At 47.9% G+C, this 144179-nt stretch overlaps 1 protein-coding gene across 1 annotated transcript; it reads left to right on the forward strand.

Moving 5' to 3' along the window:
* The first annotated feature begins 10063 nt into the window (after positions 1–10063).
* LOC121837371 (uncharacterized protein K02A2.6-like) lies at positions 10064–115129 on the forward strand. Its single transcript, XM_042292979.1, has 3 exons — positions 10064–10411; positions 111906–113004; positions 114741–115129. Exons 1-3 carry the CDS (start codon positions 10064–10066, stop codon positions 114827–114829), a joined length of 1536 nt encoding a protein of 511 aa, XP_042148913.1. The 3' UTR covers positions 114830–115129.
* The last annotated feature ends 29050 nt before the right edge of the window (positions 115130–144179 follow it).

The following is a 144179-nucleotide window of genomic DNA, read 5'->3' on the forward strand; positions in this document are numbered from 1 at the left end:
TGCCTCCAATCTTATTCATCCCGGAAGGAATCCACAAGGCAATTCAAAACCTGTCTTCTAATAGCGCCCCTGGAAATGATGGTATCTCGGCCAAACTACTAAAAATGACACAGCACTCAGCATCAAAAATACTCAGCGCTCTTTTTCAACAAAGTTTAAATTCTGCTGATGTACCAGCTGACTGGCGATTCGCCCGAGTTCAACCCATTTTCAAATCAGGCAACAAATCAAATCCATCAAATTACAGACCTATCTCACTCACCAGTGTGCCGTGTAAGCTTATGGAACACGTTATTTATTCTAATATTATCTCATACCTGGATCAACGCAACTTTTTTTTCCCCAACCAGCACGGTTTTAGAAAGCACCACTCATGTACTAGTCAACTGTTTGAGTTTGTCACGGATCTTCATTTTAATAATCATTCCTCTCAACAAACAGACGTTATATTTATAGACTTTGCCAAAGCATTCGATACGGTCCCCCACCAACGACTACTCCTAAAACTTTCTCTCCTCCAGATTAACCCTGTAGTAATAAAATGGATAGCTTCGTTCCTAACAAATAGGCAACAGTCAGTTTCGGTGAATGGTTCTTCATCTAACTCAGTCGCAGTATCTTCAGGCGTCCCCCAAGGTAGCGTTCTCGGCCCCCTTCTTTTTCTCATTTATATCAACGATCTTCCCTCTTCGATTACCTCAACTATCCGCCTATTCGCAGATGATTGTGTTATTTATAGAAAAATCTTAGACCCGACAGACCATAACGTCCTCCAAAATGACCTTGACGCTATATCTTCCTGGTGCTCAGAGTGGCAGATGACGGTTAACCCCAACAAATGTAAACAAATGACCGTTACTACGAATTCAAACAAATCATACAGCCAATATACATTACTCATGCAGCAACTTGAATGTGTTTCACTATACAAATACTTAGGAGTAAACATCTCTGAAACTCTTTCATGGAAACAACACATCGATAACTTAGTCACCAACGCATTTAAATCTCTAGGTTTCTTAAGGCGCACCCTACACTTGGCCCCCACTTCAACAAAACTGCTAGCATATAAAACAATCATTCTCCCTAAACTAGAATATGCAAGTATCATATGGCATCCGCATCAAAATTATCTTTCTTCGAAATTAGAATCTGTCCAAAGCAAAGCAGCCCGGTTCATATCAAACGACTTTTCGCCTCAAACTAGTGTCTCAGCTTTAAAAACAAATTTGGGTCTCGCTCCATTGTCTACCCGGCGCAATATTTACCGCATATGTTACTTTCATGACTTATACTACAGCAACTCGTGCTTTAAAAGCACCTATTGTCATTCCGCTCATTATATTTCTCCTCGAACCGATAATTCCTGTAAGGTGCAGCAATACCAGTCACACACTAATTCCTTCCTGTTTTCACCCTTAATATTATCGATTACTGAATGGAATAACTTGCCAGACGAGATGGTTACCAACACAAATCCCGTTGAATTTAAAACAATGTGCGAGCGCCTGTGGCATGAATAGTACACGTACATGCTTGTTTGTTGTTTTCATAGTCGCTTTCCGTTTCTCCATATTGAAATTGTTGTTTTATACATAGTTACGTCCAGTTCAAAATTGCAGTTGTGTACGTACGATGTGATTTCCTTTTTGTAAACTGTGCTGGGCTGATTGCGATGACTTTGTTATACCAATGATTGTGTTTGGAAAATTGTGTTACTATGTTGTTACGAATGCATGTACCACCTACCCCCCTCATGTAATGCGTCCTCAAAGACGCCCTTGAGGTAAATAAATGAAATGAAATGAAATATATGATGCCGCTCTGACATTCCACGAACTTTCTTGAATGGTTGATTTTACATAGGTCGTGTGTATCCCGCTGCTCGTTGATTTTTGGACATAATCTTTTAAGTTTGTCGGGCGCTGTGAGGAGGATAGGAACCTCAAACTTTGCGGCTACTCTTTTTAGGTTATGGGAGAGACGGTGAATGTAGGGCATTACCACAGGTCGGATCCTTGTTCGGTTTGGACTTCCTCTTTGACGTTGTTTTAACATGCTCTCCACGATGGTGGAAATAACTGAAGTCGGGTACCCTGAAGCGCGAAGTCTCTGCAGCTGGTTGTTGAAGCTCTCTCCTGCTGTGTGGTCGCAAGACTTCCTCAGAGCCGCCCCCAACGTACTTGCAACAATTCCTCTCTTGACGAGCTTCGTGTGTGGGGAGTCGAATTGCAGAAGACCTTTCTTTGTTCGTGGGGCGTACATCCAGCATACACTGTCTTCGTGGAATGTTATTTTGAGATCTAAGAATTGTAGGGACTGGTTTTCCGGCCATTCATGCGTGAACTTTAGTCCCCCGGCGTGTTCTTCGAATGTCGTTTGAACGGAATCCATGAACTGTGTCTCACATTTGGGTCTGGCATTGAGGAGGATAAGATAGTCGTCTACGCATCTGAATATACGACTAACCTGGGGAATGTCAAGGCTGTCATCAATGGCTCTATTACATTTCGAGAGGTAAACATCTGTCAAAGCAGGAGCTACACAGGATCCTATACAGATTCCTCTCTTCTGTATGTAGTGCTCTCCATTGAACGTTACCACAGTTGAGTTCAAGTAAAACCGTAGAAGCTCAAGGAAGGAATCCACTGCCATTCCACAGTTGTTCTGAAAGGCTACTTCTCCATTGGCTTCAATGTGTTCTCTCAAAGCAGTAAACATCCCCTCGTGAGGTATGGAGTAAAATAAGTCTTCTACATCGAGGGATAGGCCATACCGAACAGATAAGATGTTGTTTCCCAGATAGTCAATCACCTTCTCAGAATTGGAGACCAGAAAAGGGTCATTCAGTCGTAGGGTTGCCAATTGCCGTTGGAGGAACCTTGACATGGCTCCTTGCCACGATCCTTTTTCTGTAATGACCACACGGAAAGGACACGCTTTTTTGTGTGTTTTCCCGGTGAAGAATAAGCCCAGTTGGTCTTTATCGGCTGATGTTATCTGTTTTCGTAATTGCTCTAACTCAAACTTGTGGCACAGTTGTAGAGCTCTGGCCTTCACTGACTTGTACTTGTAACCTTCTAGTTTCTTAAAATTTTTCCCGATGGCCATTCTTGCCTTGTTCGTGTAAATATCATGGGGAGCTACAATAAATCCTCCTTCTTTATCTGAAACAATTAAGTTTAAATTGTCCTGCTGGAAATACCCTACAATGCTGTCTAACTTGGTTTTACTGCATGTTGCGGGTGCCGTTCCCACTTTCATCACCACATCCATGCATTCATCGATACACCGTGGTCGGTACGGCTCTTGAGTTTTTGCCGCTATATCATGAATGGTGGACACTATCTGTACATCTTGCATCTTTGGATTCGTGCAAAATTTGGGGCCTTTCTCCAAGACCTTAGTTATTTCTACAGGTAGATTTGTATTGCCTAGGATGGTAACAGGCTCGCCCCTCGTACATCTACCTTCATTTCGGAGACTCTTGAGATGAGGAACGTATGTCCACCAGAAGAACTCTGTCATCCTACTTGCTCTGAGGAGGTAGTCTCAATATTGTGACCCGCTGCCGCTGTGGGATTGTCCACCCTGGGCAAGTATCTTAAGGCAGGTTCGAAAATACCGGACCTGTCTCCACATCTCAGAGCGTATGATCCTGCAGATTCTCCTGGAGTGGCCCGTTGATGGTTGAGCGTAGCCGAACAGCCCTCGGATGTCGTAAGGTACCACACGATGCTTGATTGCGAAAGAACAGATTCTTGCCTTGCACACACACATAGCGATTAGATGAATATATTAAGAAACAGGGTCTAGAGGAGAGAAACACGGTACAGAGCCCATTGTAGAAGAAAGGTATTGTACCAAAATGAGTTGCTGGGCGAGTTGGATAGACATCTTGACTTAAAGAGCGCAAATAAGTTACGTAAGGAAGGGACAACAGGAAGGAAAGAGCGCTGACTCACAACTGAGGTTTTAATAATGATGTAGTGAAAGAGAAAGAAGGTGTCAAGTGCTGTAATATTATTAAATTTAAGAAGGTTACAATTATTAACCTCTTTCTAAGGGCCATATTAACGGAATGACAATTTGCATTTCTAAGTAACCCAAGTGAATATATCTACGTACAAATATTCAGATGTGATCTACAAAGTTGTCGGTGACCCAACGGTTACTGGTTGTCACAGCCAGAAAAAGAAGAAGAATCACGATGTCGACGGTAATCCCAAGGGCGTTGGCTTTCACAGAAATGAAAATTGAGAAGAAGGAAAAGAAGAAGAAAACAGGAAGAAAAATAATTTAGGGACTAAAATTCAAAAATTGGAGCTTTTTCGCCGTCAGAGCAATCGAAGGCGTACGTATGCAGGCTAGGCCCTTATTCGCGATCTTGCACGCCTCGTACACCTCTCTAGTCTTTTGAGCAGTGACAGCAGCGACGATGTTCTCGACATTCTCGACATGCGGTCGGGAGCTGTCGTTTTCTCGGGCAGCGACGCGTGACGTCACGGGCAGGCAGTCGACGTGCGGGGCTGATCAACGTGACTGGCACAGCGTGATCTACACAAGCAGTGCTTCGAAATGCATGACTGCAGCAGTGACAGCAGTGACAGCAGCGACGATGTAGATTCTGGGGACGTTCAGTTCAACCTGAGCGAGTCCCCGTTTGCTTTTGATCTTCCGGCGCTGCGTTCTGGTCGTAACGGCAAACCCGGTAGTCCGGACAGGGCCCGGCCGCCCGCCGACAGGGATGAGGGCTGGTAAGAATTTGTTCCATTGTTTTATTATTCCGATTTCAGACTGAAGCTGCTGTTGTACTGATCACCCGTACGTGCTGTTGCGGGGAATGTCGACCCGCAATGCGCGACGAGGACCTTTGCTGCGCGGAGGTAGCGGCGACGGCTCCGTTTCGCACCAACGGCAACGCCTGCATCACGTAGCACGAGTTGTTCGCGCTGCTATGCCTCCACGGGAACCTGCTAGCAGTGCATGCACGCTATGTGCAGTACTACAACCCCACATACTTGGAGTGCACCATCCACAACAGGTATAGGGCCAGTCTCCACTCCGCCTCACCTCCAGAGCGGCCTGTCAAACGGACCAGCGTGGGTTCAGGACTTTTGAGGGGTCCCAAATCCACGTTGCCGTTGGTACATCCCAAGCCTTTTTTTTTAAAGATAGGACTATGCGCCTGGGACATTCACATGCCACGTATAACGTGGAGTGCCCGTAAGTGCGAGCAAAGCCGAAGCGTTTGAATGTTGACCTGACGGCGCTCGCACTGCCGGAGCACGCGTGCGCGCCATGTACAATCGGAGCTTGGCCTTGACGTTCCAGCTGCGCTTGCATTTTGTAAAACAGCGTGAATGCAGGATCGGCTCTCGAGCGTCCTTTTTTTTATAAGTAAGCCTCACATTGTAACAAATGGACCATCTTGTATTCGGATATTAGTGTCATATGTGTGTGCAGTGAGGCAGACGTGGGGAAAAGATCAAGTGCAGTGGTAAATGCTCATGTGAAAGCAAGTTTATTTATTTATTTATTTATTTACAATACCCTCAGGACCATAAGGCCTTAGAGAGGGGAGTGGGTGCTTAGTACAATGGTTGATAGTGCTTCTCGGAATCTGATGGGATCCTGAATGGTGACGATGTCTTCGGGAAGGTCCACAATTGCATCAGGAAGAGGGGCGTGCTGATGTGCTGTGGAAAAACACTTTGGCCGGGCTATTTTATTGCAGTGATTGAGTCTGGAGGAAAGATAAGCCGGTGGGGAAAGAAGAGACCGATTAAAAAGTGGTGAATAAAAAACTTTATGCAGAAGGCAGAGACGGGATATTTTTCGACGGGTGAAATCAATGGGAGAGAGAGATTTCTATTAATGAGGGAAACACTAGAAAAACTAGAGTAATCAGACTGAATAAAACGCGTAGCACTGTTTTAAACAAATTCAATGTAGTCTGTTAATATAGCTTGATGAGGGTGCCAGATTGAAGATGCGTATTCTAATTTAGACCGGACTAGGGCAAGATAGAGGAGCCGTTTTAGTTGAGAAGGGTCGGATCTGAAATTGCGACGGAGGAAACCCAAGCTTCTGTTAGCGCAAGTCACAACTGAATTATTATGGTTTTCCCAGGAGAGGTTTGAAGTTAGAAGAACGCCGAGGTATTTATACATATCCGTGGGTTGAAGAGGGATGCCATTGAAAAAATGAACAGGAGAGGTTTGAAAAGAGGAGCGAGAGAAGCGCATGCATTTACATTTTCTGACGTTAAGCGTCATCTGCCAGTTAGTACACCAGCCCTGAACTAGGTCGAGGTCATTTTGTAGGGTTAAAGAGTCATGAGGGGATGTTATTTTTCGGTAAAGGACACATTCGTCGCCAAATAGGCACATGGGTAAAGATACCTGAAGAGGAAGATCGTTGATGTAGATGAGGAAAAGTAACGGACCAAGCACCGTTCCCTGAGGCACGCCTGATGTTACGGGGGCTAAAGCAGAAGAACAATTATTAACATGAACAAACTGATGACGCTGAGAGAGAAAAGATTCAATCCAGGAGAGAGCATTATTATCGAGGTTTAACAACGATAGTTTTAGAAGCAGTCTGTTATCTGGAACTTTGTCAAAAGCTTTAGCGAAGTCGAGAAATAGACCGTCAGTTGGGTAGCCAGAATCAAGGTTTGCGAACAGGTCGCTTGTTAAGCAGAGAAGTTGGGTTTCGAAGGAGTAGTTGGGACGGAAGCCGTGCTGCGCTTTGTTAAAGAAGGAGATATAATCAAGGTGAATAGATAGTTGCTTGTAAATTACGTGCTCAAGTATTTTAGAAGCTACAGAAGTTAGAGATATTGGCCTATAATTTAAAGGAGAAGATTTATCCCCGCTTCTGTGGACTGGGATGACCTTTCCGATTCTCCAACCCTCAGGAACCGCCGCCGTATCTAATGATTGTCGAAAAATATTTGTTAGAAGTAGGGTTGAGGAATATTTGGTTCTTTGTAAAACCTTAGAATTTAGGCCGTCGACACCACAGGAAGAGGACATTTTCAGTGACTTAATAATACTAACAATACCTTCGTAATCAATACAAATTGGATCCATAGGTAAAACATTGCTAGTAGTAGTTAAGGACAGTGTTAAGGGACAGTGGGCGGTCAAATGGGAAGAAGATATATGATTAAGAACTGTGGCACACTGATTAATCTCCGATAATGTTCTCAGAATCATCAATAAGCTCTAGTGGGGAGTATGGCACATGATTTACAACATTCCAAAATTGGCGCGGGTTGCTTAGTAGTAATGCTGGAGTTGGGCTAGTTGGTTTGACATTGATGGTAAGCCGCAATTTCGAAAATACGGGTCGGGGGGAGGAAAAAGAGAGAGAAATTAAACAGTTGTTAGTCTGCGCCAATTCATGCCCATGTTTTGTCTGTCCTTGTGCTTTAACTTCATTTCTCCGGTGTTTTTTTTCCGCGTAACTACGCGGCGCAGCATACCATCACTTGCTTAGTAGCATAGATGGAAGGGTCTCCTGGTAGAATATGCGCGTCTGCTGCTCTAACATAATTTTATATTCAGTCGCGCATTCATGATATTTAGACCAGGATAAAGCAGTGTCTTGTTTTCTGGCTACTCGAAAACGCCGTTTTTTCTTATTCTTAAGGGTTTACAGTGAGCGCGATCACCAAGGATTAGAAGACCGGGAACTGATGGTAATAGTTGGAACATGAGCTTCAATGAGTTGCAGTAAGTTGTTTTTAAAAAGGCACCAATTTTCATTTATATTCCTATCGTCAAAACCCTCCAGAAAGACTGAGAAATAGCTTGAGAGGTCCTGGTTAAGCTGCTCATAGTTCCGCTTATTATATAGCCTTATTTGCTTGGTCAACCTGACTGGTTCTGGTGCTTGAAATCCTAGGTTAAAGAACACTGCTTTGTGGTCACTGATGCCTTCAAAACCGGTGAGAGAGGTAATAGATTTCGGATAGTTAGTCAAAAGCAAGTCTAATATATTTGAACATGTGGTGGTTATATGGGTAGGGAAAGAAATCACCTGGGTAAGGTTAAACCCCAGGCAGAGACTAATAAAATTGCGACACTCACCAGAACTTCCACTACCAACAAGATCTAATAAATTCCAATTTATCTCACGGAAGTTAAAATCGCCTACTAAGAAAACAAAATGACCAGTATATTGTGTGAACAAAATTGACAACTCATCACGCAAAGCAGTTACAAAACTAGGTGACGCATCTGGTGGTCGATAACACAGGTCAACCAGGATTGACTTAAAACAACATTTCACTGAGACCCAGATGGCCTCAATTGACATGGAAACGAAAAGAGGTGTGTTTATGATACTCTTATCAATGCATATTAAAACGCCACCACCACGACAATACTTCCGATCGCGTCGATAAAATGTAAAGTTTGAATGATTCGGCAGTATTTTATTGTTGCTTATATCAGGATGAAGCCAGGTCTCAGGGATCAGTACTATCTTAGCATCACATGTTGAAATATGAGAACACAATTCGTCACGCTTCGGTATTAAACTGCGCGCATTTAAGTATAATCGCCGATAAGTGAGTTAGAGTTGGAGGAAGCAAAGCGTTCGTTCCCACTCCCGGCGTGTGCCTATGCGGAAGCACTAACCACAGAATCGGAAACGGAGTCGTAAAGGAAGACATTTGAACCCATATGTAGTTTATCAAAACGCAGCTTATACGGACCTCCCTGTGACTTGGCGAATGCAAGAAGTCTCTGACGCGCAACGCGAACTTTCTTCGAGAAATCTTCAGACATAGAAAAAGGGAGGCCGCGCAGCTTCGGTCCACACAAAAGTAACTCGTTTTTTGTTTTGTATAAAGAAAAGCTTACAATAAAAGGCCTGTTCTTTTCCCGAGATTGGGTTCCCAATCTATGTGCGCGTTCGATCTGAGAGCTATCAAGAGTGACACCAAGTTTCTCATTTGCAAATTTTAAAACGTTTTGTTCGGACAAAGACCATGACTCACCGGCAGCATCGGGTATGCTATGAATTAGAAGATTACACCGTCGCAATCGGTTTTCAAAATCACCAAGTCCAGATAGCATAACTTCAGTTGCAGTGGACTGCATAGCGACGGAATGTTGCAGATTACAGATATCTGCTTTGGCCTGCGTGGTAGACAAGATTTCTTTTTCGAATTAAACAAGTTTTGCATTTAGCGCCGCCACCGAAGTCTCAAGTTGAGCCTGTTTGCCAAGTATCGCCGCGACATCGGCGTTTAGGGCTGCTTGTCCCGCCGCAAGGCCGGTTACATTAGCATCGAGTTTCTGCATTAACTCGTACATACTACTAAGTTGTTTCACCTGCGCTTCCAATTCAGCCTTGATTAAAAACAAATACCTCCGACTTGCATAACAATATCAACATTTATCAGACGTTTCGTCTCCTATACGGGAGACATCATCAGTGCGGCCTCGGAACACCCGACTAGCTACCAGAAACACAACGCTTCTTCTTCCTTCTCTTCATCCGTGGCGCTGGTTCTGCCGACTTCTTCGTCCATGGCATAAGGGAGACATTATCAATAGAGAGTTTTAGTAGATCGTTCCGATACCCCCGATAGCCCCGATAACGATACTATGCATGCACAAGGGAGGCGGTGGCGGAGTATCGGGTATCGTTATCGGAGTCATGGGAACGATCCACTAAAACTCTCTATTGTCTGCCCTCGCTTCAACTTCTTTTTACGTCCGTCCTGGATGGTAAGTTAAATGACAGGTTATTTCAGGATGTCGGTGTATACGTCGGGGAGGGGGCCGCGGTTAGAATTGCAGGCAAATGATGTCTCCCGTATAGGAGACGAAACGTCTGATAAATGTTGATATTGTTATGCAAGTCGGAGGTATTTGTTTTTAATCATCGAATCCCGGCTTTTGGAACATTTTTTGCATTTATTCGTACTGTATACGGCATTGCTACCCTGGGACACCTGAGAGAGTACCTCAACCAAGCAACCAAGATTATCCGCTTGGAATGTCATCAACACTTCAATCGTGAGTGCCTGAATCACAATGTGATGCCTCTAGCTCTTCGTTGCCGGCCTCGTGTTGACACCCACTACGGCAGAAAACTGGCGCAAGAATTCAGCCGAAACTGCCTAAAGGCCCGGATCTTGGACAACAAGCAGAGGATCAACGACTGTCGGCACCGTGTCGCTGCAGCTGAGAAATTCCTGCAGAGGATTCTTCAACCCGAAGACATGCACCACGTTTTTGGCGCGCGTAAGCAAGCCGAAGATTTGGAGAAAATCAAGCTCACGAACATCCACGACAAGAAATTATCACAACTTATACCCAAGCCCTCTACCAGACCAACTTCAACTTCCGTCTATAATCTGTCATCTAAACATCTCTCGGACGGTCATGTAAGCCTTCTGTCAAAAGGACTAGATTTCGCTTTGGCTCCGCGCGTTGTCCCCAAACGAGACATTATCGTGGAAATAGAAGAGAAGCTACGTCATCTCCATGATAGCTCAGGGATTAACCTAGCACGCAGCCGTATAATGACTACTTTAAATAACGCAAGAACCACCCCGTCGAATCTAAATAAGCACGAACAAGCGGCACTACGGGACCTTAAATCCGACCATTCAATCCTTGTCCTTTCTGCAGATAAAGGAAAGGGCACTGTTGTCATTGACAAAGAGGCTTATTTTCAAAAAATGGATGCCATCCTCCAGGACACTGCGCATTTTGTAAAGTTAGCACAGGATCCGACTAAAAAATCTGAAAGGGCTCTGGTTGACCACCTACGTGATCTAAAAAAGAAGAACCGCTTAAATGACACAATTTACCGCCGCCTTTTTTCTTCCGATGGTTGTACTTCAAAACTTTACGGCCTCCCCAAAATTCACAAACCCGATTGTCCTCTACGACCGATTGTGTCGTTTGTTGGTTCCCCCACGTACAACCTATCTAAATATCTCGTAGAGCTGCTTTCTCCCATAACAGGGAATAACAACTTTACAGTTATAAACTCTCGAGAATTTGTTGACCTAATTCGAGGTCATGTTCTGGACAAGGAAGATGTAATGGTCTCGTTTGATGTCATATCTTTGTTCACTAATGTTCCGACCACTCTTGCAGTGGAAGTTGCCGAAACACGCCTACGTAATGACTCCACACTTTCGTCACGGACATCTCTGACAGTTGAGGATATTATTATTCTTTTGCGTTTTTGTCTAAATCAGTCGCATTTCACCTTCCGTGGACAATTCTATCGTCAGATTGAGGGTTGCCCAATGGGTAGTCCGGTATCTGTGACCTTGGCTAATCTGGTAATGGAACACATAGAGCAGACCGCGTTAGAAGTAAAAGCATGCCCTGTCAAATTCTATCGACGTTACGTAGATGACACTTTCGTTATTTTAAATGAGGATCACGTCGATGACTTTCATGCAACCCTAAACAGCATTGAACCTTCCATACAGTTCACGCGAGAAGTTGAACAAAATAGCACGTTACCTTTCTTGGACGTAACTGTTTGCCGAAGTGACACCGGTCAGATTGAAACCACCGTGTATCGTAAACCTTGTGATACCGGTAATTTTTTGAGTTTCAATTCTCACCACCCTGTAGAACATAAGCGAGCCGTTGTAAAAACCTTAATTAGCCGATCAGAACATTTGCCTTCAAATTCAAATTTACGAGCATCGGAAGTTCAGACTGTTATCGGATCCCTTTTGAGGCGCGGGTATTCACAAGGTTTTATTGAAAACACACGTAAACAGATGCAGCAGGGAAAAACAAAAGCGACTAATAATTACAAAGCAGGCCTGGTGACTATCCCTTATGTAAAAGGCGTCTCAGAATCTATTCGCCGGTCCCTCCTGCCACTAGGTATACAAACAACTTTCAAACCCCATATAAAATTACGTGACCTCATTTCGAAGCCAAAAGATCCAACCCCTCCTGAATCTCAAAGTGGTGTTGTATACAAAGTGAACTGTCAGGACTGTGACAAGTGTTACATCGGAGAAACTGGCCGCAAACGGAGTACCCGCCTCAAAGAACACAAAAGAGACGTGGAGAAGGCAACACATGCCACAAGATCAAAAACAGAACTGGTGGACCATTGTTGGACGACTGGTCACACTTTCGACCTGGCGAATGCTGTGACCTTGGCACGCGAACAACGGTGGGGCCCCAGAAGATTTCTGGAATCATGGTGTATTCGGAGTGACCCATCTGCCTGCAATTCTAGCCGCGGCCCCCTCCCCGACGTATACACCGACATCCTGAAATAACCTGTCATTTAACTTACCATCCAGGACGGACGTAAAAAGAAGTTGAAGCGAGGGCAGACAATAGAGAGTTTTAGTGGATCGTTCCCATGACTCCGATAACGATACCCGATACTCCGCCACCGCCTCCCTTGTGCATGCATATTATCGTTATCGGGGCTATCGGGGGTATCGGAACGATCTACTAAAACTCTCTATTGATAATGTCTCCCTTATGCCATGGACGAAGAAGTCGGCAGAACCAGCGCCACGGATGAAGAGAAGGAAAAAGAAGCGTTGTGTTTCTGGTAGCTAGTCGGGTGTTCCCAGGCCGCACTGATGATGTCTCCCGTATAGGAGACGAAACGTCTGATAAATGTTGATATTGTTATGCAAGTCGGAGGTATTTGTTTTTAATCATGAATCCCGGCTTTTGGAACATTTTTGCATCAATTCAGCCTTGGTAGGGGCGGGACCAGGATTTGTTTCAATGTCACCGGACAAGAGTAGCAGATTACCAATAACGCACGCACAATCAAAAACGAGACGAAGTAACACTTTGGGGCACGGAAATAGTAAAATGTTCACATTGTTTGTACTCTTAGCATGCAACGAGAAACGTTTACAAACCTGTACGAGAGGAAGCATTTCATGCGTGAGCGACCATGCTGCCTTAGCGTTCCCGTGCCCACTGAGGAAGGAGAGGCTTGCGCCGTCTTTATGTAGGCTGGGATCTTGGAATGCTGGGAATGCTTGCGACCAGGGTGACGTCACGGTGCTTGGGGACGGGTCCTGCTGACGCACGGAGGATGACACGTCGAGGAAAGATGCCAGTCGGGTGGATCCGCCAGGATTGCTGACACTAAGGATGACTTGAGATGGACCTGGCCCAACGAGTTGAACCAGTTCTCAACTCGTTGATTTTCTCCTTGCCCTTTTTTAGAAAACTCCGCTACACAGTCTACTGGATCTTTGTGTGGTGGGTGTGGGGTTGGTTGGGCCAAGGGAATCGTCAGAGGCTGCCTGCATGTGCGCTTCACAGAATTCGTGAAGCGTTCCCATCACCCGAATATGTAACCTTCGCATGGGCGTAAGTTAGTAACACACGAAACCAAGTTTATGAATGCATGTTTAATATATCCAAACTTGCATCTATTCAATTAAACCAAAATTAAGTTCTCCAGATAATTTTCATGTCATTACGCGCCATTATATATGAAAAATGATACACAGGAACCTTCACATTGGCCTTCAAATCAAGTGTCGAGTTTCATAAATCACAGTCAGGAAAATCATGGGTATCAAAGCGAGGTTGACTTGCCTTGTCGCAATATCTGCCTCTCGTTCCTACATAAGGCCCGCACCAATAATGTTAGAGAGTCACAAAGTCTAGCTTGCTCGCTCACCGTGACGCACGAATGAGGAGCAGCTCATTAGACTTCTGAATTGTTAGCGATGAGAAAATATGTTTAAATAGAAAAAAAGGACGTAAAAGACATAAGGAAAGAAAGTAAAATATCCAGAACACTATGGGACACGTTCAACACCACGCAGCACACGCTTTCGTTCCGTCTTGGTCTTTCTTCATGCGCACTCCCTCTAAAGACACTATGATGATGATTGGTGTCGCACCATGTATTCGCCACACGACAACAAAAGTATGACTTGTCGTTCCCATCAGTTGTCACCAACTATAGAATGCTTTACAGCAGCTGCATTCCCGTTTTGTCCCTTGAGAAAAGTCGAGAAAGTTAGAGAGCCGTAAAAACAACAAAAATGCAGTGCGTTTAGTTCACTGCTTGTTCCGAACTGTACAAACTTTTAATAGCAGTTGCGGCCCAGTAGTATACCAGGTGGCAAAAATTCACAAAAGTAGTGCACGTCCTCAAGATAAACAAAAGCAACTTCTGTGTACACATGCACATGCCTGTAATGGGAGTGGCACTTGACCTTTCGTAGGTCTTGTAGCAGGCAAAATGTTGGTTTCGAGCAGTCATCATTATTTTCAGAGAAAAAGTCGCTTATGTTAGTGCATGGCTTGAAAATTAAATGATGATTACATCTCTATACAAAGCATTAAAATGAGCTGATGGGCTAGTTGGTTTTGCAGAATTACAATGTAGCGCAAAGACAACACAGGAAGAAGACAGGGACAGGATAGAACACTACTCGCAACTAGGTATTTACTGTATGTATTGTGATAACCAATTCATGGGCAGTAATTCAATATCCAACACAAAATGTGATGAGAGTAAAGTTCGAGCTTTCTCTAAACGTAAAGGACCTATTCTACTCTGTACCACATAAGGGTATGTTCGAGACGGTAGGCGTTTGCATCGAGGTTAATAGCAACGTGGCTTTTCAAAACCGGTGCGGGTTACCAGTACACAGAAAACGTTTTTGCACCCTCTAAGGTGTAAATCAGTTTATCTCAGGGCTAACACCCTTAGGGTGTTCAGGCAAGCACCCTTCACAGTGAGTGCCTACTAAACACACTCGGCGAAGGATGCTTGGCATGGAATGGGCGCCCACTAAGGTGGCCCAATTGATGCTGGACCACCACAGCCAATCCGGCGCCGGGAGAGTATCACGTGACGTTTTGGTTGTGTGGAGTTCAAGGTCACATGACGCTCTCTCGACGCTGGATTGGCTGGTAGCGTCAGGCGTGCTCGGGCGAAGGATGAAATGAAGTATGGGCCCCAGTGAAAGCTTTATAGAAAGGTGTCCAATACACATATCATAACTTGTAAATTGTACAAAATTCATATAGCGTGTTGCATAGGCTTACATTATTATTATAGTGAGTGGGCTCGGCGGCACCGGCATGAACGGATTGACAAGTCCACTTTTGTTCTTCACTCAGGTGCTGCTGCTCTGTTCGGGGACAGCACGATCCGAGGAGGGACTTCTTTTCACCGTGCCACAGGACCTTGATTTGACTGGCGAAAATGCTTCGATTGACCAGCGACCGTTTTTTTCTGTTGAGTGGCCACGAGTCGCAAACCCGTGTATGACAAGACAAGCGCCAGGAACATCGGCATTATCAGAGGGGGCGGTTTCTTCGTGGCTGGAACTCGGGCGTACCGGCAGTGGGCTCGGCGGCACCGGCATGAACGGATTGACAAGTCCACTTTTGTTCTTCACTCAGGTTGGTGATAATCGATTTTACAGCAGTATTCGTGATGATTGTCGCTGTTTGCTAGTGCTACCGAGCACACATGCCTTGTGTTTAATTGTTTCTGAGTGTTGTGATACCATCGCACTGTTACTTTTGTGTTGCGGTGATATAGAAACAAACCCTGGCCCCGACACCGCAGCCAAGCTGCAGGCCATCCTTGACGGTCAAAATGAAATCAGGAAGGATATAGTGGAAATGAAGGAGAAATTGGCTAACGTAGAAAAACCTGTATCGGGGATGGCTGAGATCACAAAGAGGCTTGATGAGTCCGAAAAGGAAGTATCTGTAATGCGTGCTACTATGGACAGCATGTTAAGGAAGATTGACGACCTCGAAAATCGTAGTCGGCGTAATAATCTGGTAATTTGGGGGCTAGAAGAGGCTCCAAACGAAAACGAGCTAAAACTGAGGGGCGAAGTGATCGAACGGATATTTCGAGGTAAACTGGGTGTTTCAGTAACGAGTGTCCAACGCATACATAGAATGGGAAAGTCTACAGAGGGCAGGCCTAGGCCTGTCATTCTGAACCTTGGAAATTTTAACGAAAAGAAGGAAATATTACGCAATGCTAAAAAGTTGAAAAGTACAAACTTTTTCATTAACGAAGACTATTCCAGCACTGTCAGACTGAAAAGGCAGAAACATTGGCACAGCGCCTCTGAAGACAGGAAGAACGGAAAAAAAGTCGCATTGGTTTTTGATAAGTTGAAGGTAGACAGTGTTGTCTATGCCTGGGACGAAGTTACGAGTCAGCGTTTCAGAGTGAATGATAGGGCGTCTGGCCGTGTGACAGAGGCTCATGCTGCTGTACAGGAATGACAGGAGCGCATTGATAAGTTTCGGTTATTAAATGTTAATGCCCGCAGTATTGTCAACAAGAGTAGTGATTTCGAACACATTCTGATTGAGCATCAACCCGATGTCGTGGTGATGACCGAAACGTGGCTGCATCCCGCTATCCTCGACTCCGAAATTTGTCCGCCTGGATATAACGTGATAAGAAATGACCGCACCAGTCGAGGGGGAGGCGTGGCCATTTTCATTGATAAAAGAATAAAGTACTCGGTGCTACAGAGTCCACCTGACATAGAAACAGCGTGGTGTAAGGTGTATCTAGGATCCCAAGAATTGGTTATTGGTGCTGTTTACCGTTCTCCAGGAGTAGGTGTGGATGCTGTTAATAAATTAGATGACTTCCTGCTCCACTTGCGCGTACAGCACAAAAATGTTGTAATTGCGGGAGATTTCAATATAGCGGGTGTACTGTGGGATGAAATGTTGCCTGGAACGCGGGAGCGTGAAACCGCCACTGAGATCCTAGATTTATGTTTTTCCCATGGGCTAAAACAGGTTGTTCGAGAGTATACACGCATTCAAGGCAATAGTAAGTCAGTTCTCGATCTCGTATTTTTAAGCGAAGGGGTTGCATCTCGACCGTACGAAGTTGAACTTTTCCCGGGTTTTTCAGATCACCTGATAGTTAGCGTGATCATGACCTTGACGCCGTTTAGAAAAACGCTCAGACCCGTTTCGTCCTACAGAGACTTCGGCATGGCTGATGACACGGCTATTTTAGACGAACTAGATTACCACTATGGACCGTTTGAGGAACTTAGTCGTGAGGAGTCAGTAAGTGTTAATGACCTCTGGTTGAAATTTAGAACACTCGTTCATAAATGTATAGACATGTACGTACCATTGAAAAGAAAACGTAAACGAATGCATAATCCTTGGGTGACGAGAGAAGCCATTCACTTAAAAAGAAAAATAGGGCGGCGCAGATTGCGGTGTCGTCGTACACCTAGTTCGGCGTTATCGGATGATATCTCGGCTTTAAGCATGGCGCTGAAATCTGTGCTAAAAGAATCTAAATGCAAGTTTTATAACGTGACAATGCAAAAGTTTATCCGTGAGTCACCGCAAAAGTTTTGGAGGCATTCGGCACCAGCTAGGAAGTCAGTTTCCGAGATCAAAACGGAGCAAGGAATTATAAATGACAAGCGAGAGATTGCAGTTCAATTCAACGAGTTCTTTGCAAGCGTCTTCACAAAAGACGATAAGCAGTCTGTAGATTTTAGATCGCCAGCTCAAGTTCCGCGGGCTGATGATGACCTGCAACTGTCAGTTGAGGGTATTTTGGCTCTGTTGCTTGACTTAAAAACTTCCAAATCCATGGGGCCGGACGAAATTCCAAATTCTTTTCTAAAGCGATATGCAGAGTGGACGGCAATGTATCTGCACTTAATTTTTAATAAGTCGATTATGACTAGCACTGTACCCTATGACTGGAAACTCAGTAAGATAATTCTAATACTGAAAAGTGGAGATGCTATGTCAGTATGCAATTATAGACCTATCGCGCTAACGTCTACATCGTGCAAAGTTCTTGAGCATATTGTTTCTAAACATATCCGGCAATTTCTTTTATCGAATAACGTTCTCAGCCAGTACCAGCACGGTTTCCGCAAGGGGCTGTCAACGGTCACTCAACTAGTAGAAACCATGCATTATTTTTGTGAGGTATCGGATCGTAAGGGACAAACAGACATCATATTTTTAGACTTTAAGAAGGCGTTCGACAAAGTTAATCATAGAAAGCTCTTAATTAAATTGATTTCCATCTTGGGAGATAATAAGATTGTTCGGTGGATTGAGGCCTTTCTAAATGATCGTCGACAGTTTGTAAGTATTGATGGGGTTAGCTCGGACGAATGTGATGTGAACTCGGGTGTTCCACAGGGTTCTGTCCTGGGTCCCCTGCTGTTTTTGGTTTTTGTTAATGACCTTATCCAAGATTCACCTGTAAAAGCCAGATTATTTGCCGACGATTGTATTATTTATACTGAAGTGACGTCCGTTAATGATCAAATTATGCTAAACGAATATTTGTCTCAGATCAATGAATGGTGTGTTAAGTGGCAAATGTCGATAAACTTAGACAAGACAGTATGTATGACGATCACTCATAAACGATAGCCGTTAGAGTATATGTATATGCTGCAAGGAAAGGCCTTAAGCCGAGTGTCAGAGTTTAGATACCTTGGTCTTACAATGGCCTCAAACCTAAGTTGGACTCCGCATGTTAGCAATATAATCGGAAAAGCTAACAAAAGATTAGGGTACATCAGGCGCACTCTTAGACTCGCTTCCCCAGAAACAAAACTCACAGCATACAAGATGCTAATAAGGCCTTTATTAGAATACGCATGTGAAGTCTGGGACCCGCATGTTAAATATCTTATATCAAATCTGGAGCAAGTTCAACGGCGTGCGTTGCGTTTTGTTTTTTCTAGCTATAGACGGCTGGACTCTGTGTCTCCTCTTTATAAAAGGGCAAATCTACCCCTCCTTCAGGTGCGGAGGAAGCAGAAGCGGGTTAACCTTTTTTATAACATAATGAATAACTTGGTTCTAGTAAATAAGCAACAGTATATTAAGGAGAGCATGTCGCGTATAATCCGCAGAAAGCATGCTCGGTATGTGGAAGAGCGGAAGTTTTCTAAGGACTGTTTTAGGTATTCGTTCTTCTTACAAACAGCGCGAGACTGGAACAAGCTACCCGCACATGTTGTTACCGCTGAAACTCGAGAAGAGTTTAGTTCCCTTATTTCAGAGATTTCTAACAGCTGTACCTAGAGTTGTCATTTCATCATTGTGTTAAATTCGTGTTATTAATCTGTGCATTTTGAGCGTGTGTATTTTTTTGTGTTGTAAAAAATCCACTCCTATCTTGGTCCTGTGTAGGACCGATAGTATTTCAAATAAATAAATAAATATGATTTACAGGTTATGTTTACTGAACACATTTACACTTTTTTCACTTAGGGGGATTGCCAAATCACCACCTATGAGGCACGTGATAAAGAAATACTGAGTCGCACTGAACACAACTCACTTCAGGTAGTAATACAAAAGAGCACCTTGCAAGCCACATCCTAACCCCGAGGGCAATTGAGTAGTGCTACGGTGCTCTTCTTTCCCAAACTCTAAGTGAGCAAGCAGTGGCCCCAAGCATCTTACTGCACGGCTGAACCATTGTAAGCATGATGGGTTGCCACAAACGAAGCACGTGGAGCCTTCCTCTTCGGACATCGAGTGGCATGTTTTGTTTGTCTCAGAGGATTGCAGGAAACACACTTCGCTTATCACTCGTCTACTTATGTGCATCTGTTTACTAATTGGAAGCAGGGTGGTGGGGGGTGGTCAAGCCCTTGACTGAACCACAGTAGTATTTCAGTAAGTGAAAGCTCGTCAATTGGAATGTTTTAAATTGAGCCTTTATTGAACCCTTACAGACAAATGAAAAATACAATTTATGCCATTTCATGACCTAAAAAATGCTATCTGCAAACATGTAGTGAAAAATATCAGAGAATGAACTTGCACCCTACGACAAGAAAGCAAATGTTTCAGTAGAAGACAGTATCCTCTTGCTCATGTACAAGGGAAATTATAAAGTTACGGAAGACGACTTTGGATAAGGAACTTGTACAGCTGAAGTTTAAGTACCTCGCCTACAGGAGGTCAGCATAAGTTATCACAGAAAGTGCCCAACAGTTAAAGAGAAAAAAAAAAAAAAAAAAAAAACCTGAATAAAACCTTCCACCATTTGTTCTGTACGCAAAAACAAAAAAAGAACGTGATAATCCTGGGAAGAAAAGTGCATTATACGCTTTCAAAACGGCTCACAGAAAATCGCTTCAATCGTATACCTGTCTGGAAACTTTCTTCCAAAATTAAATTACGACTGTCCTTGGAGTTGTGTCGCTCAACCAAGGAAAAGCACTTCCAGAGGAACCAGCGTGTTTGAGGCCTTGCATTCGTACTAGATGCTGAACAGCCAAAATGCTGCCAAAAACATGCACAGCCCGTCTTCCGCATTAAAACAGAGAACAAGCGCTCACGAGCAAAAACAAGGTGAAAAAAGTCTGCATCGTCCAATTCTTGCTTGGTGTAGAGGACACATGCTGGCGGCGGGATGCTTCTGTCCTGCGTTAGGTAAAAGAAAAAAAAAACACATTTTTTAATGTAGAAGGCCAAAATATATGTGATCTCCTCAACTGCTATTATTTGCTGCAGTTAAGGCCATGAGCATCACAGCCTCCACACAGGCATACAGTGCTTATGTGTGAACAAGTAACCGGCGTCTGCAGGAATGTAAAACGAATGAGGAATTACAATAGGGGCAACATCTCGGCATGAAAGTATTGCGATATAATCTGAGGGAGACTTTTGAGTATCTCTATTTCTGTACCGAGATGTATTTGCGAAATCTCTTTGTATTTCAGTAGTGAAATACTTGTGCGATGTATATTATGATACACTGCTAGACTTATCTATCTTGCTACATTTAGTTTTGAAAATGAGATGACAGGTTTGGAAAAAAATAGAAGCCACGCCACAAATCCGACGCATCACTAATTCGTTATAGCAATGAGTGATTTTTTGCTTTGTTATCACATTTCGCTTTTACAGCGGCCGGTTTTCTTTCTACCGACAGCATCCTTCCTGTTAACATTTCAGTTTATTGTTTGGATAAGAGGGCACCAACAAATGCACAGATGAGAAAAAATGTGTCCAAAAGTGTCAGAAGACAAAAAGCAGCGACGTTTGCGCACACACGCTTTGTCAGGCGGTGTCATCGGTCGCCAGCGCTCATTGGGGAACAATAATGGGTTCTTATCGGTAGCAGCAAGCATAGCCAAGGGAGGGCAAGTTGAAAAAAAGGGACAAACACCGGACAGAATTTGGCGAGCTTGGGAGCTACAATTTATGGCGGCCCTGGACGCACGCTTCTCACCTCGCCACCCTGCATTTGTGAACAGTATAGGGCTGCCGAATGACCATAACTGTACAGTCGGCACGGAATGAAACGCGAACAAGGAGCGCATGGTTTTCGACCCACGCTGAGTCACCTAGAGACGCAACACCGAAGGTTTGGATGCACTGAGCAAGAGTCTAACACATCAAAGGAGGAGCCATCTTCTTGCAGCTCCCATCTGGTTTAGGTGGTGCAGCATCTAGCGAAAACCATGCACCCACTGTTCGCGTTTCATTCTGTGCCGACTGTACATGCTGATATTTGCCCCTTCGCCAATGTTAATCTTTTTGCTTCGTCCTCTACACTGTAGAAACCCAAAGATGAAGGTGACAAAAAAACAGCAAAATATTAATGTCTCGTATGTAGCGGTAAAGATTAATTTTCACGAGCTACATTTTATGTACAGTCTACGGGCATATTGTCACTAATGACAAGTGATGAGGTGATAATAGTTGAAGAAACTAAACGGTTAATGGGGCGAACTTGGGCCCAAAAATAAAAAGGGAACAGAAGAAAGCTGAGCGTCGCGGCCGTCGAAGTCGGCGTGACAGCAGAGTCGAACGCTGGGGCGAAACTGACTGTGGATCGCCACGCGGAGCCCCTTATGTACATGCGTGGGCTTCTGGAATAATGGGCGTAGAAAGTTTGACGCATAGAACATTCGGACCTCGAACAAGACAACAGGCAGGATTCTCGAATTTACCAGAATACTAGCCTGCAGGAATAAACAAAAAGATGCGCCGCTCCCAGGAATCGAACCCTGGCTTTTCGCGTGTGAGCCAGGTACGATAACCGTTAGGCCGCGCGCGCGCGGCAATATGAGCTCCCCCGTCCGAACACCAACCGGCGCAGCGAAAATCAAGCATGCAGCGCGTCGAGCATGGCAAGGTTGACGGCTGTGGTTTTCAACGGCGGTGGGGGTGATTGCACAGAAACAGGTGCTCGTGTCGTGAAAATATATTCCTGCATCTAACTATTCCATTTAATTTATTTCTCCTTAAGGGCCCTGTGGGGCATTACATAAGGGGGGCAAAGCTTGTGGGGTAATACAGAACATATAAACACAAAAATAAAACGAACAAAAAATTGATGTAAAATCAATAGTCACAGTAATACACGTTAAAATGGTTAAAATTTATTGGATATGTGCAGTCACTGATTGGCGAAAAGCGGATTGGTCAGTAATAAGGATGATTTTTTTCAGGAAGAGAGTTCCAGATAGTTATGGCATGAGGAAAGAATGACGTAATAAAGGCTAATGTTTTGCGTGTTATGCGTTTGATGCCACGGCTGTGATTGAGGCGTGACGAATTTCTGTCAGGAGGTGATATCTGGGAGTCAGATAAGTTGTTGTTTTGTTTGCACCTCGCTGCACCCCTCGAATTCGCCACAGACAAAGGTGTTCTGACAAAATATATAATGAGCTGTAATACTGTTCAAATTTGGGCTAGTAGGTGAAGCATGTTTACGGGTAAAACAGCGCGAACAAGGACACAGGACAGAGAAGATGCACACAGACGGAGCGCTGACTGTCAACTGTCTATTTAAAAAAAAAACAAAAAAATCGCCCAACGGCGTGATTACACTGAACAAAAATTACATCACGACACATGACCGTCACATGATAGTCACAAGTTAAAGCCCCTCGAAAATGCCAGCTCACAATCATAAAGATCTATCGAAGGCGCGCTGACACAGTTGCTTTTGAAATGGGAGATGAAAAGGCCTCAGTTCTCTTTCTAGTTCGTTGCTGACTGTGTCTTCTCAGGACCGTAGTATATTCCAAAATCGGAGAACAACCACATCTGTCGCAGTGAACCGCCAGATTCCATGACGGAGGTGCCCAAGTCGACCACGCGTGTTCACGTAGTCTATCATTAATGCAGCGACCGGTTTAGCCGATAGAAACTTTTTAACAAGTCAGGGGAATACTGTAGACGACCCCCCTTACACACACACAGAAGGGACGAACTTGTTTTCATGCTTCGTATCACATGCGGCCCTGACAACCAATCTCCTCTTTACCCTCGCACATGAACGCCCCAGCTTGGCCGGTGCTGAGAATACGACAGGAACATCATGGCATTGCTCTACTTTCTTTAACCTATGTGCCAGCTTATGGATATGGGGCACCACCACCGGTTTCTGCGTAAACTTCCTACCCAGAGTGGGCATGGCGAGGCCATCAACAGCATGTGGCTTACCATGATTTTCGTACAGGCACTGCCTTGCCTGTTGGGAGCAGCGCCAACAATCAACGTTGCCGAAATCCCGGCCTTCCAGGTTCCGGCATCTGACAGTCATCGCTCGGATTACGGAAGTCATCGGCTGCAACCAAGCGTTATCGTCTTCACAACGCCCCCTGCTTAATCCGGGTTAGTGACGTCAAGTTGTGCAGCGTCTATAAAGGAGGATCCTCAAGACTTCTTCACCAGTGGGCACGGCGAGGCCATCAACAGCATGTGGCTTACCATGATTTTCTTACAGGTTAGTCACCCTGTATCATGCTTTAAGAGCGAATTTGTTTCTCTAATTGTTGTGCCGTGCCCACGGTCACTATGTGAAGTTGCAGTTGATTGCTTCGAAGTATGTAAGCTGTTATTATGCGGTGATGTTGAGACTAACCCGGGACCGACAACTGAAGAGATGTTTCATTCGATAATGGAGGGTCAAGCCGAAATTAAAAAGGAAGTTTCCGATTTAGTTATAAAACAATCCGGTACCGACAAATCGATTGCCGAAGTCTTATCGAAAATTGCAGGTGTTGACAAAGTATTACTTGAGTTACGAGCTAAATCCCTTGAGGTCGACGCTCTTAAACAAACTGTCAGCGCACTCGAGCTGACAATAGCAAAACAAACTTCTCAGTTGGCCAATTTGGAAGATCGGAGTCGACGTTCAAATCTTGTCACCTTTGGAATTCCAGACGAATCAGAGGAGACCGAGCGAGATTTGAGGGGAAAAGTAATTGATAATATTTTCTTAAGGCGGCTGGACGTTACTTGCACTTCTGTAGCGAGGATTCATCGCCTTGGTAAACACGTGGGAAGGCGGCCGATCATTCTTTATCTTCAGGACTACAATGAAAAGTTAGAAATCCTGCGAAATACAAAGAAACTTAAAGGCACAAACATTTACATTCAAAACGATTATTCCCAAGAAACCCTTAACAAAAGGAGGCTACTATGGAACAGTTCAAGCGAAGATAGAAAGAACAAACTAAAGGTTTTCCTTGTGAATGACAAACTTCGAGTTGCCAATGATCTGTATGAATGGAATGAATTTACAAACGAGCGCGTCAAGTTATCCCCTTCCACTGAACAGCCTGTAAATGTTTGACAAGAATTACCTCCTGTAAACAAACAGTTTCGTCTACTAAACATGAACGCACAAAGCATTGTCAATAAAACTGACTGGTTCGAATTAGTTCTTTTGAATCATGACCCCCATGTCACGGTCATTACAGAAACGTGGCTGAATAAAAATGTGTCAGATAATGAAATTTTTCCTGAATCCCACCAAGTTTTTCGTCGGGACCGCCCCTCTCGTGGTGGCCGAATTGCAGTCGTAATCAAGTCATCCATTTGTGTAACAACATTAGAACAGATTAGTAATCATGAAAGTTTAATTTTACGTCTCGATATCTGGGGTCGAAAAATTCTTCTTTGTGCTGTGTATAGGCCTCCTTCTGCTAGTCCAGATTATTTAAATCGACTTTATGATTGTTTAATAAAATACAAGGGTGAATCGATTCTTCTGGTTGGGGACTTTAATCTCCCCCATGTCGACTGGTTGCGATTATCTAGCCCATGTGATGACGAGATTATTTTTGACATAACGTTCGCATGTGATATTTCCCAGGTTGTTAAGGAATTTACACGTGAGCAGGACTCGAGCCGCTCAATTCTTGACCTTATATTTGTTAGTGGTGCATTCGCTGATTATAGCGTAAGACTTGAGGAAAGCAAGTCTGATCACAAACTTGTACTATTTGATTGCTATCTTAACCGACCTTCGCCAAAGAAAAAAGTAGTTACTATGGTAAAGGATTTTTCGAAGTCTAATGACGAGAGTGTTTTGGATTATCTCGACTACTGTTTCAGCGACTTCGTTGAACATGATGTGATTTTGCTATGGGACAAGTTCGTTTCTATATATAACTATTGCTTGGAGAACTTTATTCCTAGTCGACGTAAATGCACGGGACGAAGAAATCCTTGGATTAACCGAAATATAATTCATCTTACACGCAAAATAAAAAGGTATAAAAAGAACAGTTCCAACAAGGGAGCTGTACATCCCCTACAAGCTGAACTGGCTAGTCAAGTCTAAGAAGCAAGAGATAAATATTTTGCATGCACCCTTTTAAACTTCATAAAACATGATCCTGCAAAGTTTTGGAACTATCTTTCAGAAAAAGCTAAACCGGTTGACCAGCTAAAAGTTAACAATACCACAATCAGTGACAAAAAACAAATCGCCGAAGAATTCAACCTATATTTTCAATCTGTGTTCTCATGTACAGATATGTACACTCCAGTTGCCACCGCTGTAGCTACACTGAACGCCGATTTTATCTCCTTTCGTGGTGTCTTTGTCATGTTATTAAATCTGAATACAAAATCGAGCAGTGGGCCTGATAAGATACCGAACGCCTTCCTCCGTAGATATGCCGAATTCATTTCACGCTTTTTAACAGTCATTTTTCGTGCTTCTTTTCGTTCAAGTGTGCTTCCGAATGACTGGCGAACAGCGCGTGTAGTGCCAATTCATAAGAAGGATGATCATTCTGTTGTAAGCAATTTTCGTCCTATTTCTATCACTAGCAACTCATGCAAACTTATGGAACATATGGTTAGTAGTTATATTCGAAATTTCTTGGAAGAGAGGATTTCGCTGACTTCTTTTCAACATGGTTTCCGGACGGGGTACTCCACAATTACGCAACTAGTTACCACAGTCCATGACTTTGCTGCTACCCTAGACAAGTCTGGACAGGTCGATATTATTTTTTTAGATTTTTGTAAAGCATTCGATAAGGTCCCTCCTGGTAAACTTATTTTTAAATTAGAGCGTCTTGGGCTACCACCAGAGATAGTTAACTGGATAGGATCCTATTTGTTCAATCGTAGCCAGTTTGTTGAAGTTGGTGGCCATTTTTCCGGTACCCTCGATGTTTCTTCTGGTGTTCCCCAGGGTAGTGTAATAGGTCCCCTGCTATTTCTGGTCTATATAAATGACATTGTATCAACTGTGAGTACTAACGTTAATATCCGCATATTTGCAGATGATCGTGTTTTGTTTAAAACCATATCCTCTGTTGGTGACCAAAAAACGCTTAGTTCTTCTCTTTCTCTAGTCGACGATTGGTGTAACGAATGGGAAATGCAACTGAATTCCGCGAAGACTGTTCACTTACGCATGACGAGGAAAATTAAACCTTTGAAATTCACATATCAAGTAAATAAAGTTGCAGTAACCGAAGTAAGTGAATACAAATATCTTGGAGTAACCCTAACAAGCGATCTACGATGGTCAAAGCATATCCAAAACATCAGTTCCTCGGCTTTTCGAAAATTAGGTTTCCTACGACGCAAGTTAAAAAATGCTCCAACCTCCGTTAAACTCCAAGCTTATAACTCCTTGGTAAGGTCAAAAATAGAATATGCTAATATAATCTGGGATCCAAACACAAAAAAAGATGCATCAAAACTTGAGATGGTCCAAAGGAGAGCAGTTCGTTTTATTTATGGAATGTACAAGAGACTTGACTCCCCATCCTCCTTAGTAGCGGCAAACAATATCACGTCCCTGGAACAACGTAGGAAAATTGCAAGACTGAAGTTCTTGTATTTACTTTATAACAACAAGCTGTGCGTCGACTCAAGTCTATATATAACCTCCTTATCTTCCAGAGCCACTAGGAACCACCATCAGTTTTCTCTTCAACCAATATTTGCTCGAACCAACATTTTTAAGTTTTCATATTTTCCACGCACCATATCAGATTGGAACGCCCTCCCTTACAATATATTCATAGCCCCTAATTTTAATAAAGCACTTGATGATCATCCTTTCTAGGTATTGCCATTGTGCTCTTGTGTTGTGAACCTTTTTGAACATATGTTGTAGAAACTTCTTTCCCCGTTGATTGTTAGTTATGAGAGTGTTAGTTACTAAACATTATGAAAGCCATGTGTAATGATGGTTTACAAGTCTTTTGTACCCCACACCTGCAAGGGCCTATCAAAAGGCCTGCAGTATGTAATAAATAAATAAATAACTGCCTCCGGAATTCTCACCCTCCTCAAGAGACATGCGGCCACACCTACCAGAGGATTGCCAGGATAGCCGCCCTAAAAAACTTAGTTGGCCTGGCTACGAAAACTCGTCGTCGTTTGGCGAGGACATGACCTGACGAGTAACCCCCAAATACTACTGGATATGATTCCCCTTTTAACTATGTCTAAATGACTCGAGTCGAATAGAACGAAGAGTTTTCTTCAGCCTAGGACAGTACCACCAACACACATAGGAGTCCAAGAAAGCTAGCTTAAAGTCTAAAAACTGTAGAACACCCCCAACAGGGTCTTCTTTAAGTGACGAATTCCTATCCAGGTGTAATAGAGGCACAGCCAGAAAATTATGGAGTGACGTTATCCGTATATTCAGGTACGTAGATGACTTTTGGTGTCGTTCCGAGCTAATTCTGGCCGAAACAGACAGGGTGTGGTTGCAGAGATGCTGGACGTGCTGAACTACACCAGGGAAGAGCCGGTTGGGTGTGTTCTCCAATTTTTAGACATTAAGCTCGCTTTCTCGGACTCCCGCTTGTGTTGGTGTTACTGGCCTAGGTTGAAGAAAGGTGCTTCCGTTCGACTCGAGTCATTCAAACATAGTTAAAAGGGGAATCACATCCAGTAGTCTTTGGGGGTCACTCGTCAGGTCATGTCCCCACCCAATGACTAAGACTTTCCGTAGCCAGGCCAAAAAACGTTTGGATCGCGGCTATCCTGGCAATCTCCTGGTAGGTGTGGCCGAGTGCCTCTTGGGGAGGATGAGAGATCCGGAGGTAGTTATGGGTAGGAAGTCAACGCAGAAACCGGGGGTGGTGCCCCATATCCATAAGGTGGCGCATAGGTTAAAGAAAGTAGCGCAACCCCACGATGTTCCTGTTGTTTTCTCAACACCGGCCAAGCTGTAGAGGGGATCGGTTGTCAAGGCCGCGTGTGTTAAGAAGTATACAAACAGGTGTGTCCGTTGCGTGAGGGGGGAGGGTGGTCTACAGTATTCCCCTGACTTGAAAAAAGGTTTACATCGACCAGACCGGTCGCTGCATTATTGATAGATTACTTGAACACGCGTGTTGGATTAGGGCATCTCCGCCAGGGAACCACGGTGGTGCACTGCGACAGATATGGTTGTTGTCCTGTTTTGGAAGATACTACGGTCCTGGGAAGACACAGTCACCAACGAACTAGGGAGATAAATGAGGCCTTTTACATTTCCAAGTTCAAAGACAAATGTGTCAGTGCGCGTTGAGAAATCTTTATGGATGTGGGTTGACATTTTTGAGGGGCTTTAACATGTGACGATCATGTGACGGTCATGTGTCGTGATGTAATTATTTTTAGTCTGACCACGCCGTTAGGCGTTTCTTTAAAAACAAACAGTTGACAGTCAGTGCTCCGTCTGTGTACACCTTGTCTGTCCTGTGTCCTTGTTCGCGTTGTTTCACCCGTAAACATACAATGAGCTGTTTGCGTCAAGAGAAGAGCGATCTCGGTGGCCCAAAACGTAACCTGCGGCTACTGGATGACTTGATCTAAACGGACCCAGAATTCGCGGGCTTGGAGAAAGGTGCAGAAACTATGTTATATTAAACTGAAAAGTTAATAATCTCAAATCATTATCCAATTTAAGCCCAAATTCTATGATTCGCACATGCCTATTATTTTCAGTATGAAGCCTAAGGCAAACCACGTAGTAGTCCGTTGAATTTATTGTCGAATAGAATACATTTTGAATACCAAACTGGATGCTTTGCTTATCTTTGAAATGTTGCGGTAAAAATTGCAATACTTAACTGGGTGAAAGCAAAGTTTTTTAACACGCTGGAAGCGCTGGGCGGACACCACTCTCACTCTTGTGGTGCATTTCCCTAGGCTCCCACAGGTTTCAAGCTGCTAGCCGAACGGAGTCAGGCCTGCCAGCCCTGCAGGAAATGTCGATTCCACTCTTTTAGACGTAGACACCCACGTTTTTCGTGTACCAGAAAGAAGCAATAGCAGAGAGGAAGCAATTTGACTGGCCCTTTTTGAATGCACCATTTTCTTTCGCTGAGAACATACATACAAGTCGCACGCCATTGTGCATTCAGTGGTGCGGCTTAATTTATGAACAACACTTTTTTTATATAACTTCGAGCTCTTTGAGAAACGATTCAATATAATGGGTCGGACATAAATGGCTGCTATAACCCCATATCATAAAAACAGTAGAGCAGGGTAGGGGTGTACTGCATCGATTGAGGAGTTTCAGCGAATAAAGGGGGCGCTCCGATCGATCCAACATGGCGGAAAAGAAGGGATAGATTTGCGAACGCTCGTAGACCGGTAGCGCTTAAATTAAACAAAGCGTGTCGTTCTCTGTTTGTTGCCGTGTGCGAGACGATCATCGCTTCAACCAAGACCTACCGTGATGCATCAAATGAAGTGTTCAAGCCGGTCGAAGGCAAGAAATCTTGCCATAGTCAATATATGTGTGCAAGTGTGAGTAAGTGAGCGAGTGAGTGGTTTATTTGCACTTAAATTGGTGCGCACACGGCGGCAAGTGTTCGACGTGAGGTCTCACGCTGGTGCAGCTGTCATCAAGTTGAACCGAATGTACGCGGGTCAAAAGAAAGATACATATCAACAATGTTCGCGCTTTGAAACTAAGACGCGTACTTTATCTAAAACTAAACTTATCGGACTGCGGCTACAAAAATTTTGGTTGACGTTGCTTAGACGATGTAACAGTCAACTTTCCGTGGGCAGGGCAGAGCGGGCCGGTCAGGATGGTGACGACCGATGATGATATTCGCCCGATGCAAGTCCCCTGGAAGGTCGAATAAGAAAAAAATCTAGAAGTTGTTCGATCCCGCTGGACACATTACGACGTTGGTAGGTTGATAATGGCCAGTGTGGCCACGTTTATTTTAAAACAAAACGATAAGTCAACGGTAATATACAAAACTTCCAAACTTAAAACCCCATACTTTAGTCCCCAGTCTCAAGAGCCGAATTCGCCGAGAATCCTCTCGGCAGCCCTTTCTAGACTCGTAGAGGCCTCCTTTCCCTCCAGAGATGGACCAATCACTTCAAATTTCACCACTCCCACGTGGTGCACTGTCGCCCAATGGTCGGCGAGCTGTCAGCCTGACGCTCCAACCGCCAAATCCAAATTCCGTGTAGAGTCGGTCTCTGCAATTTTCTCAGACTAGCCGGCGCCAACCGCTAAGTTATTGCATCGGACAAAAAGCGTCAATTTTACACTAAGCGGCAAAACCCTTTATATTGTCACGGGTGATGACCAAAAAAAATGAAAGCCGTTTACAACTCCCTGTAACGCCGAATTAGAGCGCAGCTTTTGAGGAGGAGGAGGGAAGGGTACTAGGGGGGATCAAGTGACCCCTGGGGCGGGGGGGGGGTCACGTGACCTTGGGGGGTCACGTGGCCTTGTGGGAAGCACGTGACCTTGGGGTGTCACGTGACGTCGGGAGTCACGTGACCTGGGGGTCACGGGACGATGCCGATGATATCATCAATGACGTCACTGATGACGTCATCAGTGACGATCACGATGCGGATACCGATGACGTCATCAGTGATGATGATGATGATGTGGATACGGTGACGTCATCAGTGATGATGATGATGATGTGGATACGGTGACGTCATCAGTGACGTCAGAGATGACGTCATGAGTGATGATGACGATGACGATGCGTATGCCGGTGACGTCATCAGTGACGTCGCTGATGACGTCATCAGTGATGATGCCGATGACGATCCGGATGCCGGTGACGTCATCAGTGGCGATGACGTCAACGGGGTTCACTTGACCTCGGGGGGTATCCCCAGGTCACGTGACCCCTGGAGGGGTCACGTGACCTGGGTAACCATCGTGACCCTCGTGAGGGTAACCCTAGCACCCCTTGTGAGGGCAACTCTCGTGACCCTCGTGAGGGTAACTCTCGTGACCCTCATGAGGGTAACTGTCATAACCCTCGTGACCCTCGTGAGGGTAACTCTCGTGACCCTCATGAGGGTAACTGTCATAACCCTCGTGACCCTCGTGAGGGTAACTCTCATAACCCTCGTGACCCTCGTGAGGGTTACCCTCGTGAGGGGAACTCTCGTGACCCTCCTGAGGGTAACTCTCATAACCCTCGTGACCCTCGTGAGGGTAACTCTCATAACCCTAGTAACCCTCGTACGGGTTACGAGGGTTATTAACCCTCGTAACCCACGTAGCCCTCGTGAGGGTAACCCTCGTGAGATTAACCCTCGTAACCCTCGTAACCCTCACGAGGGTTACGAGGGTTACTCGCGGTTACACCGAAGCGACGCCGACGCCGCTCAAGCCGGGAACGGGCGCCTAAGAGCTGCGCTCTAAAACAATAAATAGACAGAAAGAAATAAACGTTTAATGTGGCGAACTTGTGCCAAAAATAAAAGGGTACAAAAGAAAACAGCAGAGCGTCGCGGGCGTCGAAGTCGGCGAAAGAGCAGAGTCGAACGCTGGGCGAAACTGACTCCGGCTTGCCACGCGGAGCCGCTTTTGTACACGCGTAAGCTTCTGGAGCATTCGGCGTAGAAGGTTCGACGCGCAGAACATTCTAATCTCGAATCAGCCCAAGACGGTTCTCGAATTTACCAGAATACTATTCTGCAGGAATAAACAAAAAGATGCGCCGCTCCCAGAAATCGAACCCTGGCCCTTCTCGTGGGAGGCAAGCGCGATAACCGTGAGGCCACGGCCGCGCTGCCTTCTTGGCGCGCGGCAATATAAAGGCACATTCGGCTAAAAGCCACAAGCTGCAAGAAGGGATCTGTCCGAGCAGACTCCCGAAACCCGAGCGAGAACGACCGCGGGGGAACCACTCCCACCTCCCGGCCGCTCTGCCCACGCAAATGCTCCCTCCAAAACGCCGACACTCACAAAGAAAGCTAAAAAAAAAACGATGCCGACGCAACTGTAAAAAGATAGACGTTTCTGAAACAAATCTTACTTATTTCTAACAAAATCCTTCGTTACTTAACAGTAACCATTTAGGCCTCGCATCAAATGGTTTTGTGAACTCTTCGGTTGTTCTAGTTATTTATGCTAAAAAGTGGTTGGATGGAAAGTATGACAGCTACAGCATACAAGGGACGATCGTGGACTGTATCCTGCGTTCTATGTATCAAAACATCGGTATCCTTGGTGTTATATTGCGATCAGCTGGTCGCCGATCGCCCTGTTTTTACGCATAATGTAAACAAGCCCTAGAAGCGCCAATCTAATTTCGATGTGCTTGTGCACCCCTACAAGCCTCCTTTTGGCTCTTGTGGAAAGCTTTATTGCAATAGCAATAGTCACGTCGGTCGTTCGAGTTGTATGCGCCACGGTGATATCTGCTGTGTGTGATCTGCTGACAAACAGGTCTGCATTAAATGCCAAAAGAAGAACAAAGGTAAAGCTTTTTTACTTTTTTTTTTTCCTTTTACAAAAGAATGCAAAGCTTCTAAAACAAGAGCAACCTAAGCTGATATTTGAGTGTGCTCAAGTGTGAATAGCAAAATGTGCTTATGCTAAGTGGTAGATGTACACAGTTGATTTTCTTTTTGCCTCTGCATTGTAAATTGGAAGATATGTGTCAGAAGACACGTGTCTTTTTGAAAATGTCTTTTATTATGGCGAAAATAGGTTTTCTTACACAACCGAAGAGTTTACAACACCATTTAATGCGAGGCCTGAATAGTTACATCATCTAAGCAACCTAAACGAAAATGTTTGTAGCCGCAGACCGACAAATTTAGGTTTAGATAATGTACCCGTCATAGTTTCAGCCTCAAGCGCGCAAAAATTTTTCATATGTACCTTTCATGATGACAACTGCACCAACGTGAGTGAGCCCACGTCGTCGAACACTTGCACACATATCTTGACTATAGTATGGCAAGATTTCTTGCTGGAAGTTAAGATCATCTCGCTACGACTAGCTACGACCACCCACCGCAGCGATGCAGGCGTCGAAGGAACGCAACGCAGCCAGTCGCCGTCACCCGACGCTGCTCGTTTGGCATTCACGGCTTTCCGCCCAGGGGCATCGTTTGTACTTGGCACCGAGTGTTATTTTCTGTGCTTGTGTGTCTGCTCAGTGGCTGCATATGGGCCTCAAGAGCAGTTCTTCAGGCTCAATAGCGTTCGCCGAAGAACTTATGAAGAAAATGCCACCCAGGAAAAAAAGCACGAAGACACAACGGACCAGCTTGGCGGACTATGCACTGGGCGCAGAAATAAGCCCTGCGGAGTTTACACCAAATGCAAACTATCTGAACAAAAAAAGAAAACAACATTTTTAGGCTCAAATTGGCTTCTGCGAACTATACGCCTGGACACTGGTGCCTGTTATTATGCATTGTATATTCACTGTTGTTTGTTGTGGCTTGAGACTGCCTTCCTGTAATGATGCAGAGTGGTCAACTGAACCTTGACATAAAGATATTTAAGCACATCTAGATGTGATGTCCCTTGAAGCCAGACGGTCAGGGAAAAGGTGTGCCTTACCTCATTTGCCAACAGCACAGGAAAGTTCACGATCAAAACTGACCGAGTCAATGGGCAATTTTCCACCACAATATTTATTCATATTGCCGTGTAATCACCAATTTGGTCCAATAAAAACCTTGAGGCTGTAGCCTATAGCACACTCATTCTAGATTTGCAAAGCTTATGCTGTAGACATGCATCATCACATGAGCACGTTTCTTATCAATCTTAAAGGTAAAACGCCAGTTCTGCAACAAAATTTCCATATCATAAATTTTTTAGCAAACTGAATGTCCCGCCTGTGAGATTTTTAGCTTTGGAAGCAACCCAATTCAGAATACCACCAGTGGCATACATCGTGCCTAGCATTAGTGCCGCATGTGGCAGCAGAATGTCTAACTAGGGAAGCAAACCTAATCGATCGTGTTAAAGCACCTAGATACAGGAGAAATTATCAATCAAAGAAGGTCACTCGAAAGGGAATTTTTCTCGTTGAACGAACATGATTTTTATTGGGCGTTCCGCAATGTAAGGCCGAAGACATTCACTCCGTGATCGCTATAGAAGCATTTGCTTAGCAGTCGGTCGGGTGTGATAAAAAAAAAAAAAAAAAAAAAACAACAAAGGTGGATTAGAAACGCGATAGATTCGCCTTTGCACGCATTACACTTAAAATCGTGTCAACATAAAGCGACTATGGCCCAGCTTGCTAACAGCAATCTTAAAGTTTATCCGCTTCATCGTCAACTTTGAGTCGCTGATGAGCCTGAAGAACTGAGCACGTACACAAACACAGGAAATAATACTCGGTTGCAAGTACAAACGAAGAACCCTGTCCGGAAAGCCCTAAATGCCAAACCATCTGCGTCGGGCGACGGCGACTGACTGCGTAGTACACAGGTTGAGCTCCTTCGACGCCTGCGTCGCTGCAGCGGGTGGTCGTAGCTAGTCGTAGCAGATCGTGTCAGCTCTGTAGCTCGTACCGGAACACTAGAGCAGCGTAATATTCTTGCTGCCGAAGTATATAAGGCTACGTTCGCGGCCAACGCATTTACACAAAGCTAACGCCCAGCGAACCTATCCCCCTCTTTCTCTTTCGGCGACCGGCCGCCAGGGCGGTGACACCGTCGCTGAAACTCCTCAATTACGAATTTCTAACGAATAGTTGGCATTTATTTATTTATTGCTATTGGCTATTAGTCTTTGACAGAAAGAATAGCCGGGCGAGCTGGTACGGTGGTAGTCTTTCAACTCCATCGAATATTAAGGTTTGTCATAGACGTTTCAGTTAATTTTTTCCCATCTTTTTATGTTTTTGCTTTTTCTAGCTCTCTGCTTTTTGTAAAGGCTTTCGCCACCACAAAAACACGTGACATCCAAACTTTTTTTTTTTTACATCACACACATAAACTTGGAAAGTGTGCCGGTTCGGCAAACGCAAAGAGACCGCGCGTCTGTACGGCAAGAAGTCATAGTACTCGCTCTTAACGTTTTTCTCGGTCCCGCTTTATGAAACGAATCGGTAGCGAGCGCCTGTTGGTACAAGACGTCAGAACTAGCATGGCCTGTGATTAAGACTTTGGGACAGCGACTGATTGCTTGAACGTCCGTCAGACGGCACTTGAAGGATCCGCAAAGGCGTCGGAGGAGGAGGGTCGTTTCACGGCTCCCTGAACATGCAAACGGTTGAGCCGCACGGGAATCCTTCTAACATTGCGGAGAGAGCCACAGGTTTTGAAGATACGCTCTTTTCAAATAACGAAACAACACAGGACAGAAGCATAGTTGAAATGAAGCATAGCTTAGCAAGCACACAGAACACGACAAAGTTTGAAACAGCAGCCCACTTTGCAGAAACAAAATAAAGTTGCTTACCGGCGTTTGCACGAGTAGTCCATGCAGTCCTGAACTTACGGGCGTTGGCAAGAAGCAGCGTCTCCCAGCTTTCAGTCCTTACTTGCCATTTTCTTTCGAACACGGTATTCATAAGGAAGTTATCTAAAATACCCGCTAACACGTATAAAACGTAAAAACAAAGGAGATTCCCGAAGCATTTAAACCCCAGCGGCCATTCAACCAACGGCAGCCCAGCGGAAGCTGATTGCAATAGCGATTGTCTTGCGCAGTCTTCAAAAGTCTCTTTTCCTTTTTTTTTATTTTTAGAACAATAATGAGCAGATAATTATTATATTAGTAACAATAAAAAATTCACTACAATAATAATGTAAAAGACGTACAAAAACTAGTAAATCTTAGAATTTATTTAAACTTTAGGTTGTTTATTTTTGTGTGTGTCTGCGGTGTAAAACCTAAACTAGCTGTCCGGAGTAGTTCTCCGCGCAGCTTTTTTCGGGGGAGTACGATCTGTGGTAAATTGCGAAATTTCAGTTTCGTTATCAACGTTCCATCTTGCTGTGCTTGCTTTCGTTCCTCTCGTTATGACCGACTCGACCGAGCATACTGCGGTGATGACAGCGTTGCAGCTCGTTTCAGGAGATCTAATAAAAACGCACTGACAGCGAAATCAGCAACAGCGGCAAAGATACCAGCTTGGTTCCAGTTCGAGTGACGCGAGGACGAGGCAGCCGTTCTCGGCGAAGTGTTTGCCGAGTCGTTCGCCTTGCCAGCGAAGAGGCCCAAGATATGGCGTTAGGTCGAAGACGTTGTGCGCGCATATTCGGATGAAGAGCTAGGTATGTCGTTTGTTGGTTGTGTGGTCTCTGTAATGTAATCGGAATAATTAGAAGACAACACGCCAAACACTCCGCAGGTGGAAGTCGCCTTCGAAGATGACGATCGCTTTACGGCATACGTGTTTGGTATGGCTCGTTTAAGTACCTATTGTTGTCTTCATCCGGTTTATATAACTGGAAGAAAAAATAAATTGTGTGTTAACGTTGGGGTCATCGCTAATCAAGTAGTAAACAATCAATTTTTTTTTGTCAAAGCATTAAGTTTTGATGTGAAGATCATGCTTTCAGCAAAATAGCAGATGTTCTGAAAGCGGTGGCGCTGGGAGCGTTATGCTCGATTTTCTCCGCAGCGCTTGCCACTGGGGTGGATCACCTGACCGATCACTCACGGAGGCCAGCCGCTCGACGACCGGTGGCGCGGAGCGCTCGGCATCTGCCAGGGGAAGGGGCTATTACTCAGCAACGTTCCCTTTGTCGTATTTGTTTGCGTGCGTGCATCTGCGTGCACACGCGTGCGTGTGTGTGCGCACGCGCGTGTGGACGCGTCCGCGTGCATGCGTCTGTGTGTCTGTGCTTGTGCGTGCGTGTGCGTCTGCGCGCGGGCGTGCGTTTGTGCGTGTGCATGCGTGTGTACGTGCGTTTGCGCGTGTATGCGTGTGTCTGCGCGAGCGCAAGCGTCTATTTGTGCGTTCTATTGAACTGCGCCAGCAAGAAGACCAATTGGATGTCCTTGGACACTGTTAAAACACTAGCTTATTAATTAATATTATTATTATTATTGAAACATAGCCCCGTGTCTTTACACTCAGGGTCATGTAATATTTATTAGGTGGGCAAAAAAAATGTATTGGTTCCCAGTCTTTAGACTCGGGATCATAGCATTTTCTATAGGCGCGAAAAGAAAATTGATCGGCTCCCAGTCTTTAGACACAGGGCCCTAAATTTTTGTATAGCTGACTGTAGTTGTATCTATGAATCTCTAAGGCCGACCATACAGGGCTACAGAAGATGATAGCCTGTCACTGAATTTTCCATAGACCCTTTTTGTGTGGGATATCTCGGACTGGTTTATTATGGGTTCTGCCTCTTTATGTGTGTGAGTTATTCTGCATGTCATCATATTCTCAAATGAATATTTTACCCAGGTTGACATGGTCAGATGACAGGTTCTAGCAGCCTGTCATAAATATTTGCTAGAAATTTTAAATCATATTTTGATTTCATCTTGTGTTGTCCGATATAAACTCGAGACTAGCTGATTTTCTTACTGTACACTTCCATCAATAAATATTTGTAAAAAAAAATGTTAGTATTGAGCATTCCTTCCTGGTTTCCAATTTCTGAGCATGAAGGGATTTGTAAAACAATGAAATATGAACTCATATATAAAGTTTTGTTTGCAAACATAAAAATTGTACGCAAAAGAGGCACTTTATAATCAGCTATTTGCATGAATTACAACTGGCATTACAAAAAACTGCAGTGCTAGAAACCGTTGCTTTTCAAGCAGAAATCGAACCTGTACACTAGGGAGAGAGCCATATATAAACTTTCCAAAACCATTTCATATTATTTATTTAGCACCCTCTTCCTACACCCTTCCTACACCCTTCACTAAATGGAAGGTGTAACACGAAACACCACACCTTGCGGTAAAATTGTGAGGGTGTATTGCTACATTTTAGGGTGTTAAAAGGGTGTAGCCGATGATGTAAGTTGTTAAAAAAACTTTTTTCACTCTTAAGGGTGCAAAAACTTTTACTGTGCAGAGTCCTTCCTGGAACTCCTGAAATTTTACCTTACGCCCACCGTTGTCATGTTCAACAACCTTTCCTGTATACAAAATGAAGGCATTTGCATAGGATCCTGTGTTGCCCCAGTACTATGTGAAAATTTCCTTTTCCTGTGTCATATCCCAGAACCTTCGCAAAAACCTGGCGGCACGTGTCTTTAGATATGTGGATGATTGCCTCGTACTCCTGCATGAACGACTTTCCCAACCTCAGTCAGTGACAGTCAGCAGCATCCTGTCTAATTTCTGTAAACAGGCCAAGGAATCGAAATTTACATATGAACCACCAACCGACAGTAAGCTTCAGGTCCTGGACGTCCAACTTCTTTTTGAGAGAACCATACGTCTTAGTCTTACTCACCACGGTCTAAGAAACGACTTCTTCAGTTTTATTCGGCCCATTCAAAAATCATAACACGAGGAATTGTGCAGAGCTGTCTAAAAGCTGCCTTGCAAAAGTCCTGCAAACATGCAGCCAAGAAGAGCTTTGATTCACAAGTTCTAAGAGTACTGTTGTACTCTTAGAACTTGTGAATCAAAGCTCTTCTTGGCTGCATGTTTGCAGGATCAGGGTATCAGAATTTTTTGGTTTTTGAGGTTGCAGAGAGCTTGTCAACTCGCAATGAAAGAAGAGCAGGATGGGCTGAGAGAAGAACACGGCCAGCAGTGGTTCCTTACATCTACAAAATATCTCATAACTTGAAACGGACAGCTTCAAGATGTGACATAAAAGTGGTACTCTTAGCCCCGGATAAACGTAAGAAGCTTTGTTCAAAAATCAACAGACCTCAACGAACTCATAGTCTATGCACAGTCCATCATAAACATAAGTACGTGAATTGCGACTTCCATGTGGTCTACGAAATTCCGTGCTCATGTGGGAGTGTGTACGTCGGACAAACAGGCCGCTGTGTCAACGTGCGATTACGAGAGCATGCCTTGGCTCTTCAATCATCTCCAACAGCACATCTCGCCATCCATGTCAGGGACTGTGCCTGCACCCCTACACTGTAAACGAAAAGTAGCCCGGGTGGGGGTTTTAAAGAATAAGATACCGATTAAACTCCCAAGCCTAAAGCATTCACTCCCGCACATGGGAGTATAAAAACTAGAAACCACCACTTTACTCTGGTCGCTAAGAGACGAGGTATAAAAGCGACAACACCTGATTTTACTCCCATTTTAAACTGGAGTTCTTGTATGACAACCCTCCGCAAGACGAAATGGGAGTTGAAAATACTCCCATCCGTCCACCCGTCTGCGGGAGATCGGCCGCCATTGACGCAGCCGGCGTTTCCCCCGTCCCGCTCAGTCCCGGCTCTGGCACCAACGGGTTTCCCGTCGTGGAAGAGGTCGTTATAATGGGTCCAAGACGTTTTGGGGCTGGTTTTTGTCCAAAATCCCGACGGTGGCGAACAAAAATGAAAGCCGTTTACAACTCCCTGTAACGCCGAATTAGAGCGCAGCTCTTGAGGAGGAGGAGGGAAGGGTACTGGGGGTGGGTCAAGTGACCACGGGGGGCGGGGGGTCACGTGACCTTGGGGGTCACGTGACCTTGTGGGAGTCACGTGACCATGTGGGAGTCACGTGACCTTGGGGCGTCACGTGACGTCGGGGGGGTCACGTGACCTGAGGCCACGTGACGATACCGATGACGTCATCAGTAGCGTCACTGATGACGCCATCAGTGATGATGATGACGATGCGGATGCCGGTGACGTCATCAGTGACGTCACTGATGACGTCATCAGTGATGCTGACGATGACGATGCGGATGCCGGTGACGTCATCAGTGACGTCACTGATGACGTCATCAGTGGCTATGACGTCAACGAGGGGTCACGTGACCTCGGGGGGTATCCCCAGGTCACGTGACCGCAGGGGGGGTCACTTCACCTGGGTAACCATCGCGACCCTCGTGAGGCTAACCCTAGTAACCCTTGTGAGGGCAACTCTCGTGACCCTCGTGAGGGTAACTCTCGTGACCCTCGTCAGGGTAACTCTCGTGACCCTCGTGAGGGTAACTCTCATAACCCTCGTGACCCTCGTGAGGGTAACCCTCGTGAAGGTTACCCTCACGAGGGTTACTAACCCTCGTAACCCTCGTGAGGGTTACGAGGGTAAGTAACCCTCGTGAGGGTAACTCTCATAACCCTCGTGACCCTCGTGAGGGTAACCCTCGTGAAGGTTACCCTCACGAGGGTTACTAACCCTCGTAACCCTCAAAAGGGTTACCTTCACGAGGGTTACCCTCACGAGGGTTACTAACTCTCGTAACCCTCGTGAGGGTTACAAGGGAAAGTAACCCTCGTGAGGGTAACCCTCGTGAAAATAACCCTTTTGAGGGTAACTAACCCTCGTAACCCTCGTGAGGGTTACGAGGGTAAGTAACCCTCGTGGCCCTCATGATCCTCGTGAGGGTAACCCTCATGAGATTAACCCTCGTAACCCTCGTAACCCTCACGAGGGTAACGAGGGTTGCGGTTACGCCGACGCCGACGCCGACGCCGACGCCGACGGCGACGCCGACGCCGCTCAAGCCGGGAACGGGCCCCTAAGAGCTGCGCTCTAAAAAATATTACACCAGTGAAAAACCAATCACAAAATACGAACTTTTCGCTCAATCTGGCGAATACTCAAAGGTTGAGGGTACTATGGGGTAGCAGAAGACAATCCATCTCTTTTCGGGCAGACTCAAGTGTAGTGCAACCATTGCGTGTTGTTTAAAGGCCCTTTCACACGACGCATTTTTCTGGCGCATCTTGACTCGCAAAATGAGGTTCGTGAAATGAATGCCCCATCTGAACAGGACCGAAAAATGCGCGTCTGCATCTCCTTGGGTTTTGACGAAAAACACAGTCAACGGCCTCTCGAGAAAGATTTCACGCGATCTCAAAAGGATAAGCGAGCCGTTGGCGGGTCCCAGTGGGGGATTAAGGGCGGGGGGGGGGGGGGGGGGGGCGGGACGGTCCGTCCAGATGTTCTGACTTCCTCTTGGTTTGTCCATGTGTAAAAACTTAGGGCGGGAAACAAAGGGAAAGGGTGGGGGGGGGGGGGGGAGGGGGGTTCCAAAAGACATCTGATACGCTAACCTCCCCTCTGGAAATACCTGCGTCGGTACCTGACGGGGCCAGATTTCTTCCAGATTCCAAGCCACAGCAGTAAAAAAAGTAAATAAACACGGCGCGACCCACGGATGGATACGTAGGTCCGTTTTCTTGGTCCATACGAGTTCGGGTGCGCACAGGTCGGTGGCGCGTGGCAGCTTCGGTGGCGCGTGGCAGCTTTCTCAATTTTTGTGCACTCGTAGCGACGAGCGCGAACATTGCACGTCGCCGCCAAGAATGCTCTATTCGCGTCGTCAACGAGCCCGGAGAGCGCTGCCCGACGGTGGTGACTACCCAGAAGCCCACGCGCGAGCGCCCCATTCGGGAATTCGGGGCAGCTGGGGCCAGTGTGGTGCTCGAGGCGCTCACTTCTGCGATCTGAATCTGCCGTTCTTGCCGCGTGTCGTCTGCTGTGCACATTTTTCCGTGCTGGTGTGCATTTTTAACGTTCGTGCGCTCGACTGGGCGATTGTGCGCGTGGACGTGGACTGCTCCGAGGATGTGCTACCGCCGTTAGGCCTATCTGTCTAACGAGTCTGGGCCCATATAGGCCTAACAGCCGGTGGTGGTGGTGGTGGTGGTGGTGGTGGTGTGCCGGCAAAAGCGGGAAGCTCCATGACGCGCCAAAGGTAGAGTTAATTAGAATTAAGGATGACCTTATGTGTGTGCTATATTTTACCATGTGCTACTCGCACGTTAAGGCAAGCGTTCCCGGTCGAAACAAGCGCCATCGAACGTACGGGAACGGAATTCGGGGCAGCTGGGGCCAGTGTGGTGCTGAGGCGCTCATTTCTGCGAACTGAACCTGCCGTTCTTGCCGCGTGTCGTCTGCTGTCCACATTTTCCCGTGCTGGTGTGCATACTTTTTAACGTTCGTGCGCTCACTGGGCGATTGTGGACGTGGACTGCTCCGAGGATGTGCTACCGCCGTTAGGCCTATCTGTCCAGCGAGCTTGGGCCCATAGGCCTAACAGCCGGTGGTGGTGGGGTCATGACCAACTCGGTGGATGTCGGCACAAGCGGGAATTTCCATGACGCGCCAAAGGTAGAGTTAGTTAGAATTAAGGATGACCTCATGTGTGTGCTATATCTTATCATGTGCTAGTCGTACCTAATGGCAGCTGTTCCCGGTCGAAACAAGCGTCATCGAACGTACGGGAACGGTGGACCCAATGAACCATTTTAACCAAGCCGGCCAGAAATTTTCATCTGGAGTGTCTCGGAGTGTCTCGATTGTAGCGGTACGCGATGAAAGTGGGACTGAATTTTTGCATTGTTTCTAAAGGTTCTGTGAAATGCGCAACAATTTCAAACGGGTACGTTGCGTAATTAGGCTTCGTCCGCTTTCTTCGGTGTCAGTTTCTTGACTCGGCGTGGTGAAAGTTTACTATAATAAAAACAAACTGGCCATCTGTCAGAAAGAGGTCGCTGTGGAATATCGATTTCATCGAAGCATTCCGGCGGAATCACCAGAGTAGCTTGACACCACTCCGGCAAATCTCCCAAGCAGCTAGTTTCGACAAACCCGATAGTGTGATTAATGTTTTGTCACATTTCTATGAGATTTTGGACAAAATAAATGCTGGTCTGCATTCGTTATCCCCCAACATTTGTTTGTTTTCGATCTGCTAACCACTGCCCCGAATCGTTGTTTTGAAGCTGGTCCAAACCACGAGAACGAAAAGGTACCGACAGGGAGTCCGACATACGGTACGTGTAAATACGACCCGGTTGCCGAGAAGACATGCATGCTCAAGGTGGCAGCTCGTCGGGGTGCGCTGGTTGGCCGCGCTGATAAACCAGACAGTGGCGTAGCCAGGTCGTGTTCAAGGGTCGAAACACCTTCGAAATTGCATGGTTTTCCTCTTTCCCCCTTTCCCTTTTCCATTGTCAGCTTTTTTTTTTCTTGTTTTCTAAAGGCATTAAAAGTCTTCTCTTTCTGTTCGACAACCCACTACGGCGAATGGCCGGAACATTCCAAAGCCAAACGAAGATGACAACGCTGTCCGTGGACTGCGTGAGCGTGAGAAATAGAAGTCCGGCTCCGGCTTTCCGAAGAGCTCTCGCCAAACTCGACAGTGTTGTTAGCAACCTAAGCCTTTCTTCGGGCTCGCAGGTGCGGATGACTCCGCTCCTGACGTCACATCAGCCGCGAAATCCTGACCTCGAAGGACGCTGGCCTCGCCTCGGAGAATGCAGGCGGCTTGACTAAAGTTTCCCTACTCTTTGAGCCTCAAGAACTCCACGCCACTATCAGGGCAGCGAAACAAAATTTCAAAATAGCAATACTTTGACTTTGCAAACCCTACAACCCTACAAACAGGACGACAGAATGACAAACAGCTTAGCTTTCTTCCCTTTTTTTTTGTCCCGTCTTTATTTGTTTTGGGGGCATACCAAAATGTAAGAAAGAAAAAAAAAAAAAAAAGAAGCGGGAGAGAGAAGCGGCACCATATGCAGAGGCACTTTGGAATGCTCAAAATTCTTTTGGTTTCAAAGCGTACCTAGGTTACTTCTTTAACCGCTGCAGTGGGTAATGTTTATAATCTTGCGCTCAACACGTGAGTCGTGAAAGTTCCTTTACGTATATAGACGCTTTGCAGCAGCTGTGCGTGGGCGCCGCCATAACTGACCTTCAGTTTTTGTTTCCCCTTATTGCGTTTACTTCACTTCATTATTACCATAGCAGGCCGGGTTATTGACATCTTAGGTTTTATTCTGTCTTGCTCGCCAGCATTGGTCTTTGTGTAGGCTCGTCCACACCAATTTCAGTGGCTCGGTATTTCGGTAAAACAAGAGAAGGTCAGCAATGGCGGCTGTAGTCTGGCGCGTGTGTAAAGCGTCTATAGATTCTCAAAAATTAATTCAATAGCCAAAGGCTCAAAGTTGTCGCTTGACGCTTTTTTTCAAGAATGATCATTGACCTACAACTTCAAGCGTGCCATCAACGTCTCCAACAGAGTCGGCAGATTCACGTCAGGCAGCATCGTCCGCCCTAGGCGAGAGCAATGTCATGGCCAACGACGTCGGTTTCAATGTCGCAATCCTCGGGTTGGGCAAATCACCAGCCTGTGCGAAGCATCCGTTTCATTAAACGAACTGTCTGAGGAATTTCTGCTTTGGACACAGATGTGAAGGGACCGCACCGCTTAGCGCGTGTCACCGGTAGAGACAACTTGCCTTGGTCCCAGGTCTTGTATTCTAATGTCAACCGCCTGCTGCAAATCCTGGCCACCCTGCCTGTTAGCGCCGCTGAGGCGGAACGTTCGGTCTTGAGACTCCGAAGACAGAAGCCATACCTGAGAGCTTCAACGTCCCCGGAGCGCTTGCTACTCCGTTTTTAGCTCAGACCAGAAGCTCCGCCTTCAGCGCGAGCTCGCTGGCTTCCGCTGTGCTTTGTCTGCGCGCGCCTGTGCGTTCAGACTTGTGCCAGCAAGGGCAGAAAGCTCGCGCTGAAGGCGGAGCTTCTAGTCTCAGCTAAGGGTGAACGGAGTATAGGGGTTGCCCTTTTGAACGTTAACGGCAACACCCAAGACAGCTCCGAAAGGGTCCTCTCGCTTCTTTCGGTCGACCGACCGCGGCTTCCACTAAATGTTTAGACCCCACAAAACGTTAGAAATTGGTACTTTTCTCTGCCACTTTCTCGTAAAACGACAACGAAGAACGGAAAAAACCCGAAACATGACCATAACACGATCATTTCTGAAAAATGTGCGCAGGAACAATGAGCGTGACGTTTCACTTGCTCGTTGCCCCGGTCGGTGTGCATTGAAGTTTTTATGTGTAATCGTATTCTAAACTTCGCTATTCTTTGGCACTCTTACGTAGTTTTCAGTCATTGGATACCCCAGTGTTCCGCAGAGAAGTGAACGCACCGGAATATTTTGTGAGCCTGTCTGGACTTTTTTGTTCAAAGCGCATTATTATATTTTATGATTGCGTGTTTTCGTTGTTCCAGAGTAAAGTTCCCCTCTTTAAAGATCGGAGGGACGAAACAAAAAAGGTTGAATTCTTGTCTCCTGAGAAACAGAAAAATAGCAACTAAAATTGTGTTTGCGGAATTTCTTCTCCTCCTCCTTGATTTTTTTTTTTTTTTTTACTTTTCAATGGTCTGGGCAAAGGAAAGCATGCCTTGAAAACATTTCCTGGCTACGGCACTGGCAGACTGCTTTCTAACTGTTCGCGTACCGGATCGCCGTGCAATGCTCAAAAAGGACGACGAGCTGGCGTGTTATCTCCGATGGGTGGAAAACGCACCAATCTCATCGTGCCCTTTTATTTCGATATGGCGTAAAATGCGCGTGAAATATCAACAGGTAAAGTGACAGGATTTAGGCACATAAACAAATTCAATCATACTGTGAATTAAAGTGGCCCATCTTTACATTTAATCCCGTGTAGGTATGCCGCGAACTTTTTTCGACTGAAGTTTCGATGATCGATTCAAGTGGTTCAAAAGATTTCGAATTTTCGAGCTTTCCATATCGAGAAATTCGACGGAAGTCTAATTTTCGAAATTATTAAACTAAGAAGTTCGACGCTTTCCGATATTTCGAACTTATTACCCGGCAAAATCGATGCTTGTCGAACTTTCGAACTTAATAGACTAAAAAAATCGATGATTTTCGAACTTTTGACTTTCTTGCACTATAAAGTTCGAAGCTTTTCGAACTTTCAAACTTCCTACGCTAAAAAATTCGAAAATTTTCGAACTTTCGAACTTATGTAATCTAAAAAATTAAAAAATTGTCGAACTTTCGATTCCTGAGAAGTCAAAGGTTTGACGAACTTCGAGCTTTAAGGGTAAAATTTGGAAGTTCGTCGAACTTCGAAAGACCGGCGGGCGATTTCATTTGGATTCAAGCAGTGAGGTACATTCGTAATTTTTTTTTCTCGCAATTTTACATGCGGTGCCGCATTCCTTGCGAAAGACAATGCCGTTTATTTCAATCATCTGGCATGCTTGATTTTAAAGAAATAGATTCCCGAAGGAGCGAGGAAGGACGACGGGTTTTTGACGATTGTCGTTCGTGCCATATTTGAAGTGCGCTATAGCCGAAGCTATTTATGGTAGAGATGCTAAACTTTTTAAGAATGCTCTATGTATAGCCTAGGTAAGTGTCGTTTTAAGATATGATTATGGTTGTTCAAGACGAGTCTCGAAGAGATATCCAAACATGTACCTACGGGCAATTATGCCCTAAACTTGGTCATTTTTTTCGCCTACACTCTTTGAGGTATCGCATTTAAATTAACACCAGAGACAGTACATATCATTACCATCTGCAGAATACAAAATAATGCATTTCTTTTTATTTTCCCCGTTGAGGAACAAATTAACTCATGGTGGAAGATTTCTAAAATTGTTCAAGTTCAGCACGTCATTAAAAAAAAAAACAAGAAAAAAAAATTTTTTTCTTAATTTACGTTTTTGGGACGTGTTTCTTTTGGCCTGTACACATTTTGGTGGGAGAAACTTGTTTCATAGTTCTGGGCCTCTGAATATGCAAGAATACAACACTTCCGGCTAGTTCTTGATAGTTTTTTTTTTTCTCTCCAGCTTTTTATTTTTGCATTTATTGTTATGTTTATTTATTGATTATTTTTCACCAATGGCACAGTTATTTAGGTCGAAAAGACATAGCTTTGAACTTCCGAGCCACCGGGCATGCAACGATTAGTGCCTTCTGACAACGAGTTTCTAACAATGACCATCTACGCGATCTTTTATGCAGTGAAGAGGGACAGTAGCTATACATATGCATAAATAATTTCAGATGAAAATAAGCTAGACCATGCCCTCTTTCCCCGTATTGTTTTCTGTAACAGTCCGAAATATCTGGGAAGGGGCGGGGGGGGGGGGGGGGGGAGAGAGAGACTGGAGCCTCCCCCTCCCCCCCCCCCCCCCCCCCCCGTTTTTCCTCCTCCGACACCACTGGTATTGTAGAACGCTCCTCGACCTCAAGTTGCATCAGATTCTGTGCTTTTTGCTCAGCGTTTCTTCCGCCCCAGAAAATAAACCTCCAAAGCAATTACAAACAAAAAAATTGTCAAGATGCGGGCGAGCTGGTGTATGTTGATCATGATGCGAAATCCCGAGACTGGGAATGAAATTCGCAAGAAATAGTGCAAGAAGAAGAAAAAAAAAAAGGGGGGGGGGGGCAGGACAACGTCTCAAACTCATCTGAGTTGAGTTTGAGACGTTGGCCTGAGCTGAGTTTTCAGCTGAGTTGAGTTTGAGACGTTGTCCTGAGCTGAGTTTAAGACGTTGTCCTGCCCCCTTTTTTTCTGTCTTCTTACACTTTTTCTTTCAAATTTCATTCCCAGAGCTGAGTTTGAGGCGTTGTCCTGTCCCCTTCTTTCTGCCTTCTTACACTTTTTCTTCAAAATTTCATTCCCAGTCTCAGGATTTTGCATCATGTACAAACTAAACTTACTATATGCCAGCGTCACTCGGGTGGCGTTCGATCGGATTACTACCAGCGTGCAAGGAGGCAGGGGGGCAGTTTGCCAGATCACTTCAAGGTTTTTCTGAGCCTCGACCACCTGCCTGCCCCTGGCCGTTTCGAACTGGATGAGTATCGTTAAACAGTGTGTTCGTAGGATCACTATTTCGTGATGCACGTTAATGACTACCCTGGGCTGTCGCTCACAATTACTGATCTATTGTCACACGTCACTCTGCACTGGCAAATATTCCAGCACGTCCGGGACACTCGTCGTCTCATTTAATTGCCTGACGAACTTCGCGCAGTCTAAATATCACACCCGAACTTTTTTAAACCCGATTTCGTGAAAACCAGTGTGGCGTGAAAACGTTATTTGAAACTGAAACTGTGGAGGAACTTGAAAACCGGACTTTGAACTTTGCGCACTTGGACATAAAAAAAATTGGGAACCTTGAAAGATTTTTTTTTTTCTTTTTTTTTTTTTTTGAATTTAGCCCTAAAAGAGAATCGAAGCCTTCGAACTTTTGAACTTTATGTAGAAAGGGAATCGAAATATTCGAATTTTTATCGACCTTTGTCTTTAAAAATTCGAAACGCTCGAATTTTTCGAATTTTAGATCCAAAGAAATTCCAATGAATTTCAAATTAGGGAAGGTCGAAATCTTCAAATTTATCAAACCTCAAGTGAACAAAAATTCGAAATAATCGACCCCAACTTTTGAAAACCGTGAAAGCTTCGAACTTTTCGATTTCGAAACCCCGCGAAAGTTGCGAATTTTTCGATTTCAAACCTCCGTACGGTCGAAAATATAGAAACCTTTCGATTCGAGCATCAGTTCGGGTCGAAAATATCGACACCTTTCGAATTCGAACCTAGGCCGGTTCGCAGCATCCCTAATCACGTGCAAAAATAAATATGTTCAAAAATTCATTTGCAACAACAACAAAAAAAGATTTTGTATCAAATCGATAGGCACCATTATCTCCAATCTACCTTTCAAATTCAGGTTCCGACGATTTTAGTGGTTTTAAGTACTATTTGTATCCGGTGAAGCGATTTTATCTTTTTCGGTTTTGAAACCGAAACCGAAACAGGGTGCCTATGGCAGGTGGCGCTAGCTATTGCCCGAAATCTCCCCGCCCATATCTTGTTTTGAATGGGCGTCCATAACTTTGCACTCGCAGCCGAGTCAGCCGAGTCGTCGGGTGTCGTCGTCTTGTGCCGGCGTTCGCCGCTTATTTTTTAGGCAGTGTCTATTCTGCCGGCAGCCGGCAGAATAATTTTTCCGAAATTCTACCGGCAGTCACCTCCGGCGCGTGTATCAGTGGGGAGCTCGTTAACAAAGCCCCCCCCCCCCCCCCTCCTTCAGCGGCGACAGTCTGCGGCTGCTCATTAGAAATATATTGACCTGTTTGGCCCACCAGTACCACCGCGTCGCGGCGGCGTGCCGGCCGGCCCAAGCCCCGCTGTCCTCCATTCACCCCCAAAAAGGAAGTGTTTCGTCAACAACATTCGTGTCTTTTTTTTTTTGTGTGTTCTTTTTTCAGTGTTAATTCTAAAAGAGAGATGTCGTAAATATCGCCCAATACCTAAAAAAAAAAAAAAAATTCCGAAGAAAAAAAAAAAACATTTTTCGGGGGATTGAACTAAGATACTGCTGAGTATGAGGCGCACATCTTACCCACTGAGCTAATCCACTTTTTTTTTTTTTTAATCTTTATTACTGAGCTAATCCACAGCTCAGAACAGGCGTGTTTACAATCCGTTTTATACGAGACCCAATAGGCGACTACTGCCGGCACTTTTCCCCCCCGGTTATTGTGCCGGCTGCCGGCAGAATAGACACTTCCTATTTGGCATTAATAATGGGCGTTTCTTACTAGTATCTTGTTCAAGAGTGTCAAACGGTATCTCGGAGACGCCGCGTCTAGTCGTTAACCGTTGGCTGGCAGCTAGAGGGCTACGAAAACTTCAAACGGCCGGTGAGCACAACTATTTTCTTTGTTCAGAACGAAGTGTTGCTGTTGCCGTAAGCTTGCTAAGCTATGCTCTAACCTATAGCCCCTTTCCCTGGCAAATCGCGAGCGCTTGTTTCGCACTTGGACTCGTCTTCGTGGTTGTGCGACGGCACCGCGTTGTAGCGGATCGCCTACTTTTGATGCTCAACGGGGCTTGTAACAGTACCGCATCCCTCAGATGTCCCCGTAACTTTCTATTGCGAAGTGGCACTGGCAGAATCAGTTTCGTGACTGCCACAACATCGCCAACACAAATATTGAGACTGAAATGTTGCGAGTGATTTCCGAATAAACTACTCCGAAAAAGGCAGGGAACTTCTGTGGCTCGCTCGACGCGCTCCGCCACTTTCCCACGGATCGGTTGGAACTAGAGTTTTAGTAGATCTTTTTCAGAGGTTCTGTACTGCTACGGGCGCGCGCTTCAGAGCATGCATCGAAGTGGCAGCGCGAGCTCCCGCTACGAATAGCGTGGTCTGAAAACGCGGCCGCTCGCCGAGCGCTCTATCGGCTCAAGATTTACCAGCGGCACAAGAATCCCCCCGGCGAGCTCGTGCTATTTGCCAAGGGAAGGGCTACTAGTATGCTTGTGTCCTGGGGCGGTTTGCTGGATAGCGACGTTGTGTTTGTCCTTTACCTGTCTCGGCTTTCAGTATGTCGAATGCGCCAAGTGACTGAGAGAGAGGAAGAGGCAAGTGCGCGAGGACGTCAGAACGCTGAGCTCTGGTCGGATTGATTAGTGGGTAGACCTAAAGCCAGGTGCCCATGGTCTGCACTGCATGTGTTGAACACATTCTGATGCAAGAGCATAACGCCAGACGAATTCTAGCTCGTTCGACAAGTGCAATGAAGACAAAGGCAGCTAAATTTAGATCTACCCACTAATCATTCAAACGAAAGGTCGGCAATCTGATGTCCCCACGCTCTCTCACTTCCTCCTCTTCCTCAGTCTCCTGCCCAGTATTGTTACCTTCAATTCCCGTTTATGTCGTCCAAGTTTGCCACGTTTACATAAATCCCACTTGAGTGCGTAGACTTTAATTATTCTCAGAATTAAGTCGATACGCCAGTATTCACCTTAAAAGGACCCTGCAATCATATTTAAGCGTCAGCCTTTTTTGCGGTTTCCACGTCTCTTGGGGTTCGGGCAAGCCAGCGGGTACGGAGAGAGTAACTAAATATCAGTGCGTCATGTTTTAACCGGCCGACGCGGAAACCTCCTCCACCTACAAGGGCGACCCGCGGTACCGAAAGTGCACGAAATGTGAGGTATTTACTCCTGGGCTTACTACTGTTGAGAGCCGCTAAAAGCTTCTTTTAGTCGAAATACAAAATATAAGTGGCGAGAACCGTCTCAATTATTTATGAAAGTAGTTTTTGTTCAGTATCTTAGATCAGAAAAGAAACAAATGCAGTTTAGAAAGTCCGGAAACCAGAAATGACCCGTCGACATACCCGCCACCAAGCAGTAAAAAAGGCGGCGCATACTAGAAAGGAATAGTAGGATCAGGCTCCAACGAGTGGCGAGCGTAGAAAGGTCCGGGATGTATGCGGTGGCACTGCGGTCATATACGGACTCGAGGATCTGACCGGTTCCGAGCGTTGCGAAGCCTTCAGCACAGGTTTGGCTTGCTGTTTGGCCGTTTTGCGGTATGGCAGCGCGAAGTGGCTCCCGTTCTGAATTGATGTTTACCCCGTGTTTGCTGTCGTTTCTGGCCAATGAAGTGTCATGCCGAATTAGTGTTTAATCGTGCAGCAAATGCAATGCAAGCCGCCCTGGCTGCCTGCTCCTACAGCCTATCCAGAACATGCTTTAGTGGCGCCCTCTTGAGCCGTCGACGCAGAGTGCGGCAGCCATGAGCGCTCGCTGCGCTCACTACCCCTCCTCTAGTTTACGGCCACTGAAGTGGCCAAAGACGTCATGAAGGAAGTTATTTTTTGCTTGTTTTTGTAATTTTAATTTGCCTATAACTTTGAAGATAAAGCGAAATTCGAGGAGAAAAAAAAAGTTTATTTAAGTTACTATGTTTATTGCGCTCAAGCTCGGTGCAAATTAAAAACCTGTAAAAAAGTCATTGCAGGGCGCCTTTAATGCTCAAGTCCTATGCTAAGATGGCACCATGTTGTGTCACATCTCAAAGTTAAACCAGCATTTCCAACTCAAGCCAAACATTGTAATCACATTTTCTGTCTGGTGTTTCCCATGCGGTGGCCTTTCTGACAGCATAAAGATCTTAACCACTGTCTTTGATGCTCTGCAATAAGTTACAGGATGCAGGAAAGCGCTGAGAGTTCTGGGCCTTGCCACTCTAGAACCGAGGGAACAATACTGCACACGACATGGTGAGCAAGATCGTTTCCAACGGCTTTGAAGACACTACAGCTACTTCTATCATGGTTGGACCACAAGGACAAGAGGTTCCAGTATAAGCAGGAGCAGCACTGAGGTAGGAACTACTTTTTCTGCAGTACCAGCACTTTGAGCTCGCGACGCCATTCCTGCTTACAACTTACTCTATGGGCTCCCTCCGATGCGCAAGGCCAGAGCGGGTGCCGCCCTCACCGAGCAGCTCAGCTATTCGCGACTCCAGCGAACTATAGGGGTGCGGGGGTCAGGCAGTATGGTGGCGAAAGGAGGTTGTTTTCGTCGTTCAGCACGCTGACCACCATAAATTCTTTCACTGCAGCGTAAGATTGGTGTTACATGTGAAAGCAAAGTGATTTTTCGATGGTAGAAACCTTCTTCTAGTCAGTGCGTAGGAATGACACAGCGGAAGCATAACAATAATTACTGGAAACAATGTTTGTTTCTATGCTGCCTACGTGAACCAAGCAGCGATAACAGACGACAGAGTGGAAACGACCTCCTCTCCTGAGCTCCCCGGTGTTGCCACTACGCAGCGTTGATTTCGCTGGAGTCGCCAATATTCAGCTCATTTACAATGGCAAGAAAGGTTTTCGTTTCTCCTCGAGAGAAACTTACGGAGGGACACCCAGGATTGTGCCCACTTTTTTCTGCTGCCAACAAGACAAGACTCACCGCCTCCATGTTCTCAGCTAGGCACATAGCCAGCATTTCGATTCGGGGGGGAGGGGGAGGGAAAAAACGGGAGGGGATTGTGCCCGCTTTTTGCCACCAACTCTGCCAATAGTGAGTTGGCGGCAAAAGGAAAAGGAATGCTATACTCTAGCTCTGCAATGCCTATACAGTTACTCTATATCTGGACTAAGCGCAGCGCCCACGTTAAACCACAAAACTAAAAAAAGAAAGAAAAAAGATTGCAAGACGGCAAAGACAGGAAAGGACCTTGAGACAAGTTGAAAAATGTGTCATCTCGGGATCGTCCTTTTGTTAATTTTATTTCTTACTTTTTGTAACAAGTCGTTGCAGACTGTCTCCGCGAAGCGGCTTGAACAGGTGGACCGGGTAGGTTAAAGGGACACTGAACCAAAATTTGGATTTCGCAAATTAAGGCTGCAGAAGTATTGAACCGGATGCTACGAACTCCAAAACATCCCTCGTACATCGATATCTCAAACGGATGGCCGTACTTTTGGAAAAGAAGGGCGCGATCAAGCGAGTTCTTTGATGTAACTGTCCTCCGAGAGAATTTGAGAATGAGAAGCGGCCTCGCTTCTCTCCCCCTCGCTTCGGTTCACCAGCTTGGCGGGGCGTAGCGAGGAGGAGAGAGAATGTGGAATCGTGACGTGCCTTGTCTCGTCGGCCTCGTTGGCCGGGTTCAGTCGCGCACTTCTTTCCCAAAAAAATATGGCGATCCATTAGATATATCGCCGTATGGGTGGTATTTTTTGGTTTTGCAACTTCCCGCCTATCCGCCCGGCGTGCTACGTTATGCCGCGCACGTGTTACGTGCGTGGCATAGTGGTCATCCCCCACTGCAGTGGCGTGGACAGAAAGGAGGCTTATGGGGCTTCAACCCTCTCTCTCCTGGTCATAAAGATCCCAGCCTCCTCAACCAGCCCCCCCCCCCCCTAAAAAAATCTGCGCTTGGCACCGTGATAGCGGTGAAAGTGGCAAGTTATTTTCTTCGACAAGGAAGGGCACATGGGGGTAAATTACCTTGCGGCAATTTTAGGGATTACTATGTCGCAGTATTTGCTTTAAAATGTCAGGGAAAAAAGTATATCTTGGCTTTTAAAAAGCTGCATCCAGTTAACATCTGCGACGATTTTTCCTGTGGCGAATTGCCCTATGACGAATCGGCCTATTCTACGAATGAACCGCCGACGAGTTGAATTTGTCCTAGACCCTCACCACATCATCCCAGCTGCGATCTACAATGCAGGTTGACATTGCATTCCTATAGAACAGGGGTCTCAAACACGCAGCACGCGACTCGCTGGGACGCGGCCCGCAGGCAACCGGCTACGTGTTCCGGTTCCTGTGCGCTGGAAATGGCATGCGCCATAGTGATCTCATCACGCCGATTCATTTCCGCTCGAAAAGTAGCTCTGCTATTTTAACGTATTCACATAGTTTGTAATTATCTGTGCTCATCTGCCCTTTGTTTCGCTTTATTTTTTTGCTTTCCAGCTTTTTGTAATGTGCAACAATTACGCTAATGCTGCAAGTGCGAACTATTCGTTTCAGGATACATCTCGGCTGCGCGAACTCTCGATCAGCAGGAGTAGCTGCCAAAGATAAAGCTACGAGGTCGGGACTAGAGCCATCACAGTATTTTCTCAGTGTGTTGTAATAAAAATCGTCAGGAAAGCAAGACTTGTCAAATTAACTGATTGATTTTTTAGAGACATGTTGAGCTTGGTGAATTTCCGAGCGAATTAAGCAACGAAAACGACAGTGCTATTTCTCTCTTGTTCCATTAAAAATGCTAGCACGCTGGCGGGGCGGTGTCATTTTAATTATTGATTTCACATGACGTGAGGCCCCAAAGCAGTCATATAAACCAATCAAATCTAAACATGTCACTGGCAAAACTGTGAGTTACATTGAGTCATTTTTAAAATTGCCTGACTCCCCCCCCCCCCCCCCCCCGGGTTGCGTTGGCCCTCGACCTTTCCGGTATGGGATATCTGGCCCCCAGACTCAAACGAATGACCACTGCTATAGGAGGTGCGCGTCAGAAACGTTTAATAGGACCCAGCAAGGTGGGCAACAATTGCCGGCAACTTGCGACGCGCAAACGTTTCTCGGCGAAGGTATGGAGTGCGAAGGTCAGTACACGAGACCTCTCTTGCCTAGGCGACGCAAGTGGACATTACCAGTCGACTGCTTCCGTTGCATTCTCATATTTAAACAAATCTAAAATGTTACTGTGAACCAAGAAACTTTTTTTTCTTCTCAACTTACAGTATTTTGTGTGCAAAATAAAAAGTGTTACTGTATCTTTGTGGCTTTGCAAGGACGAGGTGCTTAGGCCTTTCCGTTGCGTCGTAGAAACGTTATTCTAAAACACCCTGGCACAGCGCGCGCTAACGCATGCGCTATATTTAGCGCTAGCATGGGCTCGGTCGCTCTGGCGAAAAGTAAATCCGGTAGAATAAACACCAATTCGGGACGAAAAGAGACGCATACAACTCTTTCAACTCTCAACGAGGTTTATTTCGTCTCCGTTCAAACGACGGCCATCGAGCAGGTTCAGGGGAGGGAGCAGAGAAGGAAAAAAAGGGGGGGGGGGGGGGGTTGAAAGAAGAGAAGGGGGAAAAACAGGTTATTCGGGGCTTTCCCTCAAGGCCCCTGTCCCTTCCGCCCAGTTCGGGATGGAGGAATTTCATCTCCCTGTCGGGAAGGGCTAGACAAGCCGAAGCAACGTTAGTGATCGAACTCTTAATGGTGTACGATTCGGCGACATCCCTGCCAAATCTCTGTCGGTGTCCTCCCAATATGCGCGTACCTTCGTATCTGGGCGAACAACCGCCGCACGTCATACGATGTACGACAATTGGGTGCGTGGAGTGGTCGGGGGGTTTGTTCACCTCCCGCGAGTGTTCCCTCAGGCACTCATTTAGGCACCTGCCGGTCTGCCCTATATACTCCCCCCCACACGAAAAAAGGATGGTATAAACTACCTCCTTCCTGCACTTAACAAACTGCTGTCCATGCTTTTTGTTGCATTGGGTCACGGAGGGTGGGGTATTCACCATTCTGCACATTTGTTGAAGCTTTTGCTTGCAGCTAAACACTACCCCTAACTTGAAGTGATAGGCAAGTTCCTTAAGGCAATGTGCGGTGTTGTGCGAGTAGGGGATAACAGCAAAATGTCTTTTACGAGGAACAGGAGCGGCTGGCGGTGCCCGGGAGGCAGTGATCAACCTCTTTAGTGTCTTTGCCACTAAGTCTTTAGGGTACCTCGCCCTCTTTAGCCCCTCTGTCTGTAGAAGCACGCTGTGCGCGGTGAGATGGGGGCACGACCTGGTTCCAGAGGATTTTAGGAGTGAGTTCGCGAGACCCTGTTTTACTGCTTTCGAGTGGGCACTTGTGAAGGGCGGACCGGCTTTTGTGTGCGCTGTCTGAACTCCCAGCATATCCCATTGGGGTGCATCTTCAGGTGCAGGTCCAAGTATTGAAGACCTTCTTCCGACGGGTCTTCTCTCTTGAAGGAGAGTCCGGTGGGGCTCGAAGCGAAGGCCTGAATGACAGACTCGGGAGGGGTCTGCTTTGGGTGCACGATCAGATAATCATCTACATACCGGAACACCCGGCTCTCCGGTGCGGTCTCCTCCATTCAGCTCCTATGCATGCACAGCGCACACAGCGTGCTTCTACAGACAGAGAGGCTAAAAAGGGCAGGGTACCCTCAAGACTTAGTGGCAAATGCACTAAAGAGGCTGATCACCGCCTCCCAGGCACCGCCAGCCGCTCCTGCTCCTCGCAAAAAGCGTTTTACAATTATCCCCTACTTGCACAACACCGCAAATCGCCTTAAGAAACTTGCCTATCACTGAGCAAACCCCCCGACGACTCCATGCATCCAATAGTCGTACACCGTATGACGTGCGACGGTTGTTTGCCCAGATACGAAGGTATGCCCGTATTGGGAGGACACCTGTAGAGATTTGGCGGGGAAATGGCTGAATCGTACGCCATTAAGAGCTTGGTCACTAACGTCGCTTCGGCTTTTCTATCTAGCCCTTTCCAACAGGCAGATTAAATTCTCCGTCCCGAACTGGGCGGAAGGGACCAGAGGCCTTGAGGGAAGGCCGCGAATGACCCGTTTTTCCCCCTCCTCCTCTTTCAACCCCCCCCCCCTCCTTTTTCCTTCTCTGCTCCCTCCCCTGAACCTGCTCGATGGCCGTCGTTTGAACGGAGACGAAATAGATGTCGTTGGAGAGTTGAAAGAGTTGTACGCGTCTGTTTTCGTCCCGAATTTGTGTTTATTTTTTCGGATTGTTTAAGTATAATTACCAACACGCTCGTTTTTAATGTTAAATCCGGTCGCTGTAGCTATTTTACTATACGAAGTTGGTACTGGTGTGGGCCTTTAGCGACAATGAGTGGAAGTCTAGAATAATAAATAAAAACGTGCACTCCTGGCGCAATAGACGCAGTGGTTGAGTTGCCAGCTGACTCCACTGCTACTGAAGTAACAGGGCAAAGATACGCTAGTTGATCATTTACTGAGATAAAACAACAGAGCGCTGAAGGCTGATATTGGAGTAGCCATAAATATTCTAAGAATGCGAACCACTTCATAACGGCAGCCACGAGCGAGAGTTCGATGTTTGGTACAGCTCAAAGGTGGAGAACGGCAACCTCCCTGTTTGTCGTCTGCTAGCAGAGTCGGGCGCGTGCCCTCTCTCGTTTTACCCCATCGAGCCTGCTGAACTTCCCGGATGTGTGGAGAGGGTGCTGTGGTCTAACAAAATGGCGCCGCCTTGAGAGAGCTAAATGGAATGGTCAATAAGCTCCCTACGGGAGCCAAAGTTGCGCATCTGTTTTCCACGTGCCGCCGCGCCGCTATTCGCCGAGATCCGATCACGTGAGGAGCAGACTCAAATGCCGTTCAGGAAAGTAGACGTTGCGTGCGCCCGGCATACGTTCCCCTGCTTTCGGACGCGCCTCGAACGCGCGGCGCCGATATTTGCCGAATTCAGTCAGATGAGGAGCAGGATCAACGTGCCGTGCAGGAAAGACGGCGCTTCGGGGATGATCACGCAACTCTGGCTCCCATAGGGAGCCTATACAGGAACTCTGCAAACACTGGTACCACAGATCATGAAGCAGCTACCTCTCCATGCTTCTGCCGGAAACTCTCAGCCTCGGGGTTCGGCCGTGGTTGGCGCTAGGCATGTAGCAACTGGGGGGGCCCATGGGACTTGCCCCCCCCCCCCCCCCTCGAAATCTTCCATTTTGCTGGGACCTCCTCTCCCCCTCCCCCTCATACAGAATTTTGTCATAGGCGCCCCCCCCCCCCCCAACCCCACCCGCCCAAAACAAAATCCTGGCTACGTGCCTGGTTGGTGCGGTCTCGCGCGGCGAGATGCAGCAGTGTCCTGTGAGCAGTTAGAAACAATCTCACTCACCAGGGCGTGCACAAATACATCCTCTCTTTTCCAGAGTAAGGGTAAAAACCGGATTTTCTTGCCTTGTGCAACTTCTTACTAACTGTGCAGCGGTATCACCAATTCTAATCAGTCGCAAGAGATTAAAATCTGTTTTTGTACCCTCCGGTCACAAGCAGTCACAAGTTTGTGAAACAGCCATTACAAACATTTCAATTCAGTTAATTTCTACCGCTAAAACGATGTCAGTTTTGAGCAGTCAAAGCAGGATCAATCGAATATTCAAGTTCAGACCAACATCCTTTTGAGAGTTCTTAATAGAGTATTCGCACGACTAGTTTCTCCCTGAGCACAGGATTAAACGTCATCGAGCTCTAAACTCACGTGCTCCGCGTCATGAATGCTCTCAAATCTCCCCAGCTCGTGGGGAGCCAAGGGGAATTTGTGACCGGCCGACAGAATATCTGTTGTTTCGTCAGAGCGACCAGGCCTCCCCTTTGTCCCCCTGCTTTTAGGAAGGTACCGCAGTTAACAGCAATTGGGTGGGCGCCTTTTTAAAAAAAAAATTGGTATGCTTTTTGTTTGACGTGTTTCCGAAGGTCGCCAGCACATTCGAAAAAGGAAAGACTCCAGCAACTCCGACTCGGTTGTGCGAATGCTCGCTTGATATTTCTGCACTGCCTCCTCCTTCTCGTTTTTTCCTTCTCGCAGCTTTACGACATACTCAATTTTCTCCAGCATTAATGATCTCTCATGAGATACCCCGTCACCATTATGCACATTTACGAGGCGATCAAAAGTCTTTTAGCTGCACGAGCACTTTCTTTGAAGCTCACTACCCACACAGGCATTGTATTGGAATGACTCGTCTTCCTTTTTTCTTAAAGGGGCACTAAACCAATGTCTGCGAAAGTCTATTCACGGTCATAAATGTGGCCGTGTCTGCAATAATTCCCGAAGAATCGATTTCTGATGCCGATTTAAGTAGCAGTAGCTACTTAAATTGGTTAAGTGCTTCTTTAATTATTTAACAGACAATAGCTAACCAACAGATTAAAGCAGGCTCCTCTGTTCCGTGCAATTTGCTCCGTAATCAGCCGGTCAACTTGACCGTCAAACCATATCTTCGATCTGACATAGATGTTTGGTATACTATCCCCATCACGTGAGCGGATAGTTGAATTAGCTACAAGGCTATGTCCTTTTTATCAAAGTAGACCATCTTCTGTGGTGAAGCTAAGGTTTTTGAGAAGCAGGTGCTTTCTTGTGGCCCTTGTGGGTTGCTCTTCACACTTCCGTTTGTAGAGCAAGGTTTAGCATGGTGACGGGGTATCTTTTTGATGGTAGTCTTTATCCGTGCCGCAGTTTTCAAGGGCATAAGAACATTATTTGGTTGACTGACACTTAACTTGGTATTGTGAGTCAAGCAGGTTGTCATGGCTGTGCTCATCTTCTTTATCAATGCCTTCTAAAAATTGATAGGTTATTGCCTGATTGGCCACTAATTGTAACTTGGCTTTGTTACAAGTTTTTGTCCTCTGATTCTGAGTTATCAGGTTGTAAACCAGGCCGAGGTGCCTGCAATTTGACAGGCTTACTGTGCTGCAAGGTCCATCTACCTTAGCAATACCTAGATGGTTGAGATGAATCTTCAAAGCTCTACTCTAATTATTTGTATGATTTTATTATTTTTGTTGTTCTAAGTGATGGCTTCTTTTATGCTTTGTATTTTCAGAAGTGGGCCTTCAACTCCTTCAGCTGGTGCTGCAAGCCTGCTGGCACAACTTGTGGCCCAGGTACCAGAATGAAGAGCTGAAAGCGCTGTTCGAGTGAGAAGACCAGTGGCCCTTGCGCAGCTCGAAAACCGGACCGGGCAGTCATCAGAGCTATTTATGCTCCACTTCCATTAGTTCCAAGATGTTTCGTTGGCACCCTCTAATGGTTTCCGTCCGTGACGTCACAAACAGAATTTCCCTTGTCCTGATTGGCAATATTTGCCTCTACCTCCCTGTAATTGGCAGGATTTCCCTCCCTGTTAGCTAGCGTTTGGGTCAGCATTATCAGTAAACAGGAAGCTATGGTTCGGCGGATCGCAAACCTCAACTACAGCGACGCTTTTTTCGTGCACATTGCTAATAGTCCGCGTCACTAGTTGTGTGCAGTGCAAGCGAAGCAATGCCAGGCGAAAAAAGGGCAAGCACTAGGAAGGCTGGAGAGAAGACGAGGGCGAGGCGAGAAAGGGAGAGCACTAGGAACGTTAGAGAGAAGGGTAGGTTTCTCCCCTCCCCAACCTTCCTAGTGCTTGGCCTTTCTCCCCTCGTTTGGTGTTGCCTTCGTCTGTCCTTCACGTAATTATAGTCTGTTACAACTCAAGAAGGTAAGGCAAGGGAAAGGAAGGCCGGGGAGGAGGAAGCAGACGAATCGCTGGAGAGGAGAGGAGGAAGTTTCCCCCTCTTCTCTCTAGCATTCCGTCTGCTTCCTCCTCCCCGGCCTTCCTTTCCCTCGCCCTACCTTCTTGAGCTGTAACTTCCTATAATGAAACAGGGTATAGAGGAATGTTGCTTTTTGAAACAATCAAGACTCATGAAAGATTGATAAGAGCCTGTTGGTATGGTTATTTTAATCTTTAATGGAATAGACCGATCTCACCTAGCGTTCGGTGCATGTGTGAAGCCGCCATAACTTTAGTTCACAAGAGGCAGGTGGCAGTGCTTGAGACACCTCGTGCCGTCTCGCGCTTTGCACGCGCAGAGCTCCAGCGAGGTTGGGGCACATGCAGAAAGACGAAAGTTCCCTTGATACAGTGCAGCAGCAGTGGCTTAGCCAAACTGGCCTGTGAAATCAGTCTATTAGCACTAAAAAAATTGAAATTATTGGTATAAGTTAGGTAATTCCTTGTTATATATTTTCCAAATATAATTGTTAGGTGTACATCCTTTAAAGGAATGCTCAAGCTAAATTTTGATTTCAGAAAACAACGCAGAAGCGCTAGGCGGGACGCTACAAACCAGAAAGCATCACGCATAAAGCGATATTCCTAACGGATGGTTGTATTTTTGTGAAAGATGAGCATGCTTGAACAATGGCCAAAAAGGCCCGAGACGTCGCGATTCTGGTTTCCTCCTCTTCTCACTTTGACGCCGCGAGGACGCGAAAAGGGAAGGAAGCAAGGCCGTTTCCCCACCTCCTCAACTATTCTGCAGGAAACGCGATGTCGCGATTCTCACTCAATCCCATCCTTATTTTACAAAAATATGGCCATCCGTTCGAGATATCGCTTTATGAGTGGTGTTTAGGGGTTGGTGGCGCCCCGTTGAACACTCCTGCTACCTTATTTTGTGAAATCTAAATTTCTGTACAGCATTCCTTTAAGACCTGTTCACATATACACTACACCTGTGCTGCCAAGTTCTTAATCTTCGTGAAGCTTTTAAAGTACTGCATAAGTCGGTTTGGGGATGCATCACGCTACAATTTACGACAGAGGTGCCCGAAGGTATTGGAATCACTGCATCGAAAGCTCAAAGAACAAACTTACCTGAGTAAAAGGTAAAAAAATGACTATTTGTTTCTACCTACGGCGCCCTTCTGCTAACTCTGCACCGTCTGACTGGCTCAATAACTCATAGATGTCGACATCAACCCTAGCGGCTTGTAGCTGCTCAGCAGCCACCCAGTCACGCCAAAATCAGACAACCTTTTTGAGTCATGAATGGTGCACACTTTTTCGGTACTATAATTGTCAGAACATTATTTTCTTTCACCCCCAATAAATCACATTAAATGGACACAAAAATGATCGAACCGATGGTTCGTTGAGTAATTTCAGCTACATGTGGTGTGCTTTTGGCGTGACCGTGGAGCTACTGAGTTGCCATAAGGCGTTGGTGCCCTTGCCACCATCTGTCGGTTGTTGTGCCAGTCGGAGGGTGCGCATATAGCACAGTGGTGCCATAGGTAGCCAAACCAGTTTTTTTACTTTTTACTCGGGTAAGTTTATTCTTTGAAATCTTTTCTGCGATGCTTTCACCACCTTCAGGCACCTCTCTGGTAAATCGTAGTGCGATACATTGTGAAGCCAATTTATGCGGTGATTGAAAGGCTTCACCCAGATTCGGGGCATTACAATAGTGCAGTACTATTAATAAGTGCTGGGAATAGTGCTGATTTTGCTCTTTGTTAATGATCCGACGCTCATACACTGCTGTATTAGTACTAATATAAGTTCAAGTCAGCACTGTTTTACTGTTGATTTAGCTCTGTGCCGTATATGTGAGCTATCCCTTATAGTCGTTTCTCAGAAAGTTGAAACACTTGCATGTTTGCAGTGCACACGATTATGATAATGGGAGGGCTTTTGCTTCTTCTGCCAAGTGATTGTGCGAGAGTGAAGACAATTATAGTTTGTAGGAGTAAATCGCTAGAAATATATATTAATTTCAATTTCTTAAGCTTACATGCAGCAATACAGGTATCCTACCGTTTTTGCAATAGGTCGTTTTGTTTGGTTTGACTTTTCTAAAGCTTGCAATAAGCTGTCAATGCTTCCGGCTTTGAAAATTTTTACATGCTTGATGACATATTTGCAGGACTGTCACTCACTCTTAAAGTTACTCAGACTATGAAACGATGGAAAAGGAAACTAGCACAGAAAGGTAGTTATAAACATGTTTGATGTGAACTGTTGAAAATAAGGGTGTATGTTCTTTTTTTTTTTTAAAGGTTATTACAACAAAATTTTAGCACTAATTGTATTGTCTAAATGTTAACCATGTTCTGCCCACACCATGGAGACACCGATTCTTTTGCTAAAAAAGACGCCGAAACATTATTTAAATGAACCAAATACTGTCACGTCACACCGCATAAAAGCAGCACCGCTACACGGGAACGTGGTGGCAGGCTGTGTGCGCCCGAGCGCTGTCTAACTTGGCTGAACCGGTTTTCTTTTTTCTCCCGTGCCTATTCAACTCCTGCGGAGAGCGAGGAGGGACAACTCGAACGGCCAGCTTGTAGTGCATTGACGTCATCAAGTGGCGAAGCTCACAGCCACGCCAGCCCCCATGTAGCCTTGACTAAGGAGAACCAGACATCGCAAATGTGATGCATATCGGGAGATCTTCTGAGACGTTAGTTTTAAATGTTTTGTGTCTTGAGCAAAAAATTGGTGTCTCCACTGTATGGTCAAAACATGGTTGACATTTGGACAATAAAATAGGCACTACAATTTTGTTGCTATATCACTTTAAAACCATTCTGCCCTTTTACCATATTTTCAATATCAGTAGTATTGATATTGCTTTGAAGAAACTGTCTTCAATTGACTTTTTGAGAAAAGTCCACTCCCCACCTGGTTTGCAAGGTTCATACGATGACGTCGGAAACATCTGTTGTGTTGATTGTGAGTACATTTTAACTTAAATGCTTGTGCTTTTTTGGTTACAGGTCCCTTCCAGCACTACGCAGGAAAGAGAATGGCCAACAGCAGACTGATTGCAGGAAGAGTAATTGCATCTGCCGCTACTACATATAACGAGCAAGCTGCGACGTCTAAGAAGGAGCAGTCGGAGTGTTTAACATAAATATGCTGAGGTGAAAAATCTGACTCATATTATGTTTTATCAAATTCTGTCAAATTTTAGGTAATTTATTTCAATATTTTAGGACTGATTAAGGAAGAACTTTGAACTTATGGTATGGTTCCATCAGGATGTGGCGTACCTCATTACCGTCTACTGGATTTTCCACATCCACTATGTAAAGAACGCACATAAGATTCTGACTTTCATTGAACGTGGTTTTGCCGACTGCTACATGAAGCCACGGGTAAAGGCACTGGAATTGATAAATTTCTACAGAGCCATTGTGGCTTGTGTACCGCAGTTAGCCTAGCGTACTCTACATTGTAAGAAATACCCCTGTCAGTCGGTCATTTAAATGGCCTTCGGAATGAATTCCTTCAGAGAATCGACAAATCAGTTCACAATCTCGGCTCTGCAAGTGCCCTTTGGTGTTCGCAGGCATTTTTTGACGAGTTTGCTCTGAAGGCCATTTCAATGACCGTCTGACGGGGTATAAGCCAGTTTGCGCCCAAGGCAAAATGAGCTCTTGTTACACGACATGTGCAAAAAATATTCATAGTGCAATAAATTTATTTTGTACATGATGCTACCTGCTTATGCCTTTCCTTTCACACTTCCTGGCTTTGGAGAAACTCTTGGATGCGAAGGAACACTTCCGTAGGTATACAACTCCTAGGAGGATGTGAAAGAAGACTCCCGTGGGTCCACGTACTAACTCCCAAATGGATGTGAAAGAATACTCCCTTAGGTCCCTGCAGTAACTCCCAGGTAGATGTGAGAGAATAGTCCCATAAGTGCACGTAAAAACTCCCATATGGATGTGAAAAAATAGTCCCATAAATGCACGTAAAAACTCCCGTATGGATGTGAATAAATAGTCCCATAAATGCGCGTAAAAACTCCCATATGTATGTGAAAAAATAGTCCCATAAATGCACGTAAAAACTCCCATATGGATGTGAAAAAATAGTCCCATAAATGCACGTAAAAACTCCCATATGGATGTAAAAAATAGTCCCATAAATGCACGTAAAAACTCCCAGGTGGATGTGAAAAAATAGTCCCATAAGTGCACGTACAAACTCCCATATGGATGTGAAAGAATAGTCCCATAAATGCACGTAAAAACTCCCATATGGATGTGAAAGAATATTCCCTTGGATCCACCTAGGAACACTCTGATGGAAGTAAATAAATACTCCCATTGATCCATGAACTGACTCCCGTACTGCTGGGAGGTCTGTACATACTCCCTTGCATCCCCCAAAAAACTCTGTCCTGCGTGGGAGTTCATTCTGAGCTCCCATCCTGCAGAGTATAAAAACCTCCCATAAGGGAATGCGCTAGAGGACAAGCGATGTACTCCCATCTGGGTATATTTTCGTTTAGTGTGTATGTTCAATCAAACTAGAGTCCCCAGGCGCAATCTCAACAAGAGGGCAAGAGAGATATATGAAGCTAAAACTATCATGACTCACGGGACCAAGTAGGGTGCCTACATGTCTGTCTGTCTCAGGGTGAAGACATCCATTGTTCCCCTGAATGTGCCAGTGCGTGACGCTCTCGCGCACTCGGTGCGTGACTTGGGCGGCAAAATGGCGCCTACGTATTAGCCAAAGCTAGACGCTCGAGCTGAGTGACACCGGATTGCGCGCACTTCAAAATGCATAAAGAAACGAATGGGCGGAAAAATGGCTGACATGTCACCACTCAAGCAAACGCGCGTGTGTATGAAGGCACTCTAGGACCAAGTGCATAAGTGCGCCCTCTGTCGCACCGTCTCAAAAAGAGCAGCAATACCCCGACAGTTTTTCTTAAATCTAGCGGGTAACTGAAGATATTTTTAAATCATTTTTTAGAGGAGTAATTTAAGTCGATCACCAGTGTAGATCGAAGTTTCTTCTTGTACCTTTTTTTCCGAGTTTCATCGCAGTTGTCACTTCGTTTACCTCTTTCACGATACATACAGTAAGCACCTAGTTGTGAGTAGCGTTCTTTCCTATCTCTGTCTTCTTCCTGTGTTGTCTTTGCGCTACATTGTAATTATCCATACAAATCCGCTGGAACTAACCTTTTTCACTGAAACATATTGCATACTGCGCTTCCTAGCAGACATACTAAAAATTTGTAAAGCAACACAAATCTCACTATATTTAGGAATGAGACTGGGATCCGGGTTGGTTTTTCCAATGCACGCGATTGCTTTTCGGGACTGCTGGCTCATATTGTGCCTCCAGAAGCTCTGGATAACATTTGACGTTGCCTGGAAGCAGCTCCGATAGAGCTTATGCAGCCACATGCTGGTTTCTCCTGAATATCACGCTCACTCCTGTGTTGACCGCAGATATCCATGTAACGCTGATTGTAGGATGCCTCTCTAAAGTTACTCCGCTCTCCCAAGAAAAAAGGTTGTAAAAGGGTGTAACGTGACGGCTGCACGACACGAGAGCGCACGACACGAGAGCGCACGACGGGAGAGCGCCGCGACACCAGAGCGCACGACGGGAGAGCGCTGCGACACGAGGGCGCGTGCCATTAGAGCGCGCGTTACGAGAGCGCATGTGCGCGCCTTGGGAATTATCGGTGTTTGAGTCTTCAAACACGTGTTTTCTCGGATCGAACGCTTTACGTCATTTTATCGGTTAAGTACGCAGACCCGCGGGAAGTCTAAGAAATACAATTCTCGCAAACTCAAAATGAAGAAGCAAGATACAGTGTTTCGGAAATATAGTTGTTTATCAATTGCCGTTCCATAATATTAAAAAAGAAAATCAATAATTGAATGACTCCGCGACACCGCGGAGGTACTCTAGCATGCACCTTTGGTCGTACTCTTCAACTAGCTTGCGCCGATTCTTTGCTACACGAACATAGGTGGCCTTGATGCTCTTTCGAGGCTCTCCACGAAGTACATCCGGCAGCTTCTGCTCTATCAAGCTCTGATCCTTTTGAAATGCGGCCACTAGCTTGTACGTGTCCGGATGATGCAGCCCCAAGGACTTCTGGGATGCATTGTAACAGGACTCGATGTGATCGTTGGTCCTGGGGAGCCCTTTGGACATCCCTTCTTTGCAGGTCCAGAAGTCGTGCGAAAAAAAGGTCTGGCCTCCGCGAGCGGCTCCTTCCGATACTCAAGGTTGGTTAGGTTATTTGGAACGGACAACGACCGGACCTCCTGAAGGCCATGAGAATCAAGGAAACCGAGTGATAGAGAATCCTTTGGTGCCGTTTGTTCCTACTTTACACCTAGGGACCTTTTTTTCGGGGACATTTCTTCCGGAACCCTCTACCAACCACGCTATTAGCGGCGGTACTTACAATTGCAACATGAACCGTACAGCCATAAATTAAAGAGGTAATTAGAGACATTTATTTCATTGCCCAACATGTTTTACCATATATTGGCACCTCCAATGTCCACATACCTTGAACAGCACATATCGAAGACAGCATCGACAAAGTACAAAGCCCTACTTAAACAAATTTCGTTTTGATAAAAGAAAAAAAAAAAGCACCTTGTATGTTGCATAGAATTTACAATATATTGGGCAACTAACTTATATGCAAAAAACTGCGCTATCCGAGAAAACGTGTGTCTGTAAACTCCAATGTCTATCACTCCCAAGGTGCGCACATACGCGCTCTAATGGCACGCGCTCTCGTGTCGCGGCACTCTCCCGTCGTGCGCTCTGCTGTCGTGCGCTCAGGTGTCGTGCGCTTTCGTGGCGCCCTTCCGTATCGTTACAGCCTTTCTCCCATATAATACACCCCAAAACTTCAATTCGACGTACAGCGCCCTGTAGTCGAACAGAGGGCCCGAAAGTTTACGAGGGGCTTGATAGCCGTGTGGTACAACTCATTAAAATAGCTAATGCACGTTTTACTGACAACAAAACATAATCGGGGTTTTCTTGCCCCTACTGTAAAAACTCGGTGTTTTCTTTATGTGGTCTTCGATACGTATTTTAGCTATTGAATAAGTTATACCCCACCGTTATCAAGCCCCTTGTAATATTTGCGGCCGTCTGTTCGACTATAGGGTTCAGTACGTCGAAATGAAGTTTTGGGGAGTATTTTATGGGACAAAAGGGTGTAACGATACACCCTTTACACCCTTCTTTCTTGAGAGTGCATGCTGAGAGTAGTGAGAAGAATTGTCGTGTAACCAAAAGCAGGAGGCACTTGTACGTCCTTTGGTTTTACACCTACAGGAGATGCATTCACCAAGAGTATGAACTTCGCTTTCACTAGTACGTTGTTGCCCAAGCAACAGAAAATAAAGAAAGCAAGTGTGGCTCTATTTAGTTGCTGCAAATACTTCAGAGACGAAGAAATGAAATATAAACGGCAAGCTCTTTATAGTTGCTGCCTCTAGAGCAGCCAGGAACGAACCCACAAATAGCAAAAGATTGTTCTCAAAGTATTAGAATTCGCAGGCTTGCTCTATTCATCTGGGGTTGTCATCACTTCCCGACTATTTTGGGGTTTTTAAAAGGTGAATTAAAAAGGTAGCATACAATTTTCTGACAAATTAAACTCCAGCTTTGTAATCATACCCTGAGACCAGGCAAGAAATGTCAGTATGAGGTTTTAGCCAATCGTTTTCGCGAGCCCGGTACCACTTAGGATGAGCCCTTGTTATGTACGACCAAAACGTGCGCGGGGTGCGAGCGCGCACGTCCACGAGCAGTGTGCTCGAGCGGGGAGTTCGAGACGCCATCGCTACATAGGCTACGTTTACATGAATGCGATCGTACCGCATCGAATCGAGCAGGGATCAACCACACGCTGCCTGTCTTCTTACTTCTTCCTCTTCCACACAACTGCTACCAATCGAAATCTTGGAATCTCGACTCGATGCGCTACGGTCGCATCCATGTAAATGCAGCCATAGACCGGCTGTGCAGAGCACAGTTCCACAGTATTAAATGATGTAGTTATCATCCCTCCAAGTATGTTTCAAATGGAATACAAACATCTCGCGATGGGTATATATTTAGATGAAAACAAAATCTGCTCCAACTTCCAATGATAAGGGGCTCCACATGTAACACTCGAAGAGAAGTGTCTCTATTCCACCCACACTGCCCTATTGGAAAAACCAGCATGAAAATCAAACTGGCCAAGCCGGTAACTAAGCTGGTCAATCTGCTCAATGTGGTACTCAAACTGGTTTAACTGGTAACCAAGCTGGTTTAAGCTGGGCAAGCTAGAATTTAAGCTGGTCAGTCTGGTTTAAGTAAAAACCACCATGGTCTAACTAGGATCTGGATTTATATTTAATCTGGTGTAGTTCAGACCCAGTCTGGTCCTAACTGGCCAAACTGGTTTGTCATGGAGCCAATGTGGTCAAGCTGGGAGACAAGCTGTTCATGCTGGGAGGAAAGCTTGTGAATGTGGTCGAACTAATAATCGTGGTGGTCAAGCTGGTCATGCTGGGATCGTGCACGCCAAGGTCGATTGGAGATAGCCGAACTGGCATTGCTGGGAGCGCACGCGCAAAGATCGGCTTAGGCTGGAACGAGGCCACGTCCTGTTCTTTGTCCTCTCGTTTTTGGTAGATGACCGGGCGCGCCAGGCGCGCTGCAAGCTACTTTTGTGTGCGAGAAAAGAGAGAGAGAGCCTAAGCAGCACAATACGACCGGCTCAAGCTTGAGCCAGGCTGGGTTGCCGGGGAAGTTTCACTGGGCCTAGATTGTTTTGCCCCATGGCGCTAGGCAGCCCCATCCTGGTATGCCAGTCTGGTGACCACCGGCAGTTCCCTGTCTAGCCATGGACTGGCTGACCGCTGTAATTATGGCCTGGGCCAGGCGGGAGGCTCAGTGGTACCCCAAGCTTGGCTCTTTTTGTATATATATAGGATGGGCCAGGTTACTGGCCGGGTGGTCAGCCAAGCTTGGCTAGACCATAGAAATTCACCATGCAGTTAAACTAGATTAACTGGTGATATGACAACACACGTCGTAAATTCATAAAATTCAATTTATTTCCAGAAAGAAATACATACTGCAGGCCGCGAAAATAAACATAAAAACAAATGTACAATGCAAAAAAAATTGCCATCATATTATTCATGTGTCCCAGACGATTGGCGAGGTTCTCCACATCTTCTGGAGTGTCGCGGTTCCGGTGGTGGCTAACATAGTACCCCAGGGCATCTGAAATAAAATAAACATTAGAATTAGAACCACAGCAGATTTATTTGCACCCGTTTGTTCTAAAACGGTATGTAACTAATGCCACGAATAAAAAATATGCACCACCATAAACAGAATGAGAGGGAATATGGAAGCGTGTGCCAATCGTACCTGTGGTGCTTGTCTTGCGGCAATTAAGTATAAACCGCATGTAAGCGATTTGACGAGCGACAACGATCCGCTTCACTGTCGTTCGGTCACTCGCGCGACGCGGCAAACCGTATTAAAGCGACGGGAGCAAGCAACCAAGGCGATGAGCGACGATTTCAAGAAATCCAAAAACCGAGCTACGCGACAAGCGACCGTGGGAAATCTCCGCCGCTCGTCGCTGACTCTCGTCGCTCGCTTAGTCGCTTAAATGTGGTTCAGCCTTTACGCAAAGCAACTCCTAGGAATGAAAAGATCCTGCTGTTGTTACCCCTTTCCTGCCTCTCCAGTCTCGTCCGCTATGCAACTCGCAATTGCGAGTTGCATAGCGGACGACAGACTGGGAAGGCAGGAAGGGGGTAACAACAGCAGGATCCTCCACCACAGTGGCTAACCACTTTGGCAGAGGATCTCTGAAGCTGAATGTATACACTGGCGGTTGTATTAAAAAGTTCAGTTTCACATGCACCTGATAATAAAAATGTGAAAATGAATCCAAATGGTTGAGCCTGCTTACCTGGCTCGCTGGCGCAGAGACACAGACAGCCATTGCCTGCGCTGCAATGAGGACGTAGCGAATTCCGAACACGCCGTTCTGGGATGCAGCCATTTCGCCCACGAGCGAAGGGAGCTCAGGCGGAGGACGTCATCAGCCACAGGAACCATTGGCAGAGGCAACACTCAATGCACCGGCAAACTATCTTATACAAACACAGCAACTTGTAAGTCCAGGGTTGCCAGGTAGTTTCTAGCTCAAACCGCCAAATGCCAGATGGTGTAGCCCAAAAGTAGCCAAGTGCAAGAGATTTATGTAGCCCAAAAGTAGCCATATTCTGCAAAGCCTAAAAAATTGTGCGCTCGAATGGGCAAGCTCAATGCGAAGGCCCTGCGTCTACATACTAGGGTTTAGGAGCAGCTTGCAAGATCTACGACATCTTGAAATGTTTTGAACGTTTTATGTCACACACAAAAGTAAAAAACGTTTCCACACGCGTTTTAATAGTCGCATAGATGTGGAGCACTCGCTCGTGCCCGGATTACTCACCTCATGCATGAATTTCATGTTAAAACGGGCAAAAGCTTCAGTAGGGATCATGTCCTTACAGCACTCGTTCTTCCCAAGGAAAGCAAACTTAACATGGAGGACGTTTTGAAGACAGGGAGGGGACATGTTCTTCGTTAGGCCTGACTTTGTGAGGGACACGTGACTGAATACTCTCTCCAAGACGGCATTCGACATGAACAGTGTCGGGAGCGCGATGGCAAGCTCGAATAGCAACGGAAACAGGGCTGCTCATGCGCATCGATCTTGGCCTTATTCGGTATATTTATTGTCCCAAATCTGTAGTCTTTTGTTATGGCTCATTGTGCTTTAAGAAACTTCCATGTTTCACGGAAATGCTTCCTTTGTTAAATCCGTACAGCATGCGTTATCGGGCGTCATAAAATTCTGCAGGATGTGTTGAGCTGCCTTTAGTATCATTTTTCCTCGGGTGAGGTGCCTCCTGTAGGAGGATGGTGGGAATCTCGAGGAACTAAGAGACGCCAGTAGGAAGCAGAAAGAACTTGGGAGCATAAAATAAGCCACAATACAAAAGCGATATCGTCGGAGCTGAATCTCGGTCACGGTAGCTCACCTGAGCTAAAAGGCTCTGGCATCACGCCCACGAATCTTCACACAGAAAATCCCTGAAGGCGGGAATCCAGAAAGAGTGGACTGTCGCTTTGTGTCCATACTGAAGTTTCTTTTGTACATGCACTATAAAACAAGCAAAGAAAAAAAAAAACTTGTTGCGTTAGGATTTGAAATAGTCCAAAAATAGCTTGATTCTTCTGGGGTTGCGGGAGTTTTCCCGCGCTTTTCCAACATCACACGGGAGGCTCCCCGCCTCGGGCACTTGCGCTGGAAGCGGCTTCTCCGTGCAAGGTAGATAAAGGCCGCGGTAAAAAGCGGGAAAGTTATAGAGTTCGAGTTCGACCAATTTCGACAGTTTGATTTCCAATTTGTCCGGTACAATTCCACTCCAACCAGTTCATTTTGGGTTTGGCCTGTTCATATCCAAACTGTTTTCAAATAGTTCTTTTTTTCCTTTTTTAATGGGTAAACGTGTCCTTTTTTATGTCTCTAGCTAAAACAGACTTCTTGCACTGAAACGTCGCTTTCTAGTGCAAGGGCTCGTGCCACAAAGCACCAAATATACGTTAACAGAACGCTCATACGAATTTTAAAAAAAAAAGTAAAGTTGAACGAACTATAGGGTAACAGTGGCTTTCAGCGGGCATTCTGGGTCCAATGAATTACGAGCTTGAGCCAAGGAACATTGCATAGCGGCAATTCCATGACATTCCTTGTCTCACCCTATCTTCGATCTGGCAACATGCCCGAACACTGGCTGTTGCTTGAATTGAGTGAACCAGGGAATTCCTATAAACCACCATGGAACCTCAAAGCTTGACAGAGGCATTGCTACCTTGGCCATCTCTGACCGAGGAAAATCAATAGACAACCAGGGTACATCAAATACTGGCATCGGCCTGTTTACACTGGCCATCAGTGACCAAGGAAATCAATTGGTCAACTATTGAAGACGTTCCCTGGCAGTTCCGTGGCTTTCTGGAGCAAGGAAAGACTGTGAAACGCCAGGCTGGCATACAGACGTAAATGGATGGGCAGTGGTGGCCAAGCCATCACAGCTAAGTACCAATCCTGGCCCCAGCTAAGCCAAGCAAGTGTGCTACCTGGGAGAGAGCAATAGGAACGGAGAATTTGAGCTGCGTTTGGCTATGTTGGGCAGATTTTAGAAGGGACGGCTGTGTGCGCGTTGTTCGGAAACTACTTCAAGGACCGTGCAAGCGAAGCGAGTTTTGAGGAGACAGCGAGCGGCAGTCCGTTCAGGGCGGGAAGATGTCGGACGTCCCTACTGAGGCGACGCTTCGTGTCTTCGAACGTGTGTGTGCTCGTATCGCCAATGCCATCCAAGCCACACAGATTTCTACGCCTCTGCCGATTATGCAAGTTGCCGCTTCGCTACCATCACTGGCGGGACCCAGGTTCGCTTCTCTCATCCGTGTAGTATTTTCTTTTGCTATCAATTGCCTGTTTTTGGCGTGTGTCTAGTATTTTTCTTGTCGGAAGATAAGAAATCTGGTTTTATTAACACTGTTGGTTTTGCACCGGGAACCACAGTCTGTGCGTCGGTTAGTACTGTGTCATCACCGAGGATATGTAGCGTCTGAGTTCATGTGAGGCGGCCGCAAGTACAAAAATAATAAATTGGATGCCGAGTTGAGTTTTCTGAAGAGCTTTGCTTGTTTATTCTGTGTATTAATTTAAACAGGTTAAACTGGTTGGGAAGTCCACCAGCATGACCAGTTTTACCAGCATGACCAGCATGCCAAACTGGGCATGCTGGGGCAATAACCCAGCTTGAAGCTGGGACCAGATCAACCAACATGACGAGTATAGCCAGATCAACCAGCATGACCAGTATGACCAGATCGACCACCATGTCAAACTGGGCATGCTGGGGCAATAACCCAGCTTGAAGCTGGGACCAGATCAACCAACATGACGAGTATAACCAGATCAACCAGCATGACCAGTATGACCAGATCGACCAGCATGCCAAACTGGGCATGCTGGGGCAATAACCCAGCTTGAAGCTGGGACCGGATCAACCACCATGACCAGCATGCCAAACTGGGCATGATGGGGCGATAACCGAGCTTGAAGCTTGGACCAGATCAACCAACATGACGAGTATAACCAGATCAACCAGCATGACCAGTATGACCAGATCGACCAGCTTGTCAAACTGGGCATGCTGGGGCAATAACCCAGCTTGAAGCTGGGACCGGATCAACCACCTTGACCAGCATGCCAAACTGGGCATGATGGGGCAATAACCCAGCTTGAAGCTGGGACCAGATGAACCATATGACGAGCATAACCACATCAACCATCATGACCAGTATGACCAGATCGACCAGCATGCCAAGCTGGGCATGCTGGGGCAATAACCCAGCTTGAAGCTGGGATGTTCCCCTTCTCCAGGGTCATTTTCGTCATTCTTGACCAGCTTAAGCTGGTTTTTTTCAATAGGGTGGCGTCGAAACCTCCACATTCGCTAAACCAGCGATGAATGAAAGCCCGCTGTTACCAAACTGAGAGCTACTACATAAAATTTCACGAACATCTCGGAAACTTGCCTTCTGCCTAGAAGCAACATCGCTTAGTAGTGAAGATTAGAGCAGCTGGAGCCAGAGTTCAATGCAAATCGTGCAGTGCCTGGGAATTAAACCCGTAGCCCGTAAAAGGTGAAACCACAACTGAACCAGCGCATAGCACTTTCAAAACGTTCGCCGCACCGCACAAGCCCCACGGACTAAATAAATGTTCACTTGGTTTCGAACGACTTAAAAAAAATAAGTTATAACAGCTTGTCTCGGCGCAGGCCTGGCGCAATTCTTCGCTAGACGGACCATTTGGCGCAACATGCAGCAGAATTTCGTTCACTGCGCAATTCGGCGCAAATCGCGCAGGAGTTCCATTGCTGACACGCATACACGCACGCACTTACACTCAGACGCTTCCAGCAGAAAACCGTGACCGACGCCTGGCAATCACGTCCCCCATTTGTGGTCTCGCACCACACCTGCTGCTCAGTGTGTCGTGGGACTGGCGGTACGAGGCCCTCTCGGCGACTGCGTATGAAGGCCATCTGGTCACACACTCCAGCGCAGAGCCCGCTAGCTTCCGTACATAGTCTGCGAAGCACAACGAGTACGAAAGATAATTTTGAGCTGCACTTTGCTTTTCCCATACACAAACTTCCGTCTCCAATCAAGAGCGGCGCACACAATAGGGAGTTTTAGAATAGCGCACGCTAAAGCTTTGCGTACGCAAAGAATAGCGTCGTCGCCACTGCGCATGCTCCGAACGCAAACCAGGTTTCGCGCTTTGCGTGCGCAATTTTAGCGTGCGCTATTTCTCGGAAATAGCGTGCGTACGCAAAGAGTCTTTGCGCTTCTCTAAAAAAATGGCGGCTCCCAGGATTATGTCGGCGGCTGCTTTGGCGGTGTCGTGAGTGCGACGTCGGCGGCATCCTTGCGACTGCGATTTTCACTACGTCCATTGTACTCGGTTTGGCAACGATCACCGACAGCTTGATGCTTGTGACGCGCGAATATTTCTCGGCGAAGGTACGATGTGTGAAGGTCAGTAAACGAGACCTCTCTTGCCGAGGCGACGCAAGCGGACACGACCGGTCAACCGCTCGCGTCGCATTCTCATGTTTAAACAAATCTAAAATGGTACTCTGGACCAAAAAACTTGTTTTTTTATAAAGTTACAGCATTTCGTGTGTGAAATAAAAATTGTGACTGTATCTTGGTGGCGTCGCAAGCGCGAGATGCTTGGGCTTTTGCGTCGCGACGGAGAAACGCTATTCTAAAACTCTCAAGCGTCGCGTGCGCTAATGCAAGCGCTAAATTTAGCGCTAGCGTTCGCTAAAATTGCGTACGTTATTCTAAAACTCCCTAATGTTCTAGTGTGCCCTTTTTTCACTGCACACAAGGGCAACACGTAATTTTATGAATAACGTGCCTGAAAATACGAACCTCACCGTACGTCACCTTTTTTTTTTTTGACAGCTACCAGAGTCCACTGCTTCTGTCCCTTGGACCACTTCTGCCGGAACCTTGGTTTCCCGTTCTCGTCGGGCAGCACCTTTCGGTCAGCATTGGGGTTCAAATGCAGTGCTGCGACATAGGTGCTGTAATGAAAACATGCACATATTTGAGTGGCGTTCTCATACTGCTTTCAAAATTGATGACACAAAACTGTATTTAACTCTTGCAGTTACCCTGTCGAGTTTAATTTTACTCACCGTGATTCCCTTGTAACGGAACTTCGTGGCCTTCGGAGCAAAGTGAATGAGGACAGCATGGTATGACTCCAGTCCAGAAGTCTGCTCTTTTGGGGACAGGAACGGTATGTCCCTCAGCAGGTGCGGTGCCGTCAAGATTACCATGAACTTGTTGAATGTCTCCGTATCTGCATACATTTAAAAGCAGAGATTGAATCTAGAAGGCACTAGAAGGTAGCTGAGTGAAACCAGTGTTGTGTAAAGCGTACCTGAAAGGTACTTCAATTAAGCTGCAAAATGTCTGAGATATAATGTACAGAGCGCGACACTGTTAGCGCGAACAAAGCGACCGCCGGTTTTTCCAGTTCTTTTTCTTTGAAACCAAAGGATGTCATCAAGGTTGTTATTGCTACGGAAGAGCTCATTTAGGTCTATAATGTAGGCGATAAAAAGTCGTGCTCGCTAATACTACCTGGAAGTGAAATGCGAAAATGCACCGATGTCTTGTTTGCGCTAATTGTGTCGCGATGTGTATTACAATACAAACAAACCTAAACGATCCGCTATTTTTCGGTATGAAAGTTGGGTGCGTGTTAGAATTGGGGGCACGGTAGAATCAAGTAAATACAGTGGCTTCCTCAATTGAGACTGCCGGATGCAAGCTACAGCATGGAGTGTGTGGTTTGGCTGTTACAAGGATAACAAATGTGTTAGAACAAACACGTTTTGTCTTTTTCATGTGAGTTTGGAAACCTCTGAATAAGGGCTTGTTTTCAACAAAATCTTCCATGACAGACTTTTTTCCCTTATGGGACTGCAGTCTCTGCAGAAGACCTCGTTCTTCAAGATTCAGCGCTGCTACCTGGTGCCCGCAGTCACTGAGGTACGTGAAATTTGGCATTTCTGCCATAGTTATTAGGATTATACCTGTGATTTATTGTTTTTGGTAGGTCTCGCTCTCCGATTATGTTGAATTAACAGCGCAAATACAACGAGGAAGGATAGACAAAGGAGACAGGATAGAGCGCTCAAGTAACAACTGACGTTTAATGAAAAAGGGGAAGAGGGAAAGGCCCTAAGAATGCTTTTAAAAAATGCATAATGAAAACCCGCAAAAACATATGCTATATAGCCTGAGTGCTCCCTCGCACTGCCTTTTTTATACTGGAGTTCTATGCACGTCGTCCCAGGACTCAATCTTTTTTTTTTGTTTTTTTTTTCAGACAATGAATTGGAGCGCTCAAGCTATAGAATATACTTTCGGGTCACGACAAAAGTCAGTGCTCATCTTTCCAGTTTGGGTCATGCTATTTGTGCATTAGAGGAAGGAAAGGTTTTTTTTGTTTTTGCAATTTTTTCAATAGTGAAAGCCATGGACCTTAGAGATTGTATAAAGTGGGGAAGAGGGACCAGTTGAAACCTCTCTATTACTTCCTTTACTACCCTACCTCGCGCGGCAGGTTGACGGAATAGTGTGGAATGAATACAAGTTTCCCACCGACTACCTCCAGGAGTTTATTGATTTTAAGGTATCGATATTTATCGAAGCAACACCTATGTGTAACTTTTGTCGTAGGACAATTTACTATTGCCAGTAGTAATGGCACCCACCTCAAATCCAATTGAAGAAAATATTAATGATACAATCGCGTTTTTTCTAGCATATGTTTACACTTGGATATTATTTATTTATTTTTAATAAGAAACACTGCGAAATTAAACTCCGAATTTTAGAGAATTGGGAATTAAACAAAAGTAAACTCTGATAAACTCCTAATTTTCTGCCGAAAACAAACTCCGAGAAACACTCTCCATTTTGGACGAAAAATAAACTCTGAAAACAAGGAATCCTATTTATACAGTATTTCCCAAGCGCAGCACCACCAAAGATTAAGCCACAAAAATCAATAGGTGCATGCAGAAAGCTGCGATTTCGGGTTGTTGATGAGTTTTTCTCTAGAAACTTGTGCTGCGACGAGAACGCTAGAATTGATCCCTAATAAAACTGATTAAGCCACTCAATGGCTTCAGGAGTGGCAGCAGACAGTCAGGAACGCAATATTTTCGTATCTCCCCTTGTGGTGGTGATGACTACTGAAAACTGGGTTTTATTTGTTTAGGCTTACTAAGGCTCATTTTAGTGGGCTAATTGGCTTCACAAAAATAAGCCACCTTTCAGGAAGGTAGAGTCACACTTCCATATTGGCATGGCACTCGCCATCCACGCTGCTAGCTGGGGTTATCCCGGCCAGCGCTTCACTTATTTAGCTTTTTTTACTTTACTAGAACTTTGTAGAAGATTTGAGAACTTCGCCGTTCCTTCAAGTTCAATATTTTTGAGACAAAAATGTTCGAGATAGAAAATTCTAGATAGCTGTACAGCTACAAAAGTGACTCCGCGTAGCTGCATCAAGTCAGTCGGCCCCCTGTTGCCCCGTCAAAGGACACAGCAATACCCCGATTATACGTCTCCCTATGATACGTCTCCTAATTATACGACAACCTGCATTTTACGACAGATTTGCTTAAACCCGCGAACTCCCCATAGAAACAATGCAGAAACAATCCAGTTTACACGACGGTTACTCGCCTTATAAGACGATCTGGACTCAATTCCAAAAGAGTCTTTCCCATCTCGTTCTTTATCAGGCTTGCTTTTCTCCTCTCTTCAGGAGAAACAAAACCGCAAAGCTCCTCCACCTGTGTTTACGTTTACGTTTTTCTGCTGCTCTCCCTTCTTTTGTCGCGACCTGGCCACATTCGGCATTCGGGTTTCCCCAGGCGCACTAGCCGACACTGGCGGCAGTTGTTTCGCCAGTTACAATTTCCTATGTTTGTTTGCTGATGTTCTAAATTTTCTCAACATTTATGACTTCTTTGACAACAATTTTTCTTAATCTTTTTAGGAGCACAACCATGGGCCATCTTATTTAGACATATACCCACATCTCACTATCATCATCTGGTACCATGTCTGCCTCATCCATGTCACCCCTGAAAAATATAATATAGGTGACTCAAGCTCTGCGCATGTTTAAAGAAATATAAAAGTCCATCTCCGAAAGCTACAGAAAGCCTCCCAAATTGAAATACCTTCTGACACACACACCACCAACAGTTGCACAAGCAGTGTTGCAGGAATGAAATGACTGGTGGGAGTACCAGAGCGTGATCATGCCTGCCTGACTCAAATTGCTACCACTGTGTAAGAGATGCCACATTTATACTTTTGTAGCAACCCCAATGGAAGACACATTTTCATAAATAAGGAAGGCATGTATATGAGCCTCATGCATTTATGGGTTATCCTACTATATTTCAACTTAGTCAAAACTGACAGGAAGGCACCACAAACAACAAGAGGGGCTGCTAGAGCATCAGCCACAATGCAAATGCAGAAAGTGGCATCTGAAGATGCCACTTTCTGACATAAGCAAAAACTTCTCTAGTAGATGAAATCTCCCCTGTGTAATGACAATACTAATAATTGCTTCATAGAAGAGAGCTGGCCGTTCCTCTCTAATTCAGAGAGTATTGTTTGCAAGCACCTAGCTTTTCAAATTGTGCAAGGTAAAAAATTAGCAACATTTAAATTAAGGGCATCCACAGATCTCGGTATAGGACAGTAGTGTCAAAGGTAGGAGGCTTCCAGCTATTCAGGATCGTAAATATTACAATTTACAATGCATAACTATCAAACTGTCTGCCAGTTCGTCAACAGGATGACACGATGGTTTCGCTTGAGGCGCTACAGCTTGCGGAGGTGACCCTTGTCCGCCCCCTCAGGGCTCTCTTTCTTGCTGCACATATGGCAATCTATGGGCTTTGCTTGGGTACCTAAAAATATGGTGCATTTTAACAGCCTTGAGCAAACGTATGACTGGTATCACAATGCCAGTTATAACGCTAATAATTAACATACAAGTCCATCAAAGCCTTATAAGGTGTGCATGACTATAAATCAGATCAAGTGGTGTAATGAAGTCAAACTGGAAGGACTGGTCCCAGAGTTGGTTGCTAGTTTGCTACACCATAAATGTCTGCATTCATATATACATTCAAACAAACATATCTTCAGGCACCATGCATCACTTTGTGCCCGCTTTTCAATTCAACGACAGTGCTGTAGATATGCCACTATCCTAGTTAGGAGTAATTCAGGTACTGGAACGGAAAACCAAGGTGACACAGAGGGGCAGCGTACAGTGTTAGAAGGTAGCTGAAGAGGCAATTGGATCTCACCACAAAAACAATGAGTTGGAGGACCATTGCATGGGTAGTTTGAAACCGGCCAAGTTTAATTTTTCAGCAGACTATTTTTCAAGAATTGCTGTATCCCCTCTCATCTAAATGATACCAAAAAACGCGCACACAATCCTCATTTGACTGTCAATGACACAATTCCGAATGCTCGAAGTGATTAATTTGCAGTCGCTTGTAGCTCTCAGGTGATATCTGAGGGTGGGGTACGGCACTGGAACCACAACTATGCGCATAGGCAGCACAGTTGAAGTTTCGCAGTTGATGTGCAAAAACAAGAGCAGTAAACGTAAAAAAGCTAATAGAAGACTTCTTAGCATACCTCTGCTTCTGTTTTTGAAAGCTGTCTGTGACTTCCTGCTGGTCCCAAGTAGAGCATTGGCTTGGAATCCAACCTCAACAGCCCTGAATGGCGACGGATATTCCGTCCAGTCCTCGCAGGTATCATCCGTGACTGGATCAGGGACATTTTCGGCAGATGGTCCCGGTGCTGCTGCTCTGCTCATTGCCTCGTCCCGCAGCTGCCTTTGATAATATGAGAATGTACATCCGACGTAACTTTACTTACATTTTTTTTAGTTACATACGGCAATGTAGGTTGAAATGCAACACTTGGTGCACGAACAGCTTGTGCCTGTTTTTTATTGGTTCTCTTTTTCAGTGAGGCTTAATAATTGGGTTGTGTGTGTGTTTATACAGCCTAGAACTTGGTCTGCCTCAGAGGGGCGACGAGTCTCCCAGCTGTAGATGAGAAATTTAGCCAGTGCGGTACAGCCGCTAGCCTGGGGTCTTTAACGTGCACCACGCAGTAGTGATACGCGACCGCACGCCGGTACGATGCTCATCCAGATCGAAATGGGCAGAGGTGGGGCTCGAGCCCAGGATCCCTGGGTTCTGCAGCGAGAGCTTTCGCTCCACGCGCGTCGAGCTGGGTGTGCGCTTTAGCCCACTTGGCCACCAATCCCCCTCAGTTTCCTTATTTTGCTTAGTGCTGCAAAGGTATGGAGGCCAAACAATAGTGAAGACCACAAGCACGAGCCCGAATACTCTTCAATAACCCCTCGACTATGTGTGCGTTGCCATGGCACAACAAACACAGCGACAGTCTACTATTTGTCTATTGTCATTTTTGTTGTCATACGCAGCAACAAGGGGTTTATATTGTGTTAAAAGTTTGAATGCTTCGTATTTTAAGAACCATAGAAAAAAAAATCACGACCCGGGTTTAACGATTTGTAGAGAATAAGATCCAACACGTAGCTGCGAAGTCAAAAAAAAAAAAACCCACAGAGCTACAGCGTGCTTTTTTTTGTTACGCAGCTAACGTAATGCGAAACGTTATAATACAGTGGCGTAAGTTTCACCGGGCGAAATAACATCGGACGTAATGTTAGACACCGCGTGTTATCTCTAAAAAAAACCAAGGGCGCATAGGCACGCACTTCCGTTATTTGTATTAAAAAGACAACAACAAGCACAACAACATTATAACGCGGCAGATCTATACAGATATGTCTGTCACGGACGAGAAATCGTACCTAAAAGAGCGAAGAATCTCCGAATCGAGGAATCTCCGTATTGAGCAATTTTTTCGAACCGGGTTGTTTGCCGCTTCGATCACTCGTATTTTACAGAGCGAGCACAAAACAATTATCCGCGCAATGCCGTAATTGAAAACGCCATGAAAAACATTGAACGCTGACGACAAAAAACTCTGCTCGTCTCTTTTCGTAAATGCTCCCGTTTCGAAGGGTGGTCGCTGGGGCTTCTTGTACTTGAAGAGCGTTGGCACGGCGCCAGGTTTCAGCTTGCAGTCTCCATGGGCGAGGTCGAACTCCATCTTCAAGAGGCTGCTCGCCTTGAAGCAGTCGGTGTCGAAATGTGCAGAGCACAGTCGAGTCGCTCTTGTCGGGGACCGCCGATCGCGGCGCACAGCTCGGAGCAATTGCTCGCGCAAATGGCGCTTCGCCCGGAAAACGACGGTAGAAGACACTCCGGGTGTTTCTGGTGCTGTTTGTACATCCCACGACACAGCAACAGTTTCCCTCACCCCCACCCATGGTGGGGGATAGAGAACTTTGCCAAGAAAAAATAGAAACGAACGCAGAACACGGCGTACACGGATTCGCCACCTACAACGCGGCTGCAGAGGCAGCGGAGGGGGTAATCCCGTGACGTCACTGTACCGTTGTTGCCAATCGAGACTGGCATGTTGGGATGGACTCGAACCGCGTCACTTGATAATTTGATAACTTTACGAAAACGTTTCATTTTGAGGAAATATTTTGCGAACCAGTTCGGTCTTGCATGCTTGTTCGTTGAGCCAAGTTTGAAGCGCATCGGATACCATGAAAAAATTGGTAGTGAAATAATAGCATTGATTATAATTGTGTTTTCAAATGTTTGAGTGCACCAAAAGCTATAAAAGCGAGCTCAATGCTTTGTATGGTGCGCTTCTTCACTGGAAGTATACTTCAGGGCAGTATGCTCGCACTTTTATGCTCCCCTTCGCTCGCAGGACTAAACCAAATACTTTACTGGTAATGTATTAAGTGAATTAAAGCTTACCTTTTGTATATGTGCAAGGCCCTTGGTTTTCGCGCGATTTCATGCTTGTTTATCAATATTGTTTTCGTTTCCCACAGCGATTCAGTTCGTCCTCTTTTTGTGTTACATGCATTAGAGACCAAGGCGACCCAGGAGCATTCTATTTCGCGGATTGTAAAAAAAAAAAAAAAGACCTATGCAACTTGCCACGTGTGCCAGAATCAATACAAAATATTCCAAGCTTCAAATATGACCCTTGCCTAAATAAACATTGTTGTTTGTCAAGAACTATTGGCGACGTGCGTGACCGAAAGCGTCACTGTGGTCAGCCTTCCACTATTGGCCGAACGCTCACTATGACGTCAGAAAAGGATTTATCATCGACGGAAATAAGAGGAATGAAAGAACTTTAATTTTGACGGTGCCCGCAGTGTTTCTTTGAGAGAGCAATGATTTCAAGCTTCCGCCATGCTATTTACAAACACCATCGAACTTGTTATTTGCAAGGTAATGACGTCACAAGGGGGAACCGTAGGAGGGCGCCACTAAGACATCTCACCGCTAATAGACTCTTTCTGGAATTCAGTCTGGCCACTTTGATCACTATCATCATCTGAAAAATGGCATATTCGCTATACTAACGGCAGCCTTTTGTTTACTGATAAAGGAAGATATTGAAGATTCTCCTAAGCAGATGATTTGAGGCCTATACATTGTAGACGTTAGAGCAGCTTGAAGCAAGAATTGGAAGCAAGAGCTGCGTAAGCGTTCATTTCTAACTCGGGCCCAGCCAATCTGTTAGTAGCACACACTTGGCTTCAAAGCCCTTGACGTACAGGGTGTCACAAAAGAAAATTTACACGGTCTTTTTTGTCGCAAAAATAAACTAGGCATCGCCGAACACTCATTGTCCGCTCAAAGGTAGCGCTAGAGGTCACAACCAGATGCCAAACTTTCACCCCGATCCGATAACTTAATCAAAAGTTATAAGTGGTTTTCTGAAAATTTCAATGGGAAAATGGCGGCCGACGGAGTTTTCAAATACATGGGGCTCTATGGCACCAGAAACCGAAAACGGGAGAAAATGGGCTCCATTTTCCCATTGAAATTCTCAGAAAATCACGTATAGCTTTTGACTAAGTTATCGGATCGGGCTGAAACATTGGCATCTGGCTGCGACCTCTAGCTCTACCTCTGGGCGGAGAATAAGCGTTCGGCGATGCCTAGTTTATTTTTGCGGTAAAAAAGACCATGCAAAGTTTCTTTTGTGACACCCTGTATATAACTCTATCAAGGCATCTCTGTGGGTTGGCGCTTCGTTCTGACTGGTTGCATCTATTTCGACGTCGACTCTGAAAAACATTAAAAAAGAACTGTACATTGAAGCGCACATTCTCGTTTACCGTTGACTTGCGAAAGTGACGGTGCCCCATAAAATACTGCGGACCACAACTTCATTGCCGCCATTAGTACGGAAAAAGTCAAACTGCCATTGAGTCACCAGATGGCACTGAATTCCGGAAAGGGTCTAGTGCCATTGCATAAAATCACATGGGAAAAACTCGTTCTAAGCACGCGACCGTTGGCTTGCAGTGAATACTCATGATCGGCGTCGAGATGATTGGTAGCTGTCAGCAGGTGGAGTTTCTCTATCGATGTTAACAATCAGGGGTGCTATTCTGGGGTGCTATTCTGGGGTGCTATTCTGGTCGCAAACGGGTACCTTTCGAGTTGTGACGTATCGAGAAAGAAGGGGCGGAGCCTCAAACTAGAATGATTCTTGTTTGAGGCTCCGCCCCAACGTTCGGGTTCACGCACGCGGTCAGCTAGAATCTGACGATCCCCCTTTCTTTTCTCCGGGAGTTAGAACGAGCGAATAACGGAGAAAAGGCTACCTTCCGGAAAATAGAAGGAAGCAGAAAAAAATAATATTATCCTTTGATAAAATACAAAAGATTATTTCAATAATTATGACGTAAAGTACATTTAGCTAAGATATATCACCTTGTTTTCTCGAAGTCTTTCGCTACGGTATTTGAAAAAAAACATGGCGAAAACCGCGGTAACGACCTTGTGGTGTTTGTGTCTCGTTTGCGTCGTTGCTTTCCCTGCTTCTGCACGATACGGATGGCATTACGAGAAAAAAATATTACGTGAAGGTGCGCTGCGACACCGATCATCCTTTGTGAAGCCGCCGTGAACATAATCTGCTAATGAAATTTCCTGTTTGCCTGTGAAGCAGACTTCAAATGGATACAGAGCTGACGACTACTCTGTGGGAGTATATGACAAGTCATGAGATCGACGCAGAGTGAAACGGTTGTGAGCATTCTGTGGATGATGCAGGAAAGTTTCTTCGGGCAGTTTTAATAATGCTTTGCTTCTTTGCTCACTGCAGTGATTATGCCGGTATAGTCTCCATAAGCCATGCTCTTCTCTTTCGGCGCTGAAGAAATGCACGCGACGGCATAATCTCGGGCAGTCTTTTTTACTTATTTTTATTTGCAGAATAGCTCGTGCCAAAAAGAAAAAACGGCTTTTACGTTTTTACACGTCCCTACATAGGTACCTCGCTTTCCCTTTGGCTTCATTGCGCGTGACGATTGAACGCCATTTGCCATGGAAACGTTCGTGAACCTAGAAAGCCTCTGTTTGCCGCTAACAGTCATTTTTCGAGTTCGGGTTGAGACGACAAAATGACGTGAGAACAAGAATGCACGGGACTATTTGCATTGTTTTAACTCAAAAACCGTACCCTTGGCGAGTTAAACTCGAAAGAACATGACCGGGATGCTCGTCGGATCGTCCGCGGCTGGGGTTCGACATCCGAACAGTCACTTGATCAACGCGCACACGAATACTTTCGTGCTGTTGGATGAGCCCATTCGGCGGCAGGACCGGGTCGAAGAGCACAGTGAGCTGGCGTTTAACGTCTCCGATGTAACGCTTGGCGAGATGCAAGACTTGGCTTCTATTTGTGCCGGTGTTATGAAGCTTGAAAGTGGTGGTGTTCTTGTGGCCTCTGGTACGGTAGCGTTGCTGAGATAATGAAGACGGTAATAGACCTTTATTCAGCGTTGCCGTGCATTAAGATTCAAAACCTCACCTTGACACAAAGGGAACCACGTTTCCGCGAGCACGGAGGCAGCAGCCAACGGTCTGAGAAAGAATTGTGCCGCCGCCAGGACCGCCAGCGATCGCCCCCACGGCAAGAAAACAAACGACAAGGTCATTGAGGTTTGTGTAGTGCTGACTACTGATTCATCGGACGACAAAGGTGAATGATGTAAAACGCAACGTAAGTTTGCCAGCGTTTTGCAAAACGAATTCGTTTCATTAAAAATTTAATTTGTGGAATTCGTTAACGCCTTGAAAGTTTGAAGGGGACCGCATTGTGAACGCAGGCTTCCCACAAGTGTTTTCTACAGTGTGTGCTTTGGCTGCATACATATAAAGACAAAAACACTGCGTATATGGTGCATAAAGTAAAAGAAATTTCGTTTACCTTGATAATGTTGACTATCTATTGAGTGCTGTTGATAGTAGTGGCGTAGCCAGGAACTTCTAAGGGGATGAAGATGGAGGGGGGTTGAGGTGGCTGGGATGTTCATGACTTGGGTTGCGGGGGGGAGGGTGTCGGAATTTGTGTGTATATTCTAGGGCCCGCCGGATTTGGGGAGGGAAGGAGCGAAGCCCCATAAACCCCCCCCCCCCCTCGCCGCCCCCCCCCCCCTGGCTTTGCCACATAAGGGGAGCATCTTACATTCACTGGCTGCTATAAGCATGTGCATAGCCACTGAGCTCGTACCACAATGGCAAGATAGTTGCTGACATTCTTCACGTTCCGTAGCAGTTTTCTTTAGTACATATGCTCGCTTTTCCTTCGCACATCTACTCTGCCTCCGCTTGTCGTTTATGCTTGATGGTGATAAGCCAACAGTGCGTATTTGCTCTGCATCACAGGCATATTTCAAAAATCCAGCTCACACTACTCTTTAATTTCAATGAGTTTCTGTCACTTTTGAAACGACAATCTATTTAATTGCTATAATAACCTTTACATTAAACACACGTGTGTTGAATGTAGGACAATTCTATTTTTATTATTTTCTTGGTCACGAAGATGACAACTATCCACAAGACACTGGCTAAATTTCTTGTCTACAGTGGGTAACAATGTTACCAATGTTACCATACTCTGTCAGACTAAACTGCTGCTGTCTAGACAAGTAACGATTTATTTTAGGACAGACCTGTTCGTAGTTTATTGCAGGGCATCGAAAAGTGTTCTTATGACATTCCGATGACTGACTTGCAATTCCAGCAGCTTGGCGTGAAAAGGTAAAATATCTAATTGATACAACAAAATGCCATCACCAACCCATCCAGATTTTATTGCGTGATTGACAGTAGCTACAGACCGCAACAAATTGTCAACAGAAGACATAGGAACTAAGCGTGCAGTAACTTCGAAGCGATAGAAACCCTGACGTTTAAATGTCAACTTACCACCATATTGTTAATGGCAAAGTGGTGTTTGCGGCAAAGTGTTGGAGTCCTTCAGAATGGTGACGGTCTCCTTCAGACCGATGATGACGGTGACGAAGGTTTAGTTAGAGTCTAAGTTTAGTCAACGCACCAGACGACGTTGGTGTGCTTGTCATGGTGGCGACGAAAGCCTTTTTTCGCACATGCCTCAGCTGCCTCGGTCCGGCGTTTTGTCGACCCAACCGTCTCTTCCCAGCCGATTGACAGCGATACTCACGACGGCCGTCACGGCTCTGATCACCATCCACTGGGCATTAGCTATGTGATCATCGGGGGCAACGGCGCCCTTGTAGTTCCCCGTTGCAAAAAATCTCAGTGCGATTCAAGTAGTAGCTGCTGCTCGACGGTCATCATCTCTCATCGTCGCCGTCTCTCGTTGTCACACTGCGATCACACGGTGCTTTTCGACAAGCGGTATTGTCGTCAGAAACAGTCGTCGTGCATCGCGAAGGCAACCGGGAGCTCGCGGAAAACCCGTCATTGTACGCGTTGGTCGAGCCATCGTTGAGCAACAAGCATCGCCGCCATTTTCTACGCACTAGAATCCAGGATAGCTAGGTTCGACATTGTACATGTACCTTTTTTTAGTACACGGAAGTGACGTCATCACGTCTGATTGGTTGGAAACAAAAGTGACGTAATTTCCCTAGAAAAATGTGGGCGGAGTCGGCAAAACTGGGCGGAGTCGGCTACCGGACGTGACAACAAAATGACGTTTCATTTTGTACCGAGTACGTTTCAAAAGGTACTTGCTCGGAACTAGGTGTCATTGGCAGCATGTGTTCGGCGGCGAGGCGTCGCCGTCTCGTCAATTCGTCTTTTTCTTTAATAGAGCTTTTTTTCTCGCCAGAAAGGCTGTATCGGGAACACTGCGATGCATTCGAACTCCCGGAGGAGATCTTTTGGAAGCAATACCGCCTTCCCAAGATCGTGGTGCGGTGGTTGTGCGACGAACTTCGCGAGGAACCGGAGGTGGGAAGGTGCGTACCTCGTGGACGGTCATAACTGTGGAGCTTCAAGTGTTGTGTGCACTGCGCTTCTACGGCACGGGAAGCTTCCAAGGCATGGTGGCGAGCGACGAACACGTAGCGCGGGACCAAAAGACAGTCAGCGTTGCGGTCCGCGCCGTGTCCGTCGCTATCGTGCGTCGTCTTGGGGTCCAGCGTGGCTGGATCCACTTCCCCGAGACGCCGAGCGAGAGGTTCGACGCGGAGAAGGGCTTCAGGCTGTTCGGCAGGATACCCGGCGTCATCAGCTGCGTGGACGGGACCATGGTCTCCATCGTCGGCCCGTCCAAGAACGACCCCACCGTCACGAGGGCGGCGTACTGGTGCCGCAAGTACTTCTACGCCCTGAACGTGATGGTGGTAAGTACACTCATGTTACGTTGTCAAAACGCGCCCCAAATCTCTAGAAAAAAAAAAAAAAAAACGTATTGCCGATACGGTTTAAGTATGCTGTTTTATGACTGCGGGCTGTGGGGTCTCACGACTGCGCGAGCGTGTGCTCTACGTAGCATGTGAGCCGTGAGACGCTTCTCCCAAAAATAATACTTGCCTGTTAAAACGTGCAAGCTTCCGTAAAAAAAAAAAAAAAAAAAAAAAAAAAACATTATTTTTGTTTTATGGTAGTTAGTTGTACCTTGCATCCAGGAAGGTGTGTTGACATGCATGTGTCAGACAAAATAACTTAAAAGGTTCTGAAATTGCGACTGCTTTGTGAACCATAAGTACAATCTACTACTTGTGGATTCAGGTAATTACATGTCAATATCTCTCTCACTTTCAGGTGTGTGACGCCGACTGCCGGATAATGTGCATCGACCCACGGTATCCCGGGTCGGTGCACGACTCCTTCGTGTGGCAATTTTCCTGGCTCCGAAGCCAACTCGAGCAAGGGCAGGTGCCACGCGACGGCCGGTTTCTGCTTGGTGAGCATACTAAATTCATTCCTTACGCACACGGTGGCTCCCACTGCTTGAAAACCACAGTACCACACATACTGTGCTTGTTGTGAGGCACACAGACACAGTTGCTGGAACTTTTTGAAGTGAGACAACACCCAAAGTTTGGCCATTAATCTCTGTTTATGTCCACATAACTCCCACACTCTACAGGCTACGAAAGCCACACTACACCGATCTCACCACAGTGATAGACTGCTCAAGGCATGCGACCGCAGTGCGAGTCGCTGTCCGGTTCGGCCCATTCACTGTTACTGCCTGCCTGTACCCTCTTGCTAGTTGGTTTTTGCATGAAGTTGGAGCTCTTTCGCCGATCCCTGGGGCTCGCCTGGTCGCTTTGACGGTCGTCAGTTTGTACGGAATGGGATCAATTCCTCCTTGGCCACTTGGGGCTCGCCAGATCTGTCCTCGGGTCGTCTCTGTCCCACACACTGGATTCTTTCCCTGACCCTTCTTCTTCAGTCTGCCTATATAGCTCCTCCTATTAGACCCTCCGTGTCCCAACAGGACCTGACTCCTTTCCAATCTAACCACCCCCTCTCTTTTCCCCATCTCCAACTCCACCGAGGATTAGGAAAGAGGTTCGTCGAACTGGCGCCTTATCCCCTTGCTTGCCAAAGACAAGGCCAGCGTGTTCTGCTCTGCCCGTGCCTAAGGTCACGGCCACACTCCCAAAAGCAACAGAGCTTTTATCTGTCGGATGCAAGGGCCTAATAATGCACTTGCATACAACACAGCACCCCTAAGGAATCGTGCACACATCCCATACAACCCACGAGGAAAACACATAGTTACATGAAATAACAGGGAGTTTGCAGGCAAGCTGGTGCTAATTAATCATAATGTAAACTGATACTGTAGTGCAGAAATATTAACACACTTTTAAGTCACACTTAATTAAGTTACATTATAATTGACATATTTGCACACAGCTGTTTTCTGGCCTTTTATTTTAAAAAGTAAAGAATGTAATATGTTCCATCCTCTACATGTGCCGGTGACAGCGGCTACACCTTGGAGCCTTGGCTCATCACCCCTGTCGCCGGGAACCACGCGACCTCCACCGCTTCCGGCCGGTTTAATAAGGCGCATTCCTCGATCAGGTCTATTGTGGAGCGCTGCATCTGGCTGTTGAAAAACAGATTCCGGTGTCTGCAAAGGCACCGGGCTCTGTATTACCACCCTTCAACAGCCACCGCCATTATTTCGGCATGTGCAGTGCTCCACAACATCTGCCTTGCATCGAGCGAGCCAGAACCGGAATCAGACTCCGACCCTGAAGAGTCAGAGTTGGAGTCTGAGCCGAACTCGGACGGTTCTGAGCCGAGCTCGGAGAGGTCAGTGTCGGCTCCCGAGAGGCTGGCTCCTGCCGGCCCTCCGGTCGGCCTTCCGGTCGGCCTCTCGGACAGGGGGAAGGCTCTGAGGCAGCGCCTTGTCGCCCGGTTCGGAACCCGCCGCAGACGTGCCCGTGCGGAGCGCCACACGCAGGGGGTCCGCCGCCACGACGGTAGTCCCGACCACCAGGGACACCGTCGGGAAGCCCCCCAGCGCCCTCGCTGCGGTGGTGCCCAGCACGGACGCCGCCAGCGACAGGGAACATCTCGCCACTACGACTGAGGCCCTGACCACCAAGGACCCCGTCACATCCTTGCCCTCAGTGAAGCCCTCCCCGTGGAAGCCGTAAAGTGCACACTTCGCTTCCTGCTCCACAGTCATGGCCGTCCACAAGCTACATACTCTCTTCAGCTCCTACACCTTGTGAAGTTCGTCGCACAGCCAACGTGCTGCCTCCGGATACGTGTCGAGTGCATCGCGGTGAAATCGATACAGCCTTTTTTTTTATTTTTATGAGCAGAAGGCACGAGACGCAGTCGACAGTGACAGAAAAGGTTCGGAGGTTTAGTTGCCAGACCAACAGGTCATCTGGATTGCCCCTGCAAAGAACTCAGAATTAATTTAGACTACCTCTAGAAAGACATGCTTGCTTTTGCAGAGATTGCTTTCTTAGTTGCTGATTGAACCAGGGATATTGTTGTCATGGACATTGTTTCATTTTACAAATGCTTCAAAGCGTCTTGCCTTCTGCTCCATTTTATTATCTCTTTTATGGTACTTCATCAAAGTTAGGTGATTGTGTTATCTCAAGACAGTGCACATGTAGTTTGTATTAAAAATTGCTTTATTTCTTGAAGAAAAACCTGTGACTTCATGAATAAAAGTGTGATAACATGGAATGTAATATTTCATTCTTGGAAGTAAAACTGAGCATCGACTGGAACCATGTAAGCAATTGGGCAATCTTAAGTATATATCACAGATATCTTGTTGAACACTATGGTCTTATTTGAGCACAATAGTTAAATTTCGAAAGGAAATATATATATATATATTCTCTGACTAGCATACCACCATATAAACACTGGACCACTTTGAAAGAATTATCACAGATGTTGCGCCAAACATTCTTATTTGAGCACAGCAATAGCAAGTTCTCGAAAGATAAAAAAATTGTTTCTGACTAAAGCAGCCGTCACTCGCGCGTTCCGCCGACCCCTCCGCTGCCCCCGGCACACCCGGCTCCTCGTGGTTCGACATTTTGGTTTGAAAAGGCGCGTAGCGCACATCCCGCATAATATTGGAACAACTTTCTCTCCAATTAATTCTTAAATGTATTGCAAAAGGATACAAAAAAACGGTTTGTTTTAAAAACGCCCAAAATGTTTTGATTGTTTTTCAATACTTTTACCTGTATTAGAACAGATGCGACGGCCAGCGACGCACAGGATTGGTTGCCGTTCCTTCGCTAAACGCAGGAACTGCTCCCCGCGTCGTAGTAAATCCTACCCCGTATACCGCGCGTAGGGACGCCTCAGGGAATGCGTAGCTACTTCCGCTCGTCGGTGGTTGGCTCTGGACGTCGCTCAAACGGGTGACAGGTGTCAAGTTTGCGATGACGTAGCGGCGTCAAAGTGGGCAGAGCCGCCACGTGAGTGTTGCTAGGATACGCTCCTCCTTTCCATTACGTCACTTCCATGTACCTTTTCTCAAATGTCCAACCTAGCGATCCTGCCCAAAGCTTGTTCCCCTTCGTGCAATAGAAAGAGAGGTTAAAAGCACGAGCGCATCACCCCGAACGATCTTGCACGAACGTTTGCTTGCACTGCGCAAGCGCGCCTGCTCGACAGGGACGTTGAAAACCCGGAGCACGTTCTTGTAGCTCCTACACCCGCACTAGCTCGCACTCATAGTGAAACAGAGAGTAGGGTGTGTCGAGTAATACCGCAGTTAATCTAGTGACGCGACTTCCGCTATGTGCTACGTAGGTCGGACGTGGTCATACGTCACTTTGTCGTCACGGTCCGAACTCGAAGAGCGACAGTTACGGCAAACGGTTGCTTTCGTGTTTCGCGAACGTTCCCATGGGAACCGCGTGGAATTATCACGCGGGCTGTGGCCAATAGGAGCGCGCGGTTCGTAGGGGGGAGGAGTTTTCGAGAAACACGAACATGACCGTTTGTGACCAGAATAGCACCCCTGGATCGCTAGGTTGGACATTTGAGAAAAGGTACATGGAAGTGACGTAACGCAAAGGAGGAGCGTATCCTAGCAACACTCACGTGGCGGCTCTGCCCACTTTGACGCCGCTACGTCATCGCAAACTTGACACCCGTCACCCGTTTCAGCGACGTCCGGAGCCAACCACCGACGAGCGGAAGTAGCTACGCATTCCCTGAGGCGTCCCTACGCGCGGGATACGGGGTAGGATTTACTACGACGCGGGGAGCAGTTCCTGCGTTTAGCGAAGGAACGGCAACCAATCCTGTGCGTCGCTGGCCGTCGCATCTGTTCTAGTGCAGGTAAAAGTATTGAAAAACAATCAAAACCTTTTGGGCGTTGTTAAAACAAACCGCTTTTTTGTACCCTTTTGCAATAAATTTAAGAATTGGAGAGAAAGTTGTTCCAATATTATGCGGGATGTGCGCTACGCGCCTTCCTCAAACCAAAATGTCGAACCACGAGGAGCCGGGTGTGCCGGGGGCAGCGGAGGGGTCGGCGGAACCAACGGTGAGCGCGCGAGTGACGGCTGCTTTAGTCAGAAACAATTTTTTTATCTTTCGAGAATTTGCTATTGCTGTGCTCAAATAAGAGTGTTTGGCGCAACATCTGTGATAATTCTTTCAAAGTGGTCCAGTGTTTATATGGTGGTATGCTAGTCAGAGAATATATATATTTTTTTTTTCCTTTCAAAATTTAACTATTGTGCTCAAATAAGACCAGAGTGTTCAACAAGATATATGTGATATATACTTAAGATTGCCCAATTGCTTACATGGTTCCAGTCGATGCTCAGTTTTACTTCCAAGATTGAAATATTACATTCCATGTTATCACACTTTTATTCATGAAGTCACAGGTTTTTCTTTAAGAAATAAAGCAATTTTCAAAACAAACTACATGTGCACTGTCTTGAGATAACACAATCACCTAACTTTGATGAAGTACCATAAAAGAGATGATAAAATGGAGCAGAAGGCAAGACGCTTTGAAGCATTTGTAAAATGAAACAATGTCCATGACAACAATATCCCTGGTTCAATCAGCAACTAAGAAAGCAATCTCTGCAAAAGCGAGCATTTCTTTCTAGAGGTAGTCTAAATTACTTCTGAGTTCTTTGCAGGGGCAATCCAGATGACCTGTTGGTCTGGCAACTAAACCTCCGAACCTTTTCTGTCACTGTCGACTGCGTCTCGTGCCTTCTGCTCATAAAAATAAAAAAAAGGCTGTATCGATTTCACCGCGATGCACTCGACACGTATCCGGAGGCAGCACGCTGGCTGTGCGACGAACTTCACAAGGTGTAGGAGCTGAAGAGAGTATGTAGCTTGTGGACGGCCATGACTGTGGAGCAGGAAGCGAAGTGTGCACTTTACGGCTTCCACGGGGAGTGCTTCACTGAGGGCAAGAATGTGACGGGGTCCTTGGTGGTCAGGACCTCAGTCGTGGTGGCGAGAGGTTCCCTGTCGCTGGCGGCGTCCGTGCTGGGCACCACCGCAGCGAGGGCGCTGAGGGGCTTCCCGACGGAGTCCCTGGTGGACGGGACTACCGTCGTGGCGGCGGACCCCTTGCGTGTGGCGCTCCGCACGGGCACGTCTGCGGCGGGTTCCGAACCGGGCGACAAGGCGCTGCCTCAGAGCCTTCCCCCTGTCCGAGAGGCCGACCGGAAGGCCGACCGGAGGGCCGGCAGGAGCCAGCCTCTCGGGAGCCGACGCTGACCTCTCCGAGCTCGGCTCAGAACCGTCCGAGCTCGGCTCAGACTCCAACTCTTTATTCTTTATTCAGGGAACTCCTGCAGCGCCTAGAAGGCATTATTGCAGGGGGCGAATAATAACGAAAAGAACATATCAACATTTGCAGCACAAACTATACATTCCTGTAAAGCGTTCCAGTCCTTGACCGTCCTCACAAAAAACGAATTTTTGCAGAGCTGCGTCCTAGTACAGTATTCGCGTATCTTGTGCACATGATCATTACGTTTGGAAAAATAATTTGGTTTTAAGAGGTATGATGAGCTATTAATACCAGTAGCTTCATGATAAATGTTGTATAAAAATTTCAACCGTAAATTTTTTCGCCGAAGATCCAATGACGCCCATCCTAGTGATTGTTTCATGTTAGTTACTCTAGAAAAACGGTCGTACTGGCCCAGGACGAAGCGTGCGGCACGATTTTGTATTTTTTCCAAGCCATCAATGCGATTTTTTTTGGAAGGGTCCCACACAGTGCATGCGTAATCTAGAAGTGGCCTTACATAGGCAAGATATGCTAGTTCTTTTATTTTTTGTGTAGCGTTTTTTAGGTTTCTTTGGACAAAGCCCAGTGCGCGACCCGCCCTCATAATGACATCATCAATTTCTGACTCTTCAGGGTCGGAGTCTGACTCCGGTTCTGGCTCGCTCGATGCAAGGCAGATGTAGTGGAGCACTGCACATGCCGAAATAATGGCGGTGGCTGTTGAAGGGTGGTAATACAGAGCCCGGTGCCTTTGCAGACACCGGAATCTGTTTTTCAACAGCCCGATGCAGCGCTCCACAACAGACCTGATCGAGGAATGCGCCTTATTAAACCGGCCGCAAGCGGTGGAGGTCGCGTGGTTCCCGGGGACAGGGGTGATGAGCCAAGGCTCCAAGGGGTAGCCGCTGTCACCTGCACATGTAGAGGATGGAACATATTACATTCTTTACTTTTTAAAATAAAAGGCAAGAAAACAGCTGTGTGCAACTATGTTAATTATAATGTAACTTAAGTGTGTTAATATTTCTGCACTACAGTATCAGTTTACATTATGATTAGTTAGCACCAGCTTGCCTGCAAACTCCCTGTTATTTCATGTAACTATGTGTTTTCCTGGTGGGTTGTATGGGATGTGTGCACGATTCCTTAGGGGTGCTGTGTTGTATGCAAGTGCATTATTAGGCCCTTGCATCCGACAGATAAAAGCTCTGTTGCTTTTGGGAGTGTGGCCGTGATCTTAGGCACGGGCAGAGCAGAACACGCTGGCCTTGTCTTTGGCAAGCAAGGGGATAAGGAGCCAGTTCGACGAACCTCTTTCCTAATCCTCAGTGGAGTTGGAGATGGGGAAAAAAAAGGGGGTGGTTAGATTGGAAAGGAGTCAGGTCCTGTTAGGACACGGAGGGTCTAATAGGAGGAGCTATATAGGCAGACCGAAGAAGAAGGGTCAAGGAAAAAATCCAGTGTGTGGGACAGAGACGACCCGACGACAGATTTGGCGAGCCCCAAGTGGCCAAGGAGGAATTGATCCCATTCCGTACAAACTGACGACCGTCAAAGCGACCAGGCGAGCCCCCAGGGATCAGCGAAAGAGCTCCAACTTCATGCAAAAACCAACCAGCAAGAGGGTACAGGTAGACAGTAACAGTGAGTGGGCCGAACCGGACAGCGACTCGCACTGCGGTCGCATTCCTTGCCTAATTTATCACTGTCGTGAGATTGGTGTAGTGTGGCTTTCGTAGCCTGCAGAGTGTGAGAGTTATGTGGACATAAACAGAGATTAATGGCCAAACTTTGGGTGTTGTCTCACTTCAAGGAGTTCCATCAACTGTGTCTGTGTGCCTCACAACAAGCACAGTACGTGTAGTACTGTGGCTTTCAAGCAGTGGGAGCCACCGTGTGCGTAAGGAATGAATTAATATGCTCACCAAGCAGGAACCGGCCGTCGCGTGGCACCTGCCCTTGCTCGAGTTGGTTTCGGAGCCAGGAAAATTGCCACACGAAGGAGTCGTGCACCGACCCGGGATACCGTGGGTCGATGCACATTATCCGGCAGTCGGCGTCACACACCTGAAAGTGAGAGATATATTGACATGTAATTACCTGAATCCACAAGTAGTAGATTGTACTTATGGTTCACAAAGCAGTCGCAATTTCAGAACCTTTTAAGTTATTTTGTCTGACACATGCATGTCAACACACCTTCCTGGATGCAAGGTACAACTAACTACCTTAAAACAAAAATAATGTGTTTTTTTTTTTTTTTACGGAAGCTTGCACGTTTTAACAGACAAATATTATTTTTGGGAGAAGAGTCTCACGGCTCACATGCTACGTAGAGCACACGCTCGCGCAGTCGTGAGACCAAACAGCCCGCAGTCATAAAACGGCATACTTAAACGGTATCGGCAATACGTTTTTTTTTTTTTTTCTACAGATTTGGGGCGCGTTTTGACAACGTAACATGAGTGTACTTACCACCATCACGTTAAGGGCGTAGAAGTACTTGCGGCACCAGTACGCCGCCTTCGTGACGGTGCGGTCGTTCTTGGACGGGCCCACGATGGAGACCATGGTCCCGTCCACGCAACCGATGACGCCGGATATACTGCCGAGCAGCCTGAAGCCCTTCTCCTCGTCGAACCTCTCGCTCGGCGTCTCGGGGAAGTGGATCCAGCCACGCTGGACCCCGAGACGACGCACGATAGCGACGGACACGGCGCGGACCGCAACGCTGACTGTCTTTTGGTCCCGCGCTACGTGTTCGTCGCTCGCCACCATGCCTTGGAAGCTCCCCGTGCCGTAGAAGTGCAGTGCACACAACACTTGAAGCTCCACAGTCATGACCGTCCACGAGGTACGCACTCTCCTCACCTCCGGTTCCTCGCGAAGTTCGTCGCACAACCACCGCACCACGATCTTGGGAGGCGGTATTGCTTCCAAAAGATCTCCTCCGCGAGCTCGAATGCATCGCGGTGTTCCCGATACAGCCTTTCTGGCGAAAAAAAAAAGCTCTATTAAAGAAAAAGACGAATTGACGAGACGGCGACGCCTCGCCGCCGAACACATGCTGTCAATGACACCTAGTTCCGAGCAAGTACCTTTTGAAACGTACTCGGTACAAAACGAAACGTCATTTTGTTGTCAAGTCCGGTAGCCGACTCCGCCCAGTTTTGCCGACTCCGCCCACAGTTTTCTAGGGAAATTACGTCACTTTTGTTTCCAACCAATCAGACGTGATGACGTCACTTCCGTGTACTAAAAAAAGGTACATGTACAATGTCGAACCTAGCTATCCTGGATCGCTAGGTTGGACATTTGAGAAAAGGTACATGGAAGTGACGTAACGCAAAGGAGGAGCGTATCCTAGCAACACTCACGTGGCGGCTCTGCCCACTTTGACGCCGCTACGTCATCGCAAACTTGACACCCGTCACTCGTTTCAACGACGTCCGGAGCCAACCACCGACGAGCGGAAGTAGCTACGCATTCCCTGAGGCGTCCCTACGCGCGGGATACGGGGTAGGATTTACTACGACGCGGGGAGCAGTTCCTGCGTTTAGCGAAGGAACGGCAACCAATCCTGTGCGTCGCTGGCCGTCGCATCTGTTCTAGTACAGGTAAAAGTATTGAAAAACAATCAAAACCTTTTGGGCGTTGTTAAAACATACCGCTTTTTTGTACCCTTTTGCAATAAATTTAAGAATTAATTGGAGAGAAAGTTGTTCCAATATTATGCGGGATGTGCGCTACGCGCCTTCTTCAAACCAAAATGTCGAACCACGAGGAGCCGGGTGTGCCGGGGGCAGCGGAGGGGTCGGCGGAACCAACGGGGAGCGCGCGAGTGATGGCTGCTTTAGTCAGAAACAATTTTTTTATCTTTCGAGAACTTGCTATTGCTGTGCTCAAATAAGAATGTTTGGCGCAACATCTGTGATAATTCTTTCAAAGTGGTCCAGTGTTTTTATGGTGGTATGCTAGTCAGAGAATATATATATTTTTTTTTCCTTTCGAAATTTAACTATTGTGCTCAAATAAGACCAGAGCGTTCAACAAGATATATGTGATATATACTTAAGATTGCCCAATTGCTTACATGGTTCCAGTCGATGCTCAGTTTTACTTCCAAGAATGAAATATTACATTCCATGTTATCACACTTTTATTCATGAAGTCACAGGTTTTTCTTTAAGAAATAAAGCAATTTTCAAAACAAACTACATGTGCACTGTCTTGAGATAACACAATCACCTAACTTTGATGAAGTACCATAAAAGAGATAATAAAATGGAGCAGAAGGCAAGACGCTTTGAAGCATTTGTAAAATGAAACAATGTCCATGACAACAATATCCCTGGTTCAATCAGCAACTAAGAAAGCAATCTCTGCAAAAGCAAGCATTTCTTTCTAGAGGTAGTCTAAATTACTTCTGAGTTCTTTGCAGGGGCAATTCAGATGACCTGTTGGTCTGGCAACTAAACCTCCGAACCTTTTCTGTCACTGTCGACTGCGTCTCGTGCCTTCTGCTCATAAAAATAAAAAAAAAAGGCTGTATCGATTTCACCGCGATGCACTCGACACGTATCCGGAGGCAGCACGCTGGCTGTGCGACGAACTTCACAAGGTGTAGGAGCTGAAGAGAGTATGTAGCTTGTGGACGGCCATGACTGTGGAGCAGGAAGCGAAGTGTGCACTTTACGGCTTCCACGGGGAGGGCTTCACTGAGGGCAAGAATGTGACGGGGTCCTTGGTGGTCAGGACCTCAGTCGTGGTGGCGAGAGGTTCCCTGTCGCTGGCGGCGTCCGTGCTGGGCACCACCGCAGCGAGGGCGCTGAGGGGCTTCCCGACGGAGTCCATGGTGGTCGGGACTACCGTCGTGGCGGCGGACCTTTTGCGTGTGGCGCTCCGCACGGGCACGTCTGCGGCGGGTTCCGAACCGGGCGACAAGGCGCTGCCTCAGAGCCTTCCCCCTGTCCGAGAGGCCGACCGGAAGGCCGACCGGAGGGCCGGCAGGAGCCAGCCTCTCGGGAGCCGACGCTGACCTCTCCGAGCTCGGCTCAGAACCGTCCGAGCTCGGCTCAGACTCCAACTCTGACTCTTCAGGGTCGGAGTCTGACTCCGGTTCTGGCTCGCTCGATGCAAGGCAGATGTAGTGGAGCACTGCACATGCCGAAATAATGGCGGTGGCTGTTGAAGGGTGGTAATACAGAGCCCGGTGCCTTTGCAGACACCGGAATCTCTTTTTCAACAGCCCGATGCAGCGCTCCACAACAGACCTGATCGAAAAATGCGCCTTATTAAACCGGCCGCAAGCGGTGGAGGTCGCGTGGTTCCCGGGGACAGGGGTGATGAGCCAAGGCTCCAAGGGGTAGCCGCTGTCACCTGCACATGTAGAGGATGGAACATATTACATTCTTTACTTTTTAAGATAAAAGGCAAGAAAACAGCTGTGTGCAACTATGTCAATTATAATGTAACTTAAGTGTGTTAATATTTCTGCACTACAGTATCAGTTTACATTATGATTAGTTAGCACCAGCTTGCCTGCAAACTCCCTGTTATTTCATGTAACTATGTGTTTTCCTGGTGGGTTGTATGGGATGTGTGCACGATTCCTTAGGGGAGCTGTGTTGTATGCAAGTGCATTATTAGGCCCTTGCATCCGACAGATAAAAGCTCTGTTGCTTTTGGGAGTGTGGCCGTGATCTTAGGCACGGGCAGAGCAGAACACTTTGGCCTTGTCTTTGGCAAGCAAGGGGATAAGGCGCCAGTTCGACGAACCTCTTTCCTAATCCTCAGTGGAGTTGGAGATGGGGAAAAAAAAGGGGGTGGTTAGATTGGAAAGGAGTCAGGTCCTGTTGGGACACGGAGGGTCTAATAGGAGGAGCTATATAGGCAGACCGAAGAAGAAGGGTCAAGGAAAAGAATCCAGTGTGTGGGACAGAGACGACCCGACGACAGATTTGGCGAGCCCCAAGTGGCCAAGGAGGAATTGATCCCATTCCGTACAAACTGACGACCGCCAAAGCGACCACGCGAGCCCCCAGGGATCAGCGAAAGAGCTCCAACTTCATGCAAAAACCAACCAGCAAGAGCGTACAGGCAGACAGTAACAGTGGGTGGGCCGAACCGGACAGCGACTCGCACTGCGGTCGCATTCCTTGCATAGTCTATCACTGTCGTGACATTGGTGTAGTGTGGCTTTCGTAGCCTGCAGAGTGTGAGAGTTATGTGGACATAAACAGAGATTAATGGCCAAACTTTGGGTGTTGTCTCACTTCAAGGAGTTCCAGCAACTGTGTCTGTGTGCCTCACAACAAGCACAGCACGTGTGGTACTGTGGCTTTCAAGCAGTGGGAGCCACCGTGTGCGTAACGAATGAATTAATATGCTCACCAAGCAGGAACCGACCGTCGCGTGGCACCTGCCCTTGCTCGAGTTGGTTTCGGAGCCAAGAAAATTGCCACACGAAGGACTCGTGCACCGACCCGGGATACCGTGGGTCGATGCACATTATCCGGCAGTCGGCGTCACACACCTGAAAGTGAGAGAGATATTGACATGTAATTACCTGAATCCACAAGTAGTAGATTGTACTTATGGTTCACAAAGCAGTCGCAATTTCAGAAGCTTTTAAGTTATTTTGTCTGACACATGCATGTCAACACACCTTCCTGGATGCAAGGTACAACTAACTACCTTGAAACAAAAATAATGTGTTTTTTTTTTACGGAAGCTTGCACGTTTTAACAGAGAAATATTATTTTTGGGAGAAGAGTCTTACGGCTCACATGCTACGTAGAGCACACGCTCGCGCAGTCGTGAGACCCCACAGCCCGCAGTCATAAAACGGCATAGTTAAACGGTATCGGCAAAACGTTTTTTTTTTTTTTCTACAGATTTGGGGCGCGTTTTGACAACGTAACATGAGTGTACTTACCACCATCGTGTTGAGGGCGTAGAAGTACTTGCGGCACCAGTACGCCGCCTTCGTGACGGTGGGATCGTTCTTGGACGGGCCGGCGATGGAGACCATGGTCCCGTCCACGCAACCGATGACGCCGGGTATCCTGCCGAGCAGCCTGAAGCCCTTCTCCGCGTCGAACCTCTCGCTCGGCGTCTCGGGGAAGTGGATCCAGCCACGCTGGACCCCGAGACGACGCACGATAGCGACGGACACGGCGCGGACCGCAACGCTGACTGTCTTTTGGTCCCGCGCTACGTGTTCGTCGCTCGCCACCATGCCTTGGAAGCTCCCCGTGCCGTAGAAGTGCAGTGCACACAACACGTGAAGCTCCACAGTCATGACCGTCCTTGAGGTACCTAGCTATCCTGGATAGCTAGGTTCGACATTGTACATGTACCTTTTTTTAGTACACGGAAGTGACGTCATCACGTCTGATTGGTTGGAAACAAAAGTGACGTAATTTCCCTAGAAAAATGTGGGCGGAGTCGGCAAAACTGGGCGGAGTCGGCTACCGGACGTGACAACAAAATGACGTTTCGTTTTGTACCGAGTACGTTTCAAAAGGTACTTGCTCGGAACTAGGTGTCATTGGCAGCATGTGTTCGGCGGCGAGGCGTCGCCGTCTCGTCAATTCGTCTTTTTCTTTAACAGAGCTTTTTTTTTCGCCAGAAAGGCTGTATCGGGAACACCGCGATGCATTCGAGCTCGCGGAGGAGATCTTTTGGAAGCAATACCGCCTGCCCAAGATCGTGGTGCGGTGGTTGTGCGACGAACTTCGCGAGGAACCGGAGGTGAGGAGAGTGCGTACCTCGTGAACGGTCATGACTGTGGAGCTTCAAGTGTTGTGTGCACTGCACTTCTACGGCACGGGGAGCTTCCAAGGCATGGTGGCGAGCGACGAACACGTAGCGCGGGACCAAAAGACAGTCAGCGTTGCGGTCCGCGCCGTGTCCGTCGCTATGGTGCGTCGTCTCGGGGTCCAGCGTGGCTGGATCCACTTCCCCGAGACGCCGAGCGAGAGGTTCGACGCGGAGAAGGGCTTCAGGCTGCTCGGCAGGATACCCGGCGTCATCGGTTGCGTGGACGGGACCATGGTCTCCATCGTCCGCCCGTCCAAGAACGACCCCACCGTCACGAAGGCGGCGTACTGGTGCCGCAAGTACTTCTACGCCCTCAACGTGATGGTGGTAAGTACACTCATGTTACGTTGTCAAAACGCGCCCCAAATCTGTAGAAAAAAAAAAACGTATTGCCGATACCGTTTAAGTATGCCGTTTTATGACTGCGGGCTCTGGGGTCTCACGACTGCGCGAGCGTGTGCTCTACGTAGCATGTGAGCCGTGAGACTCTTCTCCCAAAAATAATATTTGTCTGTTAAAACGTGCAAGCTTCCGTAAAAAAAAAAACAAAAAAAAACATTATTTTTGTTTAAAGGTAGTTAGTTGCACCTTGCATCCAGGAAAGTGTGTTGACATGCATGTGTCAGACAAAATAACTTAAAAGGTTCTGAAATTGCGACTGCTTTGTGAACCATAAGTACAATCTACTACTTGTGGATTCAGGTAATTACATGTCAATATCTCTCTCACTTTCAGGTGTGTGACGCCGACTGCCGGATAATGTGCATCGACCCACGGTATCCCGGGTCGGTGCACGACTCCTTCGTGTGGCAATTTTCCTGGCTCCAAAACCAACTCGAGCAAGGGCAGGTGCCACGCGACGGCCGGTTCCTGCTAGGTGAGAATATTAATTCATTCCTTACGCACACGGTGGCTCCCACTGCTTGAAAGCCACAGTACCACACGTGCTGTGCTTGTTGTGAGGCACACAGACACAGTTGCTGGAACTCCTTGAAGTGAGACAACACCCAAAGTTTGGCCATTAATCTCTGTTTATGTCCACATAACTCTCACACTCTGCAGGCTACGAAAGCCACACTACACCAATCTCACGACAGTGATAGACTATGCAAGGAATGCGACCGAAGTGCGAGTCGCTGTCCGGTTCGGCCCACTCACTGTTACTGTCTGCCTGTACCCGCTTGCTGGTTGGTTTTTGCATGAAGTTGGAGCTCTTTCGCTGATCCCTGGGGGCTCGCCATGGTCGCTTTGACGGTCGTCAGTTTGTACGGAATGGGATCAATTCCTCCTTGGCCACTTGGGGCTCGCCAAATCTGTCGTCGGGTCGTCTCTGTCCCACACACTGGATTCTTTTCCTTGACCCTTCTTCTTCGGTCTGCCTATATAGCTCCTCCTATTAGACCCTCCGTGTCCCAACAGGACCTGACTCCTTTCCAATCTAACCACCCCCTTTTTTTTCCCCATCTCCAACTCCACTGAGGATTAGGAAAGAGGTTCGTCGAACTGGCGCCTTATCCCCTTGCTTGCCAAAGACAAGGCCAGCGTGTTCTGCTCTGCCCGTGCCTAAGATCACGGCCACACTCCCAAAAGCAACAGAGCTTTTATCTGTCGGATGCAAGGGCCTAATAATGCACTTGCATACAACACAGCACCCCTAAGGAATCGTGCACACATCCCACACAACCCACCAGGAAAACACATAGTTACATGAAATAACAGGGAGTTTGCAGGCAAGCTGGTGCTAATTAATCATAATGTAAACTGATACTGTAGTGCAGAAATATTAACACACTTAAGTTACATTATAATTGACATAGTTGCACACAGCTGTTTTCTTGCCTTTTATTTTAAAAAGTAAAGAATGTAATATGTTCCATCCTCTACATGTGCAGGTGACAGCGGCTACCTTTGGAGCCTTGGCTCATCACCCCTGTCCCCGGGAACTACGCGACCTCCACCGCTTGCGGCCGGTTTAATAAGGCGCATTCCTCGATCAGGTCTGTTGTGGAGCGCTGCATCGGGCTGTTGAAAAACAGATTCCGGTGTCTGTAAAGGCACCGGGCTCTGTATTACCACCCTTCAACAGCCACCGCCATTATTTCGGCATGTGCAGTGCTCCACAACTTCTGCCTTGCATCGAGCGAGCCAGAACCGGAGTCAGAGTCCGACCCTGAAGAGTCAGAGTTGGAGTCTGAGCCGAGCTCGGACGGTTCTGAGCCGAGCTCGGAGAGGTCAGCGTCGGCTCCCGAGAGGCTGGCTCCTGCCGGCCCTCCGGTCGGCCTCCGGTCGGCCTCTCGGACAGGGGGAAGGCTCTGAGGCAGCGCCTTGTCGCCCGATTCGGAACCCGCCGCAGACGTGCCCGTGCGGAGCGCCACACGCAAGGGGTCCGCCGCCACGACGGTAGTCCCGACCACCAGGGACACCGTCGGGAAGCCCCTCAGCGCCCTCGCTGCGGTGGTGCCCAGCACGGACGCCGCCAGCGACAGGGAACCTCTCGCCACCACGACTGAGGTCCTGACCACCAAGGACCCCGTCACATCCTTGCCCTCAGTGAAGCCCTACGCGTGGAAGCCGTAAAGTGCACACATCGCTTCCTGCTCCACAGTCATGGCCGTCCACAAGCTACATACTCTCTTCAGCTCCTACACCTTGTGAAGTTCGTCGCACAGCCAGCGTGCTGCCTCCGGATACGTGTCGAGTGCATTGCGGTGAAATCGATACAGCCTTTTTTTTTTTTTTATGAGCAGAAGGCACGAGACGAAGTCGACAGTGACAGAAACGGTTCGGAGGTTTAGTTGCCAGACCAACAGGTCATCTGGATTGCCCCTGCAAAGAACTCAGAAGTAATTTAGACTACCTCTAGAAAGAAATGCTTGCTTTTGCAGAGATTGCTTTCTTAGTTGCTGATTGAACCAGGGATATTGTTGTCATGGACATTGTTTCATTTTACAAATGCTTCAGAGCGTCTTGCCTTTTGCTCCATTTTATTATCTCTTTTATGGTACTTCATCAAAGTTAGGTGATTGTGTTATCTCAAGACAGTGCACATGTAGTTTGTTTTGAAAATTGCTTTATTTCTTAAAGAAAAACCTGTGACTTCATGAATAAAAGTGTGATAACATGGAATGTAATATTGTCACGGGTGGTGACCAAACAAAAACAGGAAATAAACAGAAAGAAATAAACGTTTAATGTGGCGAACTTGTGCCAAAAAAAATAAAGAAGGAAACAGAAGAAAGCAGAGCGTCGCGGGCGTCGAAGTCGGCGTGTCAGCAGAATCGAGCGCTAGGGCGAGACTGACTCGACAAGGTCGCGGGCGGCCTCTTATCTAGAGTGCGCCGCTATCTCGAAGATTCGGCGAAGGCGGTTCGAGCGTCGCGTGATCGGGGCGAGAATGAACACGCACTTTCTAGAAAACAAAAGCAGGGATAAATGATAGAAGTTACGTGCGGTACATGAATAAACGGGAACTTTCTGGAGGACCGTGACCGAGCGTTGCTTTCTCAGCCTTGCGAGCGGCATTACTCCCCCCTTTAAAAGTGCATCGCCCCGATGCAGTGTAAAACAAATCAAAATAAAAAAGAACGATACACTAAAGAGTCTTTTGGAGCACAAAAGGTCCACAGTCCTATCGAGCGTAGTACGGCTTCAGGCGCACGACGTGGACGACCTCAGGTCGTGGTGGGCGGCGTGACGATGTTCGTGTTCCGTCGGGCATCACCTCGTAGTTCAGCTCGCCGAGGCGACGAAGTACCTTGTATGGTCCAAAGTACCGTTTCAGCAGTTTCTCACTGAGGCCGCGGCGACGGATGGGCGTCCATACCCACACCCTATCTCCGGGCTGGAAGTGGACGTCCCTGCGACGAAGGTTGTAGCGGCCGGCGTCGACGCGTTGCTGGTCTTGAATCAGGAGTCGGGCGAGCTGGCGAACTTCTTCGGCGCGTTGAGCAACCGCCTGGGCGTCGTCGCTCTCGTTGTCAGATGGCTCATGGGGCAGCATGGCGTCCAGCATGGTCGTTACCTTCCGACCATGTACCAGCTGGAAAGGGGTGAATCCAGTGGTCTCTTGAACCGCCGTATTGTAGGCGAATGTGACGTAGGGCAGCACCTCGTCCCACGTCTTGTGCTCTACGTCGACGTACATAGAGATCATATCGGCGATTGTCTTGTTGAGTCGCTCGGTCAGTCCGTTGGTCTGTGGGTGGTATGCAGTGGTTCGACGATGGCCGGTGCCACTGAGACGAAGGATCTCTTGCGTCAGCTGGGCCATGAACGAAGATCCGCGATCTGTAATCAGAACCTCGGGAGCGCCGTGCCGGAGGACGATGGACTCGATGAAAAACTTGGCGACTTCCACAGCAGTCCCTGAAGGAAGAGCTTTCGTTTCGGCGTACCGCGTGAGATAATCTGTGGCGACGATGATCCAGCGGTTCCCCGACGTCGAAGGCGGAAAAGGACCAAGTAGATCCATTCCGATCTGCTGGAAGGGTGTAGTTGGAGGAGAAATGGGCTGCAGAAGTCCGGCCGGCCTCGTCGGCGGTTTCTTGCGTCGCTGGCACTCGTGGCATGATCGTGTGTATAGGTGGACGGTCTTGGGGAGCTTCGGCCAGTAATACTTTTCACGAATACGGGCCAGTGTCCGGCTGTAACCAAGGTGTCCGGATGTCGGGTCGTCGTGGCAGGCTTGGAAGATCTCCTCTCGAAGGTCACTCGGGATTACCAGCAACCAAGGTGTGTTGTTGTTGCCGAAGTTCTCTTTGTAGAGTACACCTTGTCGGATGGCGAAGGTCGGCAGTACTCGTGAGAAGACACGTGGCATGGTACTCCTGCCCCCTTCCAGGTGCTCGATTAATGCCCGCAGCTCAGGATCGTCCCGTTGACGTCGTGCCATATCGTCGGTGTTCACTGCTCCTAGAAAGCACTCGTCGTCATTGTCGTCGCTGCAGCCGGAAGGGGTTTCGACGGGGGCTCTGGACAGGCAGTCGGCGTCGCTGTGCTTGCGGCCTGACTTATAGACCACTGTCATGTTGAACTCTTGTAGTCGAAGACTCCATCGAGCGAGGCGTCCTGACGGGTCCTTCAGCTTCGCAAGCCAGCAGAGCGAGTGGTGGTCCGTGACTACACGGAACGGGCTGCCGTACAAGTACGGACGAAACTTCGTTATTGCCCAGACGACCGCAAGGCATTCTTTCTCAGTTGTGGAGTAATTTTTCTCCGCCTTGGACAATGTCCGACTTGCGTAGGCGATGACTCGCTCGATGCCTTCTTGCACTTGGACTAGTACTGCGCCCAGTCCCGCGTTACTTGCGTCCGTGTGAATTTCTGTTTCCGCATCCTGGTCGAAATGTCCAAGCACAGGAGGAGTTTGGAGTCGTCGTTTCAGTTCGTCGAATGCCTGCTGTTGCTCCTCGGCCCATTCGAACTTCTTGGCGTCCTTCGTGAGATTCGTAAGTGGTGCGGAAATCCTTGCGAAATCCCGAACGAAGCGTCGATAATAGGCACAAAGTCCAAGGAATCTTCGCACGGCCTTCTTATCTGTCGGCGCTGGAAATGCCGCGACGGCGCGAGTCTTCTCGGGGTCTGGGCGGACGCCTTCGTTACTAACCACGTGGCCAAGGAACTTCAGTTCGTCATAGGCGAACCGGCACTTTGACGGCTTGAGTGTGAGTCCGGCGGTCTGAATGGCTTGAAGAACAGCTCGGAGTCGTCTCAAGTGCTCGTCGAAGTCAGCTGAAAATACTACGACGTCGTCAAGGTAGACGAGACAACTCTGCCACTTCAGCCCTGCCAGTATGGTGTCCATGACACGCTGGAAAGTTGCTGGCGCTGTGCATAGTCCGAAGGGCATCACCTTGAACTCGTACAGTCCATCCGGCGTGACGAAGGCTGTCTTCTCTCGGTCCCGTTCGTCGACCTCGATTTGCCAGTAGCCGCTCTTCAGGTCCATCGATGAAAAGTATCGAGAGTGGCGCAGCCGGTCTAGAGTGTCGTCGATGCGGGGGAGTGGGTAGACGTCTTTCTTCGTAACCGTGTTGAGCTGCCGGTAGTCCACGCAGAACCGAAGAGTTCCGTCCTTCTTCTTAACCAGCACGACTGGAGAGGCCCATGGACTGCTTGAAGGTTGGATTATGTCGTCATTCAGCATCTCTTGAACTTGCTGATGGATCACCTCCCTTTCCTTAGCGGAGACTCTGTACGGCGATCGATGCACAGGGCGCGCGTCGTCCTCAGTAACGATGCGGTGCTTGGCAACCGCGGTCTGGCGCACCTTCGACGACGTCGCAAAGCAGTCGCGGTATTCGGCGAGGAGGTTAACCAGCTGACGCCGTTCAGGGTCCGGAAGCTTAGGGTCAATGTCGAGCTGCGCTGGCGACGTACTGTCTTGCTGGGGCGGCAAGGATTCGTCAGTGATCGCAGTGATTTCGGCGGGGTTTCGGAGTTTCTCGACGTGGCCCACGGCTGCACCTTTCGTGAGGTGTTGCGTTTCGTTTCGGAAGTTCGTCACGAGGGCCACAGTCCGCCCATCCTGAAGTTCAGCTACTCCCCTTGCGACGCCTATGCCTCTTCCCAGGAGCAATTGGAGGCTTCCCTCGAGAAGAACTTCGCCACAGGAAGCTTCATCGATCCCGACAAGTACGAAAACACTCGACCGCGGTGGCAGGTTTACGTGGTTTGCGAGGACTCGGACCGTGGGTGACGTCGCTTCGGGTTCCTCCGCTGGTGGAGCAGGTTTTCGTAGCGTCAGCGGGTTTGTTCCGAGGTCGATGACGGCGCCATACTCGCAGAGAAAGTCCATTCCGAGGATAACGTCCCTCGAACAGTCTTGCAGAACGACGAACTTGACGGGGCACGTTTCACCGTGGATCTCGACGCGAGCAGTGCATCTCCCGACTGGTGTGATGAGATGTCCTCCGGCGGTTCGTATTTGGGGTCCTTCCCACGGCGTCATGACTTTTCGAAGGCGGCGGGAGAGCCTCCCACTCAAGACTGAGTAGTCTGCCCCGGTGTCCACAAGTGCCGATGCGTCGTGGCCGTCGATTATAACGTTTAGGTTGTTCGACACCGATGCAGGGACGTCGTTGTGATCCGTAGCGCCGAGAGAGTGGGAGCGCTCCGTCGTTCTTGGAGGCTCTTTACTACGGTCGTCTTCGGCAACGCCACCTCCAGGCGTTGCCGCACTTAGTTTTCCCGGCGACGCAGGGGAGAGACGCTTTCTCGGCGGGGTCGTGACACTGGGGACGCTGAACGTCGTGGCGATGGGGAGCGGGCTCCACGGCGGAGAGACGACACTGGGGAGGGCGAGCGTCGGAGGTACTCCTCAATGTCGCGAGGGCGTTCGCCGTACCTCGGGCGTGGGTCGTTCGGGTGGAAACCGCGCAGCCCAAGTCGACGGTAGGGGCAGCTGCGGTAGATGTGGTCGGCTTCCCCGCAGTGGTAGCAGAGCGGGCGTCGATCAGCCGTCCTCCACACGTCGGTCTTTCGCGGCGCAGCTTGTTCTGGGTGGACGTGCGCCCGATCTTGTTGGCGTCGGGAATACTCCGGCGCTGGAGGCTCACGTCGGGGTGGCGCCGTATACTGGTGAGCTGGGGGCGATGGTCGTCGGGTAACTGCGGCGTAACTCAGCGTGGGCGGTTCGGGAGTGGCGCCGACGAGAACTTCTGGCTGCAGCGCCTGATGAATTTCGTCCCGGACAATCTCGGCGACTGAGGCCGTCGCCGGGCTTGTGGCAGCAGGTAGCAGCTTCCTGATTTCCTCCCGCACGACGTCCCGGATGATGTCGCGGATGTCCGGGATGCTGCAGCTGGACGTCGAGAGGGCAGCGAAGCCGGGAAGTCTCTGGTAGTGCGAGGCCCGTGCGTGAAGGGCACGTTCGATGTTGGTGGCTTCAGTGATGAAACCTTGGACAGTGGTAGGCGGGCTCCGCACGAGGCCCCCGAAGATGTTTTCTTTCACGCCCCGCATTAGGATCTTCAGCTTCTTTTCTTCTGGGGCGTCAGGATCCGCGCGGCTGCTCAGTCGAAGAACATCTTCGACAAAGCTAACGACGCTCTCATTAGGGCCCTGAACCCTCGCTTGAAGGAGGTCTTCGGCGCGTTCTCTTCGGTGTTGGTTGGTAAATGTTCTTCCCAACTCAGCCTTGCATTGCTCCCAGGTGGTGATTGATGCTTCATGGTTCTCGAACCAGTTCCGCGCGGTTGCTTCCAAGGCAAAGTAAACATTCTGGAGGCACTGTTCCGGTGTCCACCCATTATGGCGAGCCACTCGTTCGTACTGTTGCACCCAGTCGTCGATGTCTTCGTGGCTTTCGCCGTGGAAGGTGTAGAGGTCGCCACCTATTGACTTTGTAAATAGTCTGCCGCATTCCTGTGGCGCCCCCTCTCGCTGTACTTACTTGTTGTCGCTTGATTAAATTCATTCCTCTGTTGTGTTCTGAAACGTGTCGGTCGCATCCTGGCTCGCTACACCCTGTCCTCACGGTACGGGCCCTCAATCTATCAAACATGGTGTCAGAAGTGAACCGACCTCGACGCTAGCCTTCAGGACACTACAATCATGTCCAAGGAATCCAGCCCGCAGTGGGTCGGCGTCAATCTGCGGCAGCCGGACGCGTTCGACTTTTCGAACGTCGGGACTTGGCCGACGTGGCGAGACCGCTACGACGACTATGTCACCGTGTCTGGGCTCGGACAAGCGCCTCAAGACGTCCAGGTACGCTCCCTACTCTACTGTATGGGTCCAGAAGCTCGTCCGCTGCTCAACACGTTCTCGCTTGACGCGGCGTCCCTCGCCTCGTACACCGCAGTGGTTGCTCGCTTTACGGCGCACTTCGTGCATCCAGCCAACGAGCTCTACGAGTCTTCGCGTTTCCACAAACGCATCCAGCAACCTGACGAAAGCGTGGATGCCTATTACGCGGAGCTGTGTAAGCTCGTGAAGCGCTGCAACTACCCGTCAGCGGCGATAGAAGAGCGTCTAGTTCGTGACAGGTTTGTCGTCGGCCTGCGTGACACGCGTCTCTCGGAGCAGCTGTGTCGGAACGCTAAGTTAACTCTCACTGAAGCCTGGACCCAGGCACGTCAGTCCGAAGACGCCGATAAAGAGAAAGCGTCTGCGCGGCCAAGCAACGAGAGTTCCCGTGCAGTCCAAGTCGACGCTACGAAAAAAGATAAAGTTCCATTCCGTCGGCGCTCGGACGCCAAAGCAGCTCGTGCAAGCGGAGCCCAAGCCAGAGCAGGGCATCCCCGTGAGTCATCGGCCTGTTCGTTTTGCGGTCGCGCGCCTCACGCGCGTTCAGACTGCCCAGCACGGGACTCGCTCTGCAACTACTGCAGAAAGAAGGGACACTTCGCCGAAGTGTGCCGTGCAAAGAAAGTCAAGCAAGGCAAGCTCGGCTCTGTCCAGCTGCACGCTGTGGGAACATCCGCTAAAGCTAGGTACGTGGACGTCACCGTGAATAACTACACCGCGGAATTCAAGGTGGACTCTGGAGCGGAAGTGTCTGCCGTACCGAGTGACTTTCCCAACGTGCCGGCCAAGCTTGACAAGGTGGAAAGCCTGCTGACAGGACCCGGAGGTCAACCGCTGCGTGTTTTGGGGTCGTATCTGGCACGACTGCAGTGGCAAGGGAGGACAAGCTCTCAGCGGCTCTATGTGATCGACTCCCTTTCCGTACCTCTTCTGGGTCTTCCGGCGATTGAGGCTCTCAAGGTTGTACAATTCCTAGGTGCTGTGGATGCTCCCGAGACAACACTACATGCCGAATTGTTTCGCGGACTGGGCACACTCAAGGATGAGTACACCATTCGCCTGAAGCCAGACGCCGTGCCATTTTCACTCAGCGCACCTCGTCGGATTCCCATCCCGCTGCGAGAGGTCGTCAGGCACGAGTTAGACAAGTTGGAGAGCGACGGAGTGATTCGTCGCGTCGACAAACCAACCCCATGGTGCTCCGGACTCGTCGTCGTCCCGAAGCCTACCGGAGCGTATCGACTCTGCGTTGACCTGACACGGCTCAACGAAGTGGTACTCAGAGAGCGCCACATCCTGCCGACAGTCGAGCAGGTCCTTGGTCTCCTGGGCGACGCGGCCATCTTCTCGAAGTTGGACGCCACAGCAAGCTTCCATCAGGTCAGGCTGGCAGCCGGCTCGCAGGAGCTCACGACCTTCATCACTCCTTTCGGCCGTTATTGTTTCTGTAGACTCCCCTTCGGCATCACCTCGGCGCCGGAGTACTTTCAAAAACAAATGGCCAGAATCCTTGAAGGTCAAGAAGGCGTCGCCAATATGATCGACGATATTCTTGTTTTTGGACGTAACCAGGAGGAACACGACGCTCGGCTCAAGCAGGTGTTGTCGCGGCTAGCAGGAGCTGGCATCACGTTGAACAAAGACAAGTGCCGGTTTGGAGTCTCCGAGGTCTCCTTCCTGGGAGTTATTGTTTCGGCAGAAGGCATCAGGCCGGATCCCAGCAAAGTGGAAGCCATCCGGACCATGGATCCACCGAGTGACATCGCTGGCGTCAGACGCCTCCTTGGGATGGTAAACCACCTAGCAAGATTCCTGCCTCACATCTCTGACGTCACTGCCCCAATTCGAGTCCTCTTGAACAAAACTACAAGCTGGACTTGGCAGCATGAACAACAAGCAGCGTTTGCAAAAGTCAAGGAGCTGCTCACTTCAGACCGGTGCATGGCCAAGTACCACCCGGCGTATGCCACGACGGTTTCTGCAGACGCAAGCTCTTTTGGACTCGGTGCCGTCTTGCTGCAGACTCAGCCGTCGGGAGAACGTCGACCGGTCGCCTTCGCTTCGCGGTCAATGACAGACACCGAGCAACGATACAGTCAAACGGAAAAGGAGGCATTGGCGACGGCGTGGGCCATCCAGCGGTTCGACGAGTTCGTTCGTGGTATAAACTTCGACGTGGAGACGGACCACCAGCCCCTTGTTTCGCTGTTTGGAAAGATGGAGCTTGACATGCTACCTCCGCGGGTACAGAGACTTAGGCTCAAGACTATGCGCTATCAGTTCCAGATGCTCTATGTGCCTGGAAAGCTGCTGGCTACAGCAGACACCTTGTCGCGGATTCCTCCAAAGGCGCCGTGTCCTTTGGACACTGTGGAACTTTTTGCCACAGAGGTAGTTGACAGCACCTCTGAAGTACTGCCTGTCAGCTTGGAGGATGTGAGGAAAGCACAAGGCTCTGATGGCGAGTGCAGTGCACTGATCTCCTTTTGCCAGCGCGGGTGGCCGCAGAAGTCAAAGTTACCGCTACATCTCGGAAAGTATGCTGCCATGATGGATGAGCTATCTGTTTGCAACGGTGTTCTTCTTAAGGGTGCCTGCTTAGTCATCCCTTTTTCACTGAGGCTGCAAGTGCTGACGTTGCTGCACGAGGGACATCAGGGAATTAACCGTAGCAAAGCCCGGGCTCGAGAATCGGTATGGTGGCCAGGCATAACTGCGGAGATCACTTCCATGGTTACCAATTGTGAGCAGTGCGCCTCCACTCGTGTGAACTTGTCGGAGCCGCTGGTCTCCACCCCTCTCCCCGGTCGTCCGTGGGAAATGCTCGGCATGGACCTATTCCACCTCAACGGACAAACCTTCATCCTGGTGGTGGACTATTACTCCCGATTCCCGGAGGTTGTAACGCTAAGAAGCACGACAGCTCAGGCTGTCATCGACGTGATCAAGAGCATCTTCGCTCGCCATGGAATTCCTCAGCGCGTAAGGTCTGACAACGGTCCACCATTTTCTTCGAGAGAGTTCACACATTTCGCTAAATCTTACGGGTTTGACCACATGACCAGCAGCCCTCACTTCGCCCAGTCTAATGGAGAAGCTGAGAGAATGATCCGGACGGTAAAAGACCTCTTTCGGAAGGCAGATGACCCCCATCTCGCCCTCCTCAGCTACCGAGACACCCCGGGAGTGAGCGGTTTCAGCCCAGCCCAGCTTTTGATGGGGAGGCAGCTGAAGACCCGAGTTCCTAAGCGCGACGAGCAGCTCCGTCCAAACTGGCCAGTGAAAGACAAGGTAGCCAGCAATGATTTAGTCTACAAAAGACAACAGGCTGCAGACTACAACCGGCGTCACGCGGCCAGGGACCTGCCGTCACTTCGAACCGGAGAGCAAGTCTGGGTGAGACCTGATCAAGTGCGCGCTACAGTGTTGAGTCCTGCTCAACGACCACGAAGTTATATCGTGGAAACAGAACGGGGTGGTGTTCTTCAGCGAAACCGCCGCCATCTCGCGCCTTTCGGTGGAGAGGCACAACTACAAGATCAGCCCGAATCAGCGCAACACGTCTTGGTTCCTGAACAACCACGACCCGCAAGCCCGACAGGGCCGCCCCCTGCCACTGAGCCGGTCCCGGTCCCAACCAACAGCGACGGTGTTGTGCGAACTCGTAGTGGCCGACGTGTTGTTCGGCCGACTCGTTTAAATTTGTGAAGTTTGATGTAGTAGGCTTCCTCCATCTTTCATCTTTCATAAAGGGGGGAGATGTAGAGGTCGCCACCTATTGACTTTGTAAATAGTCTGCCGCATTCCTGTGGCGCCCCCTCTCGCTGTACTTACTTGTTGTCGCTTGATTAAATTCATTCCTCTGTTGTGTTCTGAAACGTGTCGGTCGCATCCTGGCTCGCTACACCCTGTCCTCACGGTACGGGCCCTCAATCTATCAAACAGAAGGGAGCCGGTGTCCGAGGAGCGACGGGTAGGTAGACGACGGCAGGAGCGGCGGGGCTCTGCGACTGGTTGGCCATCGTCGGCTTCGTTGGCTGCTTGGTCCTGGGCGGCAGAAGTCCGAATTCCGGGTGTAGGCCTTGGGTGCGACGACTGAACCGGATCTCGGTAGTGCCTTCGTTGGTTCTTCGTGGGCTTGGCGTCGGACTTGCACTGCGGTCCCTTGGAGGGGTACGCGGCAGGGGCATGCGTTACCCCGCACCTCCACCAAAATGTCACGGGTGGTGACCAAACAAAAACAGGAAATAAACAGAAAGAAATAAACGTTTAATGTGGCGAACTTGTGCCAAAAAAAATAAAGAAGGAAACAGAAGAAAGCAGAGCGTCGCGGGCGTCGAAGTCGGCGTGTCAGCAGAATCGAGCGCTAGGGCGAGACTGACTCGACAAGGTCGCGGGCGGCCTCTTATCTAGAGTGCGCCGCTATCTCGAAGATTCGGCGAAGGCGGTTCGAGCGTCGCGTGATCGGGGCGAGAATGAACACGCACTTTCTAGAAAACAAAAGCAGGGATAAATGATAGAAGTTACGTGCGGTACATGAATAAACGGGAACTTTCTGGAGGACCGTGACCGAGCGTTGCTTTCTCAGCCTTGCGAGCGGCAATATTTCATTCTTGGAAGTAAAACTGAGCATCGACTGGAACCATGTAAGCAATTGGGCAATCTTAAGTATATATCACAGATATCTTGTTGAACACTCTGGTCTTATTTGAGCACAATAGTTAAATTTCGAAAGGAAAAAAAATATATTCTCTGGCTAGCATACCAACCTATAAACACTGGACCACTTTGAAAGAATTATCACAGATGTTGCGCCAAACATTCTTATTTGAGCACAGCAATAGCAAGTTCTCGAAAGATAAAAAAATTGTTTCTGACTAAAGCAGCCGTCACTCGCGCGCTCCCCGTTGGTTCCGCCGACCCCTCCGCTGCCCCCGGCACACCCGGCTCCTCGTGGTTCGACATTTTGGTTTGAAGAAGGCGCGTAGCGCACATCCCGCATAATATTGGAACAACTTTCTCTCCAATTAATTCTTAAATGTATTGCAAAAGGGTACAAAAAAGCGGTTTGTTTTAACAACGCCCAAAACGTTTTGATTGTTTTTCAATACTTTTACCTGTACTAGAACAGATGCGACGGCCAGCGACGCACAGGATTGGTTGCCGTTCCTTCGCTAAACGCAGGAACTGCTCCCCGCGTCGTAGTAAATCCTACCCCGTATCCCGCGCGTAGGGACGCCTCAGGGAATGCGTAGCTACTTCCGCTCGTCGGTGGTTGGCTCCGGACGTCGCTGAAACGGGTGACGGGTGTCAAGTTTGCGATGACGTAGCGGCGTCAAAGTGGGCAGAGCCGCCACGTGAGTGTTGCTTGGATACGCTCCTCCTTTGCATTACGTCACTTCCATGTACCTTTTCTCAAATGTCCAACCTAGCGATCCTGGGGTGCTATTCTGGTCGCAAACGGGTACCTTTCGAGTTGTGACGTATCGAGAAAGAAGGGGCGGAGCCTCAAACTAGAATGGTTCTTGTTTGAGGCTCCACTCCAACGTTCGGGTTCACGCACGCGGTCAGCCAGAATCTGACGATGCCCTACGTCGCGGTGACGTGTCCACCCAGTTGGGGCGAAGAAATCCCTGCATTTCTCTCTGTTCTTTTTGTTATCTTCTTCCTTTCCTCCGGGACTTAGAACGAGCGAATAACGGAGAAAAAGCTACCTTCCGGAAAATGGAAGGAAACAGAGAAAAATAATATTATCCTTGTATAAAATACGAAAGATTATTTCAATAATTATGACGTAAAGTAAATTTAGCTAAGATATCTTAGCTTTTTTTCTCGAAGTCTTTCGCTACGGTCTTTGAAAACAAAATGGCGAAAACCGCGGTAACGACCTTGTGGTGTTTGTGTCTCGTTTGCGTCGTTGCTTTCCCTGCTTCTGCACGATACATATGGCATTTCGAGAAAGAAAATATTACGTGAAGGTGCGCTGCGAAACCGATCATCCTTTGTGAAGCCGCTGTGAACATAAGCTGCAAATTAAATTTCCTGTTTGCCTGTGAAGGAGACTTCAAATGGATGCAGAGCTGACGACGACTCTGTGGTAGTATATGACAAGTCATGAGATCAACGCAGAGTGCAACGGTTTTGAGCATTCTGTGGATGATGCAGGAAAGTTTCTTCGGGCAGTTTTAATAATGCTTTGTTCCTTTGCTCACTGCAGTGATTATGCCGGTATAGTCTCCATAAGCCATGCTCTTTTCTTTCGGCGCTGAAGAAATGCACGCGACTGCATAATCTCGGGCAGTCTTTTTTATTTATTTTTATTTGCAGAATAGCTCGTGCAGAAAAAAAAAAGGCTTTTACGTTTTTAGACGTCCCCACATAGGTACCTCGCTTTCCCATTGGCTGCATTGCGCGTGACGATTCAACGCCATTTGCCATGGAAACGTTCGTGAAACTAGAAAGCCTCTGTTTGCCGCTAACAGTCATTTTTCGAGTTCGGGTTGTGACGACAAAATGACGTAAGAACAAGAATGCACGGGACTATCTGCATTGTTTTAACTCGACAACCGTACCCTTGGCGAGTTAAACTCGAAAGAACATGGCCGCGATGCTCGTTGGATCGACCGCGGCTGGGGTTTGACATGCGATCGGTCACTTGATCAACGCGCACACGAATACTTTGGTTGCTGTTGGATGAGCCTATTCGGCGGCAGGACCGGGTCGAAGAGCACAGTGAGCTGGCGTTTAACGTCTCCGATGTAACGCTTGGCGAGATGCAAGACTTGGCTTCTATTTGTGCCGGTGTTATGAAGCTTGAAAGTGGTGGTGTTGTTGTGGCTCGTACGGTAGCGTTGCTGAGATTATGGAGACGGTAATAGACCTTTATTCAGCGTTGCCGTGCATTAAGATTCAAAACCTCACCTTGACACAAAGGAAACCACGTTTCCGCGAGCACGGAGGCAGCAGCCAACGGTCTGAGAAAGAATTGTGCCGCCGCCACGACCGCCAGCGATCGCCTCAACGGCAAGAAAACAAACGACAAGCTCATTGAGGTTTCTATAGTGCCGACTACTGATTCATCGGACGACAAAGGTGAATGATGTAAAACGCAACGTAAGTTTGCCAGCGTTTTGCAAAACGAATTCGTTTCGTTGAAAATTTAATTTGTGGAATTCGTCAACGCCTTGAAAGTTTGACGGGGACCGCATTGTGAACGCAGGCTTCACACAAGTGATTTCTACAGTGTGTGCTTTGGCTGCATGCATATGAAGACAAAAACACTGACTGTATGGTGCATAAAATAAAAGAAATTTCGCGTATCTTGATAATGTTGACTATCTATTGAGTGCTGTTGATAGTAGTGGCGTAGCCAGGAACTTCTAAGGGGGTGAGGATGGAGGGGGGTTGATGTGGCTGGGATCTTGATGACTTGGGGTGCGGGGGGGATGGTGTCGGAATTTGTGTGTATATTCTAGGGCCCGCCGGATTTGGGGAGGGAAGGAGCGAAGCCCCATAAGCCCCCCCCCCCCCCTCGCCCCCCCCCCCCCCTGGCTTGGCCACATAAGTTGAGCATCCTACATTCACAGGCTGCTATAAGCATGTGCATAGCCACTGAGCTCGTACCACAATGGCAAGATAGTTGCTGACATTCTTCACGTTACGTAGCAGTTCTTTCTTTAGTACATATGCTCGCTTTTACTTCACACATCTACTCTGCCTCCGCTTGTCGTTTATGCTGGATGGTTATAAGCCAACAGTGCGTATTTGCTCTGCATCACAGGCAAATTTCAAAAATCCAGCTCACACTACTCTTTAATTTCAATGAGTTACTGTCACTTTTGAAACGACAATCTATTTAATTGCTATAATAACCTTTACATTAAACACACGTGTGTTGAATGTAGGACAATTCTATTTTTATTGTTTTTCTTGGTCACGAAGATGACAACCATGCATCCACAAGACACTGGCTAAATTTCTCGTCTACAGTGGGTAACAATGTTACCATACTCTGTCAGACTAAACTCCTGCTGCCTAAACAAGTAACGATTCATTTTAGGACACACCTGTTCGTAGTTCATTGAAAGGCATCGAAAAGTGTTCTTATGACTGTCCGATGACTGACATGCAATTCCAGAAGCTTGGCGTGAAAAGGTAAAATATCTAGTTGATACAATAAAATGCCATCAGCAACCCATCCAGATTTTATTGCGTGATTGACAGTAGCTACAAACCGCAACAAATGGTCAACCGAGGACATAGGTACTAAGCGTGCACTAACTTCAAAGCGGTAGAAACCCTGAAGTTTTAACGTCAACTTACCACCATGTTGTTAATGGCAAAGTGGTGTTTGCGAATTTGCGGCAAAGTGTTGGAGTCCTTCAGAATGGTGACGGTCTCCTTCAGACCAATGACCACGGTGACGAAGGTTCAGTTAGAGTCTAAGTTCAGTCAACGCACTCCACGACGTCGGTGTGCTTGTCGTGGTGGGGACGAAAGCCTTCTTTCGCACATGCCTCAGCTTCCTCGGTCCGGGGTTTTGTCGACCCATCCGTCTCTTCCCAGCCGGTTGACAGCGACACTCGCGACGGCCGTCACGGCTCTGATCACCATCCACTGGGCCTTCGCTATGTGATCATCGGTGGCACCCGCGCCCTTGTAGTTCTCCGCTGCGAAAAATCTCAGTGCAATTCAATTAGAAGCTGCTGCTCGACGGTCATCATCTCTCATCGTCGCCGTCTCTCGTTGCGCAGCTGGTCACACTGCGATCACACGGTGCTTTTTGACAAGCGGTATTGTCGTCAGAAACAGTCGTCGTGCATCGCGAACGCAACCGGGTGCTCGCGGAAAACCCGTCATTGTACGCGTCGGTCGAGCCATCGTTGAGCAACAAGCATCGCCGCCATTTTCTACGCTCTAGAATCCTGCCCAAAGCTTGTTCCCCTTCGTGCAATAGAAAGAGAGGTTAAAAGCACGAGCGCATCACCCCGAACGATCTTGCACGAACGTTCGCTTGCACTGCGCAAGCGCACCTGCTCGACAGGGACGTTGAAAAGCCGGAGCACGTTCTTGTAGCTCCTACACCCGCACTAGCTCGCACTCATAGTGAAACAGAGAGTAGGGTGTGTCGAGTAATACCGCAGTTAATCTAGTGACGCGACTTCCGCTATGTGCTACGTAGGTCGGACGTGGTCATACGTCACTTTGTCGTCACGGTCCGAACTCGAAGAGCGACAGTTACGGCAAACGGTTGCCTTCGTGTTTCGCGAACGTTCCCATGGGAACCGCGTGGAATTATCACGCGGGCTGTGGCCAATAGGAGCGCGCGGTTCGTAGGGGGGAGGAGTTTTCGAGAAACACGAACGTGACCGTTTGTGACCAGAATAGCACCCCTGGTCACAAACGGTCACGTTCGTGTTTCTCGAAAACTCCTCCCCACTACGAACCGCGCGCTCCTATTGGCCACAGCCCGCGTGATAATTCCACGCGGTTCCCATGGGAACGTTCGCGAAACACGAAACCAACCGTTCGCCGTAACTGTCGCTCTTCGAGTTCGGACCGGGAGGACAAAGTGACGTATGACCACGTCCGACCTACCTAGCACATAGCGGAAGTCGCGTCACTAGATTAACAGCGGCATTACTCGACGCACCCTACTCTCTGTTTCACTATGAGTGCGAGCTAGTGCGGGTGTAGGAGCTACAAAAACGTGCTCCGGGCTTTCAACGTCCCTGTCGAGCAGGCGCGCTTGCGCAGTGCAAGCCAACGTTCGTGCAGGATTGTTCGGGGTGATGCGCTCGTGCTTTTAACCTCTCTTTCTATTGCACGAAGGGGAACAAGCTTTGGGCAGGATTCTAGAGCGTAGAAAATGGCGGCGATGCTTGTTGCTCAACGATGGCTCGACAAACGCGTACAATGACGGGTTTTCCGCGAGCACCCGGTTGCCTTCGCGATACACGACGACTGTTTCTGACGACAATACCGCTTGTCGAAAAGCACCGTGTGATCGCAGTGTGACAACGAGAGACGGCGACGATGAGAGATGATGACCGTCGAGCAGGATCGCTAGGTTGGACATTTGAGAAAAGGTACATGGAAGTGACGTAATGCAAAGGAGGAGCGTATCCTAGCAACACTCACGTGGCGGCTCTGCCCACTTTGACGCCGCTACGTCATCGCAAACTTGACACCCGTCACCCGTTTCAGCGACGTCCGGAGCCAACCACCGACGAGCGGAAGTAGCTACGCATTCCCTGAGGCGTCCCTACGCGCGGGATACGGGGTAGGATTTACTACGACGCGGGGAGCAGTTCCTGCGTTTAGCGAAGGAACGGCAACCAATCCTGTGCGTCGCTGGCCGTCGCATCTGTTCTAGTACAGGTAAAAGTATTGAAAAACAATCAAAACCTTTTGGGCGTTGTTAAAACAAACCGCTTTTTTGTACTCTTTTGCAATACATTTAAGAATTAATTAGAGAGAAAGTTGTTCCAATATTATGCGGGATGTGCGCTACGCGCCTTCTTCAAACCAAAATCACCAAAATGTCGAACCACGAGGAGCCGGGTGTGCCGGGGGCAGCGGAGGGGTCGGCGGAACCAACGGGGAGCGCGCGAGTGACGGCTGCTTTAATCAGAAAGAATTTTTTTATCTTTCGAGAACTTGCTATTGCTGTGCTCAAATAAGAATGTTTGGCGCAACATCTGTGATAATTCTTTCAAAGTGGTCCAGTGTTTATATGGTGGTATGCTAGTCAGACAATATATATATATTTTTTTTCCTTTCGAAATTTAACTATTGTGCTCAAATAAGACCAGAGTGTTCAACAAGATATCTGTGATGTATACTTAAGATTGCCCAATCGCTTACATGGTTTTAGTCGATGCTCAGTTTTACTTCCAAGAATGAAATATTACATTCCATGTTATCACACTTTTATTCATGAAGTCACAGGTTTTTCTTTAAGAAATAAAGCAATTTTCAAAACAAACTACATGTGCACTGTCTTGAGATAACACAATCACCTAACTTTGATGAAGTACCATAAAAGAGATAATAAAATGGAGCAGAAGGCAAGACGCTTTGAAGCATTTGTAAAATGAAACAATGTCCATGACAACAATATCCCTGGTTCAATCAGCAACTAAGAAAGCAATCTCTGCAAAAGCAAGCATTTCTTTCTAGAGGTAGTCTAAATTACTTCTGAGTTCTTTGCAGGGGCAATCCAGATGACCTGTTGGCCTGGCAACTAAACCTCCGAACCTTTTCTGTCACTGTCGACTGCATCTCGTGCCTTCTGCTCATAAAAATTAAAAAAAGGCTGTATCGATTTCACCGCGATGCACTCGACACGTGTCCGGAGGCAGCACGCTGGATGTGCGACGAACTTCACAAGGTGTAGGAGCTGAAGAGAGTATGTAGCTTGTGGACGGCCATGACTGTGGAGCAGGAAGCGAAGTGTGCACTTTACGGCTTCCACGGGGAGGGCTTCACTGAGGGCAAGGGTGTGACGGGGTCCCTGGTGGTCAGGACCTCAGTCGTGGTGGCGAGAGGTTTACTGTCGCTGGCGGCGTCCGTGCTGGGCACCACCGCAGCGAGGGCGCTGAGGGGCTTCCCGACGGTGTCCCTGGTGGTCGGGACTACCGTCGTGGCGGCGGACCCCTTCGTGTGGCGCTCCGCACGGGCACGTCTGCGGCGGGTTCCGAACCGGGCGACAAGGCGCTGCCTCAGAGCCTTCCCCCTGTCCGAGAGGCCGACCGGAAGGCCGACCGGAGGGCCGGCAGGAGCCAGCCTCTCGGGAGCCGACGCTGACCTCTCCGAGCTCGGCTCAGAACCGTCCGAGCTCGGCTCAGACTCCAACTCTGACTCTTCAGGGTCGGAGTCTGACTCCGGTTCTGGCTCGCTCGATGCAAGGCAGATGTTGTGGAGCACTGCACATGCCGAAATAATGGCGGTGGCTGTTGAAGGGTGGTAATACAGAGCCCGGTGCCTTTGCAGACACCGGAGTCTGTTTTTCAACAGCCCGATGCAGCGCTCCACAACAGACCTGATCGAGGAATGCGCCTTATTAAACCGGCCGCAAGCGGTGGAGGTCGCGTGGTTCCCGGGGACAAGGGTGATGAGCCAAGGCTCCAAGGGGTAGCCGCTGTCACCTGCACATGTAGAGGATGGAACATATTACATTCTTTACTTTTTAAAATAAAAGGCAAGAAAACAGCTGTGTGCAACTATGTCAATTATAATGTAACTTAAGTGTGACTTAAAAGTGTGTTAATATTTCTGCACTACAGTATCAGTTTACATTATGATTAATTAGCACCAGCTTGCCTGCAAACTCCCTGTTATTTCATGTAACTATGTGTTTTCCTGGTGGGTTGTATGGGATGTGTGCACGATTCCTTAGGGGTGCTGTGTTGTATGCAAGTGCATTATTAGGCCCTTGCATCCGACAGATAAAAGCTTTGTTGCTTTTGGGAGTGTGGCCGTGACCTTAGGCACGGGCAGAGCAGAACACGCTGGCCTTGTCTTTGGCAAGCAAGGGGATAAGGCGCCAGTTCGACGAACCTCTTTCCTAATCCTCGGTGGAGTTGGAGATGGGGAAAAGAGAGGGGGTGGTTAGATTGGAAAGGAGTCAGGTCCTGTTGGGACACGGACGGTCTAATAGGAGGAGCTATGTAGGCAGACCGAAGAAGAAGGGTCAGGGAAAAGAATCCAGTGTGTGGGACAGAGACGACCCGAGGACAGATTTGGCGAGCCCCAAGTGGCCAAGGAGGAATTGATCCCATTCCGTACAAACTGACGACCGTGAAAGCGACCAGGCGAGCCCCCAGGTATCAGTGAAAGAGCTCCAACTTCATGCAAAAACCAACCAGCAAGAGGGTATAGGCAGACAGTAACAGTGAGTGGGCCGAACCGGACAGCGACTCGCACTGCGGTCGCATGCCTTGCATAGTCTATCACTGTCGTGAGATTGGTGTAGTGTGGCTTTCGTAGCCTGCGGAGTGTGAGAGTTATGTGGTCATAAACAGAGATTAATGGCCAAACTTTGGGTGTTGTCTCACTTCAAGGAGTTCCAGCCACTTTGTCTGTGTGCCTCACAACAAGCACAGTACGTGTGGTACTGTGGCTTTCAAGCAGTGGGAGCCACCGTGTGCGTAAGGAATGAATTTAGTATGCTCACCAAGCAGGAACCGGTCGTCGCGTGGCAGCTGCCCTTGCTCGAGTTGGTTTCGGAGCCAGGAAAATTGCCACACGAAGGAGTCGTGCACCGACCCGGGATATACCGTGGGTCGGCACATTATCCGGCAGTCGGCGTCACACACCTGAAAGTGAGAGAGATATTGACATGTAATCACCTGAATCCACAAGTCGTAGATTGTACTTATGGTTCACAAAGCAGTCGCAATTTCAGAACCTTTTAAGTTATTTTGTCTGACACATGCATGTCAACACACCTTCCTGGATGCAAGGTACAACTAACTACCTTGAAACAAAAATAATGTTTTTTTTTTGTTTTGTTTTTTTTACGGAAGCTTGCACGTTTTAACAGACAAGTATTATTTTTGGGAGAAGAGTCTCACGGCTCACATGCTACGTAGAGCACACGCTCGCGCAGTCGTGAGACCCCACAGCCCGCAGTCATAAAACAACATACTTAAACCGTATCGGCAATACGTTTTTTTTTTTTTTCTACAGATTTGGGGCGCGTTTCGACAACGTACCATGAGTGTACTTACCACCATCACGTTGAGGGCGTAGAAGTACTTGCGGCACCAGTACGCCGCCTTCGTGACGGTAGGGTCGTTCTTGGACGGGCCGACGATGGAGACCATGGTCCCGTCCACGCAACTGATGACGCCGGGTATCCTGCCGAACAGCCTGAAGCCCTTCTCCGCGTCGAACCTCTCGCTCGGCGTCTCGGGGAAGTAGATCCAGCCACGCTGGACCCCGAGACGACGCACGATAGCGACAGACACGGCGCGGACCGCAACGCTGACTGTCTTTTGGTCCCGCGCTACGTGTTCGTCGCTCGCCACCATGCCTTGGAAGCTCCCCGTGCCGTAGAAGCGCAGTGCACACAACACTTGAAGCTCCACAGTCATGACCGTCCACGAGGTACGCACTCTCCCCACCTCCGGTTCCTCGCGAAGTTCGTCGCACAACCACCGCACCACGATCTTGGGCAGGCGGTATTGCTTCCAAAAGATCTCCTCCGGGAGCTCGAATGCATCGCGGGGTTCCCGATACAGCCTTTCTGGCGAAAAAAAAGCTCCATTAAAGAAAAAGACGAATTGACGAGACGGCGACGCCTCGCCGCCGAACACATGCTGCCAATGACACCTAGTTCCGAGCAAGTACCTTTTGAAACGTACTCGGTACAAAACGAAACGTCATTTTGTTGTCACGTCCGGTAGCCGACTCCGCCCAGTTTTGCCGACTCCGCCCACATTTTTCTAGGGAAATTACGTCACTTTTGTTTCCAACCAATCAGACGTGATGACGTCACTTCCGTGTACTAAAAAGGGTACATGTACAATGTCGAACCTAGCTATGCAGCAGCTACTAATTGAATAGCACTGAGATTTTTCGCAACGGGGAACTACAAGGGCGCGGTTGCCCCCGATGATCACATAGCTAATGCCCAGTGGATGGTGATCGGAGCTGTGACGGCCGTCGTGAGTATCGCTGTCAACCGGCTGGGAAGAGACGGTTGGGTCGACAAAACTCCGGACCAAGGCAGCTGAGGCATGTACGAAAGAAGGCTTTCGTCGCCACCATGACAAGCACACCGACGTCGTCGGGTGCGTTGACTAAACTTAGACTCTAACTAAACCTTCGTCACCGTCATCATCGGTCTGAAGGAGACCGTTACCATTCTGAAGGACTCCAACACTTTGCCGCAAACACCATTTTGCCATTAACAACATGTTGGTAAGTTGACATTTAAACTTACGGGTTTCTACTACTTCGAAGTTAGTGCACGCTTAGTACCTATGTCTTCAGTTAACAATTTGTTGCGGTCTGTAGCTACTGTCAATCACGCAATAAAATTTGGATGGGTTGCTGATGGCATTTTGTTGTATCAATTAGATATTTTACCTTTTCACGCCAAGCTGCTGGAATTGCAAGTCAGTCATCAGAAAGCCATAAGAACACTTTTCGATGCCCTGCAATAAACTACCAACAGGTCTGTCCTGAAATGAATCGTTACTTGTCGAGACAGCAGCAGTTTAGTCTGACAGAGTATGGTAACATTGTTACCCACTCTAGACGAGAAATTTAGCCAGTGTCTTGTAGATGGTTGTTATCTTCGTGACCAAGAAAAACGATAAAAATAGAATTGTCCTACATTCAACACACGTGTGTTTAATGTAAAGGTTATTATAGCAATTAAATAGATTGTCGTTTTAAAAGTGACAGTAACTCATTGAAATTAAAGAGTAGTGTGAGCTGGATTTTTGAAATTTGCCTGTGATGCAGAGCAAATAGGCACTGTTGGCTTATCACCATCAAGCATAAACGACAAGCGGAGGCAGAGTAGATGTGTGTAGGAAAAGCGAGCATATGTACTAAAGAAAGAACTGCTATGTTACGTGAAGAATGTCAGCAACTATCTTGCCATTGTGGTACGAGCTCAGTGGCTATGCACATGCTTATAGCAGCCTGTGAATGTAGGATGCTCCCCTTATGTGGCAAAGCCAGGGATGGGGGGGGGGGGGGGGGAGGGGGGGGTTTATGGGGCTTCGCTCCTTCCCTCCCCGAATCCGGCGGGCCCTAGAATATACACACAAATTCCGACACCATACCCCCCGCACCCCAAGTCATGAATATCCCAGCCACCTCAACCCCCCTCCATCCTCACCCCCTTAGAAGTTCCTGGCTACGCCACTACTATCAACAGCACTCAATTCATAGTCAACATTATCAAGATAAGCGAAATTTCTTTTATATTATGCACCATATTGGCAGTGTTCTTGTCTTTATATGCATGCAGCCAAAGCACACACTGTAGAAAACACTTGTGTGAAGCCTGCGTTCACAATGCGGTCCCCGTCAAACTTTCAAGGCGTTAACGAATTCCACAAATTAAATTTTCAACGAAACGAATTCGTTTTGAAAAACGCTGGCAAACTTACGTTGCGTTTTACATCATTCACCTTTTTCGTCCGATGAATCAGTAGTCAGCACACCTCAACGAGAAGCTCTTTGAGGTTTGTGTACAAACCTCAATGAGCTTGTCGTTTGTTTTCTTGCCGTTGGGGCGATCGCTGGTGGTCGAGGCGGCGGCACAATTCTTTCTCAGACCGTTGGCTGCTGCCTCCGTGCTCGCGGAAACGTTGTTCTCTTTGTGTCAAGGTGAGGTTTTGAATCTTGATGCATAACAACGCTGAGTGAAGGTCTATTACCGTCTTCATAATCTCAGCGAGGCTACCGTACGAGCGACAAGAACACCACCACTTTCAAGCTTCATAACACCGGCACCAATAGAAGCCAACTCTTACATCTCGCCAAGCGTTACATCGGAGACGTTAAACGCCATCTCACTGTGCTCTTTGACCCGGTCCTGCCGCCGAATAGGCTCATCCAACAGCACGAAAGTATTCTTGTGCGCGTTGATCAAGTGACCGACCGCATGTCAAACCCCAGCCGCGGTCGATCCGACGAGCATCGCGGCCATGTTCTTTCGAGTTTAACTCACCAAGGGTACGGTTGTCGAGTTAAAACAATGCAAACAGTCCCGTGCATTCTTGTTCATACGTCATTTTGTCGCCACAACCCGAACTCGAAAAATGACTGTTAGCGGCAAACAGAGGCTTTCTACTTAGAATGGATGCTTGGGCAAGTTGGATATTCTAGTTTCACGAACGTTTCCATGGCAAATGGCGTTGAATCGTCACGCGCAATGAAGCCAATGGGAAAGCGAGGGTACCTATGTAGGGACGTGTAAAAACGTAAAAGCCGTTTTTTTTTTGTTTTTTTTTTTTGCACGAGCTATTCTCCAAATAAAAATAAGTAAAAAAGACTACCCGAGATTATGCCGTCGCGTGCATTTCTTCAGCGCCGAAAGAGAAGAGCATGGCTTATGGAGATTATACCGGCATAATCACTGCAGTGAGCAAAGGAGCAAAGCATTATTAAAACTGCCCGAAGAAACTTTCCCACATCATCCACAGAATGCTCACAACCGTTGCACTCTGCGTCGATCTCATGACTTGTCATATACTACCATAGAGTCGTCGTCAGCTCTGTATCCATTTGAAGTCTCCTTCGCAGGCAAACAGGAAAGTTCATTTGCAGCTTATGTTCACGTCGGCTTCACAAAGGATGATCGGAGTCGCAGCGCACCTTCACGTAATATTTTTTTTCTCGTAATGCCATCCGTATCGTGCAGAAGCAGGGAAAGCAACGACGCAAACGAGACACAAACACCACAAGGTCGTTACCGCGGTTTTCGCCATGTTTGTTTTCAAAGACCGTAGCGAAAGACTTCGAGAAAACAAGCTGAGATATCTTAGCTAAATTTAGTTTACGTCATAATTATTCAAATAATATTTTGTATTTTATAAAAATATTATATTATTTTTCTCTGTTTCCTTCCATTTTCCGGAAGGTAGTCTTTTCTCCGTTATTCGCTTGTTTTAACTCCCGGAGGAAAGAAAGAAGAGAACAAAAAGAACAGGGGGAAATGCGGGGATTTCTGCGCCCCAACTGCGTGGACACGTCATCGCGACGTAGGGGGATCGCCAGATTCTAGCTGACCGCGTGCGTGAACCTGAACGTTGGGGCGGAGCCTCAAACAAGAATCATTCTAGTTTGATGCTCCGCCCCTTCTTTCTCGATACGTCACCACTCAAAAGGTTCTGTTTGCGACCAGAATAGCACCCCTGGTCGCAAACGAATACCTTTTGAGTTGTGACGTATCGAGAAAGAATGGGCGGAGCCTGAGACTAGAATGATTCTTGTTTGAGGCTCCCCCAAGGTTCGGGTTCACGCACGCGGTCAACTAGAATCTGACGAGCCGCTTACGTCATGGTGACGTGTCGACGCAGTTGGAACGCAGAAATCCCCGCATTTCCCCTTGTTCTTTTTGTTCTCTTCTTTCTTTCCTCCGGGAGTTAGAACGAGCGAATAACGGAGAAAAGGCTACCTTCCGGAAAATGGAAGTAAACAGAGAAAAACAATATTATCATTTTATAAAATACGAGAAAACAAACGGCAAGCTCATTGAGGTTTGTGTAGTGCTGACTGCTGATTCATCGGACCACAAAGATGATTGATGTAAAACGCAACTTAAGTTTGCCAGCGTTTTGCAAAACGAAGGCGTTTCGTTGAAAATTTAATTTGTGAAATTTGTTAACGCCTTGAAAGCTTGGCGGGGACTGCATTGTGAACGCAGGCTTCGCACAAGTGTTTTCTACAGTGTGTGCTTTGACTGCATGCATATAAATACAGAAATACTGCGTATATCGTGTATAAAATAAAAACAAAATTCGCTTATCTTGATAATGTTGACTATCGAGTGCTATTGATAGTAATGGCGTAGCCAGGAACTTTTGAGGGGGTGAGGGTAGAGGGGGGTTGAGGTGGCAGGGATGTTCATGACTTGGGGTGCGGGGGGATGGTGTCGAAATTTGTGTGTATATTCTAGGGCCCGCCGGATTTGGGGAGGAAAAGGGCAAAGATAAGCCCCCCCCCCCCCACCCCCTGCCTTTGCCATGGATGATACCATAAGGGGAGAATCCTACATTTTCAGACTGTTATAAGCATGTACATAGCCACTGAGATCGTACCTCAATGGCAAGATAGTTGCTGACATTCTTCACGTTACGTAGCAGTTCTTTCCTTAGTACATATGTTCGCTTTTCCTTCACACTTCACACATCTAGTCTGCTTCCGCTTGTCGGTGGAAGTGATCTGGGCCGGACGCATCTCGCATCGGCTCCGTGAACTTTTCAAGCTTTCAGCGAACCTCTGCAGTATAGTTCCAAATCTTCACCACCAACATGCGGTGGAACGCGAGAGAAACCCCCGGACACCGAATTCTTGGGTGAGCGGGCCGTTTTTTTCTCAAGTTTTCACCGTTTTTCTCGACGAAACAAGGCGCCGCCGTACTCGGCCTCACGCGCCATTAAAAGACAAATGGAGGGCGGCCGTAGCCGCCGCACCGACGACAAGATGGACACTCGAAGCTTCGAAATACCTCTTTTGACTCCCGGAAACGGAGTCGTCGAGGTAGAAGGAGAAGAAATCACTCCGGAGGAGTTTCACTCTGCCGGGGGAGGTCGGATGCCGGTCTTACTCAAGGCCCGAGCAGAAAAGAAAGCGCTAAGCCTAACGGCCGGTTCATAGGCAAACCGCACTCTTGGTGGGAACAACGGGCGGGACCGCTGAGCTCGAATAAAGAAGGCGCCAAGGCCTCCGAAGCTTCCGGAAAACGATGCGAAAATCGTTTTTCGACTTCGGAGAGGCCTAAACGTGCGGAAAAAAGACAGAGTCTTGGTCCAACGCAGCATTCAACGCGCGGCGCAGCTCTCATCGGAGAACGCAGGACACGAGCTTTTCGCTTCAACGAGAAACAAAATACGCTCATCGTGAGCACCCCGGCACTCGAAAACGCCGTCAAATACGAAGGAGTGCACTCTATAAGCCTCAAGGGACAAACCTACGAAGTTGTAGCGTACGCAATACCGCCAGACGACACCATAAAGGGCGTAATTCACGGGATACCGGACGACGACTCCGAGCAAGACGTTCTAAACAACCTAGTCACGGCGAGGAACCCAAACGTGCTCCACGCCAGACGGATGGGCCGTTCCAAGTCGGCGGTGGTACTTTTCAAGGGCCAGAAGGTGCCGTTCTGGATCATGTACGGCAACGTGGAGTACAAGTGCAACCTGTACAAAAAAAGATCGAAGTATGCGGTACGTGCGGCGGAGTCGGACATCGGTCCGACGTGTGTCCGCGACCGAAAGAGCAACGGTGCAAGATTTGCAACGCTCTAAACCCGACAGATGGCCACGCGTGCTCCCCGTCGTGCGGCCTCTGCGGCAAGCCTCACCCCACGGGTGACACACGATGCAAGCAGCGTTTCAAGACGCCGTACATCCTGCAACAGCGGCAGTGGGAGAAGAAGAAGAAACAAGAGGAGAGCAGGTTCAAGGAAGAAGACTTCCCGCCGTTACCCAAAGGACGGTCGCGGTCGCGTTCGCGGTCACGGAGCCGAGCATCCGTGCGGTCAACCTCGCGGCAACGGTCCGGCGCGCGGCGGAGATCGAAGTCCAGGAAGAGGTCCAGCTCCCGACAGCGAGTCAGCTGGGCCGGGGTGACCGACCACAAGGCCTCGGAGAAGAAGAGCAAGGAGGCCAAGACGCAGAACGACAAGTTAGACGAGATCCTTGTCATGATGCGACAACTTCAGGAAGAAAACAAGGCTCTACGCGTGATGGTAGAGAAGTCCGAGAAGGAGAACGCGTGGCTGAGGACACAGCTTCAGCAGAAAAGCAACGAGACGGAGAAGGAACCGGAGAAGGCTTCACCACCCGCGAAGAGGAAGATGGTCGTAAGACCGGGGCAAGAGACGGTCGCATTGGATAAGGCCGAGGCGCCGCTGCAACAGGAAGTTAACAAGCAGGTGGTCGAGCTGATGTGCAACCCCGAATGGCTGACGCAGCTGGCTAGGCACATGGAACAACTACGTACGGCACAAGTCGTTAGAAAGCAAGGTGGTGATCAGTAAAAAGTACATAATTTGGCAGTGGAATTGCCGCGGGTTTGGCAAAAAGAGGGGCAACCTACAGCAATACGTGAATAACAAAGAAGAAAAGGAACGACCGGATTTGATTGCTTTGCAAGAGGCGAAACAACTGGCCAAACTGTCGGGTTACAAGTCCTACGGCATGGATACCAAGGAAAAGACGCAAGTGGTCACGTTGGTCAAAAGGAACATACCGGTCGTCGTTCATGACACAGGCGTTTCAACAGTAGAACATGTGCTAATCGAGATAATCTCGGGGAAGAAGAAAGACCAGCGCAGCCTCTTCGTGCTGAACATCTACAGCAGCCCGGCGAAACGGCACAGATTCGCTTCCCTCTTCCAAGCGACCCTGAACATCGCCAGACAACAGACACTGGTCGTGGTTGGGGACTTCAACGCGCAACATCCGGACTGGGGATACAAGATCGAACCACCCAAGGGCCGAAAACTGTGGATCGACTCTCACGAATGCGGACTATCCCTGATCACCGATCCGGATCATCCGACGAGGAGAGGAGCCGCCCGACAACAGGACACTACGCCAGACCTTACGTTTGTGCGCTATGCAAAAGATGCAGAGTGGACAAACACGTGGGAAGACCTGGGTAGCGACCACTATGTGCTAAAGATAACGCTCCGCGCGGGCCCTGGAAAGCCGCGGGGCAGAAAGTGCAAGATCATGGAATAGGACAAGTTCCGAGAGCTGATAGGCGAATACGAGACGGAAGACGTCACGAACATTGGCGAGTGGATGGAATGCCTGCTGGCGACCGCCGAGCGGACGCCCAAGGTGATTGCGGAAGAAGCGGACGTGGCCCCTGCGGATAGCCGACACTTACACTTACGGGAGGCTAAGGCTAGTCTGCAGGAGCGGCAGGGCATGCAACGTAACAATCGGAACCTTCGAAGAAAAATCGCTCAACTCAGCAGAACGATCGAGACGTACGCAGACCAGGTTACGCGTCAACAGTGGCAGGATACCTGCGAATGGCTCGACGGTCAGCCCAATGTGCCCAAAACTTGGAACATACTGCAGCACCTACAGGATCCGGACGGTTGTAAGACGGCTCAGCGTAGCAAGATGTGCGAGATCATTCGAAGTCACAAGGGTGACGAGGACGACCTAGTAGAGGAGATCCGTAAGCGATATATTGGTGACAACCCGCCGAGAACACCCACGACATACGGCGGTGCAGACAACGAGGTGCTAGACGCGGACATTTCTGAGTTTGAAGTTGCCGAGGCACTGCGCAACTTGAAGACCAAGTCTGCTCCGGGACCGGACGGCGTCACGAACAAGATGCTGCGGAACCTGAGCAACGAAGCCATAACCGGCATCACAAAGTACATCAACGAGTGCAGGAGACAAGGCCAGCTACCACGGCAGTGGAAAACGGTCAAAGTGGTCCTGATCCCGAAACCAGGCAAGAAGCCTCAGCTCGACGCTCTGCGCCCAATCTCGCTCACGTCCTGCGTGGGCAAGATAATGGAGCACGTCCCTACTGAAAAAAACCATTTGGCGCCCATATGAAAATAAACGGGTCCATACCGGTAACCGTTTAACCATACTGGTCACCAGTTTGTAAAAGGGGTCGCCCGTATGGCTCAAAGGGGTCACCCGTATGAGCCATAACGGTCACCTATTTGGCAAACGGGTCGCTCGTCTGGGCAAATGGGCGACTCGTTTGGGCAAAGTTGTCGCACGTTTGCTCAAACCGGCGACCATGTTGCAAACTTCACCGGTTTAATCAAACGGCTCTCCGGAGCCCGTTTGGCATTGAACCATTGAACGTACAGATCGGCGGCGTGGGCACGCCTAGCGTTTCAGCCGTGGCAGCCAATGTTTTCCGGAAGGCTGGGAGCGCCGGTTCATCGATTTCAGATCGTCCGCGTAATGCAAGTAATTATATTTATATTTCAATTGCGCTGATTTTCGATTATACTGCAACTAAAACTAACACCTTTTTTTTGTTTTGTTTTACGTAAACGCGCGACGTTGGTGAGCCGATATTTTTGACAGACCTTTAATACTTTGTCCATCTTTGTTGCCTCAATTTACTTATTCAACTCGAATCTCTCTCGCAGAAGACGCGACCGCGTGAAAGAATGTACGTCTAGACTCCGTTTCACTTTAATTCAAGACGCAGCGAAGGTAGCACGCGTACACGCGGCTGCAAGAACATCGAGCATTGCGAGAGCACGCCCGCCGTTGCAGCACTCAAACTACGAGCTTGCGCTGAGTTCTTTCTTCGCTCGGGCGCAAGCCGAGCTTCTGGCAGCCCCGCCGCCATTTCCAAAGTTCGAGCGCGCGCGCGCGCGCGCGTTTGTTCTTCGGGACTACAAAAACGCATCTCCCTGGAATGCCTGGGGAGAGGGAGAGGGGCTGTCCCGGTGGTCCCAGCGCCTTGACCTCGCCCCCTCCCTCCTCTCTTGTCACCCCTGTCACGTGACCCACAGCAGCGCGCGAGCTACACGCTGATAAGCATCGAGATCCGGAAGGGCGCGCCTTGCAGCCGCTTTTTTCTTTGTCTGCTTGTTGTCAGTTGCTGCTCGAAGTTCGCTCGTCCTACCTGCTTCAATCTGTCGCCAAACCCTGCGGTCTTATTGGGATGTCTCTCGACAACGTATTGGATGTGCACCAAAGCTATCAGTGTTCGAAAAGACCCACGTGTATGTCGGCAAAGAGCGATTCTTCAAAGAAGTCGCAAATTCTCGCGGTTTGGTTCGGTTCGGCAAATGACAGCTTGTGCGCCGCATCGTGTTGAAACTTCCAAGGAGCCGTTCCCTCTCGTTTGTGTTTGTGTGGTTGTCCTGCTTTGACCGTGTCGACAAATATCACGGATTACCTCTCTCAAGTCCGCTATTGTTATGGTAAGTGCACTGCAACCTACGTGTTGGCAACGATTGACCGTTCTTCTACGCGTACTCTTCTAAATTATCTAAAGAATTATGCAGCGCCTATTCGCGCGGCAGCCAGGAGAATAATTTCCCCGAAAGTCTACCTGTGTAGTGTTCACAGATCACTTGCTCGTTTGTACTTGTCTACAGAAGAGGTAATAAACTTCGAGGAGAATTGAAAACAATCTTTTGTGTCGGTTTTCCTGTCCACTTACAAGCACCTACGCGAGTGCATTTGTTCTACGTGTTTTCTCCATGTTATAAATACGTTTATGAGTTTCGGGACGTCCTAAATATGTTTAAGATAACCAACCTCCCAGACGATACCCATTTAGGGCTAGCGCATAATTTGCCATTTCGAAGGGCACGTTCAAACGTGTGGTCACGTGCCATGTCGAACGGGTACTCGTACCATACGGCACCCGTATCAAACGGGCACCTGTATCAAACGGGTACCGTTTCGAACGGGTACCGTTTCCAAACGGGTACCCGTATCCCATAATCACGTTTGATCCAAACGGATCGACAGGTTTGATTCAAACGGGCGACCAGTTTGCCACCCGTTTGAATTTCAAATGGTTTTTTTCAGTAGGGGTCGTTCTACGGAGGATCAACGACTTCATGGAGAGGAACCAATTGTTCCCTCACACCATGGTTGGATTCCGGCCACACTTGTCTACCCAAGACGTGATGCTGATGCTCAAGCACCAAATCATAGATGGCGAAAAAAGCTCTCATCTCGACACTAGGGTGATCCTGGGCCTCGACCTTACGAAGGCCTTTGACACTATCAGGCATGATGCGGTCCTTGAGAACCTGGAGAAGCTGGGCGTGGAGCGACGCATGTTCAACTATATTCAAGACTTCCTCAGCGTTTGGACGGCGCAAATCTCTATCGGTGGCGTCACGTCCGACGACATCAATCTAGGCGGACGAGGCACACCTCAGGGCTCGGTCCTGTCGCCATATCTATTTAACGTGCCGATGATTGAGTTGCCTGCGAAGCTCAGCAAGATCGAGGGGCTGCACCACAGTATATACGCAGATGACATCACGCTCTGAATGACCGCCGGCTGTGACGGGTTCATCCAAGACACGCTACAAGAAGCGATACGGACGATTGAGGAGTACGTCACTCCGAGGGGCCAAACTTGCTCTCCACAAAAGTCGGAGCTCCTCCTCCTCAAACCTGTTCGGTCCCGCCAGCTGCCGTCGGACATCGCGCTCTACTCGCAAGGACTGCGTATCCCGTCGGTGAAGAGCATTCGCATCCTGGGTCTGCGGGTCCAGGCGGATGGCAACAACTATGAGATGATCGAATTGCTCAAAGCGTCAACTTACCAGATCACCCGGCTTATTTCATGCATCTCAGGCCGTCACTTCGGAATGAAGGAAGGGAATCTTGTACGCCTCGTCCGCGCTTTCGTCGTGAGCCGGCTGGCATACGTCCTTCCCTTCCTACGGCTCGGGATGGCGGAGAAAGCCAAACTTGACTGCTTGATTAGGAAGGCCTACAAGCGAGCACTTGCCATCCCGGACTCTACGTCAAACGAAAAGCTTGCGGCGCTGGGCCTACACAACACCGTGGAAGAGATCGTCGAGGCTCATCGGACGTCTCAGCTCGAACGGCTAACAAAGAGCGCGACCGGGCGTCACATTCTCGAAAACCTGGGCATCCGCTACGAAAGACAAACGGGCGAGAAAATAGACGTGCCGAGGCGGGTCCGGGAGAAGCTTACCATCCCAAACCTGCCACGTCACATGCACCCCGTGCACCATGTGGAGCGACGAACGGCGAGAGCCAAGGCCCTTCGAAGACTACAAGAGAAGGAAGAGGGCGTCTACTACACGGACGCTGCGAGGTACGACAGGGATGCCATGGCCGCAGCCGTGGTTGACAAGCAAGGGAAGATTGTTGCGAGCTGCAGTGTCCGGACGACAGAACCGGACGTAGCCGATGAAGTGGCCATCGCTCTGGCACTCAAACTGCAAGACGCTAAAATCATTGTCAGCGATTCACAGATGGCGATTCGCCATTACGCCAAGGGACGGATCTCGCCGGTTACGCTTTGAGTACTAGGTGATCCTGAAAAGACTGCGAAGGTGAAGCTGATCTGGACTCCAGCACACTCGTCGCTCCCCGGCAACGAGGAGGCTCACGACGCGGCCCGAGGTCTCACTCGCCGGGCCGGAGCAACGTCGGACCCCTCCATCAAATCGTTGACGATGGGCGACAGACGTGGTTACGTTCCGAGACATCCTCGATCATTACGCCGGCGAAAGGATGCGCTATCCTCCGGCGCATTCATCGCTGGACAAAAGACAAGCGGTAGCTTGGCGCGACTACAGACAGGCACCTACCCTAGTCCTGCCCAGCTCAGCCGATGGTGTCCGGATCGCTACAAGGGAGACTGCCAGCTATGCGGTGCAAGGGCGACTCTTCGCCACATTGTTTGGGAATGCAGCCGGCTCGACCGCAAAGCCCAGCCACTACTAAAAAAGATCACCAACCAAGAGAGCTGGGAAGCTCTTCTTCTCTGCACCGACCTTAAGGTGCAGGAACAAGTCGTCCCACTGGCCGAGGACGCCGCTGGAGTCCAAGGGATTCTGGCCGTCGCCTAAGAGGTGATTGAAAGGGGACTCCTAGATGGGCCTCCGACCAATCGCTTAGTCTTTCTGGGCGCAATTAAAGGTTGCCTGCTGCTGCTGCTGCTTGTCGGTTATGTTTGATGGTGATAAGCCAACAGTGCGTATTTGCTGTGCATCACAGGCAAATTTCAAAAATCCAGCTCACACTACTCTTTAATTTCAATGAGTTACTGTCACTTTTGAAACGACAATCTATTTAATTGGTATCATAACCTTTACAATAAACACACGTGTGTTGATTGTATCTTTATTGCTTCTCTTGGGTCACGAAAATGACAACCATCCACAAGATTGCACTGGCTAAATTTCTCGTCTACAGTGGGTAACAATGTTACCATACTCTGTCAGACTAAACGCCTGCTGTCTAAACAAGTAACGATTCATTGCAGGGCATCGAAAAGTGTTCTTATGACTGTCCGATGACTGACATGCAATTCTAGAAACTTGGTGTGAAAAGGTAAAATATCTAATTGATACAACAAAATGCCATCAGCAACCCATCCAGATTTTATTGCGTGATTGACAGTAGCTACAAACCGCAACTAATTGTCAACTAAAGACATAGGTACTAAGCGTGCACTAACTTCGAAGCGGTAGAAACCCTGAAGTTTTAACGTCAACTTACCACCATGTTGTTAATGGCAAAGTGGTGTTTGCGGCAAAGGCAGAGTATTGGAGTCCTTCAGAATGGTGACGGTCTCCTTCAGACCGATGTTGACGGTGACGAAGGTTCATTTAGAGTCTAAGTTTAGTCAACGCACCCCAGGACGTCGGTGTGCTTGTCGTGGTGGCGACGAAAGCCTTCTTTCGCACATGCCTCAGCTGCCTCGGTCCGGCGTTTTGTGGACCCAGACGTCTCTTCCCAGCCCGGTTGACAGCGACACTCGCAACGGCCTTCACGGCTCGTTATGGGCGTTCGTTATGTGATCATGGGTGGCAACCACGCCCTTGTAGTTCTCCGCTCCGAAAAATCTCAGTGCGATTGAATTATAAGCTGCTGCTCGACGGTCACCATCTCTCATCGTCGCTGTCTCTCGTTGCGCAGCTGGTCGCACTGCGATCACACGGTGCTTTTCTACAAGCGGTATTGTCGTCAGAAACAGTCGTCGTGAATCGCGAAGGCAAACCGGGTGCTCGCAGAAAACCCGTCATTGTACGCGTTGGTCGACCCATCGTTGAGTAACAAGCATCGCCGCCATTTTCTACGCTCTAGAATTTTTCCGAAAGCTTGTTCCTCTTCGTGCAATAGAAAGAGAAGTTAAAAGCACGAGCGCATCACCCCGAACGATCTTGCACGAACGTTGGCTTGCACTGCGCAAGCGCGCCTGCTCGACAGGGACGTTGAAAGCCCGGAGCACGTTTTTGTAGCTCCTACACCCGCACTAGCTCGCACTTATAGTGAAACAGAAAGTAGGGTGTGTCGAGTAATACCGCAGTTAATCTAGTGACGCGACTTCCGCTATGTGCTACGTAGGTCGGATGTGGTCATACGTCACTTTGTCGTCACGGTCCGAACTCGAAGAGCGACAGTTACGGCAAACGGTTGATTTCGTGTTTCTCGAACGTTCCCATGGGAACCGCGGGGAATTATCACGCGGGCTGTGGCCAATAGGAGCCTGCGGATCGTAGGGAGGAGGAGTTTTCGAGAAACACGAACGTGAATGTTTGTGACCAGAATAGCACCCCAATAGGAACTTACACCAGATCTGAGGGTAATAAAGTACTCTGAGCATTCAAACAGAACTAGCTGAGCAGTATATGTGTAGTACAAGCTTTAGCTTTTGATGCACCCTTAACTTTCAATACGCTCAACGCTAGTCTACCGAATTTTGCGGTCTATTTAAAGAGCCTGGCCACTCCTTGAATCACCTAGTATACACGTTTGCAAGAAAGGCTCCTGTGCGCTGCCATTTTGAGCAATGCTGGCGCCCCGTACCGTTTCCGCCATGCTGGGGTGCGCCAGGGGCACGTCATTGGGGTGCGCGATGACAAGATGGTGCCGTTTGCTGCATCGCCGATGGCTTACGTTAGCGGCACACTTACTGTCTCGGAACGCAGGAGGAGGTATCCACACAGAATCTTAGCGTCACATATTGTAGGACGGGGCGGGGCACCTTTCAGGGTTGGAGCTGACTTTTTAACGATCGCAGCTTCTGTTCCTGCATGTTGTGGAAGCCAGAGCTGCCGCGAGCGCAGCCATCGTTGATGCAAAGGCCATGCGACTATTAGAGAGTTTTAGTAGACCGTTTTCATCTTCCGCTCCGCTCTAAGGGTGCCAAACTGCGCATGCGCGGCCCGCTTCGCCGGAATGGAAAGCGGAGGTCCAAAAACGCGTTTTAGTGGAGCGTTTTTCTTCAGCGTAAGAGCGTTTTGAGCGGGTTCGAAAAATTTGCTGGCGTAGCCCCACAAGTGGACGTTTATAGTACTAGTAAGACAAAAAAACCTAAGCGTTAACACCAAGAGACTAAAAGGGAGCGTGATTGTAGAGGTAGTAAAAACGAAGGCGACAATAATGAACACAAAAGAGTAGGCCCACACCTGAAGAAATATTAAGCTATAAAATATAAATATAATCGTTCCACCGCGTGTGCGAGTGAAGCCAAAGGTATAAGCATGAGCATGTTGTTCTAAACGGTACTTGCACTGCACGAGCGCGCGTGTTTATCAAGAACGCTGAAAGGCCGGCACTCGCTCTTGTAGTTTCTGCTCCACTCGAATTAAAACTGAAACAGATTTACTTATTCGAAGTAGAAAAATAAGGGAAAAGGACGAAGTTTGCGCATTGCGAGTACATCCTTTTGCGTAGTACGAGTACAGAGTTGCTCAAGGCTAGCAAGGCATCTGCACGATGAATCCCCGCTGTTCTCAAGGAAGGAGACTTCTACTAACGAGATTAAGCTGGCGAGACATCAAATCTATGATTCGTATCCCTCGTGCCATCAAGCGCCGAAGCTTCCTTTCCGAACGCGGTTTGCTGGATATTTCCAACGTAGAAAAGAAACCCTTTAGGAGGCTATCCTGCTTAAAGAAGGACCTGGCTGTTTTGCATGCGGGCCTCCAAACACCAGCACCCGACAGATCGGCGCAGGGTGTTGCCAATCTGGCGAGACGCTTTGCATGGTTCTTCCTCGACTGGCCTATCCCAACCGTCTGTTCGTACTTGGATGAGCATTTGGACGGAACTTGTCGGTGTTCTTCAGTTCTGTGAAGCTCATCGTGGGTCACATCAACGAGAGGTTCGGCCACCTGCTCGCTGACATGAACAAACATAGGTGGTTGGCCCTGGCGAAACTGGAGCTGCGCTCACAGGTGAGATCCTGTATGGTTTTTGTAAATTTCGCGTTTCCACTGTTTCTAGCACAGCTGCTCTGTCTGGTGAAAAGTTACTTTTTTCTATACGCCAAAGGTGTACATGGGAAGTGTCAGGACAAGTCACGACGAGCGCATTCGTAATCTGTGAGTATTAGTAGGCCACTTTTATGAGCCCTCTTTGCTCTACTTTACGCACTGCGAGAAGCATCGTCCCCACCGCGCATGCGTGGCCCGCTCTGATTTGGAGCGTATAGTTAGCGGAGTGAGCGTGCGCTCCGCTTCACAAGTTGTAGAGCGGACTGCCCTCAGCGTCCTTAGCGTGATCGCTTAGATTTCAAGATGGCTGCACTTACTCAATACGCGTCGATGTTTTTCACCGTGACTCAGCTTGAAAGAGGTTGAATCAAGAAGTAAAGCGTGCGCCCCGCGCGTGAAGAGTAAACCATTCGATTTGAGTTCTATGTAACACAAAAGAGCATAATTAAACGAAGTGAACGAGTATCACTTTGCGACCAGCACGGCGTCGGTAAAGTCATTGCGTTTTTGTGGACGTCCTACGGCTATGCAGTCAGATGTACGGGTGTCGTGCTTGAACGCCTATTATACCTGTGCACGCGCCCTCCTGTCGAAAATGCCACTGAAAGCTGACCACGAGCATAGAGCTCGCAAGCTGCACCCAAAGAAACCATTCCCTCTCAGCTTTATTTATTCACACTCGCTCGCAACCTTTGAATTGTTTAACTTTCCTCAAGAAATGTTTGCATCGGATTTCCTTGGTAGATTTAGAAAATAATAGAAACTTGAATGCAGCCTATTTAAAAGTGCAACCCATGGTGCCGCTAGTCTTCGAGGCCGCCTTATTTTGGCCAAGTGTCTAGGGAGCAAGAGAGCTACGTCATTGTTTGTCGCGGATGCGAGTCTAAGTGTATTAGACACGAATGCTGCGTCAATACTGAATATGAAATGGGTTCTAATCACAAGTCTCGCACTAAAAGCGATGCCCAAAATATGCCGGCCGAATATGTTACCCGGTGGTGTTCTGAAAAGAGTTACCAATAACGGTCGAAAGAAGATTCCACGTCAATTTTTTGTCTGGTGAAGACCAGACAGGCATAAACAATGCAAAATTTAGCAAACACAACCCTGGACTTCTAGGCAATAGTGGTAGATTAGAACAGTTTTCAGAAGTTTCGTTTTGAATTCCGGCGTAGCGGGCCTCGCATGCACAGTTTGACGGCCTCAAACCTTAGCAGAAATAAGGAACAACTATATATATATATATATATATATATATATATATATATATATATATATATATATATATATACTAATTTACGATACCCAGTTTTTTACAACCCTACAATGGAAATACGCTTTATCTTAGAGGAGTAACAAGTCCCATATCACATGTTTTGGTAGTGTTTAACTGCCGTGTTGTAAGAGTGTTTTTCTTTGTCTTTTTTATTAGGCCGTCAAGGACAAGGGAACACCCCTGAGAAACTGTTGGGGTTTTGTTGACCGCACAGCATGCCCCCATATGCCGTCCATCAAAAAAATTCGAAGACCACAAGAGGGTGCTCGTCGTGAAGCAGCAGGCAGTGATGTGCGCAGACGGCATAATTTGACGGCTGGACGAAACCTACAAAGACCAAGGACATTTTTTTTTGTTTGTTTAATATTAGAATGCATAAAATTATCACAGTAAATCATGTTCAAGCTTTTGTACTAAGCGAAATACCTGTCCAACTGGGCTGAAAGGCATCTAGAAATATTTTAATAAAAAACTTTTACCAACGACTCCAATTTTACTTCTCAAATGTGCGTGTGAATATTGCATCTAACCAAATTACAGTGTTACTGTTGGATTTAGCATTGTAAGAGTAGACTATGTTGCGTGGCCTTCTATTGCAAGAAAAGACCGTAGCACAAGTGAGGCAGAAACTGGGCAGGAGCCTAAGCTGAAAAATGCACTTTCATAAACACACAAAATGAATAAAAAGAAGTGTATAGTCAAGCAAAATGGTTTCATGTCACCCTCCAAGGCAGATACATACACTGCGCTCCACTGTTAATACGAACACGAAAAAAATCGCTTTTATTTGCAGTTTATTTCTTTGACAGCTATTGAAAAAGCTGAAAATTTGTCGCTCAGATTAGTGCCACAAACGAGCGCTTTATTCCACACCAATAGGCAAATATCAGCCCCTCGAATTTAAGTTGAACAATGAAAACAGGATATTGAATGCTCCCGCTAACAGTGTCGCGCAGTATACATAAACACCAAGGCACCATATCACAAATCGAAGCATACGAAGAAGAAAAGACTCATTTCATTGTGAAAAAAAAGTAGAGATATAAATGGAGCACTCGCTTTCGCTAATTTTCACTGCCTTGCTGCCTGAAGTAACCAAACAAAATATCTGTCCGTTTGCCGACTGCTTTAGTCTTTGGTCTTTAACCTTTAATTTTTGGCTCCAGAGAGCCGCGGCATCGCCCGTACCACCGAGGCCCGCGGTGCCGCGTCTAGGGAACATGTTAATGTGATGAGTATATACGTGCAAGATGACGACGACATGGGTTGTTGGTATTGGGGAGGGCGGCAGTCCGATTCGCAGACGTCCAGACTTCGTGGAGGCGGGTTGGGCGGGTGAGCAGCGAGCTGTGAGGATCTTGCACGCCGTTCGATCAGTGCACGAAGGAGCACCAGGAACATAATGGCGCTATCGCTCACTGGGGTCCACTGGGGTCAAAGAATCATGCTCCAAGGAGGTAGTCCAGCCGAAGTAGAAGCTGCCGCCTCCGAGGAACCGAGGCCCCGGGCTCAGATTGAGACACCGCCGTCGCCCGGTGTGTCATCCTCTCAACGTCGTCGTCGTCATCTCGCATAGAAAAATCGAGCCCGCTGGCTTAGACAAGGCAGCACCTGTTCCCACCGTTCAGGGGCCATGAAAGGATTGCGGCCAGCGAGTTCTCGAAGCAGCCAGAGG

The sequence above is a fragment of the Ixodes scapularis genome, unplaced genomic scaffold (assembly GCF_016920785.2).
Source record: "Ixodes scapularis isolate PalLabHiFi unplaced genomic scaffold, ASM1692078v2 PGA_scaffold3__209_contigs__length_174095766, whole genome shotgun sequence".
Taxonomy (NCBI): domain Eukaryota; kingdom Metazoa; phylum Arthropoda; class Arachnida; order Ixodida; family Ixodidae; genus Ixodes; species Ixodes scapularis.

What these genes read in the sequence shown, in the direction of transcription:
- LOC121837371 (XM_042292979.1), top strand. Translation starts at nt 10,064, where the DNA reads ATGCCTCTAGCTCTTCGTTGCCGGCCTCGTGTTGACACCCACTACGGC. An exon ending in AACATCTCTCGGACGGTCAT is followed by an intron (nt 10,412 to 111,905) that starts GTAAGCCTTCTG and finishes GCCTGGACCCAG; the next exon opens with GCACGTCAGTCCGAAGACGC. An exon ending in GGAGCTCACGACCTTCATCA is followed by an intron (nt 113,005 to 114,740) that starts CTCCTTTCGGCC and finishes CCCCATCTCGCC; the next exon opens with CTCCTCAGCTACCGAGACAC.